General features: G+C 46.1%; 3 protein-coding genes across 7 annotated transcripts in view; 1 reads left to right on the forward strand and 2 right to left on the reverse strand.

Annotated features, from left to right (window-relative positions):
- Nucleotides 1–375, forward strand: part of Wnt11 (Wnt family member 11) — an 18658-nt gene extending 18283 nt beyond the window's left edge. For all 4 annotated transcript variants that reach the window (XM_036199317.1, XM_036199331.1, XM_036199323.1 and 1 more), the window contains one exon: nt 1–375. This exon is cut by the window's left edge and continues 329 nt beyond it. The gene's annotated coding sequence lies outside the window, so the exon portion shown is untranslated.
- Nucleotides 376–38933: 38558 nt separating this feature from the next.
- Nucleotides 38934–103323, reverse strand: Uvrag (UV radiation resistance associated). Of its 2 annotated transcripts, XM_036173485.1 has the most exons (4): nt 103283–103323; nt 102715–102793; nt 62971–63062; nt 38934–40708 (listed from the first exon to the last, which is right to left on the reverse strand). In XM_036173485.1, exons 1-4 carry the CDS (start codon nt 103306–103308, stop codon nt 40009–40011), a joined length of 897 nt encoding a protein of 298 aa, XP_036029378.1. In that variant the 5' UTR covers nt 103309–103323; the 3' UTR covers nt 38934–40008. The 2 variants fall into 2 exon arrangements, with proteins under 2 accessions (XP_036029378.1, XP_036029386.1); XM_036173493.1 differs by lacking the exons at nt 102715–102793; nt 103283–103323 and adding an exon at nt 84116–84454.
- A 39623-nt stretch (nt 103324–142946) lies between these two features.
- The window catches only part of LOC118574406 (UV radiation resistance-associated protein-like), a 110210-nt gene continuing 108977 nt past the window's right edge, over nt 142947–144179 (reverse strand). The window contains exon 8 of the mRNA XM_036175341.1: nt 142947–143116. Coding sequence (XP_036031234.1) covers nt 142947–143116 — 170 coding nt within the window. The remainder of the gene's footprint in view (nt 143117–144179) is intronic.

Genomic DNA, 144179 nt, shown 5'->3' on the forward strand with positions numbered 1-144179 from the left:
GCCTGGTCGCCCTGGGAGGGCCGGGGGATCAAAGGAAACCGATAGGATTAAAAATAACCTGGCAGCCTGGGGCCTGAGTGCCCACACGTTGCCTTCCAGGCTGCTCCAAGAAGCCAGGGCAGGGATGTAAGACTGGGTGTCTTTGACCTTTCAAGGCCAGAAAGACCAGCCTTCCAGAATGTTCTTTGGGACCCTGTGCCCACCACATGGAACCACTAACTTGGGTTGTAAATTTTTATTTTCCTTCCCCCCCTCCTTTGGGATGTGGGAGCTACAGAAATATTTATAAAATATAGCTTTTTCTTTGGGGTGGCTCACTTCAATTCCTCTTTATATATTATATATAAAATATATATATAATGATTATATTTTAAACAACTGTGTGAAATAAATGCTGAGCAAGCCCCATCCTGCCCCCAAACCTCTAGCCTCCTCAAGTGAACCCAGCAGATCCTGGTCTGGCAGGAAGATTCTCCAGTTTCTAGACAAGGCGGCCTCCCATTGATGTCCCGGCCCCACCCGGTCGCCCATCCTGGTCCTGGACCATTTCCCTGTATGTGATCTGTTGGTCAAGGGTGAGGACAGACGTCTTGAAACATAAACCCACTTGGCAGTATGTTTACTCCTCAGGGACATTCTTACAACCCCAGCACAGCCGTTGGCATGCTTTCAGACCCATTAAGCTGGCTGCAAGGAAAAGCTACCCCAGGAAGCGGAGACCTTCGGGAGGTGGCCTTGGTGGGTTTTCATTGGGACCCCAGATGGTGGGACTGGCCCATACTATTCTGCTATCTGATGATGACTAAGGTTGGAAGCTAGGAAAGACCCAGGCTCATAGCTCAAGCCTGGACCAGGCTTGTGGCAGAGGATGTGCTAAGAAGAAGGGACCAGCAGGGCCTCTTCTCTTTTCGTTTTGGGTGTGGGTCAGGAGGACCAGGCAGAACCATGTGAGGAGGAATGGAAAGCCAGCTGCAAGACAGGCTTGGGGAGAGGGTGGGGATCAGATTTGGACCCGGATGTAGATGGAGGTACAGGTTGGACTCCCATGTGGAAATGAGCAGACATTAGGGTCTGGGGTTCTGATGGAGGCCTGGCTACAGGGTCACCTTTGTCATTATAGCCAAGTGGGTGAACTGGCAAGGCCGAGAGGACCTGGCCTGTGATGTCTGTCTACAGACTGGAGGTGGAGATTGAAAGGGTGAAGGAGGGACAGCTAAGGAGGAAGCAAGAGCTGGGAGGGGGGGCATGGCCGTCCCCCTCTGAGCTTAACTTCCTTTCTTTTTAAAAAATATTAATAGTGGAAACAAAAATGCACCTAAAACTGAGGCTTCTAGAAGGACCACTTGTTCTTGCTTTTTTTATGTGGTTCTTCAAACTTGACCTTGGCCTCCCCCCTGGCCTTGGGTTTCAGGGCTGGGTCTCTAAAGACATCCTTGTTGACAACACTTTTGTCCCAGATATCCACAGAGGACCTTGTGGGCCTACGGTGATTGTAGTTTTAAACTCCCGCAAAGGACTTGATCTTTGACCTCCTGGCAATTGTCACTTCTCGGGGCTAGTGGTCAGCTAGCCACCAGAGCATGGTCATAAGGGCAACCTGAGAGGTACCATGATCAGTGTTCTTCACAGTGATGGCTCTGTCTCCGGAGTAGTATCCAGCTGGCAAACTTCCCTAGGTTTCGTGAACTTGCCCAATTCAACATCAAGCTGCAAAAAGTAAGCTTATTTTTTGAAAATGGGTGACACGGGAGAGCCAGCCTGGCCCATGGAAGCTCCCACTTCCCAACCCCTCAAGACAGAATCAATTGTTAAGCACCTACATCTTGTGCTGCTTGTGGCGGGGTGGTCCACCCAAGACCAAGGATACATAACAATGTTCCAAACAGTTTCTGTCTGTGGCTCCCACACTTAGCAGCCAAGGGATGGGCTCCCTCAAAACCAGCTGGAAACTGAGATATTACCCACAGAGGCCCTGCTGAACAAGGCCTTGGAGCCTGGGCAGGGTTTTATGGAGAGGAACAGGGACTCCTGGTGGGGCCCGGAAGACAGAATGGAGGATTTGCCAGCAACCAGTCTGGTCATAGGGTGGGAGAGAGCAGGGTTTTGTAGCTATCTAAGCTCTGCCTGCAGGCTTGTGGTGTGGGGGTGGCAATCACTGAATCAGGAGCTGGAAAGAACCTCCAGATAAGTCTGCTCTCCTTTGAGACTTTTCCAGATGAGGAAGTCCCAGATGGGAAGGGCCATCCTATGGCCACTGCTGAAGAGGCTGAGGTTAGAGTGGTACCCTTCCAGGGTGTCCAGTGTCTATGTTCTGCTTTGGTTGTCTTTTTTTCTATTTGTTTGTTTGTCTATTAACTATAGACATAGCCTGCCCCCAGACATAGCCCATCCCCAGCCATAGTCCCTAGAGCTCACCACCCCTCAGCTCTGGCTATGAAGCCTGGCTGCTTAGATGCCTAGCTTGGGCATAATTCTCCCAGAGGCCCAGAATTGTCACTCTTTGAATCCCCTGTTAAGTGTCTTCACATGTTCCCCTTCTCTGGCTCCTCAGCACCCTTGAACCTTTCAAACAACTATCTTAATTCCCCTCCCCTCCAAGGCCCAGGTAGACAGCTCCTTCTCCAGTGAGCCTTCCTTGACAACCTTCAGCCTGGGTGGGTCTCTCCCAGGTTCCTACAGTCTCTGGGCCCCCTCGAATGTCCTGTTGAGCTAGGGTGTGCCCAAGCCTGTACTGTGTCCCAATCTGCCCCCATCCCAAGCTCTCTGAGTCTTCCTGGGCTGAGACTAGCTCATGAACCCAATGGAGCTGAGTATAAAACACGCCTCAGAAGGGTCGAATGAGGGGCTGTCTTTTGAACCTTACTTAGGACAAGAAGAAAGGGGAAGCAGGCCACATGATGAAGAGTAGCCGTATTATTATAAACAGGACTGGTTACTCTGTCCCTTCTGTGTCCCAGTCCGCATTAGCCAAAGTCATCTCAGCAGCCTCCCCACAGATGATGTCACCACCTGACAGGAGGAAACTGGGGTCCCCAAAGGACAGGTGACTTGCCCCATACCATGACCAGCTCTCAACAGTGGGGTTCATGCCCCTATTGCTCTGGATGGGAGTGAGATTTGGTAACTCAGAGCAGGCTGGCCCCTGACTCAGTGGGCCTGTGGGCCTGTCGTTGACTAGTCTCTAGACTTGTGATGAAGCCCTGGACCTTCTGGCTGGCTAGGAGCTGGGCAGCCAAGCAGGAGGGGGCTCACTGGATCCTGGAGGTCTGCATACTCCAGGCTTCAGGGTTGAATCCTGCTGGGTTTACTCAGCAGGGGCGGGGCGTCAGTTGTTGTGAGTCACAGGCTCCCAGGGAACTCCAGCAGCCCTGGAGTTTACTGTGTTCGGAGATTTAGAACTCTGCACCTTCGAGTTTCCGAGTAAAACCTTCTTCCATCACGCACTGGAGAGCTCAGAGGACTTGGCATCAGAACTTTGGGCACGGCAGGTTTCCCACCTGTACCATCCTGAGTCGAGAGTGGCCATCCTAACTCTGAGCCCCCTGTGCCGGCTGAACAGCTTAGACCTGTGTGGGAGGCTGGCTCGAGTCTCCGGAGACAGGCTTGGGGAGAGACAAGACGGGAGGAAACAGGAACTTTCCGAGAGGGAGAAAGATTAGTTTGTGGGAAAGGGGAGAATGGACAGATAAGGCCCCGTGGAGAGGTAGCTCAGGCCAGGGGAACCACACCATGTGGGGCCCAGCCCAGCCCCAAACATCTCTGCTGTGTTCTGCCACAGACCAGAGGACACAGACCAGGCCTCAGACAGGAGTCCAGACCTGAGAGAGGCCAGATGGTGTACAAAGAGATCTGGCATCGCCCAGCAGCTCGCTTACTCTCTTGTGGTATGACTCCAGGCAACCTCTGGCCTCTCTGGGTCTCTGCAGCCGCTGTCTTTAGCTACCATAACTCTTCCGTGGCATAAAGCCCACCATCTCTGTTTTACTAACAAGGACTCATAAAAGAAAAAAAAATGTGGTTTAAGGTCATGGCATACCAGTGGCAAAGTCAGGATTCAAAAACCCAGCTGTCTGGCTCCAGCTTCTAAGCCTGTTCTTGCCTTCCATGTTGGCTCCCAAGGGGTGAGAGTAGCCTCTGCTGAGTGGGGTTTGGTGTCTTTCGGGAGGGAGAGAGAACAATCCAGGACTGAGCAGTTTGGAGGTCATGTGGTTACTGCCAGGCCTTCCTCAGGTGAACTACTACTGGGCTGTGCCCTGCCTGTCCACCAGGCCACCACCCACCTGCAGAGATGGCTGGCTGCAGGCAAAGTACTTGAGCAGTACTTTAACAGGTCCCTTTGGCTGGGAAGCATTGGCACACACCTTTAAACCCAGCACTCGGGAGGCAGAGCCAGGTGGATCTCTGTGAGTTCGAGGCCAGCCTGGTCTACAGAGAGAGAGATCCAGGATAGACTCCAAAACTACACAGAGAAACCCTGTCTCAAAAAGAACAACAACAACAAAATAAAACAAAACCAAAAAAAACCCAAAAGAACAAAACAAAACAAAAAACAAACAACAAAAAAACAGGTCTCTTTGCTCGCATGAATAAATCCATTATCTGTTCCCCAGGCTGGTGGCTGCTGAGGACATTCTCCTTATCAGTCCCAGGGTCTCCATTGCCTCACCTGCATAGGCCTCAGGGCCAAGGTTGGGGTATGTGAGGGAAGAGGAGCAGGAGAAAGGCTTGCCCACAGCCACAAAGCTGATGAGTGAAGACAAGACCTGGAGAGGGGCCTGTGCTCCAGTGCTCCTGGGCAGGCACAAGATGGCATTAAACCCCAAATGTTTACTATGTCCCACTGCTTCTGCAGCCATAAAAGTGTGCTGGGCTCAAGGGGACTGAAGGGCAGGAGGCAGGCTGGGAGGCACAGGGTCTGCGGCCAGCAGAGGCCGTGAATTTGAAGGTTCCTTCCAGCTCTAGATTCACAGTTAGGGACGTTTCCTTGACTCTGGGCCTCTTCTTGGAACCAGTCCAGGACACAAGGATGCCGATTCTAGTTTGTGTATGGTTCGGAAAACCCCAAACAGTTCCCTTTGCCTTTCTCCACCAGGGGCACACAGATGGTCCTGTGCCAGCCTTTCTCCTTACTCTCACATCTCCAGTTCCAAGCCCTGTCCTCACCCCAGTGCCAGCCAATCCATCTGGCCCAGGGCAGGCAGCCACCTCAGGCAGACCCCAATTCCATTAACCCTAGAATCTGCCTAGGAGGATATCAGCATGGCTGCCCCAACAAGGCCCACACCACTGTGGCTGGAAGAACAAGGAGCAGGCATGGACGGGGAATACTGGGGCAGGGAATGAGACAGGGGCCCAGGTCTCTTCGAGAAGCAGGCTCGGGGCCTTCAGGTTTATGGATACTGCAGTTTTGTGGGGTTCCAGGGAGGAACCCCGGTGGGGCGGCCCTGCTCTCTGTGACAGCTGACACTCACTGACTGGATCGAGACCAAGTCTCCACTCCCAGGTTGCCTCATCTCTGTGAGAGTCTCCCCTCACACACACCTCAGGGCCCCTGTGCTACTTGGGCCGTGGACAGTGACAAATTGGACTCTGAGCATATACCATCTTGGCCACTGTGGTCTCCCAGCCCCACTCCAGGCTCGAGGAGAACAAAAGTACCAGTCGTGAGGCCCCCATCAGGGAGAGGCTGGAGTCCTTGTCCAGACTGGGTCCATGTCACTTCCCTGCTGCTGTTCACCCAGTGTTTGGAGAGTCCCAGGCCCCATCCACCTCTGGAGGGCAGTCTATAGATGAGAGACCTGAGGCTCCTTCTCCACCAGAATCCCTCTGGTCCTGGCCTCAACCAGGTTCGATCGTGCCGAGCCTTGCCACCTTGTCCCCAAGCTTCAGTCTCCTACACACCTGGTGGGTGTGGGCAGTGAGGCATTCCCCCAGATCCCTCTGTCGAGCAGGGCCATGGAGGGATTGAAGCAGAAGCAGAAGCTGGAGTTCAGCATCCTTTGGATGAGGACTGGTCGCTTGAAGCAGGACATGTATTCCTAGGAGAAGCTCCCAAAAAAGGCATGACTGGAAGGTTCTAGAAGAATTATACTCACAGCCAGACATGGTGACACAGGCCTGTAATCCAGAACTTGGGAAGTAGAGGAAAGATTGAATTTGAGGGTAGCCCGGGCTATATAGTAAGACTTTATCTCAGAAAGCCAAAACCAAGGCCAGTGAGATGCTTCAACGGGTCCACATCCTTGCTGCATGGGACCAGCAACCTCAGTTTGACTTTCAGAGCTCATGGAAGGGTGGAAGGAGAGAACCAACAGACAAAAGTTGTCCTCTGACACACATGTGGTATGTCAGCATGCATACATGCATCATGTGTGCACATCCACACAGTGCACACACATACATATATAACAAACAATCAGTTAAACAACAAAAATCCCCAAATCTCTGCCTAAGAACAAACTTTCCAGATTTTGGCACCTAATACCTGGGGACATGGATACCCTGACAGAGTTAGTCTCACTTGGAACTGGGTCCCTACGGTGACAATGCCCCATAATGACCTCCTCCAGGCACCTCTTGTGTCCTAGGCACTACACGTGCTGATGGTTATCGGTTACCCCATGAGCCTGAGACCGCATCCTTCCTACAGAAACAAGTCACAGAAACAGGACCACATCATCTCTGGATGGCCCGTGTCACTTTTTGTGACTCAGTTCTTTTATGTGTAAGATAAACCGCATCCCACACCTGCCTCTGAATTGAGGAAAGAAGCCTAGGGTTTGGGTGAGCAGGAAGAGACTAAGCCTTGAATGATAGCTTGGGACCATGGAGCCAGGATCTGAGTCCTGGGCTCCTCAGACAGCCCCACCCATTGGTCTTGTGGCTCCGTGTTCTTTCGGTCCTGGAGGACAGTCCCTGTGACAGCCCTTGCTACAATGTCTTGGTTTTATTATTGAGGGAAGAGGGAAAATGTACCTAGTTAGCATCCGGGCACTTTCACATAGGCCTGGTTCTCCTCCTGTGACAATTCCTGGGGCATCAATCACATGGTTATTGGTTTTTCCCCAATGCCACTCACTGAAGGGCAGCCATGCAGCCAGTGTCCATATTCCCCTGACGACAGCCGGAGGAAAGAGCCAGATGACATCTTGGGAGGTCTGCCCAGTCTTTCTGCTTCCAACCCCATTCTACAGATGAGGAAATGGAACTAGAGGGTTATGTCTGCCTCAGGACCTGTTGTGGGTCAGAGGCAGAGGCCTCTGTGGAGCTTGTGACAGAGTAAGGTCAGATGCCATCAATCTCAATCTCCTCTGTAGTGGCCTCAGGGAGTGAGGCTGAGTCTGGGTGCTTGGCCGCCTAGGGAATGGACAGCCCAAATGTTTAGTCTATGCAGAAGGAAGCAGGGCTCAGATCCTGGCCCAGAGGCCCTGATCAGGCCCTGTGCTAAGAGTCATAGCACAGAGCTCTACATCCAGTCACCTGTGCCATGTCCCCGGGCTCAATCACATACTGTTAGGGTGCCTGAATGCCACCTTCTGTAGTTCCTCTGAATTAAGATTGTGTTTCTCATAAACATTCCATTTCCCCAAAATAATAATAATTAGCACAAATGCTCAGTGATACATGGGACCACTATATTCTGAGGTACCCCCAAAACTCTACAGGGCCAACACTGTAGGCTGTTCTATATGGGAAACCAGGGCTCCAGGGGTCAGTGTGACTTCCCCAGGGTGACAGCATGAAGGAGCTAGACCAGTGAAGGGTTGGGATAGAAAGGCCCCTGACTCACAGAGCTCAGCTCCTTACTTCCTTTCCCCCTGAGAAACCGAGAAACCATGAGGTAAGCCAGTCTTAGAATTTAGCATCAGAGGCAAACTCTCTTCCCAAGAACTGGCATGCTTTCCTGGTCACACAGTGCAAACTGCCTTTACTGCGGCCAGTACAGGATGGTCAGCCCTAATCACAGTCATTACGCAGGTTTTACCTTGATTGACAGTTTTCCACTGACTTCAGGGACCTGTGTTGGGGTTTCCTTAAGGGCATTCTTTTACACTATCATAAAGCCAGTCATGATGCACACACCTGTAATCCCAGCACTTGGGAAGTAGATGCAGGAGGCTATCCTAGGCCACACAGAGCCTGTGAAGCCAGCCTGGGCCACATGAGACCCTGTCTCCAAAATAAACAATAGCAAAATCCTCAAGCAAACAGGCTCCTCTTAGTCTTTGACCATGTTAGGTGGCTGTGTTGATATTTTGTGATCTGCCTTTTTCCTGTTCATGCAGCATACCTATCCTACCCTCTTCCAGGCCCACTCTGTCTGCTCCTGACAGATCTGGCTGGCCCATTTTCCTACATCTCTAGTCATGCCTGGGTAGTAGGATGCCCTCCACCTAGCCAATTCTAACCCTTATCTAGGCGCTGCACTGGATGAGTGTCCCTGGCTCCAGGCTGTCTTACAGTTTCTCTCTTTCTCCTTGTCTGGCCACTGCTCTGAAGGTTCCTGGCAAACAAGGCAAGCTCTCTCATCCCTAGGCCCCTCTGGCTTGGGAGACTGGCAGAGTAAGCAAATCTGGAAGGCTCACAGTGTATGCACTTTAACAGGTGGCCAAGGAGGCTTGATAAAAGCACTGTGGGGTGGCCAGGAACACTGGCAGAAGATGAAGGAGGCTTCCGGGCAGACCTTCCAGGGGAGGTGGCATTTGGACAGAGTTGGTATAGAGTGGGAGAGCCCTGTGGTCATGGTGGCTGACGGGGAGCCAAGGCATGGAGATGCCATCATAATGACTAGCATGCCATGAGTGGGCTACAGATGAAGTCCGAGAGGGAACAGGGTCAGACTGAAGGATCGTGGGAGCCACTGAGGATTTTGTAACAAGGGCATAGTGCAGTCTGCTCAGTGCCAGGCGCTGAGCTGGGCACATGGCATCTGACTTCTCATTTGATCTCCTGGCAATTCTGTGGCCTGGGCCTGATTTTCAGACCCATTTCAAAGGCAGCAGAGGCCCAAAGAGGGGAGGGGCTTGGCCAAGGTCACCCGGTGGGAGGCCTCTCCCTTTCTCCTGGGCCTGTGGTAAATTAGCACCCAGGAGGAGGGGACCCTCCCTAAGACTGTGTATTTTCTTTAGCCCCCTTTTCTGCGCATCTGCCCATAAATCACTCTGACACTTGGTGAGGGGGCAGAGACATGCAACATCACCTCCATGGGGAAACCGTTCCCAGGCCCCTGCACTCCAGTGTGCCTGTGGTTCTTGGCTCTGGATACTGGCTCCCCAACCCTGGGCTCCAAATGTGGAGCCCAGAATACTAGAGAGACATGTTTTCCCCGGGCTGGGAGGGAGATTCAGGAGAAAGGGAGACAGCCTCCTCCCACCAGATGAAGGCTAGGAAGGCTCCATGCTACCCAGAAGCCTGGGTAAGGCCTGGCCTGCGTGATGAAGTATGGAGGACCAGGAGTGACCTGAGTCCTCTTGGGGCACTTGCCAACAGCTGTGCGGCTGCTCTGATCAGCTCAGGACTGAAGTCCTCAGGTAGGAGCCCTCCAGAGAGGACAAAACGCTGCCTGCCCCCCGCCCTGCCCTTAGGCCTAGCTGCCCCTCAACCTAGGAAAGAAACTAGGTTCTTTCCGTCCAAAGTGGCTGGGGCTGTTTGGAGAAGGCCTTGGGGCCTTCCAGGATCCATGGGGGACACACCTTGGGCTTCAGGGAGCACCTGTCATTTACAGGGCTCACCTGGCCCAGGAGGTGTCACGGTACTGCACCCTGGATTCAAGAAGTCCCTCTCAGCTGGACAGGTCAGGCCTCAGGGTGCCCTGGCCACTTCTCATTCTCCTAGCTCACACCCCACCCTTGTGAAACTGTTGCCTTTGCTCAGGCTGACCCTCTGGGCAGCTCTGCCCCCATGCCCAGGAATGTCCACAGGCCCTGCTTGTACCTTCCCTCATGGCCTGGTCTCTGGTCCCAGAATGTAGGTCATACCATACAGTGGAGGGCAGCGTAGGGCCAGAGGGGAGAAATCATGGCTTATGGGGGTCCAAGCTGGCCGGACCAACCTCCCAAGGCTCCATGTTCAGCTTCCCCATCCTGTAACTCCACCAAGGTTAGCATGGAAGAATTGCTCCACAAGGTTCATCCTGGGCTTCAGGACACTTGTCATTTGCCATTTCTGTAGGGCAGCCTGAGTGGTCACAGTGGTCACCTCTTCTGAAGCCTCTTCTTGCTTCCCTTCCACCATAGCGGCCCACACTGCTCTTCGGGCAGTGGAGGGGGCACACCAGGAAGCAGGAAGATGTGGGGAGGCAGGTCCCTGGCACCAACAGGGATCCCCTGAGTACCCAGTATGGGGAAGTATTGGGGTGGCAAGGTGAGTAGAAATGGGAAGTAGAGGTTCATAAGTGAGCTGGCAGGGGGCCAGCCCCCCCCCCCACCTCTCCTGGGCTTCTAATAGACCCCATGGAAGCTGCTTGTCAAGATCTCTTGCTTAATTATCAAATTGTTCCCAGATCCCCTCCTAGTCTGTCAGCAGAGAGTCAAGCCCATCTCAAAAAGAGCTTGTCTTTGGCCCACACTTGGGACAGGGCAGGGTTAAGCCCTTGGCTGCCCCCTCCTCAGCTTCTGCTTTATTCCTCCCCACCAGGACACAGGTAATTAGTGTGTGCTGACTCCCCAGAAGCCACAGTCCCTAATCAGACTCTGGGGGCAGATTGTGCCCACCTTATGTCAAATCTGCCCCCAGCCCTTATTTGACCTCAGTTCCTTTACCTCAGCGAATCCTTTTTGTCCTTTCCCTTACATGGATTCCCACCTCAGGCCAGAAGTCAGTCTGGGGCTACCATGGCTCTTCCTAACCACCCCACACAGGGAGCAGGGGCATCCTGCTACAGCCACAGCCTAGGGCCTTGAACTACAGAACTGAGATCTTACCCTGAGGTGGCCTGCTCAGGGCCCAAGGGAGCTAAGGGACAGATGGAGCAGGGACTTCCCAGGATCCTCTGTGAGCCTTTCCTCATCCCCACACAATGCTTCCCAATGTACATGCACACTCCTGAACACAGCACATACACACACACACACACACACACACACACACACACACACACACACACGGACCCAGTGGGGTAGTAGGGAGCCGACATCTGCAGGACAGGTGTGACCCAGCTGTTAATCAGTGCTTGGAAGGAGCACGTGTAGAGACCCCCAGGGAGGTGAGAGCAGCCAAAGGTTTTCTGAGGTTCTCACAGCCCCTCACGGTGGCCACACCATGAGCCAGCAGCTTGTCAGCCCCTTGGTCACCCTCTTCTGTTTCCAGATGGGACTCTGAACAGAGAGGGACTCCGGGGAGGTGGAGGGAGATCACACAGTGTTGAGGGCAGCTGGACTTCTACCCTACTCTCGTGGCCTAAGCCAGGACTCTCCCAATCTGCCTGGAAGAGAGAGGGCCGGGCAGCCCAGCAAGGCCACCAGGCAAGGGAGGCTGACCCATTTCTGTAGGAGGACATGTGGCCTCGAGACAGTTGTCCCCACCAGAGTGGGGGCTGAACGGGTGAGTGAGGCAGAGCTCCTATTCCTGAGGTGTTAAGGACTGGCTGAAGGCTGCCAGGGCGTGCGGGGCAGGGTCCTCAGTGGTCCAGCTGGTGTGGCATTTCTGCGGCTCTGCTCTGCATGTAGGGACTGCCAGAGTGGAGCGTCCCTCTGGAGTCTCAGTTAAGTGCCTCTGGCCCTGACTCTGCGATGCTCTTTGAAGCCTAGAAGTATTTGTGTGGACAGATGGGAGTCCAGGTCCGCACTCACGAAGGGTGGCAGGGGACTGTGTCTCTCCAGAACTCACTGGCTCCACATGCAGGTCCCATAGCATCTGCCTCACCAGAACTGAACTGAATTAGACTGGATCGGACCAGGTGTGCCAGAACCTAACTGCAGGAGGGCCTTCTGGAGATAGAGTGGCTGAGGAAATGAGAGGGGTGAGTGGACAGAAGGGCTGAATGTGCGCCTGGGACCCAAGCAGGCTGAAGACAGGTGTGGGTGGATGGGGGTGGGGAGGACTTCAGGCACGGAGCAGGACCCCCCGGCCTATGCAAGGGACATGGGTTTTCCTAGCAAGACCTCTGTGTCCATGATAGCTCAGGCTGTGGCCACAGGAGGCGGCAGATCAAAGGGCTAGGCGGGTAAGGCTAACAGCTGAGCTGACATTGACTCTGTTGACCCCAGCTAATGGCCAGGCCTTGGGAAAGGAGCCCAGGAGAGGCCTGAGAGGAGGCTGGAATGGCAGCCTCTGGTCCAGCCAGACACACCTCTTGTGTGCTGGACTGCAACAGGATTTTTGCCTTCATCATGGAATCATGCCCACACCCAAAGAGCCGTTTTACACAGGGCACCAAGCCCTGATGTCTCTTCTGTCTGTGTGTCCTGCCTTTATCCCTAACCACAACAGAGATGTGAATCTAGGGGAAACTTCCAAATTGATTAGGGAGAAATGATAGAAAGGGTGTGTATGGGTGAACACCAAGGAATGGTCTCTGTCAGCTCAGAGGGCACACTGCCAGCTCAGCCTTCCCCGAGGTATCTGCAGGCCTCTGTCTCCCCGTCTGTGAAATGGGTAGGTGGGGCTCACAGCTCTCAAGGGGCCATCCAGCTCTGAGGTGGGAGGGACTGGTGGGCTTCCAGAAAAGAGGCCCTCCCCTCGTATTTAGCAAGCTGCCTGTTCTGTTGGAACTGATCAAACCCAGACGGAGGTGGAGCCGCCTCAGTGATGTACAGGGTCTGAAGTGCCAAGAATTCATCCCTCCTTGTTCCAGTGAATAGCTGGGCTCCTGCGGAGTTCGCAGGGTGGGCCAGACTTCTCATCTCCTCTCTTCATTGTGTGCCTGACCACGGAAGGCAGGGTGGGAAGGAGACCCAGGACCAGGCCTCCTGGTGTGCCTCCTGGCCAGCCTGTGGAGGTGGAGAAAGGCTGCGGCACCATCATCAGCACATGCTCAGTGGTAAGGGCTCGGACACAGACAGGCGGGTTGGCCCATTATTCCTTTCATGTAGTCAACAAACCCTCAGAAGCTCCCAAGAGCTGGCAACCCTCTCTGCTTTCCCAGGTCTCTAGGGGTCCCCACCTGTTCTGTAAAAGTTTGTAAAAGCAACAAGGAAATGCTGAACCCACAGGGTGACATGGGCAAGGTGCACAGTTGCCATCTCCTCTCAGTTCTGTGATGGGACCCCTGTGCCTGTGTGTTAGCTCACAGGTGTGTGTGTGTGTATGCACGCACACACACACACACACACACACACACACACACACACACCTACACACACGCACATATCAAATACATTTGTACACACATGCACACACAAACATACACATACACATGCCCATGCACATGCACATATACACACATGCACACATACACCTACACACAGACACGCACACTTGTATACATACACACACAGACATATACCCATACATATATGCACACACAAGGAGTCTGACTGGCTTGTCTGTTGTTCCCTGTCCCATCTTCCCACCCTCTCCCACCCCCTCTTCTCTTGAATTCCCACTTGACTGATCAACACTGTAGCTGAGCTCTAGGGGGCTCAATCATGGCCAGTCGGGTCTCAGGAGCCTCCACAACACTGGGACTGTACAACACTGCATGACTTCTGAGCTCTGGGGAGGTGGGACATCTGTCTTAGCTCCTGTGTCCTCGTGTCCACAGAACCCAGGCTGGGGCAGGTGGCCCCAGGGAACTAGGAGACTCTTCTTGGATGCTGGACTTGGAAAACAGGAATCTGAGGTCCCCTCATCTCTTGACCTCCTCTGCAGCCCCCTGCCCCATGGTTCCTGTGGGCGTCAGCCTGGGCTGTGCCTCCCAGGCACACACACACACCCCTGGCTCCTGCTATGTCAGTCTCTTGTGTGTCCAGCCCCCTTTCTCCCAGAGGGGACTCATGCTCCTGCACTAGGTAGATGGAGTTCCTGGACATGAACTTGTAGTCACAGGAGTCTTAGAAATACGGACTCTAGGAATGGAGAGATGGCTCTGTGGGTGAAGAACTTGCCACACAAGCGTGCTGACCTGAGCTTGGATTCCCAGAACCCGTGGTGTAGGGTGTAGTAGCTCTCTGTTCTCTCTGTTCTCTCAGCATCCTTGTTGGGAGATGAGAGGCAGCCAGGAGAATCCCCAGGCACTTGCTAGTAACCATGAAACCCTGCCTCAAACAGGGTAGAAAGTGAGGACCAACACCCAAGTTGTCCTCCAAATACTACAAGTGTGGCACGTGCCCAACTCACATACCTGCATGTGCATGCCCACCCATGTACTACATGAACAATACACACAAAAGACTTAAAACGGGGTCAGAGGTGCCTTGTGGTGCCAGGCAGTCAGGCTCTGTTATGGTGAGCAACTATAGGGTGAGATATGGAAGAGAGAGACAGAATGGTTCATGTCCTGTGGAGAGAGGCAGATCTGAAGAGATAAGGAGTGGGCTGAGGTGGCCTACTTGTCACCCAGGGCCATGGTGATGTCCTGACCTGTGCTGCTGCTGGAGATGTCTGCCATGTGGTGGTGTGGGGGAGGGAAAGATGCCCTCCTCCTCTCGACATCTTTGGTAGGTGGGAGGGCTTACCCCACCTCTTACCAACTGCCACACTAGGGAGAACAGGCCCTGCACCTCACCTGGGCAAGCTGGCCCTGAGATCATGAGAACAGGAGAGCTGGCCCTGCCTCACACCAGCTGCAGTGCTTGGCTTAGTAGGCCCCTGCACCTCACCAGGGCAGTACAGTAGAGTGGGATGTGAGGACAGGACAACCGGCGCCACTCCTTCATGCTTACTGCGTTGCGTGGGTTAGCCAGGGTGCTACTGGAGAGCTCACCCTGGTGGTGAGGATGAGGGAGAGCTGGCTGGCTGACCAACCCAGCAACCACCCAAGCCCAAAACCAGGGCTATGAATTGGCCCACCATCTATGAACTGCTGGAGCATGTGAAGGGGCATATCCCATAGATCCAAAGCTGCAGGATCTCCACGACACAGGACAACAACAGGATATCCAAGAGAAATTCCAATGAGGGGCCAGCATCTACAGTGTAGCAGAAGCCTGAGGCCTCAAACCAGACCAATGACTCATTGCAATGAACAGTTACAAAATAAAGACGTATGTACAGAGGGTAAACTGTGTGACTCACTGTGTCACACTGCAGCTTCCATGATGAGATTTTTCTTTGAAATTTTATTTTATCTTGGCAGTGGGATGGGGGAGGGAGAGGTTGCAGGGGTAGAGGGCAGATTCAAAGGGATGGGGAGATGAGTGGAATTGAGACGCAAAGACACAAAGAATCAATAAAAACTGGTAAAACAAAAACAAAAACAAAACTGGGGGTCAGAGGGTGTAGAGTGTAACTCTGAACCAGCCCAAACTGCTATGGGACCTGGGACAAGTCACTCGCTGTGATTTTTTTTTTGTTGTTTTTGTTTTTTTTTTGTTGTTGTTTTTGTTTTTCGAGACAGGGTTTCTCTGTGTAGCTTTGCGCCTTTCCTGGAACTCACTTGGTAGCCCAGGCTGGCCTCGAACTCACAGAAATCCTCCTGTAGCATGAGCAACTCACTTGTCCTCAGAACAGCCCCTCTGAACCCATGCCACAGAGGAGGAGCCCGAGGCTCAGAGAGGTGAGGTGACTGGCCCATAGCCACACAGCTTGTAAACTGTAGTGCTGAGATCTCAGCTGGCTTGTGTGACATCCATCCCTGGAAAGACTCAAATCCAAATGTGCCTGACCCTGAAGGAACAGGGTCGGGGAGGGAATACCCAGGCTGCAGAGGTCCCCACAGAGCAGGGCCAGTTTCAATCCCCTCTCTTAGTGGTGTGGCTTGGGCCAGAGGGTACCAGGGCCTGACCCAGAATCCCAGAGGCCTTCCCAGCCCACGGTGGCCTCCTTTGGTGGAAAAGAGCCTGGGGACGCCCTCATCTCTGGGTAAATGAGGGAGGGAGATGGTTCTTCTGTGCGTTGGTTTGTATACTCATCACTGGGGACCCCGAGGCCTGACTTGCGCTCTGCACACAGCAGGCAATTCCTCCTTAAGTCCCCTTCTGTTACCAGGCGCTTGTCCCTGCACAGACAGGGTGCTGGAGATCAGGTGGGCTGTGACTGACCGGAAGAGGGGAGCCCCAGTGAGTGGATATCTACTCCCCACTCTGCCCCTTGTCAGGACAAGGAGAAACAGGCACTCAGAGAATGAGTGACAGGCCCATGATGTAGCCAGGCTGAGACACAGTCCCATCACCTCTAGGCCTCAGTTTCCTTCTCTGGGCAGTGGCCCCCCTCTTCTATGCCACCTGAGGAATCAGTTGAGAGGATGACAAGCCAGGAAAATGTCTGTTGCCCTTCAGGACCACATGCCTCAGGAGGGAGCTGGTGCTGAGCCATTATGCCAGGCCCAGTACATCCATGCCTCACCCCAGGGTGTCCTGCTGTAGCAGGTGGTGCTGCAGGGCCACCCAGCTCCCTCCGGGTGCTCAGCAGGCTGAGGAAGGACTAGGGGCAGCATAAGCATCCCCAAGTGCTCTGAGCCTGGCCATCCCTGGGTCTTTGTGTGGAGTACCCTGCCCCCAATGGCTGTGAAGTACACCCATGCCTTCTGTGGAGTCTGAGACCAGGTCACCAGAGCAGCAAAGCCATCCTGGAGGCCAGTCTGGAGGAGGTAGTTAGAACTTCTGCCTACTACCTGTTCTGCTGGTGGCTCTCAAGTCCCCTGCCGTGTGTGTGTGTGTGTGTGTGTGTGTGTGTGTGTGTGTGTGTTGTGTATAAAGACCTGGGCTTGAACTGAGTGAGCTTGGATGAGCACCAGTGGGGGCTGGGTGGAGCCCTCTTTCTCTTGGTTCCTCAAAGTCGTCAGTTCAGTGGGGACAGTGTCCGGAAGGAGTCAGAATGCTGCCTCTCATCACCAGCCTCAACCCCTCCCCCACCTCCTCCAGGATCCCAGTAGGACTGAGGACAATTCACACAACACCAGAGCCTGCCAGGGTGCTTTGGGTGTGGGACTCTGGGGTTCCTTGAAAGGCTGCAGGCCCCAGTGCCCCGCCCATCTGGCTGGACTGGATCAGGGCCAGGACTGCCTGCTAGAGATGAAAAGGCCCTGGGCTCTGGGTGGGGATGGGAGAGTGAGGTCTGTCACCCACCAGACAGTGAAATGAGCAGAGTCCAAATAAATCACTGACAGGATGGAGAATTCCTTGAACAGACTTCTAAGATTATGGACAGAGGGGAGCAGGGAAGGGAGCTTCGGGAGAGCCGCTTAGCAACCCCCTCATTCTCACACACTGCCCAGCCCTCTCCCACTTCAGGGCCTGTGACTGTCTGGAGAAGGAGGCTCAGCTGGGGGACCCTCTGCCCAGGGGCCCCTTGATCCTTGCATGAGAAACTCTGACAACCCGCATGGGTCTGAGGGGAGGGAGGTGATGAAAGCTGTATCCTGCTCTGGGCTGGGAGCGGGCCAGAGATAATATCACAGTGCTGGGGAGCAGCACATGGTCTCCCAGTACCCCGACGCCCCAGACTCTCACCCGGCCTGGGACGGAGGGCAGCAGAGGCCAGCTGCTTGGTCTGTGAGGTGGCAGTTGGGTCCTACCTGCTCCTGGCAGGCAGGACAGAACAGAGACATCTGGGTCAGGAGAGGAGCAGTGGGAGGCTGGAGTTTGGACGTCACTCACATTGACCTCCCTCTCTGGTTCCTTTCTGAATCTGTTTCCTCATCTTGAAAATGGAATACCAGTCATAGCTCAGGGCGTCCAGGGCCTGTCCTGGGTGCCATTCCTGCTTTAGTGGCAGCTCCTGGGGCAGGGCTTGGCAGCTGCCGGGTAAATGCATAGATGGATGGGTGGGTGGGTGGATGGATGGATGGACGGACGGACGGACGGACGGACAGATGGATGGATAGATGGGTTGGTGGGTGGATGGATGGGTGCATGGATAGATAGATGGGTGGTACAGGCTACAATCCAAGCATGAGGGAGACCAAATCCCCAGAGGAGAGAAAGAGATGCATTGCCTCAATCCACACAGACCCTCTTGAACCCCACATCTCACCATTTACAAAGGGGCCTCATTACTCCTTTGTGGGCCCTGGGAGGACACCCAGGTAGGGTCTTTGTCCCCTGTGGAAGACAAGGAAACAAGAAGGTTCTCAGCCCAGATAGCCTCCAAAAGCCCAGGGTGACCTCTGACCCAAGGGCCCTGGCACCTTCAGCCTGATATAATTGGCAACAATGCATACATGCCCAGGGAAGAGAGGCACAGATAACCAAAGGGCAGCTGGAACCAGGACTGGGTATCTGGTCTACCTGACCTTGTCCAGGCTCTGTGTGCTACCTGTGGACACAAAGGTACAGCCATTTTCCTAGCTGAGGGTCTGGGCATGCTTGGTGCCTGAGGGAGTCCTGTCTGTGCAGGCTGCCCCAGCTCCCTCATCCCTCATAGAGTGTGAGTGTGAAGGGGGGCCGGGGCCGGTCATGCTGCTCCCGATCTCTGTGCAAGGAAATGTTCCCTTGCCCCGGGAGCCACACTGTTTAGCATGTTTCTATGCTTATAAACCCCTAAGCACACACTCAGACTTTGGGTTCCCTGCCAGACCCCAAGCCCCTCCAGGCTTCCTGGCTCCCTACAAGGTATGGGAAAGCATGGCTCTAGAGCTGTACCTTCAACACCTGGGGTCTTTGGCTGTGCACCCCTTCCTCTGAGCCAGGGTCTCTTCATCTGTAGAGTGGGGTGTTGAGATGCACCCCAGAGGATGTATTAAGATTCAAAGAAAATGAGAGACGTGCTCATCCTTTGCCAGCTTTCAGATGCTGTTCAGCGTGCTAATGAAGTGGGAGGAAGGAAGAGGTGGGCTGCCCAGGCCCACACAGACCACTGGAGACCTTCCCATGCAAATCTTCTCCTCCAAGAAGACAGCCTTGGTGTGTGTGACCTGGGCCAGTGACTCTTGTGAGGGGGAGCCTCTGCAGGGACACTGCCTGGAATCTACTTTGTGGAGATGCAGTGGGAACACTGGCCATAGGCCACCTTCTCTGTCTGCAGAAATAGAAGTCTGGAGGGAGAGAATGGTATGGAAGCAGAAGTGTGGGGACAGGTGCCTTAGGTTAACCCTGCCTGTTCCTCACCGTTCTGCAAGGGAGACTGAGGTCTGACCTTGACTCGGTGTCTTCCACACGCTGTCATCCTGCGGCAGCTGGAAGTGGGGATTCTGCGGTGCCTAGGGATGGTACCGAGTACTAGCAGGATTTGGGAAACTCACAGTACTGGAACCACAGGGTCTAGGAGGTAGGCCAGAGCCACACATGGGCCACAGCGCCAGGGCATTGAAGCCCCCGCGTCATCTCCTTCTCCACATCTGTTGTATTTACTCCTCTCAATGCATGGGGGGCAAAACACCCTATCTCTGATTCACAGATGAGGACACCAGATCCTGGAGAGGCATTCTCCCAGTGTCACAAAGCCAGCAAAGAACCGGGAAGGACCACAGGGTGGTGGGGGTGCACAGCTTTAATCCCAGCACTTGGGAGGCAGAGGCAGGTGGATCTCTGTGAGTTTGAGGCCAGCCTGGTCTACAGAGTGAGTTTCAGTACAGTCAGGGCTACACAGAGAAACCCTGTCACGAAAAACCAAGCCAAACCAAACTCAAACCCCCAAACAGGGAAGAACTTTCAGCTCAGGTATAGGAAGTTAGGACCGGAAACATTTTCCAGTGTTCCACAACCTCCCTCACCTCCCCTACGAATTCCCTCACTCCCCAATAACCTCACAAGAAGCCTCTAAAGAAAGCTTTCTCAGGAGAAGGGACTTGGCCCTGGCACCCCCATGGCCTCAAAAGGGGACATCTTGGCATCAGGACACTGCCCCACCGTAGCTCCGGTGAATGCCCAGGGCTTCTTCAAATATTAGCAATGCCTTGTGCCTGCGGTCACCCACGGGCATGCTCCAGTCCCGTCACCCCTGTCATCCCTGAAGTCTGCCTGTTGGCTCCCTAGCTTGTTCTCCCATAAACAGCTCAGCAAACTAAGTCCCTGGTGACAGTTGAAGCCTCCAAGTGCCTGCTTTTACCTGAAGGCAATGGGAAGCCATGGGGGGGGGGGCACTGAGCAGGGAGGGGCTGGGAGCAGGAGAAGCTGAGCTGGTGGAGGCCTGCAGGGACCTTCCTAAGCAGCCAATGGTGTTGAACTTCAGGATCGAGCCTCACACAATCGGATTCCTTTCCCGACAGGTGGACAGGGTAGGTACTGGTGATGGGTTTCCATGACTAGGTTTCAGGAAACTGCAGAAACATCACCTTCTTCCAGATTGCTTTAGACCCTGTCCTCTGGGGAGCCGCTACAGCTTTGGGACCCAGTCAGGAGAAGCACAGTGTAGCTGTCCTCTCGTTTGGGGTCAGAAGAGGCATGAATAGGGGTCACAGTCACTGGCATGTACAGGTCTGTCATGGCTGCCCTAAAGGTGAGGCTTCAGAGATAGTGCCCCCTTGAGCTTGTAGATTCTAATCTTGAGGCATCAGTGTGTCCTTTGGATCCTGGCTGGTCCCTACACATCCTATAGATCATGGTGGCCGACAGGTGCTTGAACTGGACAGATCAGGCACCACCTGTGAAAAATCCCCACCATCTGACTGGGGAAATGCCGAGGAGGAGATTTGGTTCTCATGGGCATATGCTCAGTATGAAACTGTCCTCCACCACAGACCTGTTCAATAAAACATCAGGGTTAATAGGAAATCATTTGTTGGAATCTTGTGTTGTTGATAGATCCATGGCAGTTCTACAAATAACAAATCTCTCTTGTCTGCTAAGTGGCATCTAGAATCCGTTCCCAGGCATCCTGACGCTCCTAGACATCTTGTCCTGACACAGTGTCTTTGCCATAGATGAAATGATGGGTACATTTTTTTCTCAACAAGGGCACACTCCACATTGTATAAGGTAGGCCTCACAAACTCTACTGCTCTGGTTAACACAAGAGGGAGCCTAGCCTTGCTTACTTGGACCTGCGAAACTTTCTCTGGTAGCAGATTTCAGAGTTTGTGACCATAACCATGGAGGCCCCAGCCCAGGCATCCCTAGGCCTCTGTCTGTGTGCTTTCCACAGCCTCACACCACTCAGTCTGCACACCTCCCCTCTCAGGCCTCCCCATGCTGGGGGAGCTTCTGCTGTGGTCCTGAGGCTGGGAGGGGCCTGGAGAGCAGGGCCTCTGAGGGAGCAGATGTGCTGCCCTAGGCCTCTGCAGCTGGGTTGCACGTGGCGATGAAATCCCCCGGGTGTAGAGTCTGGAGGAAATGAACCCAGCAAGGCTGCAGTGAGTGGCTGTAGGTGAGGATGCTGGGGCTGCAAGACTCCCTCTCATCCAGTCTTGTTCAATCTTAACCATCACACCTACCTCAGCTCTGTGCTCAGCCCCTCTCAGGAGGTGAGCCTCCCATCCAGCTCTTGAGAGCATCCTGGGATCATGCAAGACAACTCATCAAAGGAAAACTGGACTCCTGTTCATCCTTCATGCTCGCCCTCTGCTGATCACTAAGGTTTCCCTACCCCCACTTCCACTCAAGAGCTCTGGAACTCCCACACACAGAGGGTAACTGCCCACTCATGAGCTCCAACCCAGGACCCCCAGGAGGCTGATACCCAAAGGCTATGCAGCAGAGGGTGGTCAATGAGGCTGGGCACAGAGATGTTTTCTAGTTGCTTGCCTCCTGTGAGCATGCCTGGCCAAAGGTGGGGCACAAGTCACATATCCCAATCCCTCTGCCTGCCACCCCCTGGCCAGACATTTAGACCCAGTCTTCTGATCTGAGTCCAAGTTGTCAGTGGCCCCTTTTCTCAAAAGAATATCCTTTTCTTTCCTTTGAGACATGGCTTGCTATGTTGCCCAGGCTGGCCTTGAACTCCTAGATGTAGGTAATCCTCTTGCCTGGGCCTCCCTGAGTAGCTAGAATTATGGGTGGTTCTACCCTTTCCTCTAGACTTTTCAGCTCCTGGCTCTCAGGTCATTCCTTCTTGGTTCCCTGGGAGCCCCCTCTCCCTTCTGCCCATCTCTGAAGGATGCTCGTGCTTCAGTTCGAACCGAGTCTCTGAATCGCTTCTTCCATGAGCAGCCTCTCCTGGGAACTGCCGCCTCCGGCAGCTGCCAATGTTACTGGAAATTCTGGGTAGTGCTGGCAGAGTCACTACAGTTTCCCAGGGAAATCTGGGTCCCCTTTTGGGGTCCCGAGTCTTGTTAGTGAAATACTTTAAAAATGCCCTGGAAAGGGAAGCTTGAGGACAATTTTCTTAGAGTTTAAAAAAGATCTCTAGTAGGGCAAGCTGCGCGTCTTGGCAGCTGCCAAAGGAGGAGGGAGAGAGAAAAGAGGCCATACAATGTGAATTAAGCCAGCCTGGAGGAGAGCCACATGGCAGACAAACAGCCACAGGGTAGGGAGGAGAGCTTTAGAGCAAGAATGAAACAGAGTACCAGAGAAAGCATACTTTGGCCCCTGTGAGCATCAGAAAGAAAAAGGAAAAGTTAGTCTTTCTGAGGTCGGGTTCAGAAGAACCAGCTCCCACCAGATCTCATGGGGGTGAGACTATATCGAGGGCAGGAATTCTGAGAAGGAAAGGTATAGTCCTCATTAAACGAATACTTATTCTTCCTATCTTTTTTAACATGGCTTAAAGTAGATCCACCTTTTTTAACATTTTTTTTTTTTTTTTATTATGGATTCAGCATTCTGCCTGATTATATCCCTGCAGCCCAGAAGAGGGCACCAGATCTCATTACAGATGGTTGTGAGCCACCACATGGTTGCTGGGAATTGAACTCAGGACCTCTGGAGGAGCAGCCAGTGCTCTTAACCTCTGAGCTATCTCTCTAGCCCGAGATCCTCCTTTCTGAGAGGTGGTCCCTTGGTCAGGTGATTGACCTGTCTAACTGAATTAACCGGTTTGTGTTTTGCATAGCTTCAAATGCTGGGTCTCCACCCAGGCTAGAGAAGCAGCTTTCCCTAGAGAACTGTACAGAACACTCAACAAGACTACTGTAACATCAGCACCCTCCCCCTCTGGTCCAGGTCTCCTAACCCACCCTGAGCTCACAGGTGCACGTACCTAACTTTCCCTCTGCTCTCCAGGCCCCGCTTGCCTCCATCCCAGTCTAAGGAGCCAGTGTTTTGTCTGGACCATTATAGTTCCCTGTCTGCTTATCCACCTCAGCATCCTGCCTGCTCCTCCCTTCCCTCAACCCCTGCCTTACTCTTTTCATATTATTTGAGATAAGGTCTCATGTAGCCCATGCTTGTCTTGAACTTGCTAGGTGCCCAAGGATGACCTTGAATTCCTAATCCTCCTGTCTCCACTTCCCAAATGCTGAGATTGCAGGCTAATGCCGCATCTGGCTTGTATTTTCCTAAAAAACCAACATGAAAGCTTTATTGAGGCATAGTCACATAGAACAAACTGTGTCCACTGAGAGTGTGTATTTATTGTTCTGGAACTAGCTCTTGCTTGTGATGGTCCTGTCTGACTTTGGACTGGAATACAGTCTCCACTTGCATTTGCTGGGACAAGGTCACTATTGTTGATTTGAAGATAGGTCTCTCTAGGAAGCCCAGGCTGGCCTCCAACTATAGATCCTCTGGTCTCTGCCTCTCCTCAGAGGTTATGACACTTGTCCTTAATATATTTATATGCACAATCCATGCATACAGAAGTGCATCTTCATCAGAGTCCTCTTAGAGTTAGTGAATTGTGTTTGTTAGGGATGTTGCGGTAAGGTGCTTCCATTTCTTCCCAGTTCTCAGTGTTATCAGCGTCCAGTATTTCCACATGCATATGTGCGTTCACATTGTCAAGCGGCACACACACCACACACACACACAGGAACACAGAGGCTGTGTCTTAGCTGATGCTTACCAGCTTCAGTCCTAGGCTTCCTTAGACCTTCAATCTTTTCACCTGAAGAGCTTCCTTTAGTCTTTTGTGTCCTGAAGGGTATTCTCAGCCCTTTGGATGTGGTCCAGCATCTTGTGGTCCCCTTGTTTTGGAGACACTTGCTATGGATTTTAACTATACCACCATCCTTCCTCATCAGGCAGCTCTTGTTAATGGCTGCTGTCAAGATCTCTCTCTCCCTGTCTTGGGCTTTTATCAGTCTGTTTTTTTTTTTCTTCTGTTAATCCTGATTAATATTTGTTGGGATCCTTAGTTTTTAAAGTTTGCCTTTTTAAAAATAGTCGTCAGCTTTAGGAAGTCCTTTCTGCCCTCACCCGTGTGTTCCTTCTCCTGCTCCGATCACACTCACTTTGGAGCTTTTGCTATTATCTTCCGGGTGTCCAGGGTTCTGTTTGCTTCCCCACCTCACCCCTGCCTCTCTTCAGTGCTGACCCATCTTCAGAGTGGCTTACTCTTTTTCTGCCTTCTGAATTTTACCAACGAGAACTTTTCAGCTCAGCTATTGTACTTTTAACATCTTCGTGGTTTCCATTCAGTTTTCACGGACAGATGCTTGCTCATATCTTTCTGTTGAGAATCCCTTTCTCTTCAGTCATTACAATTACTCTTTCCTTTATGTCTTTCAACACATTTTCTTTTTACCATGTTTGTAGAACTTCTTTGGAGTCTTTGTTGCCAAGTCCACATGCATGTCCACTCCAGGGCAGTTGCCTCCCTGTCTTTCCTATTTTTTCCAGTTTGAATTCTAGATACTGTAATAATACTCCCCTTCTCTCTCTCCTCCCCTCCCCTTCCCTTCTTTCTTGTGCTGATGACTGTTGATTGTGGAGGGCGTCATTCCTCAGTGACTTTCCTATGTCTTCAGTGCCCATTGTTCTGGTGTGGCTTTCTGGAGTCTCCCTGAACCCCTAGAAGTTGGTTGTCAACCCAAAGTCTGGGACATTTGTGTTCAGAATCTGGTGCTCACATCTCCAGTACCCCGTTGATCCTGTGTTCTCTCTCTCACACACACACATTTCCTGCTGTTCCCAGCCTGGCCAGCCTGCCTTCTGACCCCCTGCTCCTAGAGCCAAACACAGGGTGGGAAATTCACTCACCTTATAAAAAGCATCAGGCTCCTTTACTCCCCCAGTCCCAGGCACACTGTCCCCAGGATACTTCTCAGGTCCCTGACTGTTTATATCATCAGACCCTTCAGCATGTGGCTGAGGACGCCGACAGATTTGTTCTAGGAGTTGGGTCTTAGGTCCAAATCGGTTCTCTCACCCCCCAAAGCCCCCTTTCCACATCCTAAAGGGGTAAGACATCAATTTTCCATTTACTCCAGGCATGAGGAGGGGGCTTACCTTTTTAGTAGCAGATTTCCAAGAACAGATTTTCTTTGACTTGTATATTTTTAAATATTTCAGTCTTTCAATAATTGCATTAAAATATTTTATGCCTGTTTTATAATTGACTTGTACCAAGGGGTCTGTAGAATAACTACAGCCAACCTCAGTGAAGACGGCTTTTCCATGCTGGTCTTTTAAAAACTCATTCTAGGGTGAGTCATGGTCATTGCTTAAGACCCTCCAAAGGTTTCCAACCACAACAACACCAAGTACAGGTCCCAAGTGAGACCCATACCACAATCAACAAGCCATGCACAGATTCTGGCCTTTGGGCAGTGCTGCGCATGGATGAAGCCTGGGCTCCGCTCCTGCCACACAGCGAGCACTCTGCCACTGAGCCATATCCCCACCCTGAGATTCTTTCAAGACTGAAAATCTCCTGTCCACGCCTAAGGCTGAAAAGTTATTTTTGTTTGCCATATTGCCTAAATAATTGGAGTACATCCTTTCCTTTTCCACTTCTTCCTGGGACCTGGCACACACGAAAGCCAGAAACAGAGGGGGCAGCTGGGAGTGTGCCAAGTGAAGTGAGGCGGAGCCTCTCTTGGCACAAGGCTGCCTGCAGGGCTCCATGGAGAACATCGGTGGGGCTGGTGAAGCCCTGTTTCCTTCTGCCTGATCCTCCCCAGATGTGTGTGTGTGTGTGTGTGTGTGTGTGTGTGTGTGTGTGCGCGTGCGCGCGCCTGCGTGTCGGGGGTGTCCCCAGGGTGATGTGTGTGTGGTGACAAGGCACACTTGAGAGAGGAGAGGGTCTGCGAGGCAGGGTCTACCCAGAGGGCACCCAAGGATCTAGAGCAAAGACAGGTGGGAGCCAAAGCTGAAAGGCTGCAGACGTTTCCCTCTACCCAGGAGGTGGGGGCGAGCTGGTGAACAACTGCAAAGAGGTACTGTTCTGTATTACTGTGTTGTACTTCCTTTTCACTCTCAAGCAGTTTTTAAAAATCCTAAATAAATACAAACCAAAGTTTATAACTCTTCTACAACCTTAAGAAGCAAAGCAAGCTCATAAATTAAACCACATAGGAGTAATACCGCAGTTAAAGTCATATCAACAATATTAACGTAATGTGCTGGGTGATGTTTTACTGAAACCAAATCTTCCTCCCTCACGTGACTCTGGCATCCCTCTGGCTGGGGGGCTCATCAGCCTTTGGCAACCCACACACCAGGCGGGCAGCCGGGCAGCCGGCGCACTAGGCGCCAGGGACAGCGTCCTCTCCTTTGAACTCAGGATTCCATTGTTCAGCGGCAGCCCTGACATCATTCCCACTTCACACAACAGGAATGTCTCGTCCTGTCCCGTGGCCCATGGCCTGTGGCTTGTGTTGGCCTCCTGCTTTGTCCCTGTTGTGGCAGTGAGAGCCACCCCAGGGCAGAGTGAAGAACAATCCGGGTGCCAGAGCGTCTCCAAAGCCAAGTGTGCATTGCAAGGCCGAGCTCTGTGGAGCAAGAAAGGGCTGGGGAGTTCTGCCTGCACAGGGCCTGGGGGAATGTTTTGTGTGGAGAGGAGAAGGAGTTGGAGAGGGAAGGGAGAGAGAGGGGGGGAGAGAGGAGAGGAGGGGGAAGAGGAGAGGAGGGGGAGGGCAGGGGAAGGGGATAGGCTGTTGGGGAGCTAGGAAACTGTTCTCACCTCTGAAGAGGAAGCAGAAGTTTGTACAGCTGCGGTGTGAGTGAAGCTGGACCCCAGAGTCGAAGGACTGGTGGAGCCTAAGACTCCTTCCTCCCATGTCCTTGCCCTTCCCAGGCTCTAAACAGGGACCTGCCTGCCCAGGAGAAATGTGCAAGCCCCTGTGAGAGATCCTGCCCAGGAGGCAGGCCAAGGCCCATCTCACAGAGCAGGGACAGAAGAGGAGACTGGGAGATGCCAAGTCCCCAAGGGCCTGAGGGGCTTGGTAAGGAAAAAGCACAGAACCCCACCCCCAGGCCCTATGGAAGAGAGCTAGCACCAACCACCCAAGTGAGCCCGCCATGGGCAGGGCAGGAGAGAGGGGCCCTTGCCGGAAGCCTTGTTCCTGGGCCAGAGTGGGTGAGGCCTGGGGGTACTGAACCAAAGAGGAGATGCCTGAGCCTTGCAGAAGCAAGAAGGTGAGCTCCTGCTGGGACAACCTCCATCCCCCACCCCCAGGACTTCTGGCTTTGCCATGATAAACACCCCTCAGCCTTACTTATGCCTTTGTTCACCTTCTGTATTTCTAGCAAATGAGAGTGAAGTCAGGAGCCGCTGGCCTGGGTTCTGGCACTTCAGTCCCCAGGCTACCAGAGCTGAGAAAGACTGTCACTCCCCAAGAACCTGTATCACTGCCATACTCTAAGGGATGATTGGTTGTTTGCTCAGGGCCAGACCAACAGAGGGTACCCAACCAGCGCTGAATGAATGAATGAATGAATGAATGAATGAATGAATGGAGCTGCAGCTCTGTGAGGAAGAGAAATGCCTAGTTTCTGCTTTGGAGTCCTGCCTATGTCTCTTGAGCTCTGTGAACTTGATTAAAGCCAGCTTTCCTGGCCTCATCTGTGACCTGCGGACTCAGAACTCCTCCACTGACCGGCAGCTTTTCTTACCTGGCTTTTAAATAAGGCCCTTGCCTCCTGGGAGCTCAGGGTGTCCTGAGACTGACAGAGAACTCGGATGGAGGCAGCGGGGCACAAGGAGGGATGCTCTGACTTGATGGGCATCCACAGGGAGCACTGTGGGGGAGGACTCTGCAGAGGAAAATCCGATGGCTGGATTCTGTCATGTGGAAAGACAGAGGTTGCTGTGGGCTAGGGGACGGACTTTCTAGGTAGAGACATGGCAGGGACGTTCTGTGACCAAAAACATCCACCTAGGGAGGGCTAGAAGGCACATGAGCAAACAGACTGTCACCCACCTTAGTCAATCCTGCTTTATCCACATTGGCTCACATCTACCTCACCCAAATAGACATGTTTCAGTGTAAATATTTTGATAAATCTAAGCAACAGACTTAAAAAAAAAAAAAGCCTGATCTCTATACTATTACAGTATCATACCTAAAAAATGGCAGGTATTTAATTATTTAGCCAGTGTTTACCTGTTAGTTGTTGGTTTTTTTTTAAAGATTTATTTATTTATTATCTATATAATATTCCTCCTGCATATTGCCTGCAGGCCAGAAGAGGGCACCAGATCTCATTACAGATGGTTGTGAGCCACCATGTGGTTGCTGGGAATTGAACTCAGGACCTCTGGAAGAGCAACCAGTGCTCTTAACCTCTGAGCCACCTCACCAGCCCTACCTGTTAGTTTTTAAAGTTCAAACCAGGTCCACGATAGGATTGATTCAGACTCACTTGCCTCGCCCCTTGTCTTATTTTGGTTTTGGTGCTGAGGATGGATTCAGTGGTAGAGTACTTGCCTAGTGTGTGCAAAGTACCACTGCAGCCCCTACCCTGAAATGTGTCTTTTGATAGAGGTTCCTTTCTTTGGTTCAAGGCTACACTGGGAACAGAGCCAGGCAGTGGTGGCACACACCTTTAACCCCGGCACTTGAGATCTCCTGTCTTTGTTACCAAGTATTAGGGAAGCACACCCCCTTTAATACCAGCACTAGGAAGGGAGGAAGGTGGTGGGGTACAAAAGGTATACAAGCTGTGAGTAAACAGGAAGTCTCGCTCTGGAGTTGAGGAGTTGGTAAGCTTGGCTGTGGCTTGTGCTGTTTCTCTGATCTTTCAGTGTTCACCCCAATATTTGGCTCTGGCTCTGGGTTTTGTTTTGTTTTTTTATTAATAAGTCCATTTAAGATTCGTGTTACAGTGAGTGATGTGTTCCTTTGTCTCTGCATTTCCTGCAGCTGGGAGCAGGGCTGGCTAATGGTGGATAATCTGAGCTGCAAATGGGAGTCACAGCCAGGACCTTAACATTTCTGGCAGCGGTATTGTGTGTGTGTGTGTGTGTGTGTGTGTGTGTGTGTGTGTGTGTGTGTGTTTGTGTGTGTGGTGTGGTATGATGTGTCTGTGTGCAAGATACACTTGCCAGTGTGAATGAGTGTTGAAAGCCAGAAGCTGGTATCTGGTGACTTCCGTATGCTCTCCATTTTCTAGAGACAAGGTCCCTCACCGAATCTGGAGCTAGACTGTCTGGCCAGCAAGTTCTTGGGGTCTTCTTGTCCCTGCTTCCTATCCCAGCACGGGGATACAGATGTGCAACCCCCTACTCTGCTTTATTCCCAGCCTTCCCTTGGGCACTGAGGATCTGAACTCAGGTCTTCCGGCTTGCACAGTAAGTATCTAACCTCCAAGCCACTCTGGGAGCCACCTTTTAAGAGACAAAAAGAAACAGATAAAATGGCAATATTTAACTGGGGGAAAAAGTTAGAATTAAAGCATTTACATTCTTTCAGCATGCCGAGTCTCTGACAGAATCAGGGGGCGTCTTCTGTCTTCTACTCACGCCCCAGCTCAGCTGTTACTTTTCAATTATGGTAAGAGCTGTGTGTGGTTTGTGCCTTCAGACTGCACAGTGTACATGCACAGTGTGCAGTCACACTAAGAGACAAACACTGGCCGAGAGTATTTCCTGGGAGCTGTGCGTCCCGTGGGGAGGCCCAAGATCACAGCATCTGTGATCTTCATCTTGGATTTGCTCATGCAGAGTGGTGTGTGGCCATTTCTATGACCCCTTCTGAATCTTTGCACTCTGTTTTCCTAACGGAAATCAATGATTTAGGGGACCAGTGTGTGGTATACACTGCAAGAGGCAAGTGCCTACTCCTCATTCCTCCAGATCTCAGAGGGACCAGCTGTGGTTAGGGCAGGTCAGGGTTGTGTGCAGAGAGGAGTGTGGGGTAGAGGCAGGAGGACGGCTGAAGGAGCCTATTTAATCCAAGGGGATCCCTGGCTCTCCTGGCCATTCAGGACCTGCAGGCAGGCAACCTCCTCCCTAAACTGCAGTGTTTCGTTCCCCAAAGCCCATGGAGTCCTCAGACACCCTCGGGGTGCTCCCCCCATGCTTTTCTCAGACACCCTTGGGGTGCTCCCCCATCAATCAGGCCCATCCCTGGCTTTCTGCTCTTAGCAACCAGATCTCTGCAGAGACAGCTGCGGTCACTCCAGCTCTCCCTGTCAGTTACCTACATTTCACAGGGTCTCATTTCTTTCATGGCCTTGTCTTCTAGAACCTTCTGAGTAACACACACACACACACACACACACACACACACACACACACACACACACACCATCTTTCATTCTCTTTTCATGCCCTCTTACTTTTTTTTTTTTTTTTTAAGTTTTTTAAGACAGGGTTTCTTTGTGTAGTTTTGGCTGTCCTGGAACTCTCTCTGTAGACCAGGTTGGCCTCAAATTCAGAGATTCACCTGCCTTTGCCTCTCAAGTGCTGAGATAAAATGCATAGGCTACTACTGCTCAGATTTTTTTTTAAGATTTATTTATTTATGTGTATGAATGTTCTGCCTGCATGTATACCTGTGGTGGTATTGTGTTCCCCAAAATATTGTGTACCCTAATAAACTTATCTGGGGTCAGAGAACAGACAGCCACTAGATACAGAGGCTAGAAAATGGTGGCACTCACGTCGTTAATTCTAGCATTCCAGAGGCAGAAATCCATCTGGATCTCTGTGAGTTCAAAGCCATACTGGAAACAGCCAGGCATGGTGACACACACCTTTAATCCCAGGGAGTGATGGCAGAAAGCAGAAAGGAATATAAGGCGTGAAGACCAGAAACTAAAAGCTTTTGACCTAGTTAAGCTTTTAGGCTTTTAGCAGCAGTTCAGCTGAGATCCATTTGAATGAGGACTCAGAGGCTTCCAGCCTGAGGAAACAGGATCAGCTGAGGAATTGGCGAGGTGAGGTGGCTGTGGCTTATTCTGCTTCTCTGATCTTCTAGCATTTACCCCAATACCTGGCTCAGGTTTGCTTTTATTAATAAGAGTCTTTAAGATTCATGCTACATATACCTGCATGCCAGAAGAGGGCATCAGATCCTATTATAGATAGTTGTGAACCACTATATGGTTGCTGGGAATTGAACTCAGGACCTCTGGAAGAACAGCCAGTGCTCTTAATCCTCTGAGCCATCCTCTTACTATCTTCCCTCGCTACCTCTCACAGGAGTTACTGTACTTCCTGTCTCTATGTCCTCTGGCCACTGTCTGTGCTTCCTAGTGGCTCCCTCACTCTGAACTGACTCCTGGAGGTTTCCAAGGCTGTGTCCTGCCTTCCCTCCTGTTCAGACCAGCAACCCTACTAGGGCTTCCTAGTTCCCCGGAGCTTCTCTTCCCACACTCTTGCTGTGACTGACAGGTTTCTGTTTCTGCAGACCCTGTGCGCAGGCCCTGGGCTCCTCTGCCCACTCCTGCAGCTACAGACTCAGTTCCCTGGGCCCCCACCCCAACCCTGTTACCCACAGCACGTGAGCAGCTCTCCTACTTTCCCGTCTCAGCCACATGCCTGGCAGCTTTCTGAAGTTGTGGCTGTGGCTGTCTGTGCCAGGGCTTGGTGTGCAGTGTGCAGTCACAGGTGTGAAATATGTCCCAGCATCCAGTAATGTCTCGCTGTTGCCTTTTACTTGGCTAGCAGTCCTGATTGATTTCATTCCCCAGTTTTCTTTTAGTTTATGTGTGTGTGTGTGTGTGTGTGTGTGTGTATACACATGCATGTGGGTATGTGTATTTATGTTTGTGTGTGTGTATATACACATGTACGTTGGTATATATATACACACACACATCCATGGAGGCATCCAAGGGTAGATATCTTCCTCATTTGCTCTCCATCTTAATTTTATTATTATTTTTTATATGAATGCCTGGTGCCTACAGAGTTCAGAAGTTGGCCTGGGATCCCCTGGAACTAGAGTTACTGATGTTTTCGAGTTGTGGGAACTGAACCTGGGTCAGAGGCAGAGGTATGAGAAGCTAGTCCTCTTAACCACTGAGCCACTGTTTTAGACATCCACCTCAGTGTTTGAGCCAAGGTCTCTCGGAGCTTGGAGCACACAGACGCAGCTGGAATGGCCGGGCAATGAGGTCCCTGCAGACCTCCTGTCTCTACCTTCCAAGTGTTAGGAGATGTGGCATGCATGACAGTGCCCAGGTATTCACACGTGTGCTGGGGATTGAGCTCGGGTCCCCATGCTAACACAGCCAGTATTTCACTGCCTGAGCTCTCTCTCCAGCTCCCTAAGTTCATTCTCCTGAGCTAGTTAAGGCAAAGTAAAAGCTTGCTCTCAAAGAAGCCTCTTCCTACCCCTGAGGTCTCTCGGATCTTGAACACCTGACTTAGGGTTGTTACCTTACATTTCTAACAGTTCTAAACATACACTTAACCCTCTGAAACACTGGGCTCACTCCATCAGGCAGTTAGTTCCCTATGAGGTGCTACGTTTACCCTCTGCATGTAGAAATGACTACCCAGATGGAGTCTGCTCCTCCTTGGAGGGTGGCTGCTGACTGAGGCAGAGCTGTGGGCAGCTGCCTGTGCATGTGGGACACAGGTTCTCTAAGAGGCTCGGGGTACAGAAGGGACCCTGACAAACAGGTCAGGGATGTCTGTTCCCGCTGTTCCCTGGGACCTGTATAATCTTGAAAGGTCACTGGTCCTTCAGAGTGCCCCCCAGTCAGGTCATGATAGTAGAGTTTCCAGAACATCCTGAGGGCTGTCTGTCTTCAGGATCAAATGCAGTCATGAGTGCTGGGACAGGCACAGCACGGTGTGAGCCAGAGGGTCACTACATTACTATGGAAGAGCGGGCACGGTGGGGCTCATGTCAGCGTGGCAGGGCATGCCAGTCCAGTGCAGCCAGCAGGGCCTGGAGTTGGGTGCTGGCTTCCCAGATTGTGGGGGCTCATTATTACCCAGGGTGCTCACTAAATGACCCCTCTTCTTTTTACTGAGCCCCAAATGCAATTCCATAGTCTGATTTTTATCTTAGGAGAATTCCATCCCTAACAGTCAGGAATGACCCTTTTCAAAATGTACATTTTTATTACTATTATTGTATGTTTTGTGTGCATGATGTATGCACAGGTGCATGTGCATGTATGCATAATGCATGTATGGAAGTCAGAAGGCATCTTTGTGGAGTTGTTTCTCTCCTCCCATATTATCATGCTTGGGTTCCAGGAAATGAATTTGGGTCTCTAGACTTGTGTGGCCATTTATGGGCTGAGCTATCTTATCTACTCAGGAATGACTTCACACACTTTGGGCTGCCACAGACCTCCTAGGGGACCAAGAAATACAGTTGTGAGTTACACATCTCTTGGGGGCAGTGTCTAAGCTCTGTCTCATTCAGGCATCCCCTTTCACCCCTGTACACCCCGAGTATCACAGAAGGTAAAGTCTAACTGGTGTTGGGGCAGAGAAGAAACGGGGAGGTTTTGGGGACTAAAGCCTGGCCTTGAGATCAGCAAGCTATGGAGACATCTGGTATGTGAGTGGAAAGTTAAAGATCATTACACAGAAGCTAAGCTGGAAGTGTGGCCAAGTTCCTGACTCAAGGATCACGTGATCTGTGGGAACACACAGCCAGGTTGGGCTCATTGAGGACTATCATGCTCCCTGTAGGTGAATTAGAAGAAACAGCTTTGCTAAGTAATGTTTTGAGAAAAATGAGTGAATTTCATATAGCATTAAAACCTATCTAGCCTTCTTAGATAACATGCTTGCTTAGGTTATTACTGCATTTTCTTAGCAAATTAAAATTACTGTGTCCTCCATCTGATAAGTGGACTCGATCGTCAGTAAGAAGTTTCATGTCTGTCGATTTTCCATTTTGGCTCCTTTTTTGGTGTTAGGGAACAAACCCAGGACCTCATGAAAGATCAGCAGGTACTTCACCACTGAGCCACCCTGCCCCTAGCCTAAGCCGATTTGTGCACATTTGAGTATATGCTTCCAGAGGCTAGAGGTCAACCTTGGGTGTCACTCCTTAGAAACCATCCACTTTAAAAATATCGTGTGTGTGTGTGTGTGTGTGTGTGTGTGTGTGTGTGTGTGTGATGTGTGTGAATGAATGTAGGTCCTTGAATATCACAGCACATGTATGAAGGGTCAGAGGTCAGCTTTCAGGTGTCAGTTCTCCTACTATGGGATCCAGGGATCGAACTCAGGTCACCAGGCTCATGGTGCAGTAAATGCTTTGCCCTGCTGAGCCATCTTTCTGGCCCATCACCTTGTTTTTTGAGGCAGTGTCTTTCACCAGCTTTGAACTTGCCCAGTAAGCTAGACAGCTCAGCTGGCAGGCCCCATCTGCCTCCCCAGCACTGAGACCACAAGTGCACATCTGGCTCTGAGGATTGAACCCGGGTCGTCATGCTGCGTGCTAAGCACTTTACCCACTAAGCCATTTCCCCAGGTCCCAAGGTAATTTTTAAAAAGTTATTACTCATTTTGTATATTTAAAAATAAGCCCCTGTGGTGGCTGTTCTGGTGTCTACAAACCTTGGTCAGAGGCAGGCTGCCATTAGGTGGCTTAGCTTCCAGGTCCTCACAAACAGGCAAACTGGTAGGGTGGACTTCTCTCCTGTCCCACCACACTCACAGCAGGGCAGTAGGAGGCGGGCTAGGGGAAGCCCCTGGCTGAGGCTGCTGTATAGAGGAGCGAGTGGGCTCAGGGAAGGCTCGTGCCTTCCTGGGTTACATAGCCAGGGAGGGAAGAGCTGTTCAGATTCACCCTCTGTTGGACTGTGGATTCTCTCCCACTCTGAGGATGCCCTCACTTCTGGTGCCTGTGTGCCATGCAGTACAGCTCTCCTTTCTGCCTCCCGTGTGCCTTTCTTACGTGCTGTTGTGATTAAGTCTTGTTACATTTACTATTTATGCTTTGAATATGGTTGTGTTTTCTCCCGCCAGTGTGTGGTTTCAGTTTTGATGGCAAAGCCCTTTTATGTGTTGGACCATCTCAATGACTGTGTTGCTATTGTTGAACAGTGTTTTTTGTATAGCCCTGGTTGGCCTGGAACTCACTTTGTAGATCAGGATATACTTGAACTTCCAGAGATCTGTCTGCCTCTGCTGGGATTAAAGGCGTGTGCCATCACCGCCCAGCTGTTATCTCTCATCCTTACCTATGTGTCCCATTCATTGTTTCTCTGGCTTGCTGATATTGCTGGTCTTTGTAGACATATCTTTCATTCATTTAAAATCCAGAAGGCTGAGCTATCTATCTGTAAGGGGTAAAGAGAGAAAAATAATCTACTTTGAAATCCTCAGCTCTGGGCTCCAATTCAGTAGATAATGGATGTCAGAGCTGGCCTGAAGGACATTTGTGGCTGCAGGGACAGAGGAGCTCATCTGGACAGGTCACACCAGGACCCTGAAGCAATAGGCTCCTTGGCCACATGGCAGCTGTGTCCTGCCCTTCAGCGCCCTAAAAGCCTCTGTTAAGAGCTCAGTTTTGTAGACGCCTGGGTCAGTGTTTACAGGAATCTCCTCTCAATGACTTCTCCAAAGTCCTTGTTGAATGGCAAGTTCCTTCTAATGGTGCTCCTAAAAAGGGAGTATTGGGTGTGGTGGCACCCACTTTGATCCCAGCACTTGAGAGGCAGGGACAGGCAGATCTCTCAGTTCCAGGCCAGCCTGGGTTACATGGTAGGACCCTGTCTCGAAAAACTAAAACCAAAAACCCAAACAAACAAAAAAACGATGAGCATTTTTGTTCAACTGTTTGTCTTTTCTAACCCTGTCCACTCTGGGCGGAGCTTTCCCTACTGCACAGACTGGAGCCAGATTCAGGGAGGAAGTGACTGTGCCTAAGACACAGTGGGAGCCCTGATGGAGCTCAGGCATCTGCATTACCACAGCAAAGAGGCCTCCCACAGGACAAAGGAACAGCACAGAATTTTTTCCATTGTTTTAAAAAATAACATGCATACCACAGGTGTGTGTAGAGGTCAAAGGGCAACTTTGGGCTGTTTTTCTCGGCCCACCATGAGCACTGTGGATCAAATTCACATCATCAGGCTTGGTAGTCGGACTTCTCCTGTGGAGTCATCTTACAGCCTCTCTTTCAGGGTTTGTTGTTTTGTTTTTTGAGACAGGATTTCTCTGTGTAGCTTTGGAGCCTTTTTTGGAACTCACTCTAAAGCCCAGGCTGGCCTTGAATTCACAGAGATCTGCCTGCCTCTGCCTCGCAAATGCTGGGATTAACAGTGTGCACCACCACTGCCCGGCTCTTTCCAGTTTTTTATAAATTAAGAAATGGAGATCCTTAAATGTTCGATGACTTGATGAGGATCAACGATTCTAGGGGCAGAAAGGTGACCAGTTGTCATGGGTAACAGAACCAGCGTCTAAAGGAGACAGCTGCTCTATGTCACACAGCAGGGTCAACTCCAGTGAGCATACATACTGAGGACACAGGGCCACAAGGATGCACTTTTTCACCCAGAGAAAGGGGAAAGAAGTTACCACTCAGTTACCAGTATCCCGAGAGCCCAGCCTCAGCAGCTCTAGTAATATTTCTGGTCTCAGGGACTTTGCAGTGGCCCAATGGATCCGTTTGGAATGATAACTACTGTCAATTAGATATGCTGTAGGATCACACAGGGGGCAAGGTTTGGGCCATGCCTGTGAGGGATTATCTAGATTAGATTAAGGTAGGAATACTCACTAACTGTAGAAGGCATCAGTTCACTGAATAAAAAGAAGTGGTGGAGCATTCACATTCCTGATTGTGGAGCCATGTGACCTCAAGTACCTACTTCGACTTCTCCGTCATGATGGACCGATGGACCGTGTGCTGTGAGTCAGAGTAAGCCCTTCTCCCTTACGTGGCTTTTGTTACAATGAGAAAAGCAACAGACCCATCGATTCCCGACTGTTCTCCAAGCACACACACAGGCCTGGTCATGCCTTCTGCATGCCTGTGCCCTCCATCTATAATGTGAGATCTGACCTGGACTACATCTCCATCCCTTACCACAGTGAGTCTTAACGAATTGCTAACACAGCTGTAACTTGACTAGACAATGTGGCAGATTAAAATTTAGCAATCCTTATTCACTTTGTTTAGCCCAGTGCTACACACGTGTGTAGAGTGGGTTTGATAATCAGTGAGTGACTGGTTGACTGTTTAAGTACAGGTTTCCAGAGTTAACTCAACTTCAATATGAATTCAAAACAGGAGAAGACAGGACTCAAACACAACAGGGAAAATTTTAACTCTCAAAATAAATACTACTCAACTTTATTTTATAAATACAGATGCTGAGTTTTCCTCCAATTACCCACAGGCCAGCTTCGCATGCCGCTTATTATTGGTGGTAGTTTAAAACTTATTTAAATAACCAGTTAGGTCAGGATAGATGGGTACCATGAGAACTGCTAAAGAGTATAGCGGAGTATAATCTTCCAACACTAATATTCTGAGGGGAAAAAAAAACTCTGGAATTTTTAATGTGGCTAAGGGGAAATGGAGAGAGAAAGCACAATCGAATATTCATTTTATAATCTGTGCAGGCTGCTAGAACTGTCTCAATCATGTGAAAACCGAAGGAGCTCTCAGCCATTCAGAAAAGGATAGCAACTTTCCTTGCCCATTTCTATTTCCCAAGCAAATTTTGTTATTATTATTATTATTATTATTATTATTATTATTATTATTTTTAGTGATTTACAAGACTAATTAAAAAGACCAGTAGGAGATAAGACCATCTGGGAGTTTGGCCTTGGCCACTTTAAACAAAGGCAAAACATACTCTGTTAGGGCTGGAAGCTCCACCCAGGTCACAGGAAGTAGCAAAGGAGGCTGACCCTGGCTGAAAGCTTACCTGCACTTGGATGCATTTGTCACTGGCGAGCTAAAGGCATGGACAGAACTGATCGGCCAGGGTAATGTAAACCCATGCAAGAGCATGGCTCCGTGCTGTGGAAGTAACTTCAAACCCACCCTTAGGAGTTTCAGAAGGCAGAGACCAATGGTAAGAACGAAGACCTCTCTGTGGCTTTACAGTCTCAGGGTCAGGTGCATCTCCAGCCCTAGGGAGGTCACAGATCACATGGCCCTTACCTTCCACTGCACTGACATTGACTTCCAACACCTTTACCTTTTGGATGCTGCTTCCCTGCAGGAGTCCACAGCATCTGCATCCAAGATGGTGAAGTCTGTCACCTATTTTGACTCCAGGGCCAATGAGAGTACCCTGTGGAGAAGCCTCACTCCCACAAATGGAATAAAATGGACTTCCTCAGACCAAGCAAAAGCTTCCAACTGGAAGACAGGTGTCTGCTACACAGTAAGTCTGTGCATTCACTGTATAGAAATAACGGTGTGAATTAGTCCATACTGCAATATAGCTGCCCACTAAAGCTGGGCCTGGAATGCCTGGACATAATATGGGCATGATTCTGAGACCCATGAGTTAAGGAGCTATGTGGATAACACCACTACTGGGGAGTACAGCTGTGAAGTATGTGTCGTCTTTCACAGTATGTAAACTCGAACGAAATCAACAGTATCAGCTTAGATACAGCCTTGGCTTTTGTTCAAGCTAGCCTTGTCATGATATAACATGAAGAGATACAGATTTAGAGGGGAACCCCCGCCCTCCCCCAAGAAAAAACAAAACCAAAACAACTGGGGTGGAAAAAATCAGGTCAAGTGAAGTAAATTCCATTTTTATTCTTCTATACAATACATGGATATGTGGATAAATTTTTCTTTAAGAGCTTGCAACCCTGAGGCAATGTCTGTGGGTACATACCGTATAATGCGACAGTGAATGAAATCTGAATACAGAATGACAATGGATTTCAAAAACATAATTTAACATTGTGAAATTGCATACTGTCTATGCTTCATCTAGTCTCTTAATCCAACTCTCTCTCGACTGTCTTGCAGTCTGCAAACTGGCCATCCTGACTACGTATCCTGTGTCGTACAGAATGGCTTCCTTCTGACTGAAATGTAATAAGTTAACTTGGGATTTATATCTAGGGGTCTTTATCTGGGGAGTGTATTGCTAGAGGTGTGCCCAAGTTTAGACCACAGCATCTGCCCACATAAAAACTTTGGCCCCAAAGGAAGCTGGCTGCTCCCTGACTGTGGTGACCTTGAGGTTTCTGAGGGTCCCCTGGGGTCCACCACAGGAAAATTTTTCTTCAGGGTATGGCACACTAGACGAGATGGAACAACTTGTCCACTGGCTTCAGACTAGTGAATCTACTGCCCCACTTTCGGGGTACATGGCCCATCTTGAGAAAGCAGGGCCACCGTGGGGTCTACAGGCTGACTGTGGTACTTGGGGTGGAGGGCCCTGGACAAGGGCCTCCTACTCTGCTTCTTATTCAACCAATTGGATGGCCATAGACCTCTCAGGAAGTAGTGGAAAGCTATTTTTGAATATTCCATTTTGCAGAGTTTTACAAACAATGGCGAGGGCAAATGCTTTTGAGAAACTAAAGGTGAATTCGTTCTATTACATATATATTATCATCTTCCTTCTGAGGAAAACACCCAAGTGTAAATGAAGCGCAGACAAATGCCTATTGGATGACTTGAGCTGTAAGCAAGAGGGTGACCTTTGCCTGGATAGCAAATCTCAGGGACTGGCCCCACTGGTACCCAGTGATCCCAGAGTCAGCCTTTCTGAGGAATCTCCTCCGCGGATGGATACTCATGTGTGTCAGGATTATTAAAAAGGTTAAGTGCAGCTTGGGCCTGGTCTGCCCGCTTGTTCACTTGTCGGAACCCCTGCGTGGCCGCCGGAAGCTGGACATGTGTTCGCTGAGGGCATAGATCCTCCGAGAGAACTCCTCAAATTCCCCCAGCACCTGCTCATCACACTCCACTGCCACAGCGCTGTCCACTGGGATGCAGCTGAGCGCTTCGAGCTGGTCACCTGAGGTGAAGCCTGTGGCCTCCAGCCCGATGATTTCCTCTGCTTGCTCCACTGCACAGCAGAGCTCAGCTGAGGGGACCAGATGGCACTGGCCTGGCAGCAGGGCGCTGGCAGAGCCAGCCTGCTCGCTGGGTAGTGCAGTGCCATTCACGGCTGCCAGCTGCCCAGGCGGGGCTTCCCCTTGTTGGCTGGAGTCCGAATTTCCATGGTCTCCACTTACACTGTTGCCCAGGTCGACTCCTATTTTCTTATTTTCTTTGGAGAAGTCCAGGGAGGTGTCCAAGGAGGAGGAGAGTGGCATGGCCTTCCTCTCAGAGTCTCCCGTGGTAGGCATGACCACCCCAGGCTGTATCAACGCTGAATTGTAGCTGGGAGGAGGGGTTTTGTATTGGAGTCTCTCATTCTCTGAGCTGGCCCGTTTTCGATGTCCTTTGTCTGGTGAAGGGGTACCTCCAGAGAAGCCTACATCTGCACCCCCAAACATGGAGCTTTGTCTCTTTGGAACAGGGATGGCACTGGAGGTGTGATGTCTGTCACTAGAAGACAAACAAAAAATGGGAGGTTACTTTCGGCTTCAGAACTCAGCTTAGATCTTCCGGGACCAGAGCCATAGTCTAGCATATTATTAACAGCACATTTTAGATTTGAGATCAAACAAAAACAAATCTCCAAACAGAATTAGATTGTTGTCAGTCTTAATGGTATTTGTTATATTGTAGCATTTAAAGCAAAAAACACTACAATTTTTTAAAGGTTTATTTATTTATATATGAGTGCTCTATTTGCATGTATGCCTGCATGACAGAAGAGGGTGTCAGATCCCTCTACAGATGGTAGTGAGCCACCATGTGGTTGCTGGGAATTGAACCTGGGTCCTCTGGAAGAGCAGTCAGTGTTCTTAACCACTGAGTCACCTCTCTAGCCCAGAAGATATAAACTTATTCAATGCATTTAAGACAAGAATGCCCAAGATAGGATAAGTGACAGAAAAGCTGAAGGCTGCAGATGGCCTGGATCTGCAGTATGTGTGACAGGCCCAGCTATTCTGTGAAGGATGCTGGCTCGGCGCTCTCATTGTGGCCTTGACTATTCCATCCCATGGAAAGCTGCTCACGGTAACCTGCTGATGGATGGCCTTTCCAACATCCTACTTATCTCCTGGCACCAGAGGCACACAGAGAGCACCAAGGGAACCCTTCTTTCTTTTTAATGAAATGTTACCACGGGAAATGGCTTCTTTTTTACAAGGCTGGCCACATCCATTTTTATGATACTTGGTCTTCAGTGACTCCTCTAAGCCAGGAATAATAATCATTGTCCAGCCACACAAAACTTTAGTTTCTGAAGTCATTTCGTTTGGGCCTTGCAAAGGCCCTTGTCAAGAAAGTAGAGTGAGTCTGAAATAATAAATAACCATCAGTTAATGGAGTGGAGTACCAGAGCCTGAGCCACGGCTGTAGCTTTGCCAGCAAAACCTGCAGGGAGCGTTGACTATAGTTCTAGATGTTACTGTGTGGGTGAAATTGGCTTCAATACAACTTTATCAGTGACAGCACGGAGGCGAGGGACTTCTGCCCTTCAGATGAGGACACACACAGAGTTAAGGGGCTTGTCAAAGCACAACCATCAGGCAGGCCTGAAACCACATAACCACCCGCTACTACCTACGCTAGCTAGGTCTGCGGCAGGAGACACAGTCAGAAGTGAGAGGGCTCTGCCTCCACGGAGCTTCCAATCTTGCAGGAGAAGGGCATTTATAATTATTCTAGTAACATTATTTTTAAATTATTATGTCAGTTAAGCTCTGACGGACAAGGGCCCTACAAGGCCTCCAGTGTCCACAGCAATCCTGCAGACACTCACTGCTCATTCTCTGGATTACTCTATGGTTGCTTATTCTCCAGAAAGGGCACTCACGAGGTGTCCCTCCATCCGCCTGGCACATCTTGCTTGGCCATAGCAACGGTGTCAGTGAGCTTCATAATAAGAAGTGGTTCCTGGGACACATATCAAAGCGGGCAAGCGGACCAGCAAATGACCGTTTCCAGCTCTTTAGAATAAAACACAGCAAAATCTGCTGGCCTCCGTCTAGGTTTTCAGTTACTATGCTGTCAAACCCACCGTGGTCGGCTGAGCTATACAGTTTGGCCAGCCTTGTCTTACCCTCTCAATGAGCCTGCAGGCTGACCAGGAAGTACATCAAAACAGCCCCAGCGGCCCTCAGCTTGTGGCCTAAGCATGGATGAGCCCAGGAGCACAGGGAGCTCTTGATGGTGAGGGGTGAGGGGTGACAGCCCTCTGTGTGCTCTGGCACCACCCCCTCATTCCTGTTCTGCTGACGACAGGGAGGCTAGGAGTGAAAGGCAAACCTAGTGTGCCTACCACAGGGTGGAAGGGATTTCTGTGACCCTCATTTGTTTTTACATTCCCCAACAGCTCCCCTTGATTTTACATAACAGAAAAGATGGGATTTTCCTCCCACCAGCTACAATGGGAAGGAACAATCATTTTCCTGAACATCCGTCTATTATTTTTTAGCAAGCACCCTGACCTCATGCTTCTGTCAGCCAGCAAGGCAGGCTGGTGAGTGGGTTGTTCAGGGTTAACTACCACACCTGTCCTAGACCCCACAGCCCATGCTGACTATTATATTCCAAATTCTACCAACTCCATCTGCATCCTAAGACAGGTACAACACAGGCTGAATGCTGCTGCTGAGGCCTTCTCAGTAACCCAGACTCAAAGCCTGGCTGTCTGTCCCTCATCTCTCAGACAGATTCTAAGACCTCGCAGGGCAGCCTTAGTGACATTCCTTGGCATCTCTTTGTGACACTCTTTTCTAGGTCACTCAGGTATTTATGGGAGCTCAGGAAATGAGAGTGTCTGATATAAACGAGAAAATTATCAAAAAACATGCTCTTATAAATGGTAAGAAAATGAAGCCAGGTGTGATGAACACATTGGTACTTTGAGCACTAGGAAGGCTGAGGCAAGAGGATCAGCAGTACCACGTCTGCTTCAGAGACACAGTAAAGCATTGTCGAGCTCTCTGGAAACTCAGTGAGGGAGTCCACCTACCTAGGGACTTCTGTCTTTGCCTGCTTAGGTTTGAGCTATGTGGGATGAAAAACCTTTCCAAGATTTTAACAAAATCTTTCATATAATTTTAAAGAACAGAAAAAAGGCATTTCTTGTTGACTGGGCTACCGGTATGAACTGCATTGCAAAGTGGTGACTGAGTGGAGAGCCCACAGGGGTTTCAGGGCCACTGGTACAAGGTGTGGGCTGCTCTGAGTCCCTTCAGTGGCCTCGGGAGTCACGCTGACTAGTCTCCCTGCTCTTCTAAGCTGACCCCTAAGGACTGTGTGCAGCATGCATGTGAGTGTGCACGATAGGCATGCTACATTTTGTTCTGTGAGCTCTGGGTATTGAATTATCGGAAGTCTCAGACATGATACGCTTTCTAGGTGAACTTTGCAATATTAATTTTAGTGGCTCAGAATGTTTCTATATGTAGAATCTTAGCAATATTCCAGATTTTTAAGATAGCTGAGCTCTGAATAGCTAAGGTATTAAATGATGACATTAAAATTATAAATTAACTACATATGCATTTTAAATTATTATAGTAATTTATACTCGTAGGAAAGCAACATAAACTACATACAAAAAACCCCATCATAAGCTATTACCCATCAAGTAACTACTATTAATTTTGGATGTTTTCCTTCAGACTTCAATTTTATGTTTAATTAAAAAAAAAACCAAAAACACAGCCCATGGTTTTGTGGTCTATACATAACTCTGTATCCTGTTGTCATATGTTATTAAAGCCTCTGGGTGACTATCATTTCAAAAGGCTGCTTTAATGGGTGGAATGCTGTAATTTATTTAATGATTCCCTCATTTTTAGGATGTCTCTAAGCGTTTACTGTTAGAAAACAAACAGCTGTTGATCTCTCATAGACCAATGACCCGAGTTTGAGCCTGGGATCCACGGGGTGGGGGTAGGGGGCACAACCAACTTAGGAAACCTGCCTAGAAAATAAACACAAGTAAAGGTGACAGCGGCCAGAAAGCCAATAACTGACTAGAAATACTGATGCTCAGGTTTTAAGGTTTTAGTTAAGGTTCTTTTTGTCTGCTTGTGGGCTTGCTTCATGATACTTTCATCTGATTGAAGAGCTTAAAACTCAGATTTACTAATTGTGATCGATTTTTAAATGCTGTTGACAACTCACTTATCAAGTGAGACTTGTACATTATGTAAGCTGTGATTAAAAAAGAATTTCTGCACTTAAACTCACATCACACACACACACACACACACACACACACACACACACACACACACACAACCAAGGGGCTTAAGGATACAGCTCAGTGATAGGAACATTCAAGCTTAACATGGGCAAAGCCCTGGGTTCAACCTTCAGTATTGCTGATGGAAGGGAGGGAAGGAGGGAGGGAAGGAAGGAGGGAAGGAGGGAGGGAAGGAGGGAGGAAAGGAGGTAGAGGGGAAAGGAGGGAGACACAACCTTCCTCAGAGCATCAGCATGGGCGAAGCAGGAAACGTGGTAGCTTTTCCTGACATCCAGCCCCTGCTGAGGGGTTCCGTGTGTTCCTTATTGGGGTGCAGAGCCTGAAGTTCAGGCAAGTTGATGGAGTCCACTGCCTCTTCTTAGAGAGAAAATGCATCTTCTAGCTTACTGTGTGTCCAAACTGGAAACACTGTATCAGGGGTTTAATGATACAATTATAAGTAATTTATTTAAAACAAGCAAAACAGCCCAACAGTGGTGGCACAGGCCTTTAATCCCAGCACTCGGGAGGCAGAGGCAGGTGGATCTCTGTGAGTTCCAGGCCAGCCTGGTCTTCAGAGCTAGTCCAGGACAGGCTCCAAAGCTACAGAGAAACCATGTCTTGAAAAACCAAAAAACCAAAAAACCAAAACAAAAAACAAGCAAAACAAACAACCCCATCGACAGCGCAAAGCCATCCTAATTGAACATTTATTGGTCATTGTTTAGTGGAAAGAAAAAGGGCAGAGACTGGTAAATAACCTGACCATGTCAGGGGCAGCTCAACGACCTAACAGCAAACACTTGCTGCTACACAGAAAGGACTCCAGAGGTCAAGCATCAGCACCGAAAGAGGCCAAGTGGCTTGGAGGTTAAAGGTCAAAGAGGACGGCCTGGTTTAGGTTCGGAGTCTATCATTCTCTAAATGAAGGTGTCTTTCTCATTGTGGGAGCCCCCATCTCTCCCAGTCAGCCACCTGCCCTGCTCTCTACAGCTCTAAAGACTTCAATGGAGAAAAGATGTTCAAAGGCCTGGACTCCACTCCCAGGTTAGCTTCGTCAGCCCTTTATTTGGAGTTTCAACTCTCCCATTTACTAGTTACGCGACAGGGCAGTTCTCCTTTCCATACTAGATCACCCGACCTTGTGTAGACTAAACAAAGTAACCTACTTCCAATCCTGGGCAAAGCGGGGATGGTGGTGCGGGCCTGTCATCCAGCCCTGGGGAGGTCGAGGCAGAAGATCAGGCTATGCAGCAAATTTGAGGCTCTGTCTCAAGAAACTCCCAACTAAAAAAACCAAAACAAAACCCAAAGAAACATGCCATCAAGGCAAGGGTAAGCGAGTTTTAATCAATGAACAAACATTTGCCCGCTGTGAATGGGTAGTTTCTTCCCTCTTGAAGAATGGGGTGGGGAGACGCTTTGAATAAAGCAGAAATGCTTCAAATGCCCTATTGAGATGATCTACCAACTGCTTTGGAACCACAAGAACTTCCCAGGATCCTGGGTCTACATTCCAATTATTCCTGAAACCCTGAAGCACAGTTTTTCTCCATGGAGAGGTTTTTGTAAAAAGGAAACCTCTATTTCTCTGACCAAAATCAGGAAGACGGTGAGCAGCAATTTAACAGCCTGTATGTAACTCCTGGTAGTGACACCAACATGTGAAACAGTTTGACTCTACTGTCCTTTGTAGTGGGTAGCCATCCCAGCACTGGCCTGGAAGTTCCAACCCCATTGAGGCTTCGGTAATGGTCACGCCCACAAGGCGGGGCGGAGGAGGAAGCGGATGACCAAGGATAGGGAAGAGGTCTCATGCTTGGTTCCAGGGACCCTGGACACTGGAGGTAGACCGAGCAGAGTATTCCAGAGAACACCGCCGGACTGCGCTATACCTTTCCCAGACCCTGCAACCTACCCCTTCATTTGTAAGTTACCCCACAAAATAAACCTCCCTTTGAATTACGTGGAGTGGCCTTAATAACTTCACCAATAGTCCTTTCTCTCCTCACCCTTGTCTGACTGAAGCCAAACTCTCCTTCCTCTGAAGAGAAGCGGTGAGGGCAGAAAAAACCCTAGGAGAAAGTGTTAGCTCAAGAAGTGATTCTCCACATCTTCCTCTTGTTAATAATGTGACACCTCTCAGCCCTGGCCCGTCGGTGAAATGGTTATGGCAGTCCACACCTGGCTCCAACGGCACAGGCATGCAACTCCAGCACGCAGAAGGTAGAGGCAGGAGGATTAGGAGTTTAAGGACATCCTCAGCTGCACACTTACTGAGTTCAAGGCCTGCCTGGGATGCATGAGACTTCCAAACCCCACCACCAGGGGCTGGAGAGACAGCTGGGTGGATCAAAGCACCTGCTGCTCTCCCAGAGACCTGGAGGGTTTAGTTCTGAGTGGGGCGGCTCACAACCACTTGTAACTACAGCTCTAGGGGCATCCAAAGCTCTCTCCTGACATCCTTGGACACTCACTGCAGTCTTAGAAAGACAGGAGGACTGTCCATGAGCTCGAGGCCAGCCTGGGTTGTTATCGGTGAGTTCTAGGCTAGGGTTAGACAGTGAGTCCAAAACAAAATAACTAAACACTGAAGTAAACAAAAACCAAATAATTAGGGTTAAATGTGGTGTTTTAGAAAATTTGAGTACAACAAGCAGTCACCAAGTTATTACTCATAAGGCTAACATCTGGGAAGCACTCTGTAAGCACCCTGTTAGCAGCCTTACATGAAACAACATATCTCTACAATGTTACAAAACAAGCAGCATCCCCATTTACACATGAGGTCGCAGCATGGAGTCTGGAACTTGACCAAGGTCAAGGGCCACTGGGTAGAAATTTGAGATTTACTGAAGCCTGCATGCATTGGCTCCTTTCTCTGTCTTGGCTCACAGGACGTTAAAGTCCCCGTTGCTACCAAAGCACCTACATTTGCTCTGCTTCCCCCTGAGGAGGAATCAGGCAGCATATTTAGGCGTGTGAGTGGGTAGCATCCCCAAGTCTTTTCTTCCCAGAGCTCTATATGCTGTGGGGCATTCTCACCCCAGTTATGTGCAGAAGCCAATTCTGCCACGAAGCCGTATAAAACATGGAGGGAGGGAGAAAACAGACCGAAGAAAAACCATGAAAAGTTACCACATCAACAGAGTTTGTGAAGCTGGGCAGGTTTTATTTTAAAACAATTCCTTCATTCTCTTTCAGATCCACCAAGGAATGTTTTATCTGTCTATAGCACAGGGTTGGGGGGGGGGGGGGGGTGGGGTGGCGCTTGCTGTGGAGTAGTGGGGGAGATTAGAGCTCTCAGCCTCAGGTAAGTTTTCCCTCTCTGCAAATGTTTCCTCTGAGGAACATTATCAGATCACAGCTGCTCAAACCACTAAATCCTGATTGTCAGGATCTGAGCCAAAATCTACAGCTACAACTCAGAGGAATAGGGGTACTGAGAGAGAAACACACACACACACACACACACACACACACACACACACACACTTTTAGATAATATCTGATCTTCTCTCTACCCCTTGCAGCCCTGACCTCATGGCTCTACCTAGCGGTGTTTAGGTTGGTGTTCGGCCATCAGGCTGTTTGAAGCTCCAGGCCCCGCTCTGCGCCAATATCATGTCAACTGTACTAAAGAGCAATAACCGTTTCTCACCTTCTTAAAGATTACTGCTAAAATAATGCAGAGCAAGGACAGGGCTACGCTTGTTGCCAAAAGCAGGTCGCCAAGGCGAAGCTGAGGCGGGATTACGTCTTTTGGCAGCTAAGAAATTATGACATAAGGTTAGTTTAAAACAAAACAAAACAACCTCCATAAATTAGACTACTATTCTCTTTTCAAAATTTAGCCAAGGGTGGGATTTATCTCTCTCCTTTCCCTCTTTTTGATCAAGTGGAAGCCAGGGCCTCCTCTCTGGAAGCCAAAGTTAACAGCTAGATCTTATCTCCCAGGAGAGAGCGGGGTTAACAGTATTAAGCAGGGTCTCCTGGCCACAGGCGAGGGATCTAAGGGCCTCTCACCATTACCAGATAAGTAAGTGCTTAATCTTTGCCCTGATTTTAACAAAAACTCCAAACAAAATAAAAATAGAAACAATCTTGGGCCCAAAGCACAGGCTGAAATGTGTGCCTGTGGCCACCTTTCCCCTGGGCTCTGGAAGGATTCCTGCCAAAGTCTGACTGAAATAAGCAAATAGGATAAAAAGGGAGAGCTGAACAAGGAGCCTTTAGATGGCCTTGAGAAGTGACGGGAAGATGGACCCGGAGAAGACGGAGTCCCACAGGCAAAGGACAAAAGCAGCAGCAGAGATGATCAGTCCCCAGGATGGCATGGGAGCGGCTGGTTATCATGATCCAGATTGAGAGAGTGGCCCAGTGTAGGCCAGAGGTAACAGTGGGGAGCCTCCCACCCAAGCTCCACCTCAAAGCTGAAGTCCTGGGCTGGGGAATACACAGAGATTGTCCATGGGGCCATGGGAAGGTCCTGGGACGGGTCAAGTCAGTTCCATTACCCATCAACTTTCACATTAGGAAATCAGGACAAATTAATAATGTACTGAAATTTCAGTCAGCCATCGGACATTTGGGGGACTATAAAATGGTCTGTAGGAATAGACATAGCCCATCTTGATGTCATTTATGTGGAGTGTAAGCAACATCCTACAAGAGGTCCAGGAATGACAGCTGGGGACCCCGTGCAGTGTCTGGACAGCACTTGAGACCTGGGAATAGTAAGCTGTTTATGCTGAGAACTGGGAGGGAAACCCTCTACCATTCGCCAGGGAGGCCTGGGGAACAACAGTCTCACAGAACTAGTCACAGAAGAAGCCGGAGGGAAATTAAAGCCCTGGCCCGAGAATGCTCTCAGAATTTAAAACCAGCCTTGGAAAGGAGCTAAAGGAAGCATGAGACTCCTGAGGCCAATGACACAAACTGTGAAATGAAGTCTTTGAAAGATAGTCTAACGCCGAGCTACCATCAAGTTACTAATAAACTCGGACACGAACCGAACCGTGGGACTCAGCTGCGTGTTACTTTCAAAGAAAGCCAGACTGCTCTGCCACCAGGTCAGAGGATCTGCAGCCTTGGGCAGAATCCCGAGTTATAGTTGTCCCCCCAGTTAATCACTGCTCCACAGCAGACCAAGGACTCTAGGATTCTGTCCTTTGGGGTCCAGTGTGCAACTAAAGAGGCGTAGCACATGCTTAGTAGCAGGGTGATTAACTAAGTCATTTACCCCGTCCTCCGGTATACACTGAGCATCTCTACACACAGGGAAAGCACTAGGCTTGGGATCTAACAGCAATGGAAAAAGCCACACTTCCTGCTCTTCTGGGGCTTATAGCTAGTGGGAAGGTCAGACATGCAGTGTAGAACCCAAGGCACAGATGTAAAACAACTACCTCAGACATGTACTATGTAGGTGTGAACACAGGCTAAGAGTTTGTGACAGAGAATGACCCAAAAGGCCAAGGTTTCCAAGGCTAGTAGGGTTCTTCACTAGTTGCAGGACAGGCCAATGTGTATATGTATGTATGTATGTATGTATGTATGTATGTATGTATGTATGTGTGTATTTGTATATATGTACATGTATGCTTGTACACCATGTGTGTGACTTGTGCCCTCAGAGGCCAGAAGAGAGCACCAGATTACTGGGGCTGGAGCCCCATCTGTAAGTATGAGCACTGGGAATTGAACCCAGGTCCTCTGGAAGAGCAGCAAGTGCTCTTAACCTCTGAGCTAGCTGCCTAGCCCAGACCTTTTCTCTTTATATAAAATTGATTTGTCTTATGTTTTTATTACAGTAACGGCTGACCAGCACAACGTGTTTTAGGCAAGATGTTTCTCCCCCCCCACCCCCCCCCTCCCCTTTCACACACACACACACAGACAGACAGTGACTGACTGATCTGGGAAGATGTACTCTGCAGCTGCAGTTGGAAACAGGAAGGGCCCAGAGCGCCTGCTGAGAAACTGCAGGCTGTGTGCTTGCTGCAGACAGAGGCAACTGGACTAAGTCTGACAGCAGATGTACCCAAGAACAAGGTGAGACATAAGAGGGCCTAAGTCTTCGCCTTTAGGAACAGAACTCTGGTTTTCATCTTTTTGTTTTGGCTGTACCTGGGATCAAACCTAGGACATCATGTGTGTTAGGCAAGTGCCCTACTACTGAGCTACGGCTGCAGCCCAAATCTAGGTTTTCAGATACAGGTGAAGAGGAAGAGCCTACAGATGCCAGCAGGGTGCAGTCTGCAGGATGGACGGAAGCAGCAGGCAGTGATGGTGTGATCCCTTTTCTGGACCCTGTATAGAGCACACCATATTCTGAACACAGCGAGAGGCTCTGCTGGTGAGGATTAGAGCTGGCCTCTACACCTGCTCTGTTCACACCTGAGCTCTTTCATGGCCCTGTCATCTTTAAGCGAGTTCGCCCCTCAGCCCCTCAACTTTCCCATTTAAGTCAGGAGAGTATGATGCGCCTAGATTCCAGGGGTGTTGGAGTTCCTGGCCCAGTAACAGCCATCGAATCCTCACTGCCTGGAGGACCACTGGACAAGCAGCATAAAGAACGATTTTTACAGGAAGCCTGAAGTTGACAATCTTGGGATTGTATTCTGAGCCGAGCTTAAGCCCAAGGATTAATGATCAGTTGTCATTTTGGGGTTGGGTCAGCAAAGAGCTTATCACTAAGCCTTCTTGAAATTTACGCTAATTATGAGCTCTCGAGACAGCTACCTGCCAGTCCTTGTTAGCACGTGTTAAAGGAGGTCTCCTGAAAAACAGTGACCTTTAAAGTGGCTTTTCCATGAATTCTCTCCCCATTCGCTTAAGCACAACCACCCTCCAAGACTAACTCAAGGGCCACTTCTTTCTCGGAAGCCTCTCTGACCATGCCTGTCTGAACGATCTCTTGAACACACCCTGACTGCAGGACTTTTTGCTCTACACCGCCATGTGAATTTCAACACACATTTCCAGTAGACATCTAGGAACCTGTATTTGCTGCTTGTCAGTCTGAGTCTCTGGGTCATGAGCTACACAAAGAAGTTTCCTGCAAAGAATAAATAACCACAACACCAAGGTGTATGCTATGCACATTGCAATAAGAAGGGAGTCAGCTGGGAGCTTTGGTAGAGGAGGCTGCATCTAACAGGCACCTTGGAGGATGTTAATCAGAGAAAGAAGGGAAGGAAGAAACATGAGAATGAGAACATGAATGTATCCATTTGTGTGTGCGTGCGTGCGTGCGTGCGTGTGTGCGTTGTGCACATGCAGGGGGCTAGAACAAAAGGGCATCCCAGCTGTGAGCCAGGCCTTATAAACCAAAACCGTATGTGAGGAACCCAGCCTTCTGTTTCTTCAAGTCTAACCTTCCACTTGGTGATTTATCACTGTACAGAGCTCAGAGTGCATACAGTAACTTGTACCTGGACCTTCTATACACCGGGGCTGATCTAGGTGTGGCAAGTCTTAAGACATGCTAGATTTAAAAGGCTTCTTATGAAAAAGTAAGGTAGGGGGCTGGAGATGGCTCAGAGGTTAAGAGCACCGATTGCTTTTCCAGAGGTCCTGAGTTCAGTTCCCAGCACCCACATGGTGGCTCACAACCATCTATAATGAGATCTGGTGCCCTCTTCTGGCATGAAGGTTTGCATGTAAGCAGAACATTGTATATATAATAAATAAATACTTAAAAAAAGGAAAAGTAAGGTAAAAATAGCTTATTTCTAATCTTTTTAAGGGGCCGGAGTGATGGCTCAGTGGTTAAGAATACTTGTTCTTACAGAGGACTGTGTTTGGTTCCTGGTGGCTTAGAACTGCCCGTAACTCCAGTTATGAGGAGCCAATGCCTTCTTCTGGCCTCTACAAGAACCCAGACATGTGTACACATACATATACTCAATGCGCGCGCGCGCACACACACACACACACAAATAAATACATCTTAAAAAATAATTTTAATGAGTATATGTTGTATTATTTTAGTTAGATAATCTGGATTTTGAGTTAAATCAAATACATTATTAAAAATTAATCTACCTGTTTCCTTTTTCTCTGATAAAATGCAGCTGCCAGAAAACTGCTGTTTGCATTTATCACTCGTGCTATCTGCCGACTAAGCCCTGACACAGGGGCCTGGAAAACTGGCTGCTGTAACAGTGTTTCTAACTCCGAATTTCCTGGCTTTTTAGATCTTCTAAATTGCATTGAGTAGATGTTACTTTATAATCAAGAGGATAAACAGAAATTAGACAGAAACACCAAGAGCAAACATCTTCAGTCTGGATCAGCTCGCTGGTGGAGAGGCAGCCCCAGAGAGTGAGGAACTCTGTCACTGGCAGAAAGTCTGAGCACAAAGGATGTGTCGGGCAGCTGTTCTCCATCCTGACCCAAGACAGAAGAAGGCGGAAATGGGAGTTAACCGCAGGAGGGGGCTGTAAGTTAAATACAGGCAAGAATTTCCTGAAGTGAGGGTGTTTAAACTCTGGAATGAGTTATGGAAGGAGCCTGTCCCCCAAGGTCTTTTAAAGTTCCACAGATACCCATATGCCTTGTGTGTTCCTGTCTAGAGGCAGGGAGATGGCCCGTCAGGGCTCCTTCTGCAATAGCTATCTTCATAGTAAATAACCACAGGAAAGCTTTCTTTTTCATTTACTTTCAACTAGGCCTTGCCTTTTGTATTAGGATGCCAGCCGGAGAGCCACACTCTCAAAAGCAAGCCCATGTGATACTTAAGTAGTACTCTTGAGACTTCAAAGACAGTGTCATTTGATCTAAATTTAAAGACTATCATCAGCTAGCTGTGTTTTGTAAGTCCCTTGGAGGTCACCTGCCAGAGCCCAGTTCTGAATCTGGAATAAGCATGACCACGGGGAAGGATGGGGGGAGATGTTTGTAAAATGTGAGACTTCTAAACGTTCTGACCACCACTGCATCGAGGTTATCTTAAAGTGCATCGATTGTCTACTGCAGACATTCATTGTAACTTTACTGAAAGAAACATCTTTCCCTAAATGTGCCAAAGCAAAGGCCAGCCTGGTAGGGCAAATCTGTCAGCCCAGCACTTGAGGGGTGAGACAGGAGATCAAGAGTTTAAGGGAAGCTTGGGCGACCCCAGACCTGTGTCAGCAAACACACACCCAAGTGCTAGAGTTCTTAGGTAACAATCTTTCCCTACTACTTCTATGTAAAGCAGTTGAGCACAATTTTCTCTGTTTGCAAAGGAAAGTAAGATAGCAACACCTGGGAGGCAAAGGCAGGAGGATGGCTGCAAGTTCAATTCTAGACTGTCCCTCCCTACCATCCCTGGGGCGGGGGAAGGGAAAGGAAGAGTGGATGAGAAGTAGAGTGGGTGAGGATGAGGATGGATGGGAGCATGGAGGATGAGGATCATGGAGGATGAGGATGGATGGGAGCATGGAGGATGAGGATGGATGGGAGCATGGAGGATGAGGATCATGGAGGATGAGGAACATGGAGGATGAGGAACATGGAGGATGAGGAGCATGGAGGATGAGGAACATGGAGGATGGGGAACATGGAGGATGGGGAACATGGAGGATGGGGAACATGGAGGATGAGGAACATGGAGGATGGGGAACATGGAGGATGGGGAACATGGAGGATGGGGAACATGGAGGATGGGGAACATGGAGGATGAGGAGCATGGAGGATGAGGAACATGGAGGATGAGGAGCATGGAGGATGAGGAGCATGGAGGATGAGGATGGATGGGGTCATGGAGGATGGGGAACATGGAGGATGGGGAACATGGAGGATGGGGAACATGGAGGATGGGGAACATGGAGGATGGGGCACATGGAGGATGGGGAACATGGAGGATGGGGAATATGGAGGATGAGGAACATGGAGGATGAGGAGCATGGAGGATGAGGAGCATGGAGGATGAGGAACATGGAGGATGAGGAACATGGAGGATGGGGAACATGGAAGATGAGGATCATGGAGGATGGGGGTCATAGAGGATGAGGAGCAGGGCAGCAAAGGTGTGAAGAGTATCAGTGCAGGGGAGAGGCCTTTACCTGCTGATCTCAGGTCCTGAGTCACAGCCACAGCAAGTGAAGGCTCAGTGAGAATGTTCTGCAGAGCATGCCCTTCAAAACATTTGTCTCAGCTACTTTGGATTCAAAGCTAAACCAATGTGAACAAGGCCCAGACACACACACTTTGTTTTTAAATTGCCCTTCATCTCTTGAACAGTACGAGATGCACAGGAGATACTTCATGAACTGTCAAATGCATGCAAACTACTTAGTCCATTGTTTGGTCTTATTTTTCTCAAGACAGGGTTTCTCTGTGAACCCTGGCTGTCCTAGGAATCACTCTGTAGACCAGGCTGGCTTCAAACTCACAGAGATCCACCTGCCTCTGCCTCCCAGGTGCTGGGATTAAAGGTGTGAGCCACCGTCAACCGGCTACTCCATTCTTTTTTAAGACTGAATTTTATTTATGTGTATGTATACATGAGTGAGTGTAGTACTTACAGCCCAAAGAGAGTGTCAGATCTCCTGGAGCTGGAGTGAATAGGCAGTTGTGAGCTACCCAGTGTGGGTGTTGGAAACCTAACTTGAATGCTCTGGAGAAGCATCAAGCGCTCTTAACTGCTGAGCCATCTCTCCAGCCCAACTTTTTATATAGTTATTTTTGGTTTATAACCCCTTTAGCAGACATATCTCATTGGTTCTACACATCTATGCTGGGGAAGCAGGGCTTGTACTATTAATATCATTAAAAACAACTCGTTCTTTAAAAATATTTATCAAATTTAAGTGATACAGCAGAAACTGACATCCACACTTTCTGATTCCCTAGCTGGGTACTCTCTTTGTTGTATCACATTGTCTTGCATGAAGATGATAGAGAATTTATGCTTTATGATCAGGAAAAATTAAATTTAGAGTAAAAATTTCCTTGAATAAAGCAGGACAGGCAGCTCTGAGATCATGTTTTTGTTGAGTCTTACCCTGGAAAAGTAAAATAGAAAAGAACAATAGCACTCACGGGACAAAGGCTGCAGGTGATACATGTGAGCTGCATCCTCACTACAGAACAGGGACAAACGCTTGGATTTCAGGGTTACATTCTCTGGGTTTGCAAAGCTTTATGAGATACCTAGGTAAGCTTCCACCAGAATATTGCCTGTTTTGCATGTGTCTTTCCAGAAGACTCTGGATTTGACTTTGGGGGGTGGGGGAGGGCAGTGCCCTTGGGAAGCTAATGGTGACACAGTATCAGAGGGGGCTGGAGAGGGCAGGGAAAGCACAGGGATACCAACAAGCATGAGGCATCATGGTGTGTGACAAGAACTGTCCTCAGTGTCGTCAGCGACTGTTAATTCATGCTTCTGAGCCTGTTTTCTGGGTTGTGAAACCATGGTCTTCTCTCTCTCTCTCTCTCTCTCTCTCTCTCTCTCTCTCTCTCTCTCTCTCTCTCTGGTTTTTCAAGACAGGGTTTCTCTGTGTAGCTTTGCACCTTTCCTGGAACTCACTCTGTATCCCAGGCTGGCCTCAAACTCACAGAGATCCTGCCTCTGCCTCCTGAGTGCTGGGATTAAAGGCATGCACTGCCACCACCCAGTAAAACCATGATCTTATTGCTGCCCTCGTGCTCTCTAAGGGTTGTTGCAAAGATAATTACACACAGGAAGATTTTCAAGTAAAAGAAATTTTAAAAGCCAGCAAGAAGACAGAGGTACAAATATGTGTAGGCAAACAGATTGCGGGGCACTTTTCTCTAGTCCGAAGAAAGGCCTTGGAGGAGCTTGGGGACTGTGAGAGGGAAATAGTGAACATTTTTATACCATTAGTGTTCAAGAGAGTAAGCCATTATATAAAGAACACAAGAACTACATGCACACCTATTTGTAAGATAAACACAGACTTTAGGAAAAACACCTGTAACAGAAAGAATAATTTTTCAAAACAGAGGCTGTAACTATGACCCGCTTACTCATTATATATTTGTACTAACTGCTAAGTCAGGTGGCATGCTAGGTGCGCCTGTGTTTAAATCCCAAAGGTGACGGCATCAGCTAGGTGCTGTCAGCCTCAGTCCTGTGCAGAGGCTGAGGTCAGAGATAACACAGTCCTTGCGCTTGCTACTGAACTGCACCGCAGTGTGTTATAGCAAGCCTCCCACACCAGAGTTCTTTCTGTGTTCCGGGCCTGCTTCAATGCCAGCTCCCCAAGGAAGGTCCACAGTCCTCAGCCAGCCAGTACATGAGTTCCTGCCAGGTCAGGTATTTATTCCCTTTCTTAGAGCATTTTATACTTTTATTTTGATTATTTATTTTCTGTTCCTATTTCATCACCTTGATTAGACTCTAAGTGGCAAGAATGCCCCTGTGGGTGTTTGTCTCATGAAGAGGACAGACACAGCTTAACAGTCACTGGGACCAATGGATGCAGACACCAGCGCCACACTGCTCACAAGATGAGATTTGGTAGAGAGGTGACCCTGAGTCACTGACGGGATACACTTTCGTCCCACATCTGCCCTGTGCCTGGTGGTGAGTGAAATAGAGCTTGACTCCACCTTGATCTGTCAGAGCATCTGGACAGGGCAGGGGTGGGATGTTCTGGGTGGCAGGAGCTAGTTCAAGTGAATCACTCTTGCAGAAATGTGTGTGTTATGTCGGTTGAGATGGGTGGAGAGTCAGAGAGACACACATGCAAAGCCCTGTCTGCGGACATCACTCTCCAGCTCTGTGCTGGTAAATCGTCACATGGCGGTCAGCAGCAGCAGCTTGCAAGCACATTCCTCCTTGACCAAACTCAGCCCTTGAGGTGATTCTGAACGTGGCCATCACCTTGAGTCCTGGACCACTTTGGAGTCGGCAGAAAAAGGAAAGGAAACATATAGGGCATCTATGGCATCGGTGACTTTAGTCAAAGCATTTGGGAGCACAGTCTCGAGGCTGAAGCCCTGCTGCCCAGACTGCTATCAGCTGGCAGTTTCAGGGGTCCCCGCCACTAGGACGGGAAACCAGGGATCACTTGGGAAAGAGCTGTCCAAAGCAGTGAGAACCATGCCCATGCAACTGTGCATGTGAGGAGAAAAGGGCTCACTTCAGGACTGGTCAGGTAGTCCTAAACACTAACATTTACAGTATTAGTTAAGAATTCTATAACACACAAGGGAAAAAAATGACTTCATTAAAAGAGCCTTTATCACTGCCCTTTCTTTACAAAATCAAACAAAACAAGCTGACATATAACTTGGATGCTTCCCTGAGGGATCTGATGAAGCTTGGAGTGCTCGACACCAACAGGACAGAGCGCAGTGTGCCTCCACCGGACCTATCTGTCAGTGGTAACCACTGCAAAGGGCTTCCTTCCTAGAAGATGGTAAGTCTCCCCTTGGAGCTGAAACAGTAACTGACTCCCCAAGGAGGAGCTGAGTTTGTTTGGCCTTTGCCCTAAGGAGCATGAGCCGGGGGTTGGGGTGGGGGAGCCCCCAGTCTATAGAGGCTCTGGGGAATTCTTGGATTTCCTGAGGCTGACTCAGCTTGTTCTGGCTTTGTTTAGGGTTGCAGAATCTGGCCTCCTGTGGTGGTCTTGACTTGGCATCACTAGGAAGCGTTCACTTTCCCAGTACTGTGCCTTGAAAATAGTGGCCCGTTTTTCATTAGAGAACCAGAAAGTGGTCATTACCACGAATTTGTGTTAATGCACCGGCATGGCTGGCATGGCTGGTACAGACGGGGCACTATGTAAACGTTAAGTTTAGGGCTTAAAAGGTTTGCTATGCCAATGCCAGGAGACTCAGACTCTTTTTCTGGCTACAGGTTCACAGGTCAATAGTACTCACAGTCATCAAATTTGCCTGCGCCTTAGAACTGAGTCACTGAAAAGACAGTGTTAGAAGCGGGGAAGGGCAGCCATGCAGCAAGAGGAGGGCACTGACATCAGTGTTTTGGGGAGATGGTCTCAAGTCCCCGGAAGGCCCAATGTCCACAGCTGCAATAATTTGCTGCTCTCCTTCTCTCCTGTTTTTTGAGACAGGGTTTCTCTGTAGACCAGGATGGCTCTAAAATCAGCGATCCATTGCCTCTGTGCTGGGATGGTGATTTGTGCCTTACAATAAAGATTTCTTCCAGCTTTTAATTTCTAATTTTGTATTCTTTTCCTTAAAAAGCATGAGCTCTCAAGTCGGGTGGTGGTGGCGTCGCACGTCTTTAATCCTAGTACTGGGGAGGCAGAGGCAGGTGGATCTCTGTGAGTTCAAGGCCAGCCTGGTCTACAGAGTGAGTTCTAGGACAGGCCAGGGCTACACAGAGAAACCGTCTTGAAAAAACAAAACAAAACAAAAAAGCACAAGCTCTCTCATAGTCCAGTTTCTTCCCAGTCTTAAAATGAATGTGCACTGTAGCCAAGTGGTCTGTTTGCCACAGTAAAACTTTTGTAGTTTAAAAAATGTTTCCTTTTGAGGAGCAGGGAGAGTGCATTCTAGACAGAATGGAAGCAAATGGGACAACCAGGGCCAAAGAGCAGGACCCATCTCTCTCTCTCTCTCTCTGAGAACCAATGGGACAAGTAGAACCAGGGAGATAAATTGTACTGGTCCTGCTGTGTGGGTTAGAAAAGCTGGTGGTCAAGACTAGGATGAATGAGTAAAGGGGGTGAGGAGAGGGAGGGGTGAGGAGAGGGAGGGTGGGGAGAGAGGGGTCGGTCCAGTGGTTAGAGATGAGGGTTTGTAGAGAAATTCATTTAGATCCAGCAGGCATAAAGAGGGATGCTGGCGTACTGAGGGCTGGGCACCCGGGTAGACAGGGTGCCACTTGCTGAGAGGAGGCCTGCAATGGCAGCAGTTTTAAGGTGGCATTGTGGCTCAGCCTGCAAGCCTGGCGCCTGGGAAGCTGAAGCAACAGGACCACCAGGCCAGCTTGAGCTCTACAGTGAGTTCCAGGCTAGTCTGGGTTATAAGATGAGACCCCATCCCCCAAACAGAAAACAGATGAACAAAAACAAACCCCCAAATAAACATAAGACACAAAACCCCAAAACAACAACAAAGAATAAGGGCAGCTTTAAACAGGCCGCTGCCTGTCTTGCTCCGAGAGGCAGTGTTGGGCGGGCTGCAGGGCTGCAGGGCTGCAGGGCTGGGGGGCTGCGGGGGTGCAGTTTGCAGGACAGGCTGACCCCTGACAATTTTGAGCATCACAGCACAGAGTAGATGGTTTTGGTTTTGTTTTTCACACATGGTCTCATGTATCTCTCTCTCTATTTTTTTTTTTTTTTTTTTTTTAAGGCAGGTCTCCCATAGCCCAGGCTGGCCTCTGATTCACCATGAAGCTTGGGAAGAGCCTGAATCCTGATCTCCCCACCTACCTTCTGAATGTTGAGATTTAAGGTATGCACCACCACACCTGGCTAGTGAATGTTTTTTAAAACAGTGAGAATGGATGTGAATTTAAGAGAAGAGGGGAGAGAGTGTGAGACCCTAAGATGGAGCCACAGGGAGCTCTGGTACTTAATGGTCAGGCAGAGGAGCTGGACTATCTGAGAGAGGGAAGTAGCAGAGAAAGCTGTGCTCCCGCCAGGAAGGCAGAGGTCGCCAGCAATGCCGCAGGCTGCACACATGCTGAACAGGCAACACAGGACGGTGACCTTTGGGTCTGGCACAGAGCTTAGGAGGCACCTAGCTAGATACAAGAACCTTGGCACACTGATAAAACTCGGAATCAGACCAGAGTGAGTTGAAGGAGGAAGCGAACATAAAAACGGAAGAACACAGACAGTCCCCGAGTTGTCAGAGATGGCAACTGAGCTCCCTCACCGACCCAGACCTATGGGCGTTGGCTTATTTCTGTCAGAGCGCTCAGACGCGACGACCCCGTCCCACATGAACTGCTCTCCAAAGAACGGAAGAGGGAAAGAAAGGTCGTCATTTTATTCTGTGAGGCTGTGACAACCAAAATCAGACAAGGAGTTTTTGTTTTCCTTCCTCCTCCTCCTCCTCCTCCTCCTCTTTGTTTTGAGACAAGGTCTCATGTAGGTAGTCAGGACTGGCTTCCTCATTTGGCTGAGGAAGACCTTGAACTTCGGATTCTCTACTTTTACTCCCAGAGCTAGGATTACAGACTTGTGCCACCACACTTGGTAATCACGCATTTGAGAGAGCTAGTTATAGGCCAGCCAGAGCTTCCTGGAATAGTCAAAACTCTGTTAAAAAAAAAAAAAAAAAAAAAAAAAAAAAAAAAAAAAAAAAAAAAAAAAGAGGGCTGGAGAGATGGCTCAGTGGTTAAGAGCAATGGCTGCTCTTCCAGAGGTCCTGAGTTCAATTCCCAGCAACCACATGGTGTCTCACAACCATCTGTAATGAGATCTGGTGTCCTCTTCTGGCCTGCAGGCATACATGTAGGCAGAATACTGTATACATAATAAATAAATCTATTCTTTTAAAAAATGGGAAGCAAGAAGGGAGGAAGGGCAGAGGGATGTATGGGAAGAAAGTAACAAAACATTGTCTTCTTTAGAAGACAGGGTTTTTCATTTTACTCCAGCTGGCTTCAAACTCACTAAGAGTGACCTGCGTCCATCTCTCCAGAACTGAGATTACAGGCACATGCCTTCACGCCGAGCATGAGATACCATCTTTATAATTAAAAGGCTCAATATCATTAAGCAACCAAACTACTCACACAAAATTCTAAGTCAATATTCTGAGTCAGGCCTGGCACTTTCCAGACCCACACGGAACTTTCTGCAGAACCAGCGGGTACTTCAACTGGTTCAGAAAGACTGAGCACATCTCCTCTTCCTGTTTGCTCAGGAGCTGTATGGGGCTCTCTGTCCTCTCACTAGAGAATTTTTCTGTGGGTGATTTAGGGGCAGACTCTTCGTAACCTTGGCTCAGCATTCCCTGGGTCCTTCGGGGTCAGCTGACGGCTCTCTGCAGTGTGCTAAGGGCCTCCTCTGGAGGAGAGCTGTGGTTCTCCACATCCAATGCTCAGGGTAAATTTAATTTTGAGTGATGTCTTTGCAAACCCTTTTTATTACAGATCTAAAGCCACTTTTTCCAAGAGGCTTTATCAGTAATAAAACTGACATTTTGATTGCATTAGTCTGTCTCTTGTATCCTCACTCTCAAATGGTTCCAAATGTCAAGGGAGAAGAAGGATGCCATTTATTGTGCGTCCTCAAGCCACAAGCAGAAGTACAGCAATTACATCTTATAATAATTAAGAAGGAGGTATGGGTCTCTGGAGAGAAGTTAAACAGTGAGGCAGAACAGGCAGTGTGGAAACAGGCAGCTGGGTACCCAGGATCGCTGGTGCTATCCACCAGTGGGGAGAAGCTCCCGCAGTGATACAGGTTCAGTCTGAGCTTAGGATGGAGCTCACTCTTCTGGTGAAGAATCAGGGAGGGCTGTGGCTGCCTCTTTCCCTGCTATCTTAGGTGGTAACACTTGTGTTAGGTATCACCTGAATTACATGCCTTGAAGGCAGGGATGGAGCATTATGTGGCCCTCCTGAGAGAGGCTGGCTCAGTTACAGAAACGGGGACACAGAACATCTGCAGCCACATTTGCTTTCACAGTATTGTTATTATTTTGCATTAAACCTCGATTCTTTCCCTGTATTTGGGCACTGAGGTCAATATCAGGCTTTGATGGCTATTTTGATATTCTGAGTAGAATTCTTTCAACAGCAGAGCACTTGCCTAAGACGGCTTCTTTGTAAAAAACAAAAAGATGCCTGAAACCTGTCATTCTGATGGTCACATGGGACAAGGACAAAGGCCAGATATCTGCCAGAGATGCTATCTTCACCCTCAAGGCCTGTCTTCATGGCACAGGAGAGAAGGAAGCCAGTACTGTACTGTACTTTCCATATCACGTCTTAGCTCATCCTCAGCACACTGGTGAGATGAGCAGGCAAGGATTAACAAGGGGGAAATCAAGTTTCGGGGAGGCCAGACTTTAAACCCACACATTCTACAAGAACATCTGGGCTCAGAAGCCAGAGCTTCTTCCAGGAGACCACCACTGTGAGTCATCACCTTCTCAGGTTTTGCTAAGTTATCGCCCACTGCTCCAGGACAAACTTCAGGATCCCTAAACGTCATGAGCCCAGTTTCCATTTACTCAGGTCGTGTGAGTCACTTTAATGTAGAGGCTTCAAGTGACAGTCGGCCCTCATGGGACATGGTGACAAAAGGCACAGTGTGGTAGCATCCTTTGGCTCAGACTCTAATTCTAGCTGCTGGTCCTGATGCTCATGGGAAGGCCCCACTCTTCCCAGATGACTCCCCTCATTATTTGCCTCTGCCCAGAGGGTGCTGCACTGCCTTAGCCAGGCCAGAGCTTAGGTTACAAGTTGAGACGGCTGCCTACTCTTTTCTTCAGATGCCTCACTGCAGAACAAAGTCCAGCAGGCGGGCTCAGAGCCATGTGGATGCCCGGCAAGCTTTCCAGGTGTCTCGCCCACATCCCAGACATGGGTGTCAGACATAAAGATACTCACCATCTGACCATGAGTCCATGCTCCATGAAGTTTTTCAGGTTAGGAAGGGTTTGCCTCAAGTCTGGAGTCCCCAGGCCATGCTGGTATCTCAGCTGCAACAGGAGGAGAGAATTTTAAGATGTTTTGTCAGATTCTATGTAATGTTCAAGAAGGTGAACCTCTGAAAGAGCAAACATTTAAGTGTATGACGGCCAGATCGACTGTGTCAGAGGGACAGCATTTAATGGCTCTTCACGTACCATTACCTTCCTTATACCTTAAACTTGAAAACCATGTGGCCAACCACAGGTTTTGAGCTAGTCTTTTCCATTCCTGGGCCTTTGTAAGTTTTCCTAACACCACAGACATAACTCACAGGAGTATTTTATTTAAGTTAGAAAAAAGTTCACTTACTTTTATTTTATGACGGTATTGCCTATATGTATGTATGTGCACTACATGTGGGTTTAAGGCCTACAGGGGCCAGAAGAGAGTTTAGGATCTTTTGGAACTGGAGTTACAGGAGGTTGTGTGTAAACAGAGGTGGAAACTTTTGTCCCAACCACCAGGTCCCAAGTAAACACACAAAAGCTTGTATTTATTACAGAACACTTGGCCGACGGCTCAGGCTTATTACTAAGTAGTGCTTACATTTAAATTAACCCATTTCTATTACTCTATGTATTGCCATGTGGCTGTGGCTTTAGTGGTCCTCTGTCATCCTGCTTCTTGGGTGGCTGGCTCGTGTCTCCTCTGACTCCAGCCCTCTTCCTCCAAGTCCTCAGTTTGATTGTTCCACCTAACCTTATCCTGCCTTGCTTTATTATTAACCAATGAGAGCAACACACATTCACAGCACAGAGAAGGACCATCCCACAGCAGTTGTGAGCCACCATGTAGAAAGTGCTAGAAACTGACCCTGGGTTTTCCGCAAGAACAGTAAGTGCTCTGAAGCACAGAACCATCTTTCCATGCCCTTTGTTTTTAACTTTGTGGATATGTGGTGTGTTTCTGTGTGTGTTTGCATAAGTATGTGTATAAGAAAGCTGTGAGAGGCTTTTGGGGCCTCTGGAGCTGGAGTTACAGGTGGCTGGTGAGCCACCAGATGTGGGTGCTAAGAATCAAACTCTGGCCTCTGCTAGAGCATGTCATACTCTTAAGCACTGAACCATCTCTCTAGCCCCTCATAATACTTTAAATTACATGTCTTTATGTCAGTTTTGACAGGGGTTATGCTCTAGATTTCTCTACAACATTCACCATGTTTTATGTGTGATGTGAGGGACGCCTCTTGAGGTTTTATCCCTAACAGCACAAAAATAAATGGAAAAAAAAAAAGCGAATTTAAGAGTTAAGTAAAACTTGGTTACCAAAAAGATTAATTTAATACACAAGCATCGGCACTTGGTCGATTTTTCAGACTGACAATGAAGAGTTAGGAGAATCCCAAAACCCAAGTGAGCTTCTAGAATGTTTTGAATGAACACATACATCATGTAAGGGGGCAGAAAGCAAACTGTGTTAGAACTAGAAGGTGTCTTGGCTATTATTTAGGCCAATGGTAAACTCTTCAGGGCCATAGGTTCATCTGGGCAGACAAAACTAGTCTAGGCCTGTTTTCCACAAGCCATTCTATTCCATCCACTTTGCCAACTGAGGAGAAAATTGGTAACAGTGCTTGAGAGGCCACAGGAAAATATTCTTTCCCTTTCAAACCTAGCTTGGTGACCTGAATCACCTCCTGAGATTTGCTAGCCTTGAATTATAAGATCTACTCCATATTAAATGACATCATTCCTTATATTAATATAAAAGCATTTTTCCATACATTGATAAAAGCAAAGTGGCTGATATCCCAATATGACATTCCTGAATTCATTGTTTCAATAAAAAGTTAAAATTGTTTACACATGGCATGAAAATTTCACCTGTGATTCATACTGAAAAATATTAAATATTAAAAAAAAACCCAAGTGGAATAGCAGGAAACTGTGTCTCTGGGCCAGCACACCATCAACTGTCTGCTCAAGCTTCACAATGGAAGGTGGGTGTTGAGTTGTTTTCAGAGACCACAGTGAAAATTTCTCTCAAGTCTGATTTCAATGAAAAAAAGAGAAAATGAGCCTCCACTGAGGCCTTAACTGTTTGTCACACTGCACTACTGTGTGAGCTAGCATGGAATCTCAGGATTTGTAGTTCAGGGAGAAAAACTGGACTCTTTCCAGCCTCTGGAAATGAAGAGATCGAGGCTCATGATGAAGGCACGTGGCCTCTCAGCTGCTCAGACTGGAGCCTCCTGGTTACACCTCTGTGCTTCCCACCACACCAGTCTTCAGTTTTCAGCGAAGAGAACTACAGGAGAAATATTTATATGGTGCAGCTGGCATGTGGCTCAGACGGCTGAGTGCTCTCTTTGCACACACAAAGCCTTGGGTTCGATTCCCAGCACCACATAAACTGGGCATGGAGGCAGAAGCCTGTAATTCCAGCACTCAGGGGGTTGATGCAGTAGGACCAGAAGCTGAGGGTCATCTTGGGCTATATACAGAGTTTAAGGTTAGCCTGGGGTACATATCATATGTATTTCTATATAAATTCAGAGTTTAGTAATAAGATACAGGTACTAGCTAAGAAGTCTACAGTACCACAGGTTTATAATGAAAGAATAACAAAGCCTGCTCCCCAGGAACAACCGCGTCCAGCTGTTTCTTCCTCACCTTCATCTTTCCAAACACTATTAACATTTCCTGCCCCCCCCCCCCCCCCCAGTATCTACCACATTCCGCTGTGGAAGAGAAGAATCCGGGTCCGGGCACCATGCACAACATCTTTCACACAATCTTATCTTATCCACTCTTATTAAATTCGGGAATTCACTCTTCACTCACACATGCTTTCCTCTCACTGTCTCCAATATATTCAGTATATATTTTTTTTAAACAAGGTCTCATGTGTCCCAGGTTGGCTAAAACTTGTTATATAGCCAAGGCTGGCCTTGAACCCTCGAATTTCCTGCTTCCACCTCCCATGTGTCTGATTACAGGCACGTGACACCACACCTGATTTCAGCATCTCACTTTTTCTTAAATCAATATTCAATGTTGAACTTATCATGTCTCCATAAATACTGCTCAGTGCTGAGCCATAGAATGGACTGACTTTTCCTTGTTGCTTGTTTGAAATCAGTAAGATGCCATTTTTTTTCTGCTTGCTGAATTTTTAAATGTACCTATCAATACATATTCTCTTCAACTGTGATGAAACCTTAATTCTTCTCCATCTGATTAAACATACTACATCCATTCATTAAACCTGTTTCTCCCTGAAGAGATGTATTTTCTGAAATACAGTGAGTCAGTTCACTTATTGGAGTTTCATTTTTCCTATGCATAAAGTGGGGATGTTTCTTGCTCAAAGCACACAGTGTGGCCCAGGCAAGTACTCAAGCAAACAGCCTTACAATCATTAATATGTAGGCTCATTCCTTCTGTTTGATCACCACAGCATCTACCACGAGGCTGGGCTTAGAACTTGCTCAATAATGGCTGATTACTTAACTAATTAGAAGGGAATTGGCAAAGGAAGGAATGAGTTACTTCCCATCAAAGGGCAAAATCTTCAGTATAATGCTTGCAAGTCTTTAAATGCTAATTTTGACTCTGACTGGAGAGGCAGTGATAAAAACACACACGTTAATAGCTTCAAAATAATAACACAGGGAAATGGAAAGGCTGACACATGATGTGGGTGGTCAGAGACCTGAGTGACAGATCCCACTTTGGCTGTGTGGCTATGTGCAAATTTCTTCCTGGGTTGAGTCAGTCAAATATTTTCAAATCTTTTAAAAATTCATATTCTTTAACAAGTTATCCTGGTAAGGGACTGTCAAAAACAGAAAGGGGAAGAAAAGGGAAAAAGGGAAAACTGGAAAAAGAAAGGCATGGGGAAAGAACTGAGTTCACTGGGTTCCGATGTCTCCTTCAGCCAGTCACTCAGCCAGCACACCTTCTGGTGCCCGGGGGGTGAGTTGTCTCTTGAACCACACATTTGGACAGAACCCTTCTTACCATGTAAGCCCTCCAGCAAGTTACAGAACCAAGAGGACCAAAGACATTTGCCCTCTGGCCTGCTGTGGAAACTGATGAGTGTGACGGCAATTCTTGGCTGTCAACTTGACTACATCTGGTATGAACTAAAACTGAGCTGCTGGGTACACCTGTGAGAGGTTTTTCTTGATTGGATCATTTGGGGCAGGAAGATCCACCTTAAATCTGGGCTATACTTCACTCTTGCTGGTAAATTCATTTCTTCTCTGGTATTAGAGCCTACTTCTTCTGGATTCTGATATATACTGAAGATCAGCTGAGAAATCCAGCCTCTTGGACCAAACAACTATTGGAGTCTTAAACTTTCTGTTGGGAGGGAGTCATTGCTGGACTAGCTGGTCCACAGCCTGTAAGCCACTCTAATAAATTCCATAAATATATTATCTATCTATCTATCTATCTATCTATCTATCTATCTATCTATCTAGAAAGAGAGGGAGAATCTAGAGAACCCTGACCAATACAAAGTCTTATCTACAGAGGATGGAGGCTCCTGAGGCCTGCCTTTTAGAGGATGAGCACTGGAGAGGTAGAGGCAGGGGGATCAGAAATTCAAGGCAGAGAGACCATGAGTTCAAGCCAGCAAAAAGCTGCATTCTTCTTTTCTCTATGGGACCTTGCTTCAGCTCCATTAAAGCCTGCCACCACTAACCACCACACTCCCTGCACCTAGTTACTTCTTCTACCTCTTTTCCTACCGGGGAGGGGAAGGACAAGGGACCCAGGCAAATAAAATACTGCTTTGGGTCTAACTGCCTCAAATTAGGCTCTGAAATAAACACCTTTTGTAACGGCTTCTTCCTGTACCACCATCCAGAGGCTGGGTAGTTCGTAAATGAAATTTTGGTTTCAATTAGCCTGAAGTTCAATTTCCTCTGATTGGTCTAGGACTCCATGAAAGCAATTAAATTATCCTGCAATTCAGTGGTAGGCAATGAGGATAAAAAAAATACAGCACTAGGGAGGCAGAGGTAGGCAGATCTCTGTGAGTTCGAGGCCAGCCTGGGCTACAGAATGAGATCCAAGAAAGGTGACAAAGCTACAGAGAAACCCTGTCTCGAAAAACCAAAAGAGAAAGTGCATGTAGATAATAAATGACATGGGAAGTAGGCAAGTGATGCTGTGGTTTATTAAATACGGCATTGTCTAGGAGCAAAAGAAACTCCCTATCCTCAAACAGCCTGGAGGAGCTGGCTGCATAGTGACTGGAACAGAGAGACAACCAGAGCAAAGAGTACATTCAAACCGCAACCCCAACCATAGCCATGCCAAATTCCAGGAGACATTTTCTTCTCACACCTCCTTTTTAGAATAAAAATACAGTATACCATCTCATCCCGAGGCCTACCCTGTGCTGTGAGTTTGACCAAATGAGGCAGGTTGACCTCGATGTTGGAGCTCTAAGGGCTTGGAGTAAACTGGTTACACAGCATGGCCAGTGCACCACATCGGCAGGTACTACCCTCTGCAACTCCAGGGGTGGAATTGGAACACAGCCAAAGTGCACTTCTGATAGCTGTTGCTCACTGAGTGTCCTGAGCAGAGAAGCTGGGTTTCATAACCAAGTACTCAACTTGAGTTTTAATTTTTAGACACAGTTTTTCTAGGTCAAGGAAGACTCTGGGGGTTTAGGAATCATTTTGTCATTTAGGTTTTGGCAGAAGAGAAATTCACTTTAGACAACTTGTGCACACACACACACACCCCAAAATACACTTATCCACACAAGGCCACTTATTGCGTGGCTTATTACTTCCATATGGAGTTTGAGCTTGAGCTGCATGCGATGTTTGATACAAACCGTCTGTTACTGTGAGGGAATGTGGATTAATATGTGGCTTCAATAAAGGTTACTAAAAGATCAACACTTTCGTGATGGGATTACAATGAATTTGACTACAAAGAGAACTGGTCTGCAGGAACTGAAAAGCAAGAAATTAAAAATGTACATATGTATCAAAGACTTAACTTTAGAGTTCTGGCTTATGTAGTTAAAAATCTCTGCAGGATTGGTTCCTAATATTTCAACTCAAGATGAAAAACTAGGATCCCACTGTCTTGAAAAGAGCTAGATTATGAGCTTTAAAAAAGGACACTACCATGTCCAAACCTGCCTTTCTAGAAGAAACTACAACTCATTCAAAGACGTAGAAAGGCAGCTTGGACAGTTTTTAGCATGAGCAATCACACTGTTTCTTAGAGTGAGTCTTGACAACGTACGTCTCTAAGGAAAAGCATAAAAAGCTGATTATGAGCCTCTGGTTGCAAGAACAACCTAAATACTTTCCCAAGCCTATCTATAAACACATGCCAGTCTTTTCCAGGATAGATGGGCTGTAATGTAAACACTAGACACGGCCAGGCCTGCCACCCTGAGTTCTGAAGCCTCAGCATCCACTGTAACAGCTCTACAAAGCTTCAGATGCTCTCCAAGGCACACACACTATCAACCGCCCTAGAACATGGATTAATACAAGAGCCAAAGGGACTGAAAACACCTTCCCGCCTGCTTCGCTCACGCTGAGGAGGAGAGGTCCCAGCAGACCCCAGCAGGCCGAGTCCAAGCCCCTGGGTTCTAACTATAGGCTCGCTTCTCGATACTGTGTTGTTTCACTACATTTAAAAGCACAGGTTGTACCCAAGTCAAGCTTCTCCTTACAAAATCCCTCACATTACAAACATCCTCTGCATCAGAATCTTACAACGAAGCCACTCTACCCATCTAGCTTGGTTAAACTGTGACTTCAGTGGGGGGTTACATACAAGAGCATGGGTGAGGGATTACCTACAGACGCATGACAACTCACAGGTAGTTCCATCATCCAAGAAAAGTACCTCCTCCCTAGTGACCTGATGGCCTATCTGTCCTCAGAGAGGGACGGACCTAGATCTGTGCAATGTCATAAGCCCTCTTCCCTTCCCTGAGGAAGGTTAGTGGAGCCTATCTTGTTCTCTGTTGGTAATCAGAGCCGCTCTGATCTTATGATGGCCACAGCATGTCATGCTCAGAGAACAGAGTTCCAGAACAGAGCACTGTTACCTGCTTTGACCCCGCAGTCAGCCTGAGTCTCCATCCCTGACAGCCCCTGTGAGTCAACTCATGAGGATCAGCATTTAACATCGAAGCGGACAAGCAAAAGACACTTGTGAAAGCAGCCGTAAGCAGTTTGAATTAATCACCTTCACAGGAAGGCCACGTGCTAAAGGGTAAACAGAACTGGGTAGACTCCACTGGTGTAGATGCCCATGCTGTCCCTCAGGCCCAACCTTTACTCCTGTCCCCAGTGCCGACAGACTGGCACACCCCGATTTCACTCATGACCTGCTCGACATTAATCTCTGACCCAATCAGACCCAACTCAGCATTACTGCCTCTTGTTAATGCAATCTGACAGCATCTGGAACTGTATATTAGATCAAAATTGCATTAGAGTGTAACAGAGATCATTGCCCAGAATGCTGCGGAACAGTCATACAGAATAATATTATTACTTACTATTATTATATGCATTATTATAAATGCAGCCTTTAGCGTTTGCCTCCTCTCACTAATGACCGAGATCCACATGGGCTGTAGCACATGGGAGGAGTTTGTGCTTGGTTGCTGAGTAATAACCCACTGCATGGCTCTACCCACTGCTTCTCTACACCAGCTGCTTCTCTACCCCCACTGCTTCTCTACCCCCACTGCTTCTCTACACTCACTGCTTCTCTACCCCCACTCACTGCTTCTCTACACTCACTGCTTCTCTACCCCCACTGCTTCTCTACTCACTGCTTCTCTACACTCACTGCTTCTCTACCCCCACTCACTGCTTCTCTACACTCACTGCTTCTCTACCCCCACTGCTTCTCTACTCACTGCTTCTCTACACTCACTGCTTCTCTACCCCCACTGCTTCTCTACACCCACTCACTGCTTCTCTACCCCCACTGCTTCTCTACTCACTGCTTCTCTACCCACAGCTTCTCTACACTCACTGCTTCTCTACACCCACTCACTGCTTCTCTACACCCACTCACTGCTTCTCTACCCCCACTGCTTCTCTACCCACAGCTTCTCTACACTCACTGCTTCTCTACACCCACTCACTGCTTCTCTACACCCACTCACTGCTTCTCTACACCCACTCACTGCTTCTCTACACCCACTGCTTCTCTACAGTCACTGCTTCTCTACACCCACTCACTGCTTCTCTACCCCCACTGCTTCTCTACCTGCTGCTTCTCTACCCCCACTGCTTCTCTACCCACTGCTTCTCTACCCCCACTGCTTCTCTACTCACTGCTTCTCTACTCACTGGTTCTCTACTCACTGGTTCTCTACTCACTGCTTCTCTACACCCACTGCTTCTCTACCCCCACTGCTTCTCTACTCACTGCTCCTCTACCCCAGCTGCTTCTCTACCCCAACTGACCGCTCTTGAGTTGTCTCTCTGTTTTGCAATTAAGTAAGGTGCTTTAATACTTGGATACAGTTTTTGGTTGGATTTGTAGTTTTGTTTTCCTTGTAACAGTATCTGGGAATGGAATTGCTACTCCAATGGCAGATATATGGTTCATTTTATTTTAAAGATACCAAAGTTTTTCAAAGAAGTCAATAATTTCACGTTCTCTGCCTCAGAGCATGAGTGCCTGGGTGGCTTTGCTCGCTGTCAAGATTTGATATTGTCAGTGGGAAGATTTTTAGCGATTCTGGGGTGGGAGAAGCTTGGTGCAGGGCTACTCCCTGCTGACGAGCGTGAGCACTGTTTCTCCTGGGCCATCTTGTCTCTTCTGGCCCACCAACATTTCCATGAGCTGCCGCTGCTGAATACCTATAACCTGTCAGTTAGTAATCCTCTGTTTAACACCACTTCTATCTAATCTAGCTACAACAGATCTTGTTGATCTCAATAACACTATCCTACACCTAATGGGGACCCACAGGGAGAAAGAGAGGATGTATGGAAAAACAAAAATGAAAATCCTATCATCAGGTCAGGGATTCCTTCAGAAGCATTCAGACAATTCAGGAGCAAGTGGTGGCTCCAGCCTGTAACCCAGCCCTGCTGTGGGATGTCTTTCTGTATGCTGTGAATATGGTGGCTCCCATTGGATAATAAATAAAGCTGTTTTAGCCTATGGCAAGAAAGCTCACAGCCAGGCGGGAAATCCAAGCAGAGATACAGAGAGAAGGGCAGAGTCGGGAGAGACACCAGCCACTGCCCAAGGAGCAACAAGATGCCAGCAGATCAGTAATGCCATGGCCACATGGCAACTTATAAGATTAATAGGAATGGGTTAATTTAAGATGAAAGAGCTAGCTAGCAAGAAGCTTGAGCCATAGGCCACACAGTTTGTTATTAATATAAGCTTCTGGCTGGGCGGTGGTGGCACATACCTTTAATTCCAGCACTTGGGAGGCAGAGCCAGGCGGATCTCTGTGAGTTTGAGGCCAGCCTGATCTACAGAGCAAGATCCAAGACAGGAACCAAAACTACACAGAGAAACCCTGTCTCAAAAAAAAAAAAAAAAAAAAAAAAAAAAAAAACAAAAAAAAACCAAAAAAACCCCCAAAACCAAAAACCAACAAAACATAAGCTTTTGAGTGATTATTTTATAAGCAGCTGTGGGATTGCGGGGCCGGGCAGGAACTAGAAATTCCTGTCTACACAGCCCTCAAGGAGCTTAGGCAAAGATTGTGAGTTTGACAACAGCCCGAGTACAGCAAGACCCTGCCCCCCAAATCAGGGGACAGATGACTCTAAGTTTCAGAGTTTCACTGGAATAGAAAAATGGACTCGGGGCTGGAGATGCTCAGCTGGTGGTAAAGGGTTTGCCACACAAACTGGAGGACTTTGATCTTAGCACCCATGTAAAAGCCTGGGCACGGTGGGGTGCACATGTAGTCCCAGAACTGGGGAAGCAGAGGCAGGCAGACTCCTGGGGCTTGCTGGTCGGCCAGCCTAACTGAATCGGTGAGCTTCAGGCCTGTGAGAGACTGTTTCAAAAATTAAAGAGGAGAGAAAAGAAGATACCAGATGTCCATCTCTGGCATCTCATGCATGCACATATACAAATTAATTTTAAAAAATCCGTTATTGTCAACTTGGACATATAGGAACAGAGGCCCACTCAGCACTTTCTACATAATATATTAGCTGCAAATACCACATAAGATCATTAATATCAATTACTCAATTCAATAATTATTGAACAGTCTGCTTGTACTGATGGGGATGAAGGCAAAAATATGTGTGTGCATATATGCATATGAACACACACATAGGTTGTAGGGTAATTTGGAAATGATTTGAGGCTTAGAGACAGGTTTAAACTGTAGAATTTGAATTTTCACCTCAAGTTTGTGAACGCTGCCATTTGATTCTTATCCACCTCAAAGTGAGGATGCTTACAGACATCCCAATTCATTTCCAACCTGCGGCATACAGCCTGAGGGTTTATCTGTAGAGTTCTCTCAATCATCAGCACAATCACACAAGATAGGTGGTGTGAATTCAGATCTATGTGCAAGAAAGTTTATAAACTTAAGGGCATTACCTGCCATTTCCTCAGGAGCAAATACGGGAAGCTGGCATTTGAATTCAACTGAGAGTTGGACCACAGCACATAGTTTAATATCTACACCCTGATGAGTAAAGATTGTCTTCGCTTGTTCCTTATTTAATAGCACTTACAAGGAGACCACCAGTTCTCATCAAAGAAATACATTCCTTCTCTTGATTTCCAACAGTTACATTTCTACTCAGCTGTTTTTAAGTTAAACTGCACATATTTAGTCTTCCAATATTTTATATTATTAAATTAATTCCCATAGCATCCTTATTGTTCTTTACATTTTCAAACTTCCTCCAGTTTTTTTTTTTTTTGTTTGTTTTGTTTTTTGTTTTTGTTAGACTCTGGTAATCAAGTGCTTTAAAGGGAACAGGGTTCTCTGGAGTACACTTTTCTTTCATTAATATATTTTTTTCCTCTAAAAAGGTTAATTTTGTTACAATATGGCTACTTTATGCCTTCTGAGTTGTTTTTTGGAAGGTCACTGACTTCACACGTGCCCACTGTTTAGTCTCTGGTTGATCATAAATAAACAGAGCTTCAAAAACACCCCAAACCAGCAAAGAGCATGGTCAATGCTCTCCTGATTTGTTTTGGAATAATATGAGTCACTGTTTGATCTAACAACTCATTAAGCAAAAAACAACTCATTGGACATATATTTGTATTAGCCAACTTCCTTTCACTCCAACAAAATTCCTGAGGCAATTAACATATAAAGAGAAAAGAGCTGTTTGGGCCCCTGGTTTTGGAGGTTCTGGTCTGTGGTCAAGTGGCCTCTGGTGAGGTCATGGCGGAAGTGTGGCATAAACTTGTCATCTCATCAGCCAGGAAGAGGGAGACATCAGTGTCCCATAATCTCTTTCCAGAACTTGCTCTCAGTGATGCCCTACAGGGCTCCGGTCTACTTCAAGGCTCCCCCACCACCAGAGGGCAGCACTCAGGACCAGTGAGGGGGATACGGCCAGGGGAGCACACTGTATGCAGGGTCTGAAGGGGGCTCACAAAGTGACCATCACAACTACTCCCTGGAAAGAGATTACTCACTAAAGGGGTGATCATTAAGTAAATCTATAAAGGAAGTAGAACTCCCTTCTCCATTTGAGTTTGAAGTGGGGATAGCAGGCATCATTTAAAAATGGCCCTACCTCCCTATTCTCCAGCGTTACTCTGTGTTTACAGCGGAAGGAGCTCTCATTGGTCTAATCTAATCACAAACCTTCAGAGCATTTTTCTATTTGGGGGGGGGGCAGCAAAAGAGAAAGTCAGAGAAATTGCAGGTGAGAGAAGGGCCTGATGGGACATTTCTGGCCAGAAGATGAGGAGTCATGAGAGAAAAGGTGGCCCCCAGTTGACAGCTGGCCAGAAAATGGTAACCTTAGACCTATAGCTGAAGGGAGATGAACTCTGCCAACAATTGAAACAAGTCACAAGAGGATAATTCCCAAGAGCATTCCGGTAAGACCAGGCTGGCCCAACACCTTGATTTTGGCCCTAAGAGAACCCTGAACAGACAAGCCAGCTGAACCAGACTTCTGACCCACATACTGTGAGATAATACAGGCAGGTGAGATCCCATCTGTCCTTTACCCTTCACGAGGCCAGGCCTGAGCAGCTGCTGACAGATATGTTCAGCTACAGGATGGCCAGGTGAGAACATCTGTGTGACTCTATCCAGCACTTCCAACACACACCTCTCTCCTCTGCCATGCACCAGGAACCATGCGGACAGCCCCAGGGAAGCACACTGGGTTGTGGCCAAACTCTAGTGGTTAGGTGAAGTGCTCTGGGGGAGGTGGGGAGAGGGCAGGGGCAGCGGGGAGGGGAGGCGGCAGGGAGACCAGAGAATATCCCACTTCACCTGATTTGGGGAGTTGTAGATTTTTTTCTTCATTGACTGTGTTTTTCTAAAATCTCTTGATAGTTCCATTAGGGTAAGAACTAAATTAGATGTTCCAAAGTTCAGAGGCTACAGATCGGGTGACTCAGAACGCAGGAACAGGACAGCTCTGAGGCAGTGACAGCACAGGGCAGAACACAGCTCCCATACTGGGAGGCACAACACGTACTCTGAAAACCGACGAGCTTAATAGTCACGGTGCAAATATCACAGCCCTGGGAGGTACGAGCAGGAGGACCAGAATTCAGTGTCATCTTCGGCTACATAGTGAGTCTGAGGTCAGCCGGAGTTACACAGGACAACTTCCAAAAACCGAGAAAAACATCAATGTAAATAAGACAGAGATACTACCACCAGTCCATACTGAGTAGGACTGATTTATTAGGTAAGAGAAAAAGTTAAGAGAAATGAAAACTAGAATACAGGCAAAGTAATAATTTCTTTACAGATACATAAACATAAATCTAAAAATCCAAACAAATCAAGCAAAAACTCATCAAAAACTGTAAAGCAGCTCAGCACACCATTAACCTCCCCCACCATACAACAAACCAAACCAAGGATGAGTTAAATTATGATCCAGCATAATTTTAAACAGTAAAAAAGATAATCTGTCTAGAAATGAACAATCAAAACTTTGAGCTTTATATTCAGGGAACTTTACTAACCCATTGAAGGATGATGGAGACCACAGGGAATGGATACTCATACACTGCACTAGCTAGGACAACTTATTAATAAAAACACTTGATGGCATTTTCTAGTCCCTGCTTTAAGTATTTGAAAACACAGACACATTCTACCATCATGAAACTCTAACAAAGGTCTAGTTTATCTTCATATAACGAATGAAGAAACTGTGATTAATAGTTTATTTCTATAGTTCTTAAAACCATAAATACAGGGCTGGAAAGGTGGCTCAGTGGGTAAGGGCAAAGGTTGATGACCTGAATCTAAGGATGGAAGGAGAAAACCAGCTCCTGCAAACTGTCTACACACACGCACGCCAGCACACGTGCACACACACACACACACACACACACACACACACACACACACACACGCACACACGGGAGTGGGGTGGGGCGAGGTAAAACTACAAATGTACTTATTGCTAGCTGTCCTGTGCCCCATGCAGGGTGGCGAATGCATTTGGGGGGAACTGAGTTGTCAAGAACAGGAGTGAAACACGCTTTCCCTCCTCCCCATTGTGATGAGATCCTTAAGGGAAAAGTTTTTGTGAGGCACAGGCCTGAGCTAATACCTGACCGACAGCAAAGCCGAACTGTGAGCCAATCACAGGAGAGTCAGTGGCTGGGAGGCAGGATGTGGCGAACGTGAGCATGTGTCCAGGCTACTGCACAAGGAACTATTTTTGTTTAATTTCATACAAAAAATCAGGACTGCAAATTTTTCCTTAATAAACAAAGCTTATGTCATGTGCTCATCACCTAAGCAGGCACAGACAACTCCAGTTAACCTGGCAGGGGCTGTGAAGAAATCAGCACACATTTGCTTTAGATGTGTTAAAATCGAGCTGAAATGGGTTGGCAGGTGAGGGCTTAATTTTCTTTTTAAATATCACTCTCTGGTACTATTAATTTTTGGAAAAACTATGATACAAAGCTGCTAATTGAATCTATTAGTGGTTCCAAGGACTATGCCAAGTTATTAAATAATGTGATCTTCTACCTTCAAATTACCACTTTGACATTAATTTCCTAGCTAATTCCCCAAATTTCTGACTCAGCAATAATATAATTAAAATCCAATTCAGCTGGTGACATGTGGCTCTAATCCCGGCACTTGAGAGGCTGAGGCAGGACTGGCAGTTTGAGACAGTTTGAGACAGGCCTGAGCTACACAGTGAGACCTTTTTTCTTAAAAAAAAAAAAAAAAAAAAAAAAAAAAAAAAAATCCACTTCACATGAAACAGCACGGGCGTTTTAAAAATCCACAGAGCACTGGGGCTGGGATTCTAGGTTGGCTCTGCCCTGCTGGTTACTACTACCTGTGCCATCATGCACAATGCCTTCTCCCCTGCCCCAGCCTCCGCTTCCTCTCCCACAGAACACACACAGCAATGCCGGCAGGGCTTGAGACACCGTCGGCAGACCCCGTAACATAGTCTGTGAGTGGCAAGCGCCTCACACACGTTAATTCTCTTCCCTTCACTCAATAGCTAGCCCTGTGAACATGACTGCGGCCCCAAACTAACCATTAATACTGTATTTTTCTTTCTAACTTCTTTTACTCGAGACTCTAGGCTCCTATTCGGGGGTCTTAGTCGGATAAGGAATGTTGAGAATGGACAGGAAAACAAGAGGGATGGTGGAGGCAGGGCCGTTAGGAGAGAGCACACACTGCAGGCCTTGAAACAGACTTAACTCTTCAGGACCTGTGTTTACCAGGAACCTATCCATTTAACGAGTATCAGATTGGGGCTACCCCTCCAACCAGCTTTGCTAGTGACACTGTCTGGGCTTCCTGGTCTACCTCGTGTCTTGTGGAGGTTCAGAGTATTCATCCAGCCAACAGATATTGAACACCTTTTTGTCGTAGGCCACAGGCTCTGTTACAAAGATACACAGGGAAAGGCAGCTTCTGCTTTAAAAGTAACCCTAACATAAAGGAAACGTTACTTAAAAGTCAGAAACAAGGAATATTAAAAATATCACAATGGAGGACAGTCCTCACACTCAGAGAAGTGACCCCTAACTAACTCTCAGGGGACGGGGAGGTTTGGAAAGGACCAACAGCTGGCCGGGCTAAGCACTGCGCTGTGGAGTTGGGGAGGAGAGAAGGAAGCCACGCTCCAGATGATGGCTTGCCTGCCTCGATGTCCAAAAGGAAGAGAGAAGCCAGGAAGCTCAGGGGGCTGGTGTGGAGGAGGGAGAACGGGAGCAGAGCCACGCTGCCTGCTGGAGGTACAGCAGATCTCAAATTCCGAGGTTCCCAAAGAAGGAGCTGGTGTGTCAGTTGACAGTGTGGGTGTGCAGAGTGGACAAGTGGGACAGCCTCAAAGAAGGACGGTGAATCTTATACGAGGACAGGAAAGAAATGGGGTAGACACATGGCCCCAGACTCCCATACCCCTCTGTCTCCATCACTTTCTTGCTATTGCGGACTTCTAGGAAACAATTCTCTAGAGGAAGTAGGCTGCAGGTTTCCACTCAAAGAGAAAAAAGAGACAGTTCCATGGCTGCCCCGGGCGGAAGAGTTGGGAGTGTGTGAGGCCCTGGCCTGCCCTGCCTGGAGGTGTCCTGGGCTCCATTCCAATGCCCCCGAGGGCAGCTGCTGAGGCTTCCTTCAGATGGGGACAGTTCCAGTGTCCTCAGCAAGACAGGAGAGGCCCTGAAGTCCACAACGGACTCTGAGGGGCCTGCCTGGAAACAAGCCTGTGGCGCGGTCTCTCATGAGCAGAGTCTGGTGCCAGGGTTACATGGCAGTAATGTAAGGAGACTGGTGAAGCTCAGCTCCCTCTCAAGGAAAGCCTTGCCCTCGCTGGCTCTTCAGTTTTAGGGCTCCACACAACAGACTTATTTCCTATGGCTCTGTCCACACTCATCTAGATTTAGCATGCACCCAGCGAGGAACTCAGTGAGGAACTCAGAGACTTAATTTATTCCAGACCACTGCCAGGCAGTTCTACCTGTTAAAAATATTACTTCTCTGGTGAGCTACACATTTTCCCTTTCTGATTTCTAAATATTAACCCAGAGCCTCAGCCAGGTTTAATTTCACTCCTCTTGGCCAACCTTCCAAATATGAAGATGGCTATCTCCTTCCTTTGGACATATTCTTTACTTATGTTTTAAATTAAATAGAATAATGATAGATTTAACATATATTTCTGGGCTTATCAATAACTTCCATTACAGTTTTACTGGGTATTGGAGTAGGCTTTCATGAAGCCATGGTAACATGAAGGTCAACAGAGAAGGGGTCCTTTGAGTCCCCAGCCGCTCTGTGTTTTGTCTGTGAACACAGCTGCCGAGTGCCAGCAATTTCCCAGCCCAAGTGCCTGTCCCTCCCCGAGTCACACTGCCAGTCCTGGGATAAGCCTTTGACTCTTTACAGTTATGGCCATGCCACGCTATTCCTTCAGCCTGAAACAGCCTCCTAGTTCCTTCCAGTCCTGGCTGCTATGGGCTGAATGTGTGGGATCTCCCTGAAGTCCTCTCATTTGGGACCCTACCCTACAATGCTGTCTGGTGCTGGGGCTTAGAGGAGGAAGGTCATGAGTGTGGGGCCCTCAGGGTGGAAGACAAGGAGAGAACATGTTTCCTTCCGCTGTCTCTGCAGCTAAGACACAGTAAGAGGGCCACCTGCACACTGGAAGGGCCCTCACCCAACACTCAGCCTCCACATCATGACAGAGGCTAGGGGTTAAACTACATAGGCTATGGCATTTCCCTCAAGACAGCTTAAACTGACTAAGACACTGGGCAATCTACAATCTTAGACGGGGTTTTTAGATCACAGTTCAAACCTTACACACAGAGACGGTTTTCCTGATTGAACAGTGGGAACGACCCACATGATTTAACAATCTGCTTCCACATGCCAAGCTCTTTACTTATATTATCTAACTTACAGTATGAAACCATCAAGGTTCCTCATGTTTGCCTTAGAGGCGACAGTGTTGAAATTCAAAAAGGTATACGATGCCTAATAAGTAGCCAAGACGATGTTCAAACCTGGCCTACCTACTTCAAGCCGCTAATGTCTGTCTAACATTGTCACGTGTCCCACGCAAACCATGAGGGACTAAACATGGTTCAATACGAAGAACACTTTTCACTCAGTTTCCTGTATAGACTGTTTTAGAAGGCAGTAAATGTCTCATCCTTTAGGAGGAAGTGCTACATAGAGAAACTCTGTCTCAAAAAACAAAAACCATTCCCATTGTGGCCTTGAATGAAGTGGGTAACCATTCCAGTTTTGATCTGGAAGTTCCAACCCCCATTGAGGCTTTGGTAACTGTCACGCCTACAAGGTGGGGCTGAGAGAGGATGCAGAAGACCCAGGATCCAAAGGAGAGAGATCTCTTGGTGCCCGGATCCTGGACGCTGGAGGTAGACCGAGCAGAGTTCTCCAGAGAACACCGCCGGACTGTGCCATACCTTTGCCAGACCCTACAACCTACCCCTTCATTTGTAAGTTATGCCACAAAACAAACCTCCCTTTTAACTAAACACAAAAACAAAAACAAAAGAACAACCCCCCCCAAAACAAACCAAATCAAAAAAAAAAAAAAAAAAAAGGAAAGAAATTGACCCCCTTGAGTGCTCCCCCTTCCATATGTTTTTTCTTTCATAGTTTCCCATTTCTGCTGACATTTCCTAGACAGTTGTCCCCATATCTGTGGGGGACTAGTTCCAGGCCTTCCTGCCCTAGGAAAGCTGTGAGTACTCAAATTCCTTCTCTGAAGCAGCAAATTCTCTGCATGGAACCATGTGCATCTCCATATACTTTACAGTTAAATCGTCACTTGCTACTTACAATACCCAGTGCAATGTAAGCACCTTGTGGACTGTTGGGGGGATGATGAGAGGGAGAACAGGCCTCATTCGATGCAGGTGCCTCTGCCCAGCACTTCTGAGTCAGTTAATGGAATCTGTGTCTGTGGAACCCATGCATAGAGGACCAACTTTATTCACCTTCACTAAAACAGATGCTTTGTTGAGTTTACACCTGTGATCCAGCATTGGGAAGATGAGGCAGGAGGATTGCTGCAAGCTTGATGACAGCCTGGGCAAGGGATTGGATCAAAACCAAAACTCCCAAGACAAAACCAAACCAAACCCACAAGCCAAAGAGTGTGTTCTCTTACACCTTTAGCAAGATTGTAGTGGCTACTTTAAAGCTCAGGTCCACTAATTCCAACCTCTGAGTCAGCTTCTTCACTCAACTTTCTTGAGAATGGGGCTTCCTTCTCTAGTTCTCACCTTTATCTCTGCCTCCCTTCGCTTTCCCAGGCTGTGCTCTCCAGAGTTCTGCTCTCTGGGTTTTCAACTGGACACCCAAATGTCCAGGAGAATTTCAGTTGCCCGTAGGCTACAGACAGGGACTTGCACTCAGGCTAAAAGCTGTCAAACAAGACATCCCCATGTCCCTTTCCAAGTTTCACTCTCTAGTAACCGCCCACTTCTGGTTAGGCTCTGGTGCATTTAGGTGTTTGTCTTTATCAGACTTTCACTGGTAATTTCTACTGTTTAATCTGTAGGAAGTTGATCTGACAGAAGGCACTTAGTATACCAGCAGCAGAGCTGCCAAGAGGGGTTGATGGACACAAACATGGAGCCATGTAGACAGAATTAAATAGCTACAACACAGCCAGACCGGAGAGATAGTTTAGCATCAGAAAGTTGCAAGCTGCTGGGTGGTGGTGCACACCTTCAATCCTGGCACTCGGGAGGCAGAGGCAGGTGGATCTCTGTGAGTTCTGAGGCAGCCTGATCTACAGAGTGAGTTCTAGGCCAGCCAGGGCTATGACAGAGAAACCCCATCTGGAAAACAAAAACAAACAAACAACCCCCCAACAAAACAAACAGGTAGATGGGCAAGCAGTAACTAACGTAGCAGACTTGAAAACAATGAAGCTGAAGCCAAGCTGAGAGGCGATCTGAGCTACCCCCAAGAATCCCCAAAGCTTCAGGAATTGGTGGCTCCAGGTCCTTAGTGGGAACTCTCATCTGTGTGTATGTGTACATGATCACGTGAGTGTACAGGTGTGCAAGCAGAGGCCAATGCTGATTGTCTTTTTCCACCACTCTCTTATTTATCGGCTTTGAGACAGGGTTTCTCCCTGAACCTGGAGCTAATGACTAGGCTGGACTTGCTGGCCCATGACCCAGGACTGCCCCTGTCCTCTCCCCACAGCACTGGGCTCACAGACTCATGCTCTTGTGCCTGGCTTTTTAATGTGGATTCTGGGGATTCAAACTCTGGGTATCAAGCTCGTACAAGAAGCACTTCACCCACTGAGCTCTTTCCTTTCCTCCCTCCCTCTCAGCCTCTCTCCCTCTACCCTTCCTCTTTCTAGGAACTTCTTGAAATGGCAGCCTAATTGGATTAACAACAGAAAGCTGGCTAAAAACCAGCCATACAGTTATATCTCCAAATCTGTGCTCAATCTCCTGTACTGACACACTAGCACTTTCTTTTCTGGAGTGGGAAACACCAGGTGTGGTTGAAGACTGAGGTCCTGTACTAGCATCTAGAGACTTGCACACCAAGTGCAGAGATTCCAGTCTCCTCTCCCGCTCCACTCCCCCACACAAGCAATAACATGCACGTTACAGGATGACAGGAGGACCACGACGAGCTAAGAGCAAAGACCTATGTAGAAAGACACTGGCTATTCTTTTAACTGAAGAACCCGGTTAAATCACCCTATATATAGTGACCCTCACGATCGAGAAACCCATCTATGCATTCAGCACTTCCTACACAAATGACATCCTAAGACCAAGACTGAAGCCAAAACCAACCACAACAACAGCAAACAGGCCTGGGGCTTCAGCCTGGCGGTGGTGGTGCATGCCTTTAATCCCAGAGGAAGGTGGATCTCTGTGAGTTCAAGGTCAGTCTGGTCTACAGAGCTGAGTTCCAGGACAGCCAGGGCTACACAGAGAAACCCTGTCTTGAAAACAAAACAAAACCAATCCCCCCAAAACAAAACAAAACATCCCCAAGGGGAAAAAAAAGAATAATTTAAACAACCTTTAGTATGTTAACACAGGTAAGGGAAAATATAAATATTACACATGGAACAAGATATTTGCTAGAGAGAAAAAGTTCTTAAACATTAAAATTAGGAAAGCAGAAATGAAAAACACAAGGGTGTAAACCAGGAGGTAAACCAGGGTTAGTGAGATGGAAAGCAGGAGAGGTAGGATCAGAGCACCCGTTCAGGAAACCGAGCGCGAAAGAAACAATTCAAACAATTAAGGACTCGAGTGTTTTGGTCAAAAGGATCACTGAACAACCAACCGATATAACAGATAGAAAAACAAGGCATACACATGCCCTGGACAGAAACAGGCCTACTATAGTAGCCAAGGCGGCTGCTCATCTACTCAACTCTGAAACGGGAAAACAGGAAGATTCCCCCTGCCAATCTTCATGACTGTTGTCAGGATCAAATCAAATAATAACACAGAAAAATCTTTTTTTTTTTTTTTTTTTTTTAAATATGTGGAGCTGAGGATTGAACCCAGGGCCTTGTGCTTGCTAGGCAAGCGCTCTAAGAAAGCATCCTGAGCTTCATTTCACTGCATGGCTTTGCAAGCTGTTTCATTTTTCTGAGCTTTAAGGGGCTCATCTGTGAAGTGGGGTGATTCCACTTGTCACAGGGGCTGCGAGGACTGCAGGAGCATGTCTGACACCCAGCCATCATGTCTGTTACCTAGGACAGCATCTTCGCTGCCCACATTGGTTTTTGGAATACCAGTTGGTTAGTAAGAGTCAACAAGCTTTTACAGAGGACACAAAGCAGACGGGGTACTGCTACGTCAGAATCCCTAAGCAGAATAAGTGAAAACAGATTTAAAATCAAGCACACTACGAAGTGAGCACATCAAGTTTAGAACCATACCTGTCAGCTGAAATATTTCCCAGGAAGCTTACAGAGGAATTCACCAAGAATATGGCTGACCTTCTCATCGGTTACTTCTGTGTACTAGGTACGTTTACAAGCACATACACCAAAGGGTGTGTGAGCGTGTGCATGCAAGCACTAGGAGAAACATTAGACCCACTATGGAAAAATAAATCTCTCACATGATAACGAGGCAACTGCAGAGACAGCACATCGGAGAGGAGTGGAGCTGATGCCGTGGGACACCCAAGCCAGTAATTTATGTGGGGGCTTCACAAAATGTAGGCACTAGGACAGGAACCAAACTAAGTCAAATTACATCAATTGAAAGGTATGAGAAACTGGGCTGGCCTGGCTGGGATGCAGTTTCTTGCTATAAACAGTGATGCCTGGGGTTCAGATGACTAGGAAAGCACCGTGACATTGAAAACAAAGCCTGTTCTCATCGCTGCTGCAGAGCCCCAGCCACGGGGAGCAGCGAAACCGTGCCTGGTACCATATACGCAATCTTGTGGGTTTCTGCTTTTTTTTCTTTATTTTTTGGGAAAATGTAAGTTCAGATCATTTCTAAACTAGCAATTTGTCTGTCTAGATTTTGTTAAGCCTGTTATGGTTACAATAAAATATGATCTTTCATATTAAATCACTTCTGACCTTGGTAAAAATATTGCTTTATATTAACTGGCTCTTGGGACCCTTTAATTTTATGAAACATGCACTTCAGTTTTTAAGAGTATGAAAGCAAAACTGGATATTCCTGGTCTACTACATCATGTTAACAAGCTAGCATAGATCTGGGAACACAGAGAAAATAAAACAGCAGATCTCCATTGAATCAGTTTCAAACAGGAAAGGATGCTGACAATTAAAAAGAAAATATAACCAGCATTTCAAATCCTGCACAAGGAGTGGGGCAGGGAAGCAGCTTCCCGGATTCACGGCTCCCTGCCCAAGGTCATTCTAGGGAAGAAAGTCACAAAAGTGAAGGACCATAGGAAATTCCAACACCCACTTTAGGGCAGGAGCCAGCACTTTTATGGATGTATGATGACAAGTATTTCTGGAATATGTGGTGAAAAGAACTAAAACCATGTAGGCTCGTAGACAAGCGAGGGCACTCATAGTTCAAAGTACGTCTTAGATAGCAGCAGGAATGGGGTCACATTCTTCATCACAGAGACATAGCCAAGTGGCACGTCACCTTTGTATTACTTAAGCCAGGTGACACTCTTCAAGTCCTCTGGAACGCCCAGGCAAAGTCAATGTGGCTGGGCACAGGGGAGGGCTCAGGGGGCCTGAGGGCCATCATCAGGCATGTGGTGTCTAGCATGTAGCAAGAGCTCCTGAAATGCTGAGAAATGAGTTGCAAAGTGAACGGAGCCATGGAAAAAGACTTGAATGTTCAGTTCTGCTTTTCTATAATCACCTAAACTGGAACGCCACTCTCAAAGTATCACTCACAGCAAACGAGGAGCTGTGGCAAAATATCAAGAAACTCAATGCTTCCTGAACAAAAAATGTCCTCTCCGAATGAAAAAGTAGACCTGGGCAAGCATTGCTTACTGACACGGCTGGCTTACAACGGAATAAGCTCCTTATCCGACTGCAGCCCAGGAGAAGCAGGCATCTGTGTGCACTGCAGCTACACTGGCCGCCTCAGCTTCACTTCTGCCTCAATGGTGTACCCTTAGCTGTCTACAACTAACCACAAGCTAGTAGAAAGTGGGTACAGAGGGGAACTAATATTTATTATGACTATGTTCTAATGATTTACACATTTTATTTATATACTTCACTTAATATCTCATTGATAGACATCCTTTTCGTATTTCAAATGAGCCTGTGTTGGCTGTACATTATCATTCTGAAGCAAGTTTCAGAGAGCTTCTATACTGATATAAAGGGAACCATGAGTATAGAAGCCATACAGTGCACCCTTCAGACCTCCTATTACAGAGCACACAATTGACTAATGGTCTCAGCTACTTTTCTGGATCCATACCGTGCTCCAGCACCCTGGCCACTGACGGTATGGCAGAGATGCTAAACAAGACCTGTGGTACATGGACCTCTTCCAGGGGGCAGCTGGGCTTGAGGGCTTCCTGTAAATTTGGATGGATCTTTTTCAGAACTGAGTCACAGTCCAAAATTCCTCCCAACTAGTCCCCTCTCCCTCCTTCCTTTCTATAGGCATCCTCTGCACATTAGGCTTTTCCATCTTTCCCCACTCTCCTCCAATCCACTGTTTTGATATCTAATCCACTCCTGGAATCTGCTGCTTGTTGGACTCAATATAGTCAATGAATGTGAATGCTAGTATCCTGTGTGATTACTCTGGAGGAAGAGAACTCCAACAGAGAAGTACCCTACAGCGAGTCTGAGATGCATTTCACAGTAGGGACGTCTAATACAAAGAGCAAATTCAAAAGGCCTCCAACCTAACTTTCTCCCTCTGCACCTGGGATAACATGCAGGGATGAGGACTCAAGACTTGAGGCGATGGATGTTGATGAGCTGGAAGGAGAGCAGAGCAGTGCTAGCAGGTTTGCAGAGCTGGGGCTTCCTGGTACGATGCACTGAACTCACAGCTCTGCAAAGCAATCAAAAGTGAAATAGAAAGATGCCAGAGGGCCACGGCACAGCAAGAACGCGGTCGGTCCCTGATGGATTCCTCCAATGAGTCACAATAGCAACCGAGCCAAACTGCTCAAAAGGAGATGATGATAAAAACCCAAGGACACTGACTGGACAGATACTTTGGTGAAGGTGATGCAGTGAGGAAAACATATATATATTGCCTACGTGTGTGTGTGTGTGTGTGTGTGTGTGTGTGTGTGTGTGTGTGTGTGCACAGCATATATGCATGGTGTTCAAAGAGGCCAGAAGAGGCTGTTGGATCCCCTGGAACTGGAGTTACAGATGGTTGTGAGCTGCCATGTGGGTGCTGGGGACTGAACCTGGGTCCTCTGCAATTGCAACAAGTGCTCTTAACCACCGAGCCATCTCTGCAGCCTATGCACTATTTTTCATGAGAATAAACTTTCATTATCACTGCACCAAGACCCAAAACCTAGTATAGTTCATTCAATGAGTCATTTCTGGCTTGCGTGTTCAAAAAGTACACAGACCTCTATATAGATGCTGTGTTTCAGTTTGAAGTTAGAAAAGCAAGATATAACCAATAAAGTATAGGGAAACCAGGATAACATGTTTTGTTTGGAAATGATTATACAAGAGATATGAATTAACTTTTAAAATAAACAAAATGAAGTATATCATAACGTTAGGCTGCGTTTTAGGAAGGGGTAGAGAATAAAAATGACAGCATAATGACGTCTCTGCTTCTCACAGCTACATCTCACTAGAATATCTTAGACCATCACTAAAAGCTCCACATCCTCTTAGACTCTTGCACGTGGTTATTAATGCCGCTTCTATGGAAATAAATAAAAAAGCCCTGATGGACGATGGAAAGTGCATTAGTGTCCGTGTTATCGCTCTTGGTATGAATGTAATGGGCATCTTAATAAGGAGATATAAACTAATGTCACTGATTAGAAAATGCATCCACTCACAGCACTTTGCATCCTCCAGTGGGGCCTGATGGTCTTGTCTGAGTGGAATTACTATAAAGCAGATGACAAATTAGGGAAAGGGGCAGAGGGACACATAAATGTGCCTCAGAGACGAAGTAATTACATTCCAGGACATCACAAGTTCCAGGTCAACTCACAAGACTGAGCTGTGAGTCCTGAGCAGGCCTGCCGACCTGGGCAGTCTACAGCTCAGAACAGGCTGGGGCTGAACTATTTTGATAGCTGGGCCATGGGCTTTCTTAGTCGTAATAACCTGAAAGTAACATTTACATGTTTTAGTCTTTTTTAATCTCCTAAATACCATGAAGTGATGTTTATCAGAGTTAAGACACAGGCACATTCCGCTTGGATGATTTCATCCCCAGGGGAACTTGTCATTATGAGAGCTTATTAAAAGAAAGCAAAGCTTCACAAATCTTTCAGAAGAATCCTAAATGACATTACAAATGAAATCCAAAAAAAAATTTTTTTTGGCTTAGCTATACAAAGTAATTTCCTTCTTGTGGTTAGCTTAGCGGTCAGAGTTCAGCCGTCTTTGGATAGAGTGACCACGGCAATTAGTGTGTGAATGGCACGGACACAGGCTTTCCCACTCCCTTCTAATTAGCTTTGATTTCAGTGCTCAGCGCAGGGGATTGACCTAGACTCAGTAAATGCCCACAGATTCATTTACCACCGGCTCTTGGGAAATCCTACACATTTGTAGGAATGTTGGAAAGAAAGGCATCTGTCTAAAGCCAGCCTGCTCATCTGGAGAACTTACTATAAGTCCTTAAGATGCTCACAAATGCTGTTTCCAGCGTATCTTTCTGTAATATAAAGGACAAAACCACCAGAAATATTCCACACACATTTGCTTCAGTCATTTCTTTAAAATTCTTCTCCACCAAAATTTAAGAAAATTTAAAATTTCTTCTCCACCAAAATTAGCCCAAGCCTGCTTCCACATCTGAAAATAACACGGAAATACTTTATGATGATGATTAGGTCTATAGAACACACATAAAAACCCACTCTGCCTACATACACAGTACTGCAACCAATAAAAGCAGATACACTTATTGTGATGCTAGATAAAGCAAGTGCTCTACTTTTTTCTTCTGGGGTATGTGACAATAAAATGATGCCTTTTGTCATGGCCAATGCCATCTTAAGAGGTGACAAGTATCCAACCCACATAGTGCTCCATAAACCCTTTCATTGCTGTGACACAGAGAAGCACAGGACACACGACACGCAGATTAAGGACCAGGATAATAAAACAAACCCTGTGCAGCCACCACCCAGGCTACAGACAGGAGTTTCTGGGCTCCAGAGGGTCCCCAGGAACCCCTCCCTGCGCCAATCCCTTCCCTTTCCCGCTAGTAATTAAGCCTCAGTTTGATGCATAGTTTTTATTCGTAAACAATACTGACGACCTTTGGTTTTGAACTGTGTGTGGACAGAACACTGCAGAGATCTCTCACCACCACCCCATCCACTCTGAAACTCAGCGTTTGACAGTGGACTCTGCCCTAGTCACTGCCATGGTTTCATGGTGGCACAGTCCTCCATATGTAAACACACCATGATTAATGATGGACACATTGCTGACAGACTTCAGCCTGTCTCTAGTCTTTGGCTAGTGTGACCACTGCTGCTATAAACACTCTCATATACAGATGTTTGACTTCACTGGACAGTGTCCAATTATTATTATTAATTTTTCTTATTGAGACAGAGTCTCATGTATCCCAGGTTGGACTCAAACTTGCCATGTTAGCCAAGGAGAAACCAGAACTTGTGATTCTCCTGCCTCCATCTCAAGCGCTGGGATTACAGACAGGTTCCAATATGCCGAACTAGCATATCAGTGGCTAGCAATGATATCCATCCAGGTATGTCTGCAGGTAAAACATTCACATATATTTAAAATTAAAGAGTAACATCTCTCTCTCTCTCTCTCTCTCTCTCTCTCTCTCTCTCTCTCTCTCTGTGTGTGTGTGTGTGTGTGTGTGTGTGTGTGTGTGTGTGTGTGTTTGTGTGTTAAAATCATGTATGTGCTCCAAAACCAGGCTGGAGGGCACTGCAGAATGGTACTGACAGGAAATGAAGACGGTATTTATTTACTTCAGTCTCCTTGTTAGGGACAATCCTGGGCTTAGAAAGACTGGTGTCACCATGAGGAAGAGGCACGCTGCCTCAGCGAATCAGTCAGATGCAACGCTGAAGCAACAGTACCTCTGGAGCTTGAGGCCCTGGGCTGCCTCGCAGGGCACCCTGGGAACAAGACAGGGCTGCCAGCTGTAAAACTGAACACAACGAGACAAAGATAGAAAGCTCCAGAGCAGCTTGGGGAAGGCGGAAGGAAGACTCTCTGTGGCACACCAGAGGCTATGTGCCTGTCACATGAAAACTAGGAACCCGAGACTTGGAGAGAAAGAAAATGACCCCAGGAAATGACCCCAGACCTCCGTCGGTCTCCAGGCACATATACTGCCCCCAGATTGACTCAGCCCAGAGAAGAGCGCTCTACTTAAGAGGGTAGTAAAAATAACGTACTTATCTTCTCAATTTCTATGAACTAATGAGTCCTAGAGAGCCAGGGCAACCCCTGTAAAGCAGGAGTCTACATCTCTTGTTGTATCTGTCCCCTGATGCTGAAGCCACACAGTGATGAGTAGATGCAGAGGGAACCCTGTGTTCTGGTCTCAAGTCACTACCAAGTCTTTTTACCATTTTGAGAATGTCAGTAGGCCTCAGTTTTGACCCAAAGAAATTACAGCTAATTTCATATGTATTCACACATTCTGTTATCAAAGTGTGCTCAAGCCCAATTATTTCTGATTTTTTCAGCTGAGTGTAATATACAAAGCCTAATTTGCCATGTTCATCCCTTCAGTGCCCAGTTTAGCTTACGTTTTCATCTACAGGAATAGAATGAGGCAATTTGTGGTTTTTGTTTTAGTATCTTGACTATATGGCATCATTTTTTCTTCCCCTGAAGTGGTTGTGAGTTGTTATGTAGCCCAGGCTGCCCTCAAGTTCACAACTCTCCTGACTCAGCCTCCTGGACACCAAATTCTAGTTCAGTCCTAAAACATCCTGACTTCATTTCACCATTAACTAAAAACATTGTAGTTTATTAATAGCGAACAGAAAACAGACCTAAAATGTTTTCAGCGGAGCCCTAGAAACATTTCCAGGAAGTGTGAGGCTGCATTGGCAGTGGCTTTAGTCTCCTGCCAGAGGTGGCTGGCATAGAATGCTGAAATGGGCTGCAGGTGGGGCAGGTCAGGGAGGGAGTACAGGCTGGTATGAGTCAAAACTTCATCAAATTCCACATGTAAGTTGCAAGGCATATGTATTAATTCAGTACAACATTTTGGGGACTCTAATTAGCCTAACTATAATCTTTTCAAAAAGTATTATCTATCAAAATTGTAATGGTTACTCATAAAACATCAAATAAATAAACACATGAACTTAGCACTCACTAATAATCAAGAACTAGAAATAAACATAATATTAATAATATAAAGTATCATGAAAGGGCAAAGAAGTATGTATGTCTCACTTTGTAGTGTCTATTCTCTGATCCTGAGATTACATGTTCATTGTTTTAATCCTCCTCCCCGGTGTGTGCAAGCTCTTGGTTCAGGACAACTTGGGGGGGGAGGTGGCCCCCACATACCCTCCTCCTTTTGTTCGAAACAGGGTCTCTTATTGGCTTGGAACAACACTGAGTAAGCAAGGCTCTTCAGTTTGGAAGTGCGTGCTGTCCCTGCCTGGCATTTGTTGTGTGAGTTCTGGAAATCTCAACTCTGGTCCTCACACATGAAAGGCTTTACTGATCTAGACATTTCTTTAGTCCAAGATTTCATTTCCTTCCTTCCTTCTTTTCTTTTCTTTTTGACAGGATTCTATAGTGTAGACTGGCCTGGAACTTATGCTTTAGTCCAGGCTGACCTTGAACTTATGACAATCCTCCTGTTTAGCCTCCTAAGTGCTGGCATTACAGGTGTGAGTTACCACACCTGGCCTAGGTATCTAGCATATAATGCCAATATTACAGTGGAAGAATAAAGAAATATTGGAAATGACCTTAATGTCTACCAATAAGGAAACTGTTAAATGCATCATGGTAAATCCATACTATAGAACAACCTCCATACAGTTCTACTTACCAACAGAAACTGTATTCACAATATAGTTAATAGGAAAAAAGCAGAAAGTACAATATACTGCACAATCAAAAACTGTTTGTTTAAAATTGTGTCTATTTTAACTATGTACTCTGGGCACCCTGGGTGCTGAAGCAGGAAGATGGGGAGTTTGAGGCCAGTCTGAGTGGCATAGACCTGAGCTATGTCTCAATTTTTAAACAGCAAGCACTCTACCAGACTGCCTGTGTTGAGTACCCATTTTAAGCTGTTATTCTATAAACCATAAGCTATACATTTCCCACAAAGCACTGCTTTAGTGGCATCCTTAAGTGGAGTCTTGCACATAGCCCAGGCTTGCCCTTGAAGTCTCTGACCTTCTGTGGGTGCTGGGACGAGTACAGAAAAAGGCTACTATGCCCAGCTAAGTGCCTAACCACTCAGCTATGCTGCCTTTGTATTGGTTAATTTTAATCTATTTTTTTTGGCTGTTTACTTGCTAAATTTACATTAATAAAGATACTAATTTTATTATCATTGGAAACTCAAGCTTATAAATTTTAAAATATTCTTCTCTGATGAGCACCAGAATTCAGATGTATAATTTTTTTTAGTGTTCACTTCTTCAAATATCTTATGTCTAAGCTATGCTGGTCAGTTTGATGCCAACTAAAATCAGACCAAATTCATTTTTCATATGGCTCATAATTCAGTTCATAAGGCTCAGTCAGTCACAAACCAGTCAGGACTCCTGTGTCTCTGTACCAAGCACTATTTCCTTCCAGTTGAGATGCATTCTTTGCATAGTTCCCTCCCAGCAGATGTCACTCGTGGTGGTGCTTTGAAAAGCCAACTCCATAGACTAAGAAGCTAAAATGAGTCTCATAAATGATGACAGAGGGAGAGAGAGATGTTACAGATGCTAAGCCTGGCAAGATGCTAAATACATACCTTAGCTTCCAACCACAGGAAAAAAGCAAAGGTTAGGTACCATGTCTCTTGCTGGCAGCTAGGAAGAAACTAGCAAGCATGATCCCTGCTCTCAGAGTGGGATGGGCGGCTCTCCAGGCCTTTCTTTGTTCACCTAGTAGCTCTGTGCCTGAGTGCAAGAGCTCAGTCTTCAGAGTCCAGCATATTCAACAGTAAAGTGAGTACAATAATGCCAATGCTCGTAGGGCATTTGAAATCAACAAAGGAGATGGTAAGTATGAACAGGCTCTGTGCCTGAAAATAAGCTATATGAAGGAGAGTTACAGCTCTGCTTTTCTTATTGCAAAGATGTTCTTGGTATGGGTTTCTTGTTTCAGTTTAAAGTTGGAAAGGAAATCCAATGACGTAAAGTCTTATCAATGCATCATTTTCCATATTTGAAGAATATGGTGAGTACAGCCAATATAATACTTAAAATGTCTAGTAAATTGCTTAATAACTGACGACAGTCCTTTTAAACATTAACATGTTAGTGCATAAACATTCAACCAATCATTAAGTATAAAGCATGCAATCCCTCTAAGCTCAAACTGGAAATTTTAAAGAACTATACATATAAAAAAAAAAATCTTTATTTAAGTATGTATGCCCTCTATTTAAATACATGTTTACCATGCCTGTGCACACCCATGTGGAGACAGAGAGGAGGGGATGGAGGGAGGAGGAAGTGAAGTGGAGTGTCCACTAACTAACTATCTTAAGCAAGAAGCTGGCTTCTTGGCGTAATCTCCCAATATTTATTAATACACAAAACACATCAGGGGACTTATCTGGCCGCGTTTAGGTTCTGATATAACGTCTGGTAACTGAATGACTTAGGAAACAATGGTAGTTGGCCCAAACCATCCTTCCTGGATCCCTATGGAGGCAGCCTCTGCTCCTGCCAGGCTGTGTGCATATGCCCCAGGCAGTCGTGCCTGTCCCTTGCCTCTTGCACTGGCCAGAGCTGCACCCTCTCCATCTCCCATGAGATTCAGAGGCCATCATCCTTGCCCTTCCGTTCGGACTGGAGCATCCCTTCTACATACCCCAGCGAGAATGGCAACATCAGTGACGGTACATGGCAGCCCTCATCTATTGAGACTCCTTTGTGTGCACAAATCCTGATCTACAGTATTATCTCAACTATACAAGTGAAAAAAAAAAAAGCCAAAGACCCAGAAGTTACCTGGGACAAGTGTAATTATATAGAGAATTTAAAATACTCTATTCCATTTCTTTTGCAATTTTCCAAAATTTAACTATAGGCATGTATTATTATTTTTTATTTTATATTTTTTGAGACAGGGTTTCTCTGTGTAGCTTTGCGCCTTTCCTGGATCTCACTCTGTAGACCAGGCTGGCCTCGAACTCACAGAGATCCACCTGGCTCTGCCTCCCAAATGCTGGGATTAAAGGCGTGCGCCGCCACAGCCCAGCGGCATGTATTATTTTTAAATTTGGAATTTGTGTACATAGAAGTGTGGCTCTAGGGACTGAACTCAGGACCTCATGTGTTATAGGTAAGCATTTGCCCACTGAACTATACACTCAGGCCCAGAATTTTTATTTTAAAGGGAAAAGACACAGGGCAATGCTAACTTAAGGACAGATATCTAGATTAATGGAAAAGAATCCAGAGGTTAGAAATAAGTTCTCACACCCATAGAAAGTTCTTTTGACAAGAGTGCTAAGGCAATTGAGATAGTGGTATGAAGTCATCTCTCCAACACGTGCTTCTGGGACAAGTGGACATCCACATGTGGAAGAATAAAGCTAGAGCCCTTCTCTACACCACTCACACCCGATTCAGGCGGACCACAGATGTAAATACTGGAGGCAAAGCTACCCGGAGAGAGGCTGGAGCAATGGCTGGGCGGTTCAGAGCACTTGTTGCTCTGTAGAGGACTCCAGTTTGATTCTCAGCAACCACGTGGCAGTTCACAACTGTCTGTGACTCCAGTTCCAGAGGACTCAACGCCCTCTTCTGACCTCTGCAGACACCAGGCATGCATGTGCACATACACCCATATGCAGGAGGAACATTCATACCAATAAATAAGTGAACTAAAAAAAAAACTACACAGAAGGAAGCCTAGAAGTAAATGTGTGCCACCTTGCTGATGCCTTCTACAGAAAGCACAGCAAGACGAGAAAAACAGATAAACCTGCATCCCATCAAAACAAAAAACCTTGTACTTCAATGAACATGATCAAGAAAGTGAAAAGAAAGCCTGCAGAATGGGAGAAAAGACTTACCTTTATTACCTATTATATAAATTATATTTAACGTAAATAAACTAAGTGATCATACAAACAATGGGTATGCACTTTAAATGCCTCCCGACACCTTAGCCGTAGAAAAGACTCCAATCAAAGCCACAGCTAGTGGGGTGACTGTACTCAAGGACATACAATAGCAAGGGCTGGCAGGTGTGCAGAGAAGCTGGAGCCCTCAGACAGTGTTGGCAGGAATGTAAAATGGTGCAGCCATCAGAAAATGTCTGACAAATAGTTAAAACATTCACCATAGGGAGATAGCAGTGGTAGGCTGCTTGCTTAGTCCGCGTTAGGCTCTGGGCCTGATCCTGAGTACAGGACTTAAAAAAAAAGAAAAAGAAGAAAAAAAAATCAAACACAATTTATGGCTTAGCAATTCTACCACTAGATATATACTTGAGAATAATGAAAATATGTGCCCATAAAAACTTGTATAAGATGTTCACAGCAGCAATATTATAATAAACGAAAGGTCAAAACCATTCAAATGATTATCAACTCATGAACCTAAGTATGGTTCACCTCTGTATGTCATTCTAATAGGCAAATGATTTGCCAATAAAAAAGAATGTCTGGTTCATGGTTCCAACATGGGTGAACCTATGCTAAGCAAAAGAAGCCAGGCCGAAAAGACCCCAAATTTTATGATTCCATCATCAAGTGATGTCCAAAATAGTCAAATCCACAGGAACAGAGAGCAGGCTGCTAGCTGTCTAGGAGTGGAGGAGCTTTGGGAAATGGGTATAGCATTTCCTTTGGGGGACGACGACAAGATCTTTAAATTGACTATGTTTGAAGGAACATTATTTACCAAATATTAAAAGACAGTAAAGGCTGGGAAGATGGCTCAGTGGGTAAAGAGCTGGCCATGAGGACCTGAGTTCAGATCTCTAGCTCCCATGTAAGAACTGGGTTGTATGTGCCTGTGACCTTAGTGTTCAGGGGAAGGCATTGATGGAGGATCCTTGGGGCTTGTTGACCAGCCAGTCTAAAATAAGTGGTGAGCTATTCCAGTATCAGGGAGAGATCCTGTCTCAAAAAATAAGGGGGAGAATAGAGGAAGACAACCAACATGGACTTCTGGCCTCCACATGCTCGTGAATGAGCTGCTATATTAACATGCACACACTAAGCTACTGGATTTTATAATTCTAGTGGGTGAAATGTAAGGCATGTCAACTACATCTTAGTAAAGTCTTTTTTAAGAATTTTAAATATGAGCTTTCACTACATTATTGCCAAATTTTTGTTGGCAGCATGGGAACATTTTGACTATGGAAATATCCTTGGAGGGCTGGGACTACAGCTCATGGTGGTGTGCCCAAGGAGCATGTGTGAGGCCCCATGTTCAATCCCCAGTACTAGTGAAGAAGGAAAAAAAAAAGAACAATCTTTGGAATGTTACTCCTGGTTCCCAGGAGAATCACAAAATAGAATGCATTTCTCTCTGTGTCATATATATTGAACTGTATGTTGGACAGACACACACAGATTTAAGTTGATGATGGGCAGGCACTGATCCCATCTAAATAGCCATGGATTGTGGGCACCAGGAACAGGAGTGTTAGAGAAAGAGCATGACCTCACAGGACATGGCTTATTTAAAAGGAGAAGGTACTTTCACTTTTTATGAAGTCTGTAAATATGTGGGGACAGGAAGGGACAGAGTAAGAGGGACAACCATGGAGACCAGGCCGTGCTGCTGTAGTAAGCACCAGCCCTAAGTAAAACAACTGTTTTACTTAACTCTTGTCACAGAGATAATGGTCTATGTGGAATCCATAGAACGGCCTAAATTTTAAAAAAGGAGTAACAGTCATCAAGCTAGTGGGAATACTTAATCTAGACTCTCTTTGTCAATGGGACAGGTCTGTAAAGCTACAGAAATTAGCACATGGGCAGTTCAATATCTTTAACACGAGTTCTAGAAAGTGTGTAGATATGAACTGGGCTATAGGATTGAAATCACACCAAAGTCCTTACAGTCAACTGAATGTAAGTCATCATTGCTATTTGTAAAGTGTATCCACAAAGCATTAGGTTCTCAGTCCCTCAGCTTTTGGGGAGGAAAGAAGAGGGCCTGTTTTTAAAAAAAGCCAAAGAGATGGTGAAGAGTCCACGGAGAGCCTCCGAGCCTCTGGTATATGCTATGGTGCATTACTGGAACCCACACTGGTAGGTCTGTCTCATACAAGGTTTGACATCTGGGGGTTGATACATGCATCTTGTCTTATTAGAGTATGAGCAGCTGAGGGCTTTTGGAGGAAGTCTGCATGGCCACACTGCCTAGGACAGCAATTCAAGTGTTTTGGTCTCAAAGGTCCTTTACAACTTCCAATTAGTTAGGACTCTCAAAGACCTTCTGGATATGTGGGCCACAGACATGCTAATATTTGCTAATTAATAATTAAATTTTATTTAATTATTAATTCATTAAAAAATAAGAGAGGAGCTAGAGAGATGGCTTGGCAGTTAACAGCAGTTGCTGCTCCTATGGAGGACTGGGTTCAGTTCCCAGCACCCACATCAGGCAGCTCACAACTGCCTGTAACTCCAGCTCCAGGGGATCTGATGCTCTTCTGACCTCCACATGCACAAGGCATACAAGCACATATACATAAAAGTAAATTTTAAAGAAACAATCAGAAATCTATTACTTTAAATTAAAGCAAGCGTGTTTTCAAACAATGATGAGTGGCATTTTACATACTTCTGCAGGCCTCCTTCGCGGTGTGTGGGTTACCACAGAACAGCTGACGTCTGAGTTTCTTGTTGCATTCATTTTCTTACCACATCTGTCGTTCTGTAAGAAACCCAGCCTTACCTAGATCTGCAGTTGGAAGATAAATGTGTATTTAATCGCCTTTTCAAGTAGCTGGGGCTATTTTCCTCTGATCTCCTCCCAAACTTGTCAATCAATAGTAGCCTTCCCACAGTCTAAGACATTACAGCCCTTTAACTGGTCTTTCCTGCTGTTGGTCCTGACCCACACATGACTTCATATGTATTGGCCATTTTGAAAACTTAGCTTATATAATATATATTTGTCATGTATATTATAGGACAAAACAAGACCAACAGCTGTAAGGACTGAGAGGCTGTCAATCTTGGCGGCAAACAGTTTGTTGCTGTTGTTGAAGACAGGGTTGTAGCAGGAATCTTAAAAGTTCTTATTAATAAAATCAAACCTAAGGCCAGTTATTGGGGTGAATGCTGGAAGACCGGAGAAGCAGAAGAAGCCACAGCTACCTCACCTCACCAATTCCTCAGCTGATCCTGTTTCCTCAGACTGGAAGCTTCTGTGTCCTCATCCCAATGGCTCTCAGCTGAACTGTGCTGCTCAAAGCCTACAAGCTTAATCAGCCAAACGATTCTAGTTCCTGGGCCTCACACCTTATATACCTTTCTGCTTTCTACCATCACTTCCTGGGATTAAAGGCGTGAGTCACCATGCTTGGCTGTATCCTTGAATAGATGGATTTCTGCTTCTGGAATGCTAGGATTAAAGGCGTGTGCTACAACTGCCTATCTTCTATGTTTAATATTGTGGCTGTTCTGTCTCTGACCCCAGATAAGTTTATTAGGTTGTACAATATTTCAGGGAACATAATACCACCACACAAGGTCTTGCTATCCAGCCCCCTGAGTGCTGGCATCACAAATGTGTGCTGTCATGCCTGGCTTTACAAGTGTTCTGAAATACTGACTTTTATTCAAAATCTTGAATTTGATCATCAGGTATTTCCTTTAAGTGGCAGGCCCACTTCATTCATTTTTGGGAAAATGTTTGCCAAATACCTAAGTCTGAATGACCATTCTCTGATGCCAAGGGGCTGCTGCATGAGAAAGCAGTCAGTTCAGCCAGCAACTCAAGCGCTTCTCGTGATATCTGTGTCTACAGGAGAGCTTCAGGCAAGGCCCCGTCCCATTACAAAGACTATCAGGAAGATGCACCGAGATTTTATACATTCAACACACTCTACTGCTTCATATGGCATTCTTTGAAAAAAAAAAAAAACTGTTTTATGTTTTGGAAAGATAGCTCAGTGGCTAAAAGCACTGGCTGCTCTTGGAGGGGGACCCAGGTTCGAGTCTCAGCATCCAGACAGCAGCTCAAAACTACTTGTACCTCCAGTTCCAGAGGATCTGATGCCCTTTTCTGGCCTCCAAGGGCACCAGACATGGTATACAGGAACACATGTGTAAGTGTGCATGTGCACATGTGTACACGTAAGTGTGGAGACCTGAGATTGATGTCAGGTGTCTATAACCTCCATTTTATTTCCTGAGGCAGGATCTCCTGGCTAGTTTATTTTGCTAGCCAGCCTGCACTGGCTCCTGAGTGCCAGCCTGGCTTTTCTGTGGATTCTGGGGGTCTGAAGCAGGTCCCTCTCAAGTTATTTTATATTATATTACTTAATTAATCTCTAACACTTTACATACTATAATCTGAAATTATAACACTTACTGTAATTTCTTCATGTGGAGCCGCTGTCCTCAAAGCTAAAATACGGCGAGTTAAGCCCCTTGTTTCTGTCAGTTTTATTTACTGTATGCTTTCCCTCATTCAACTAGAAGTCTAACGAAGCAGGAATCTTTATTTCTTGGTGGTAGTGGGCATTGAACCCAGGGCCTTGAAACTTATTAGGCATGCGCTCTATCGACAGAGCTATATCCCCAGCCACAGACAGCTCATTAAAGAAAAAAAAAAAAAAAAAGAATGCTAATTATACTATGCTTGGAAATATTCTTGGATTTTTTTTTTTTTTTTTTTTTTTTTTTTTTGAGACTTGCCACCAGCTCAAGCTAGCCTAGTTACTATGTAGTCCAAGCGGATCTTGAGCACAGAGTGATCCTCCTTTCTCCGCCTCATGGGCTGCAATGCAGGACTTAGGCCTGAGTCTGCCAGGCCATTTCTGCAGCATCCCCTGCTGCCCAGCAGCGAAGGCTATCTCCTACTGAGGAGGTCTGGCTCTGGACAGAAGCATTTGTCTGGGCTGACTCACTCTCAATGACTGGTCCAGCACACACACCTCTGACTGCAGTGGCATGCAGAGGGCAAGCAGGTCGGCTGGGCTCTCTGCTCTTCTCATGATACTTTTAGGGGTTCTGCTTGAAGGCCTGTGCTTTTAAAACTCTGGCTGGACTGATCCCAAAGCCTGAAGTAACAAATATTACCAAGTTCTGTCATTTCCTCTAGCAGAAAAGTGGTTTTACTACTACTTCTGGTTGGGATGAAAGGTCCTATTGACTATTCAACTCCTCAACCACGTTATGGATGCAGTATTAAATGACTTCACCCCTTTCTCTGGCACTTCAACACATGCTAGTGCTTTCATCCACCTCCACTAACGTGGCTTGTAAATCATGGAGGTGGGGCTGCCTTAAGGCAGGACTTGTTCACATCTCTAGAGATGGGGTATAAACGAGGCCGACTGAAAAGACAAATTCTTCTTTGACAACATGCGTTAGTGTGTACAGATAATCCTTCCAAAGCTACACACGTCTTATTGCTGTGAGGCTGGCTTATGAACCATAGTTATTAATAATTTTATTACAAATCGGAACCTGGAAAGTGATGCCAGCAAGGTCAAAACAAAAGAAACTTTCCCAAAGCTTCTCAGGGTCACAAATTTGCTAAAAGTTTCTTTTATGTGCTTAAAAGTGGCTTCTCACATAAGATTTCAAATCTATGGAAGTCTGTTTTGAGGAAACAGAAAATGACACCAGAGAGCAAGCTACTTGTTTCCTAGGGCTAGAGCAGACAAGCTACTGCCTTCCCCTAAAGAATACAACGTTGAACACACAATTGTTATAGGCAGGCTGCTTCTTAGGCAGATGAGAATATTAGTTGAGCACACTGTGGCCTGGGCTTGGGTAAGAAGTCAGAGGCTACTTGGGAAGTGCTCCTAAGTGCTCCGCTTGTGAGCCAAAGCAGAGGCTGACTTCCACCGCGCATGGGCAGCCTCCAATTGCCCTTCCAGCTGGGCTACTCTTAGCACCTCTTTACACCACTGTTTCCATTTCTGCTGGGAACATGACATGTGTGTGTGCACGCATTCTTGAGTTTGAAGTGGATATATATTTGTGAGAGATAGGCATACTTATTTATAAGATCCAGGCACTGCAGCCAGACAGGTTGCATCTGGAAGCTTCCAAATCCAGTGCCTACGTGCACAGGGCAAAATACAGCAGCAAAAAGGGCAGGAGAGAAGAACCTCTGAACTCAGACTAGATATGAGTTCTTCTAAACAGGGCCGCTTTTACTGCTGGACAAGCGTCACTCTGTCCCCTACAGCTGAGCTCCCCAGGCATGCTGCCACATTCACTCATTTGCTAATTTACTTCATCTTCCTTGGTGTACCAGTAGTCTGGGTGTGTCGGGACTAGACCAGCCTGTCGATGTCTTTTCCACGGAATGACACAACGGTGACAGGTGTGTGAGGCAGACAGCCTTGACATTAAAGTCCTGCTTCTTTGACAGAAGTACTTAGCTGCTCAAAATAGAGGGATGAAAAGAGGGGCTCAAGGGAAGGTGAGTCATGGGCAAAGCCTGTGTGTGTGGCCACTCATACCCTAGCATGAAGTCACGTGAGGGTGAAAGTGGTGTGATCCTGAGCATGCGTAGCTTGGGTTAGGAAGCAAGTGTGCAAACTAGAAATATGATCCAATTACAGAAAAGGATAACGATCTTCATAAAAACCACATTTCAAAAAACCCAACATTAAACTGAAGTTGTCTGAGGGGAAGAAAAGCAAAGATAACACATATGGAAGAATCATTCTAGTCCGATCGGCCTTTAGATTCATGTGGAGAAAAGACAACTGAGGCTCGTAAAAAGCAAAGCATCATGAGGCTTATTACTTCCATAAAGTCGAAAGGTCCGAGGATCCAGCTGACAATGTCTTTAAGGGACAGCAAACTGCGGCTACTCCACCATGTGATATTGCAATCGGATGGATGTCCAAAGGAAAGGCAAGCGCCGAAGCAGGCCTTCCTCTGCAGCTAGCAAATCCATGGAGTGTCCACCTCTTGAAGTAGCGCCAACTGCACTAAAGAAATGCTGTGGGCTGCTTTCAGGAGAGCAAACTCAGGCATCTGATACCCTTCCTCTGGTCCGTGGAAAACACTGTTTAAGGGCGACACTAACTGATGGGATGTTGAAAGAGCCACAAGAATCCAAGATAGGCTGGGAGGAACATGTGCTTGGTCTTTCCCTTTGGGTCCTGGGTAATGAGGTGAGGAGCCCATTATGGACTTGCCAAAAGTACTAAACTTTTACTCCATAAACAATAACGCAAACGAGTCCCCAGAAGTGGTCTAGGAGAAGAAAGCTATTACCAATCAAGCAGCGGAGCCAAGGGATTGTTCAGACCACACACTCAAGCCCAAGCCTACCAAGAAGAACTCGGAAAAGGACGGTGAGAGTCAGAGATGGATTCCAGCGAATACTCACTGCTTCTCCGAGTTCATTTTAATGTCACAGAGTAAGACTGTGGCCAGCACACCGCACTGCCACGCATCGGCTAAAGCGAAGGGCTGGCTGCAGTCGGTAACCATGGAGAGAGGGCTAACAACGGAGTGAGTGAGAGGAAGAAGAGTCCCTTACCTGCGCAATGTTCTTGTTCAGAAGGTAGACACCATAATCAAACTGCAGCTTCTCCCCTCCCTTTGGATACAGCGGGAACCTAAGAAAGGTACACAAAGATGAGACATTCTCAAGAACAGAGTAAACTGACCTCCACATTGTTGTCAGAGGCACAAGTTCTGTAGGTGCAGCACAAACATCTTGTGATTGATTTAGCCATGGACTTGTCTATGGTTGCTGCACTCTACTAATATCCATGTCAGAGGCAACTACCATCGTCCCACGGAGAGACTGGACACATCAGGGGTGCGGAACATTCTCCAAGGAGCTAAGTTATGGGTCAGACTCTTACCACCCTACGACAAAGATCCTCCAAGTACTCTAATACCCTGGCCTTGACATTTCAACTTCCAGAACTAAGTGGGAAAGATAGGGGAAACGTCAGACTTAAAAACAATATATAAGGCTGTTTCTCTTAAGCTGTTCAGTCAAAATCAATGCCAAGGATGATCCAAAATTCATCTAAAATCCATCCCCTTTGCAAGGCCAGCTATTTGGACTCAGTGTCTGCATGGTAATGTATTCTTACCACCAAACCCAGGGATGAGTGGACATTGTGACCTGCCTCACTGAGGCAGCAGGGCACAGGCTTGGGATCTCCTTAAGATGAGGCAGTATTTCAGGGAAAATGTTGCTCCCGTGAGGTCCCTTTCTTCCCTATACACAACAGGAAGAAGTCAGTGCACACTCACAGTTGTTTAGTCCCCGTTTCCTGTCTCTCAAGATCAAGCATAAGTACAACAATCTGAAACAGACTTCTCTACAGAAAGATCAATCACCAGAGCTTCTTGCTGTTTTTTCTTAATGGCAGCCATGCTAACTGTGTGGTTTGAATTTGCACTGTCCTGATGGCGAAGGTTGTTCAGCATTGTTTTAAATGTTTATCAGCCATTTCCAAGTCATCTTTTGAGATTACCTGTTTATTAGCCTATTTTTCTACATTGCTTGTAGGAACGCAAATACTCTAGCCACTATGGAACTAAGTATAGAGGGTCTCAAAAAACTACAGATGAAACTACCGTTCTGGGTATCTGCCTGACCATTGTAAGTCAGCACACCACAGATGTGCCGCCTCCATTTCCACGTCTACTGCAGAACTACTCCTGACAGCCAAGTGATGGGATGTGCCTAAGCATCTGTCAGATGAATGGGTATGGAAGATGTGGTATACACACACAATGGAACTTTATTCGGCCATTAAAATGAACAACATTATGCTACTTGCTGGAGAATGACTGGGACAGGAAATCACTACATTAAATTAAATAAGCCAGGCACAGACAGACAAATGTCACCTTTTTATGGCTATATCAAAACATCCGCCTGTCTGTCCATCTGTCATCCATGATGAATGACATGAAAGAAGGAGACTGAGGGGAAGAAGGGAGGGCACAGGAGGGGGAGGGAGGGAGGGCACAGGAAGGGGAGGGAGGGAGGGAACAGGAGGGGGAGGGAAAGGAGGGGGAGGGAGGGAGGGCACAGGAGGGGGAGGGAGGGGGGGCACAGGAGGGGGGGGGAGGGAGGGGGAGGGAGGGAGGGCACAGGAGGGGGAGGGAGGGCACAGGAAGTGGAGGGAGGGAGGACACAGGAGGGGGAGGGAGGGGGCACAGGAGGGGGAGGGAGGGCACAGGAGGGGGAGGGAGGGCACAGGAGGGGGAGGGAGGGCACAGGAGGGGAGGGAGGGCAAGGAGGGAGAGGGAGGGAGGGCACAGGAGGGAGAGGGAGGGGGACACAGGAGGGGGAGGGAGGGGGACACAGGAGGGAGAGGGAGGGCACAGGAAGGGGAGGGAGGGAGGACAAAGGAGGGAGAGGGAGGGAGGACACAGGAGGGAGAGGGAGGGAGGACACAGGAGGGGGAGGGAGGGAGGGAGGACACAGGAGAGAGAGGGAGGGAGGGCACAGGAGGGGGAGGGAGGGCACAGGAGGGGGAGGGAGGGCACAGGAGGGAGAGGGAGGGAGGGCACAGGAGGGGGAGGGAGGGAGGGTACAGGAGAGAGAGTGAATGGGGTCAAAGCTTATGATATATTTGAAAGAAACTAACTGAAACCCAACATGATGTACAATGAATACACATTAATTAAAAAAAAAAAATCAACCACAACTTAGAGTCATGAAGCAAATGCCATCTTGCTTGGTTCTGCAATGTAGAGTTACTCTCAAGAATAATAACATAACCATAGTGAAAGGAAGGGTGTGGAATAATTACACACTTGATTGTCCAAACTGCCTGAAGAAAAAGGGATTAAAAAAAAAAAAAAAAGCCTGGGGGGTATAGTGTTTTCAAGTAAAATAAAAGAGGGAAATTCAATTTAAAAGCTTTCTATTAAATTCTCAAGATCTGTGGTTCCATAGTATCCAAAAGGTAAATCTGATGTGCTGTAAAATTATAGGCACTGGGGAGTGAGCAAGGTTGTGAACTAAAAATTTACTAAAGGAAACCAAATGTTTTCGACACCCATCGAGAACACAGGACTTGGCATTGGCAGAGGCAGGCGGATCTCTGTGAGTTCGAGGCCCGCCTGGTCTATAGAGTGAGTTCCAGGGAAGACGCAAAGCTACACAGAGAAACCCTGTCTCGAAAAGCCAAAAAAAAAAAGACAAAAAAACAAAAAAACCAAAAAACAAAAAAAAAAGAAAAAGAAAAGGAAAGAAAAGGACTTGGCATTTAACCGGGACAGAACACACAAACCGGGACGTGTGTCCCCGGTAGAGGAATGAAACGCCAGCAAAGGTGGCCAGTGGTGTGACGCCAGTTTGTTTGTTTGCCTGGTTTCTGCCAGGTGCCTGGGGTCCATCTGCGCATTCGCTCGCGCGCGCGCGCGCGCGCACACACACACACACACACACACACACACACACACACACACACACCACACACATGAGCTCTGTGGTGCCGGAACTCCCTATCTGTGGACACAACAATGGGGCTCTTTAGAGGAATCCTCCCACTGTAGGGTTATTCTATAAGCTACCCCACACAGGTAGACTCTCTGAACAGTTCCCCCAACCCAAAGTTATCTCTGCTTTCAAGTCATAAATCCAGAAACTCCATATACCTTAAGAGTAAATTGAGATCAGCTCATGCTGAAAAGCAAACCTCTACATTTGTGAAAACTGGATCTCACAACATTTGACTTTATTATGACTGCTCTGGGACTTTGTGGAAAGAGCCATAAGGTATGTGTGTAACATTAAAACAAAACCAGAGAGTGATTAGAGCCAAAGGTTGGAACAGGGCAATGCTGAGAACAGACCAGGAGTCAGGACAGAGTTCACATTTCATTCTCCTTCTACATTCTTAATGGGTCACTTCAAGGTGAACACGTTGTTTATAACTTCTACATTCATCTCTTGTTGCAGAGGCACATGGGTATATGGACCTCCTCAGCAACCTAGAAAGGTGGAGTCCACTGCAAACGTAAGCCTATCACCATCAGGGCATAAGATAGGAACCAAAGGCTTTATTAAAACCAAAGGCTTTATTTAAAACCAAATGTTTTATTTTGATTACATTTACAAGTCATGGACAGCTAGACAAAACTCAGCCATTCAAATACAATCAGAAAAACATCCTCAGCTGTGCAAAGGGACTTATTATGGGAGAGTATTACAGCCAGTGTGGTGGGACATGCCTGTGAACCCCAGTGCCTAGGAGGATTGCAAGTTCAAGGTCGGTATGGGCTACATAGCAAGACTTGTCTCAAAAAACCCAACCAGGCAAACAAAAAACAGGAAGGAGAGGATAGCATTAAATAACTGTATGATGAAACATATTTACTATTAATACATTCAATGTGAATTATTAATACTACACACAACTAAGAGCCAATATTAAGTTATTTCCCAACTTAAATACATTTCCAAGTTCTGTTAGGATTGCACCTACTGTGAAAATCACAGCATGTGTGGGAGAAGTCCACCTGAGGTCACTATCACTGGTGCCTGGTGGGGAGGAGGTGGCTTCGGTACAGGAGCTTATCTCGTCTCCTGTGCCTGCTTTCACCACTTGGAGTGACCACATCATCCTAATGCAGCCTGTACACTTCCTTCTCCCAGTCTCCTCAGTTTGTAATTTTGCACATACTGTGTGATTATTTGGTTAACCCATGTCTCCTGTAGTGCATGGCTCCGCATACTAATGTCTCCCTTAGTACATGGCTAGCTCACAGGATAGACACTGGTTCTTTTGTTGTTGATGTTTTTTTCCAGACAAGGTTGAACATCTGACCTAAAACTTACTATGTAGCTCAGGCTGGCCTCAAAATCAAGGCAATCCTCCTGGCTTCAGCCTCCTGAGTATTAAGATTATAGGCATGAGCTATACTGTGACCAGCTTAGAGACACATTTGATTCTGTTCTTCTTCCGCTTTTACTAATAGACACTAAACAGATAGCTTTTGAATTAAAGAAGCAGATGATGTGTGCAAATGATTTGGAGCTCATTCTACAGGGCTGTTTCAAAATGAGGGCAGATCTGTGACAGGACTTCCCAAATGCTAATGTGATCCTGGGAGTGACTGCAAGTGACAAGCACTTGACCTGACTCTGCCACAGTGTCACTATTATTGCAAAGAAACGGGTGTCTTGGTCACCTGCTCAGTTAGTGGAAGAGACATGGCCTCATTGCTCCGTCTTCAGGGATAAATGCGACATTCTCTCTGCTGTGTCCGTCAGAGGCACACCCAGGATGACTGATCAGGAGAACATCAGCCAGCTGAGAGCGGGGATGGACGGAATAGGGGTGTTCATCTTGGAGGACGGGGTGGGGGTGGGGTGGAGTGTCAACCTTTTCACAGACACACAGCAGGGGGTCTGCTCTACCTGGCTTCGGGCATCGGGGAGTGAAGTACATGCTGGCTTGATTTCACCACAGCCACTCAAAACCATAAAAGTCTTGGGTACAGGTGCTCAGTCAGAAATGGGGAACATATGAAGGACAGAGGATAGAACGGTGGCCTCCCAAAAAGTAGGCCTAGATCCTAATTCCCAGAACCCGTGAGTGTGAACTTATTTGGAAAAGGGGTCCCAAAATATTAAAAAAAAATCTCAGGATGAGATCATCTTGATTATCCAGGTGTGCCTTGAATCCAGCAGGTGTCCTTATAAGGGAATGGCAGGAGAGATCATGTGGCCTTATAGCCACAGCCAGGAAATGTCTAGAAGCTTGGAAATGGGAAAGAAAGGTGGGTGGCCCTACTGACACCTTGATTTTGGACTTTAGGCATCCATGAGAGATGCATTTCTGTTGTTTTAAGCCATAAAGCTTGTGGTAATTGATGAAAGCCCTAGAAACCACCACAGAAGGAAACACTGGCTTCCCACCAACAGAATGAGATACAGCCATTTCCCCAGCATCAAGGCTCTGTAACGTGCACATGTAGATCTAAATGTAGAGCCATTTCACTGTCCTTCAGAAACCCAGAAAGCATCTCAAAACCACAATGCCTAAGGCACATCTGGACAGGTGTTAGCTAGGGTTGGAATGCAGACCTAGTGTGGAGTGTTGCTAGGAAGGGTCCCGGAAAAGAAATCTGTGTATTTGGTCTAATGCAGAGCCCTTGGCCTCCTGCATTAAGTTCACGCATACATAAACTCCACCTACAGAGCTAAATCTTGAAGCTATATGGACTTCAAATAAACAACAACAATAACTACTACTAATAATAATCAAAACATAAACCCAAGACTAACAAATTACACCAAATCCTCTAGGGGAAAAGAAAAGGAAAATGCCACCAGCATACCTCTATTGAGCCTTCTTCCATTATTTAGGAAGAACTGACCAAATGCTAAAGCTACATTGATCCATGCTAAATTGGAAATCCACAGATCTATACTGTGTAGCTATAAGACAAAGGCAAAGTAAAAACTTGACAATAACAAAGGATTGCTCACTTTTCCGAGACTAAGCAGCATGAACTTGGCAGCATGGCTGATGCCTCGCCTGTGACACTGAGGTGAGGCCAGAGAGAGCAGGGAAACAGAGATGGGAATGGCGGGCTGCAGAGGTTCACTTGGACTGGAAAAATACTTCAGCATGTGTTTCTATGTCATAAGGTCACATTTATTAACCAACCCAAAAACTATTCCTTTAAAAACATTTAAAAATAGTATTTCTACTTCCATTTGCCATCTGTTACTCTAATTCATTTTCTGGTTTCATTGTTTTACATTTCTTTTTAGTTGGGTGTGTCTGTGTGCATATGTGCATGCTTGTGTGTTTGCACCACAGCCCACGTGTGGAGGTCAGAGGACAACTTGGTACAGTCACTTTCTCCTCCACTTCTAAGGGTGCTCTAGGGAATGACCAAGTGGTCAGCCTTGGAGGAAGGCGCCTTAACCCACTGAGCATTTTGCTGGCCCTCAATTCCTTTTTGGTTTAAATTTTTAGTCTGAGGGCTATTTATCATCCGCCAACAAATGATAGTCTTATTTTAAGCTTGCTAATCAATTTAAAGTGGCAGAGAAGCCATATATATCCACTGCTCTGGGCTAAAGTTAACACGAGGAAGAGCAGGAGTTGAACAAAGGATTCCTCTGACCCTGTTCCCCTTAGTCAAATCAACCTCTGAAAGATCAGATCTGATTAGCACCCACTGTTCTCTTAGACATAGGAAAGACTTCGCGCTGTACCTGAAATAAAGTGCACTCTGCACAGCCCAGCCTGTAGGGTCCCAGAACCACTCTACTCGGTGGTTCCTGGGATCACACATATACCATTCTGTGCTCAGCAGGCCCCTGTGACTCTGTCCTTCCGTCTGTCCCTTCAACATGCCAAATTTGTTCCCTACCTTGGGAGTTTGGAATTCTTATTTCCTCTGTCTCAGAGTTCCTTCTGCTATCATCCCAGAGCAGGCACTGTCATGCCATTCTGGCTACTGATTAAAGTCACCTTCAGAGAGGCCTTCACCTCTACAAGCATTCTTCAGGAAAATGGACAGATCAGAGCGGTCAGGCTTACTCATCAGCTTTAACACTGCCGAGGAAAGCAGAGCTGGATGCGATGGCCTTCCAGATGTGACACAAAAGGAAGTATCAGTAATGCCAGGAGAACACAATCATGGAAAAATCTTACCCTGGTCCTTCAGGAGGCTTAGGGGAAAATATGTTAAATGATAACAAAAGAATGTAACCAGCAAAATTCAAAATGTGGGGGCTCTAATGGAGAAGCTGTGCATTTAATTTCAACAAGAAAAAAATGGGAGGGAAAGTAAAGGAGAGAAACACCAAATGAAAGCAGACTTAAGATGTGGAGCAACTGAAAGTATACACACACTGTAACACAACTGAAGACATACACTGTAACACACTAATTACACTAATACAACTGAGGCATATACCGTAACACAACTGAAGGCATACACACACTGTAACACACACTGTAATTACGAACTGAATACACAGACTGAGGCATACACACACTGTAACACACGCTGTAATACACTGAATACAACTGAAGGCATACACACACTGTAACACACACTGTAATACACTGTAATACAACTGAAGGCATACACACACTGTAACACACGCTGTAATACACTGTAATACAACTGAAGGCATACACACACTGTAACACTAAAGGCATACACACTGTAACACACACTGTAACACACACTGTAATACAAACTGAAAGGCACACACTGTAACAAACACTGTAATACACTAATACAACTGAAGACATACGCTGTAATAATCACTGTAATACACTAATACAACTGAAGACATACACTGTAATAATCACTGTAATACACTAATACAACTGAAGTCATACACTATTATAAACACTGTAATACACTAATACAACTGAAGACATACACTATAATAAACACTGTAATACACTAATACAACTGAAGACATACACTGTAATAATCACTGTAATACACTAATACAACTGAAGTCATACATTATTATAAACACTGTAATACACTAATACAACTGAAGACATACACTGTAATAAACACTGTAATACACTAATACAACTGAAGTCATACACTGTAATAAACACTGTAATACACTGTAATACAACTGCAGGCATACACTGTAATAAACACTGTAATACAACTGAAGGCATACACTAACACACAGTGTGGAGAAAGGCCTATTATAAAGGCCTAGACACAAGCACACAATGTCAAACTCTAAAGATGATTTTACAACTACAACCAAGCAAATGGGAAACATTTGCACATAAAAGCTGTGTACAGCAATGTGCCCCACAGCTTTGTTCATAATGTTGAAAGACAGGGAACAGCATTCATCATTAAGAACATGGAGAAACAGGTCTATTCACACAATGAACTGCTCTAAAAGGAAATGTGCTACCGCTACACACAACAGCGTGAATGAAGCTACAAACATACCAAGTGAAAGAAGCTTACACAAAAAGGTTCACATTGCAATCTGTGGTTGACTAATGGCTGCCTGGAGGACTGTCAAACATAGTGATTTACGGGAGGCAGGGGATGCTTCTGGGCAGATTTAATGTTCTGTATCTGAATAGGAACTGGATTGCACAGATATTTACATCTAAGGATCTCAGAGATGGTTCATTTAATATATATGCATCTCACAGTATCCAAGTTTTACCTCAAAAAAAAAAAAAGTAAAGACATCCTGGCCCTCTAGTAAACCACTTGCACGAGATGGAACATTGGAACAAAGCCCTGTGGCATTGAAATGAACATGCTGGCAGGTAAGCAGGGGGATGGTGAAGTGCAAAGACTAATAACCGAGTAGATACAGCAAAATGTTAACTAGAGGTATACTGATGTCCGTGTAAAAACTCTTTCAGCATTTTTGTATATTCCGCCATTTCTGTAAAAAGAAAATTGTGGTATAAAATGTAAATAAAGTAATGAAGTCTTTAGGCAGAGGCAAATGATAAGAGAAAAATTTAAATATGACAGAAAATGGATTTCCAAACAGAATAAACATCTGTTGCCATAGCTGCATAGAAGGAGGAGAGCAAGCCCCTGGCCTCCCACCGAGACATTCTGGCCACTCCCTCCTCACCTCCCAGTCATTTGCATGTAATTCTAACTGAGCAGGATGAGCTGGGGCCAGGTGGTGCTGGAGTACACTGTGGGGAAGTCTCTATGCTGGGGTGACACTTTCTAGTGGTGCAGCTGCTTTGGGGTCACCATGCTTCTGTAACCCTCAATCATTCTCTGTAAATTAGTCCAATAAATGCATCATTTCCCAAAAGGAAGCTGAACATGTGCTCCATTGATATACATAAGTAGTAAATACCCTAGTGTCATGACTCATAAGCAGGGGCTATTGCACAAATATAAGAGCAATACAAACCAGAAATTTACAATATGAAAATGGAAATGCTTTTAAAAACAGGAGACATTAGCAATTAAAGGAAATCCCAAGACTCCTTTGGTTTTAGACTTGGAGAAATCAAGCACAAACAAAGGTCATGGAGGGCTGGAGAGATGGCTCAGAGGTTAAGAGTACTGGCTGTTCTTCCAGAGGTCCTGAGTTCAATTCCCAGCACCCACATGGTGGCTCACAACTACCTGTAATGAGATCTGGTGCCCTCTTCTGGCCTGCAGACATACATGCAGGCAGAACACTGTATACATAATAAATAAATGAATCTTTTAAAAAAATATGGAGAAATATGAGCTAATAGTTATTTGATAACACTAAGGAACTTCTTTTTTAACCTATGATGATGGCATAACACTGTACTAGAAATTTATCTTTTAGACTAGAGACACGTTGAAATATTTATGCATAAAATGTTACAATAGCCAGGGTTTATCTAGAGATAATTTACTGGGATGGAGAGAATAAGAATACAGATAAAAAAGATTAATGAGTATACCTAATTATTACAGCTGCGCTTGAGGGTAAGTTATACCATTTTCTCTACTTTTGTATACATGCTTCAAGTTTTCCATAGTAAAAGTTGATTCAAAAGAGAACAATAGCCCTTCAGTTCACTCTATCATCTGTTTCCCATTTGAGTCCATTTCCTTCCACCAGAATGTATGCTCTGGGAAGGTACAAGTTTTTATCTGTGTTGTTTATTATATTTCTAGTATTTAGGCTGCTTTTTTTTATAGGTGAGAAAGTCAATAAATGTTGTTGAAAAATAAAAGCATCAAAATCCACTTATGCCATGATTATCCCTTGTTAGCTACATTATAGTCTTTCTTCCATATTTCATAGGTTCCTGATCATGTGCTGGACATCTTTATCTAAATGTCCCATAAACATGTCAAGTTCCCCATGTTCAAAATCGAGTGCTATCTTATCCAAGAGGCATGAGGTAATGGTTTTTCTTCTCTGTCCCTGTAGTGTCCTGTGAACAGTTATTCCTAAATCTTAGGATGGAATAAGAATGCTACTTGCCTCTCTTCATATAGAGAGTGGAGCTCTCTTGCACAACTCAGTATATACCATCTTACTCTAACTCATGGCAACAAGAATGGAATCAGTTTTTTGATAATTCTTCTCCCAATGTCTAATGGGTCAACAAACCTCAACTTAAAAGTTAACAAGTTAAAAACAATGACTAGAAGTCCCAAAAGAACAAGTTATAAGGGAAAACGAAAGAAAACATGAATGGACTACTTACTGCAATACCCAAAGACCTGTGGTTTGAACCAGCATAGTGGCTACAGAGGGAGGCAAGTGGCTCACGTCTCCTATGTTGAGGATGAGGCCAAATGATTTGCTGCTGATAGACTTTATATGAGGTGTGAGAGGCAGACTCAAAGATGGGTAAGCAACAAGCAGAATGGAGGTCTCTTCTTATCCAAATGTAGAGGACAATGAAATGAAAGCTAGAGGCTTTATGGGGATATTGGGCAGATCTGGGACCCAAGAGAACAGGGTTCTTCTGTAAACCACAGGAAATGTATAGGCAGAGTTTTTCGTCAGGACTGGATGGAGACTTATTATTAATTATAAGTGCTTTGGCCAATAGCTTAGGCTTGTTACTAACTAGCTCTTACATCTTAAATTAACACATATTTTTTTTTTATCTACGTTCTACCATGTGGCAGTACCTCTTTTCAGCACAGCAAGTTCATCTTGCTTCTCTCTGTGACCTGGCAACTCCACCCTCTTTCCCAGTGTTCTCTCAGTCTGGCTTTCCCACCAAACCTCTTCCTGCCTAGCTGTTGGCCAGTTACCTCTTTATCAAACCAATGAGAGCAACACATCTTCACAGTATATAAAAGGATTATTTCACAGCAGAAATCCATTCTTTATGCATGGGTGTAATGGAGTTGGGTTCTGAGTTGTTTGTTTTTAGGCAGGATCTCATTGTACTCCAGACTAGACCTGGATTCTCCAAGAAGATAGCCTTGAATTTCCGATTCTGCTGACTCTACCTCCTGAGTTCTGGGATGGTTTATGGTACTAGGAATCCAACCTAGCACATCCTGCATGCTAGAAAAGCACTTTACAAAATGAGCTATCTTCCCAGCCTGTGACGTAGATTTTAGTTTTGTTAAAATTTAAATTAAAGAATTTTTTATATGATATATTTTGGTGATGTTCTTTCCCTTCTCAACTCCTCCCTGACCCCTCCCTAACCATCAGCCATGAATTTTTTTTTTTTCTCTCTTAGAACTGAAAGAAACGCAAAACAAAACCAAGTTCTCTATACTGGGATTCTGTCTGGTTTGAACCTGCACAGATCTTGTGCATGCTGCCATAGCTCTGTGAGTTCATACGTATACCAGCTCTTTAAAGAATGTTTTTGGCTATAGTATGGTAAAAGGGAATAAGACCTGTTTTACAGTCTGTTGCAATGTTCTAGCCCAAAAAGGAAAACCATTTTGATTAGGGTTTCAGGGGTAGACAGGCAGATATGTTCTGAGCTCTAATTTGTGAGTAGAACTAAAAGAATTTTGTGTTGACTGCTATGATGGCAAAAAGGGGGCTGAGTGTGGGAGCATATACCTATAATATCAGACTCAAGAAGCAGAAGCAGAAGGATTGTGAGTTTGAGCTAGGCTATATGGCAATACTCTGTCTCAAAACTCCTGTCCTTAAAAAAAAAAAAAAAAAAAAAAAAAGGCAAAGAGGAAGGAAATGACCCTTAAGTTTGTCCTCTGAGAAACCAGGCAGATGGTGGTTGTCTATAAACTGACCATTTTGAATATATTGTATATAATGAATATGTATTATATATATTGAATTATATATAAGTGCATATATCTTAAAATGGTCAGAGAAGGACCAGGTGAACACAAATATATATCCATTATATATAATATATACATATATGTGTATGTATCTTGAATATATTTGGGGAAGAAATCAAGGTGGAAGTAGCAATTAAGGAATTATAGACAGTAGGTGGAAACCAGAACCACAAGTATGAATGGGAGGGCCTGAAGAGCCACCTCATAGAGCCAAGTTTCAGAGCCTTGAGGATGTCAATCAGTGCTTGGAAAATGAAAGGCGGCTCTGAAAAGCCTAGCTCTAAGCTATGAGGCAAACTGAGCAGCTCAGGAAAAGCAGGACCTCAAGGAGGAGGCCGTCAACAGTCCACACTGCTCAGAGGCTGTACAATAGGAAGTTAACTGCCTGCTAGATTTAGCTGTGTGAGCTAACATAGTTAGTTTGGTGGGTAGCTATGGCAGTAGTGGGACAGTCTGGTGTGAGGGGAGACAATGGAGATGACAAGCTTGACATGGGGAGGAGAGCTCAGCCAGCAGAAGGACACCGTGAGACACAGCAGAAAGACTGTTCCAAGGCTCTCCATGTCATAGGATGAGACCAAACAGAGTCTTAGACGGTGTTGGGACAACTCTCCCACTAACACAGGAAGGACAGACGAGAACCATTTCTATGAATTCAGTACTTATTCAACAAATTCCAACAAATTGTTACTGGGTGCAGATTAGTTTTTCTGTCAACTTGACACAAGCTACAGTCATTCGGGGAGAGGAAACCTCAATTGAGAAAACGCTTGATTGGTCTGCAGGCAAATGTGTTGAGGGGCATATCCTTGATTAATGATTGATGTGGGTGGTGCTGCTGTGGAATAAACTGTAAAGATTTGTCACTTGAATTAGTTTAATAAAACACTGGCCGGTGGTTGTGGCTCATACCGTTAATCCCAGCATTCAGGAGGCAGAGCCAGGCTGATCTCTGTGAGTTCGAGGCCAGCCTAGTGTACAGAGAGAGATCCAGGACAGGCATCAAAACTACACAGAGAAACTCTGTCTCGAAAAAAACCCAAATAAATAAATAAATAAACAAACAAACAAAATAAAAGTAAATAAAAAATAAAACACTGATTGGCCGGTAGCCAGGCAGGAAATATAGGTGGGGCAATCAAACTAAGGATGCTGGGATGAAGAAGTACGGAGTCATGAGAGATGCCAGCAGACACAGGGGAAACAGCTCATGTAGAAAATGAGGTAACAAGCCATGAGCCACATGGCAAAGGGTAGATAAAAAATATGGGTTAATTTCAAGTATAAGAGTTAGCTAGTAACAAGCCTGAGCTATCGGCTGAGCATTTATAATTAATGTTAAGATTCAGTGTGGCTGAAGACAGCTTATGTTGGAGAGGATATGGAAGAAGGGGAACACTTCTCCACTGTTGGTGTGAGTGCAAACTTACACAGCCACTTTGGAAATCAGTATGGTGGTTTCTCAGAAAATTGGGAATCAACCATCCTCAAGACCCAGCTGTACCACTCTTGGGCATATACCCAAGGAATACTCAATCATATCACAAGGACATGCTCAACTATGTTCATAGCAGCATTATTCATAATAATAGCCAGAGCCTGGAAACAACCTAGATGCCCCTTTACCAAAGAATGGATTAAGAAAATGCGGTACATATACACAATGGAGTACTATTCAGCAGTGAAAAACAATGCCACCATGAAATTTGTAGGCAAATGGATGGAACTAGAAAATATCAACCTGAGTGAGGTAACCCAGACTCAGAAGGACAAACATGGTATGTACTCACTCATAAGTGGATACTAGATGTAAAGCAAAGGATAACCAGACTACAACCTATAGCTCCAGAGAAGCCAGCTAACAAGGAGGACACAAAGAGGGATGCATGGATCATCCTGGTAAGGGGAAATAGATGAGATCTCAAACTGGGGATGAGGAGTGGGCAATGGAGGGTAGGGGATGGGGGATGAGAACATAAGGGAACAAGATGGTCAAACTGTAACAGGGATGGAGTAGGATGAAAGAGATATTATGATAGAGGGAGACATCATGGGGATAGGGGAGAAAATGGGTGCTAGGGAAGTTCCCAAGAATCTCCAAGGATGAACCCAGCTTAGACTACTAGCAATAGTGGAGAGGGTGCTTGTGCTGGCCTACCCCAGTCATCAGATTGGTAAATACCCGAATTGTCATCACAGAGCCTTTCTCTAGTAACTCATGGAAGCAGATGCAGAGATCCACACCAAACACCAGGCTGAGCTCCAGGAGTCCAGTCAAAGAGAGATTCTATAAGCAAGGGCATCAAGATCATGATGGGGAAATCTACAGACACAACCAAACCAAACTAGTGGGAACTCATGAAATTTAGATTAACAGCTGTGGGGCCTGCACGGGACTGGACTAGGCCCTCTGCATATCAAGATAGTTGAGCAGCTTGATCTGCTTAAGGGGCCCCCTGGCAGTAGGATCAGGATCCATCCCTAGTGCATGAGTAGGCTTTTGGGAGCCCACTATCTATGGTGAGACACCTCACACAGCCTTGAGGCAGGGGGAGGGGCTTGGACCTGCCTCTACTAAATGTACCTCCCCATGGGAGGCCTTACCTTACCTTCTTGTAGGAGGGAATGGAAGGTGGGTTGGGAGGGGGAAGCTGGAGGGATGGAAGGAGGGAAGAGGGGAATCTTTGATTGGTATGTAAAAAGAATAAAAAAAAATTTCTTAATTAAAAAAAAAAGACTCAGTGTAGTTATTCAGAAGCTGGCTGGTAGGACAGGAAAACTGCCTACATGGTGCCACCCTGGGCATGCAGTCCTGGGTTATTTAAGAGGGCAGGCTAAGTGAGGCATGAGGAACAGGCCAGTAAGCAGTGTTCCGCCATGGTCTGTGCTTCAGTTTTTGTCTGAAGTTCCTGTTGTGGGATATTTGTACACTGTGTGAAGATTTATTGTTGTGATTGGTGTAATAAGCTGAACAGCCAATAGCTTGGCAGGTGGTAAAGATGGGACTTCCGGGCAGAGAGAGAACTCTGGGAAGAAGAAAGGCAGAGTCACCAGACTCAGAGGAAGCAGGGTGGGCAGTACAGAGGTGAAATAATGCCACGTGGCAGAACATAGATTAATATAAATGGGTTAATTTAAGTTGTAAGAGCTAGTTGAGAACAAGCCTAAGCTAAGGCTGAGCTTTCATAATTAATAAGAAGTCTCCCTGTGTTATTTGTCAGCTGGCAAATGATGAGAAAGTACTGCTACAAGTTCCTGCTTTGGTTTAGCTCAGTGATAGACTGTAAGCTGTAAGCCAAATAAACTCTTTCTTTCCCAAATTTCCTTTGCTTTTACCACAGCACCAGAAAGCCAACTAGGCCATATTGTGTGCCAGGTAAAAATGCTGTCTGGGAGAGGTATAGTTGGGCAAACAGATGGGAAGCTTAGACTCCAACATAGTCAGGCACTGCTCATTTAACCATGCCAGCAAATGTGTAATTCATAAAGCATTCTAGAGCAGGAAATGCTACCTCAGAGAGGAAAGGGAGGATGCAGAGAAAACGTGACTAGCTGAGACCTCAAAGAGGCAGGAACTGAAGGAGAGATGCCCAGTGAGGGGAAGCACACTGTTCACCAGGGACGGAGAGACAACCAGAAAGGTGGAGAGGGGATGCATGGCAAGGGACAAGTAGAGGAAGACACAGCCAGGTGAGACACAAGCCCTGAGACCGTGAGGTTACAATCTGACTATGAGAACAGAGGGGCAAGAGTGCCAGGGGAACACCAGGGGGCATGTCCCCTCTTCCTCCTTTGACCGCAGAAAGACAATCTATAATCAAAGATGATGTGTGCCAATCAAAGAGACAGATGTGCTACGATGGGGGACAAGATGTAACCTTGGAACTTCCAAAGAGGACGTCAGTGATGAGAGGGCTTCAAACAGGAGCCAAGGCTGAGCACGACACTTGGACAGGGCTCGACTAAAGAGAGAATGTTACTGCAGAGAAATCAAATTCCACATAATTTCATAAGGCTAAAAATACCCCCCCCCTCAAAAGAACTTGGTGGAAGTGGCAGGGTTGTGGAAACTGTTAACGAACTCAGTATCAATTTCCTTATAGAAGCAAGCCTCCCAGATTCCACACCCCTTTTATAACTTGAAAAATAGTCCAAAGGCAAAGTTCAGTGAACAGAACATAATTAAAGGATGGAAAACCTGTCTTTTTTAATAGTCAGTTTTGTAAAATAAAATTTCTGCCAAGTAAATCAAAAATCACATTCCACAACATTAACAGCCACCTTGCATTTGCCTAGCTTTAGCAGCACCTGTTTCCCACAAAAATCTGTAAATGCTAAAAAAAATAAAAAAAGAAACTCGACAATTAAAGCATGCAAGGTACATAAACACTCAGCAACGCCAGAAGACATTTCCATCTGGAACATAAACCCAGAAGAAAAGCCATTCAGCATTTTCAATGTCTAAGACAACCCTTCCCAATGTGGTCTTCGATGCAGGTTTGTTTAATAAACAGCTCAAGTCTCCTAAAGCACATTCACCGCAAGCCAGTTCCCTACACGGTGCTGATAACACAACGGGGGGCTTAATCCCCTGTATGAAAATTATTTATCCAAAACCTTCTTTAAGCAGGGGAAAGGAGAAAAACAGAGGGGCTGAGGCATAATCAATTAAGGCTCTGAGGCAGAGAGGAAGCACACCAGGCCTGCCTTAGCTTTGCTATCGGAGCGAGGGCACTCTGCTCCAAGTCAGCACTCCAAACTCACAAGCTTTCGGGATCCAAGAGAGACTCCCACAGAATATCTGGATTCATCACACCTCCCAGGAAAGTCAGCACTTGGGGACCATTGCCTCCATCAGGACCTGCTTCATTCCCACCTCCCTCCCTCCCCCATCTGTAGGTGCCTCAAGGAGACAACCCATATTTTATTCCTTTTATTGCTGCTGCATTACAAGGCATTTTTATGCAGCTGGCACGTCTTAGCCCATACTTCATTGTTCACACAAATGTCTTGTCTCCTCGGTCAGTGAGAATATAATCTCTGTAAGGACATGGCTGGTTAAGCTGAAGTTCTCAGTGGGTGTTAAATACACTCATCTAAACAAATGATAGGATGAACACATCAGACAAACGCCAACTGAGAAATATCTAGGCAACTATAGCCTTGTAAATTCCAAACAAGCCAAGAGGGCCAGAGATTTTAAGATTTGGAAATATCTCCATCATTCATTCTTTAATACTCCTCTAGACAATCAACCTTGTTTTTACATGCGCGTGCATGTACACACACACACACACACACACACACACACACACACACACACACACTGCTGAGGGCACAGCAGTGAACTCAGCACACACCAGCATCCACGATCCTGATCTTCCCCCACATTCTATGGTGTTCACTTGGGTCCCACTCACCTTACTCCCCATTTGCCTGCATAAAGCCCAGTATAATTCCTAACCCAGCACTTTGCACACTCTAGTATAATTTACCCGTGGATTCCTTGAATCTTACACAGGAGTGTATACAGTGAGCTACAGTCTCACCACGACTACCACCCAGTTTCTTGAGCACTATGTTGGGAGCATGCTTTGTGCAGAGGAGGGGAGAGAATGTAAGGATGAGGGAGGGACAGGGATGTTAGCCCACTCCTAACTCCCAAACATCTGCATGTTGTTTTGTGTTTCCCCTTCTAGTAACAATCTTATTCAGGATTTTTCTAACAATTGTGGAGATGTTCTTCCCCCACAAACCAGATGTTCACTCACACAATGGTCACCAAAGTCACCGACTGATGTCTGATAAGCTGGCACTCGGAAAACCACCGACTCTAACTTTCATGACAACATTTTGGATTTAGGGCTAAATCAAAAGGGCAGAAATTGTCAGCACCAATAACCATGGCCTCATTAAAGTCCTAACTGCAGCCACTAAAGTCCCAGGAACAATACTCACACATCATTACTTTCCAGACTTATGCAAATAAAAGGGAATAAAAGATTTGGAGATAAGTTCACAGAACTCCAGTAAATCAAGTTTTCAATAACTGTCCATAAATCTGTTAACTACCTAAGTTTGGAAGGCTAATTTTAGGTCATCTATCACAGAGGCTTAAAAACCTTTACCTACTTTCAGGATGTCAAAGCTCAAATTTAAACACATAAGTTAGCGGACATGCTTTCCAAGGGCATATGCTGTCTAGGAACCCATACATTCAGAAAGTATTTGAGAAAGATGTATTTCAATTATGAAACTGAAAAAACTCACTTTAACTCATCATCGCGCACAGTTTCAGAGCACAGAAAGGTAATTCAGAGTTCCTCAGTCACATGAGAAGTACGGCCTTCACAGCAGAGGAAGCTCCAAGGATGCCCACCTGACAGCAACCGGGGTAAACACCCAGACTGCTGTAATCAACTCTCCTTTAATTAGCAGTGAGACCTGCCCAGTTCTGACCAGTCATTTGGAGCTGACCTCTGACAAGTACTTACAAGCCATCGAAATCTCATTTTATTTTATAGCCTCATATTTGTTATTGGGCTAATCTTTACCTGTTCTACATCACACAACAGCTCAAATATTTGAATGGCCCAGCAATAAATTTCCATGGCCCCCCTGGGTCAGTCAGATGTTAGCTGTTAAGTAAAGCTAAAAGGATCTATGCTTCATAAATTTCCTTCAGGGTCCACATTTGCTCTTACAGGCGAGGCTTTCAAGCCCAAACATCTTTATAGCTATGTGCAGTGATTTATTAACTCCGCCTTGTTTTATCCAGAAAGATCAATCACATATGTATCAATAAGCCGGTGTGCTGGGGACTGCCTTTTATTGTACATATAACCACCTGCCTTTAATACAAACTCCAAGCTAAAGCTTTGGTAAGCGATCGCTGGATTTGAGCAGCCTTCACCTGTTTCTAATTTGGTACAAACCATATGGTTTAGCTCTGCTAGTTTGTTCTAAGCCAGTCTTTCCTCTTTTGGAACCAACCATACTAAAGAAAACAAATCCATGGTACAAACCCCTACATTCGAGGATGTTACATACACACCCACCCACCCCAAGCAATCTGCACAATTGCTTTGAGCAGCATTTCCCACAAATAATAGAGCGATGGATACTTTGGAGCATGAAATTATTACATTTCTTTGAAAAAAAAATTAGATATGTCCAACACTACTCTTGAGAATTCTAAGTCTTGTTCAAACTGTGAAAATGACTATTTTATCTCAGTACTTCAAAAAAAGATAATAGCTATATCTCACTGCCTGTGTGGTCAGGAATGAATGGAGGAATTTATATCAGGTCAGGAGAAACCAAGGCTTTCTTTTCCCTTTCCTTGTGCCTCTCCAAATTAGCCCAAAGTTTGCAAGGCAGGGAGCCAACAGAGAGTGCAACAACGTAACCAGCATGGTAAAGTCAATAACAAAATTAAGAGTGTCTGGGTGCGAGGGCAGGAGAAAATCCCCAGGAAAAAGTGACTAATAGAAATGTCTAGCAGAGGCAGAAGTCAGCTCTGCCTCCTGCAGCTCCCTGGACTTATTCCCCTCCAGCCACAGGGACTTAACACTGGCCGCAGCTGGCAGGGCATCTCAGATTCAGATTTGCCTTGTCTGAGGTCCACTGCAAGTGTCTATTCTGAGGCCTTTACAGTCCCAAGTCAGAATGGAGCTGCCTCCCTTAAGCCCTGCCAGCATCCACACATCATGTGGCAGCAGATACTCACACCAGGCTTTGTTACACAATCACACATTTACTAAGCTGTCTGGTGCCAGGAATGGGGCAAATGCTCATCCAACAATTTAGTTTACCAACAAACTAATGAAATCATAAAACACTTAAGAAGTAATGTTTACTGGTAGAAACATGGTGTGTGTGTGTGTGTGTGTGTGTGTGTGTGTGTGTGTGTGTATGTCTTTAAAAGTCAAAGTATTTTTTTTATAAGCCTGGCAGTTAAATAAAAGTGCGTTTACATGTTTACTAGCTAAACTACAGCAACTCCAGCATCGGCTCCCAGACTTCCGGAACCAATTACTCCCAACCTAACTTGAAGTCCCACCCTGAGCAGTGCTCTGTCGCTTTTGTAATGAGCACCCTTCTAGTCCGGTTTGACTGACTGGCTTAGAAATGACCCACAATCTACGGAGAAAGAGGGGGCTCTAGCTCTATTATACTCTGCTCCCCCACTTCTTCTCCACATACCCACACGTCCCTTCCCCCATACTCTCAGAAGAGTCACCTCTACAAGCTTTGGTTACATCAACAAACAGCCCACACACTATTATAGCCATGAAACGATTATTTTGAGCCAAGCCACACAATGTACCATCATGGTATTTGTTTCTCTTAAAGCTGGCTTCCATGAGTTCACAGGTTTGTTTTTTCTTTCATTTGCTACTTTATCTGTATGTCTAAATTCTTTCCTGATCTGAACATGATGAAATTCCCCTCTTGCTGTAATTAAGGCCTTCAGTGGTCTTTTGCTTCCTTTTTCTCAGAGCCCTCCATTCCCCAGCTCTACCAGACCATGGGAGCTGAGGTACTGTGTCCACCGCATCCTCAGACCTTCTCGCTCTGCAGCACTGGGTTGGTTCTTCCTCTTCTTGAATAATACCTTCCTCTACTCAACTGTACCCTTGTGCTAACAAGGTCCACCTCCTAGGGGGTTCCTAGGACAGGTTCCTTTTTAGGTCTGTTGAGGGAACAAAGGTCTAACCCCTCCCTCGAGGGTCCGGGCCCCAAGGGACAACTCTACCAAAGTTCAACCTGGAGACCAGTGAGTTTACTGGGCTTACTTACAGAGCACGGGTGTCTCCAGAAGGGCCACACGATTGGAAAGCCTCACCCAGCATGGATGACATCATTGGGGCCTTAAAATTTTCCCTCTGCAGTCTAGATTTATCTGTTAAATTAATTATCAACCCAATGTACAGGTAGTGTGTGTGTGTGTGTGTGTGTGTGTGTGTGTGTGTGTAGGTTACTTCAGACATGTAAATCTTTGGTGTAGAGTGATATCCACTGAGCAAAACTGCTACCACCATCAGAACTGCTGGGCCGATTCAACAGGTGACCCGCAAGGTTGGGCCTGTTGGTTGGTTGTGCTCCTTCTTAGGAGGGCCCTGGGGAGGGTCATTGCACCCAAGGTGCTAGCTGACCCCTCCTGCCCCTCACAGCCAGTTGTAGGTAATTCTACCCCAGTTTCACGAGGCCTTGTGATCTTGGGAGATGCTAGAACACAGACCGTGGACGTTAACTGCAAAGAGCAGACTTTCCTTCCGTGTATCTCTTTTGTACACTTCTAAGCAAATGTTTTCTTCAAGTACATTGCTTGCTTATTTATCACAGAACTAATACCTCTTTAACTCTAGCACCTGAATCAAGAAATGGAGTACTGCCAATATGCAGCTCAGTGTAAAGTTTTTAACAAAAGAACTGAGCAGAACTCTCTAGAACTACAAATCAACTCCGGAGTCAACTGTTAGTGAGGGGCAGAATCTCCAGGACTGGGACAAAGCCAGCTGTGGTTGGTTGCCTCAGACAGAGGAAGCAAGAGACCAAGGAGGCAGAGTTCTGAGGACAGTAACTGCTGCAGCTGCCCCATGGTGTCACACAGCCACAGCTTTTACACATCTGGTGAGTGTTGGTTAAATTGGCGCTGCTTGGCAGAAGAATCATGATCCATGGTTACCTTTTAGAGCTTTATTGGGAGAGAAAGGGAGGGAGGGAGGGAGACAGGGAGGGAGGGACAGAGACAGAGACAGAGACAGAGACAGAGAGACCGCACAGAGGGAAGAGAGCAGAAAGAGAAAAGGGAGGCACACAGAGGTCCCGCCCGCTTTTTAGGCTGGGCCGCCGTCCCAGGCTGATGATGCAATTAAGGACAGAATCCTTACAGTGAGTCTTGTGGACACCTCAAGTGCTTCTGTGGGAGTAATGAAGCATGCTGTCATTCTGTGACCTGTGGCTGAGAGCAGATTTTGCCGACAGCACTACCCAGTGCATCCCTCTGTGCCGACAGCACTACCCAGTGCATCCCTCTATGCCGACAGCACTACCCAGTGCATCCCTCTGTGCTGACAGCACTACCCAGTGCATCCCTCTGACTCCTAGTCAGCATTTCAGTGTTAGTCTGTTTCCATTTGCTCTGTTTTCACTACAGCAAATAAGGACACATTAAATAGCATCACGTGCATCTTTTTCTGAGCACTTCTCTCTGGTGGGTGCACTCAGAAACACTGTGTCCCATTGTATTAGATTCTGCCAAATGGTTGCTACAACTAACTTACAGAACAATGTGTAAGTCTTGGAAAGAAATATAATAAAAATCACGGCACGAGTCTCATAATTGATGAATATATATAAACATATGTATAAATTTAGACCAGCTCCTGAAGCATAGGACTAGAGCTTTCAGAATGGTTATTATTGCTCTTAATCTTCATATCCCTAGAATATAATACCAGGCCTATTCACGTGTACTGGGTCAGCGTGGCTATGCTGGAAACAGTCCCAGAATACCCATGTTCAGATGGATCCAGGTTAGTTGAGTAAGAAAACTGCAGAAGGTCAGGAAAGCAGCCATTCCATTCTGAAGGCCATGGTGACTAGGCAACAGGAGACACAGGCTGCCTGGAGACTCGCTCTCTGCACTCCATTCTGCATGTGTGGCTCTCTCCTCCTGCTGACCAACAGCGACCCCAGACTCACTAGCAGATGCAATCCCAACAGCTTCCTGCAGTCTCCACCTGGTCTCCTTAGGGGTTCCACTCAGCAGCTGGATGGATCCACCCTGCCTTCCAAATCCTGTCCTGGACTGACCACCGGCACTGCCCAGAGCTTCAGCAGGGCTGGCTAGCGGCTTCTTGCCAGTCCTCCAACTCAGTTTTGAATTTCGACTTCTCCAGCTCCTCCCACAACTGCAGAAAACTATGTTTCTATACTAAACTGTTATTCTGTAACATTTATATTGATTCTGTTGTCCTGAGTAAAATCTAGCTGATTCAATGCCTTCAGTGATTTTCTGACTGAACCTTTCACTGCCTCTACCATTTGTTCCGGCCCTCTCCCCTTTCCTACTTTGGTGCCCAAGGTTTCATTCAGTGACTCACACAAAGGGGAGTCCTCACCTATGTGGTTTTGGGTTGGACACATAGGTCTCCTGTTAGTTTTGAGCCCTTGAATCCTGATACACTTTCATACAGCTGTTGGCCAGACTTCCTCTGGTTGTACTAATGTGTATATCATTACTCGTTTGTTCCTGGCTCACCGGAAATTTCCGACGTACACCAACCTGGCCTGAAACTTGTGGTAATCCTGCCTCTGACTCTAGGTGGGATTACTGTCACACGCCACCACACTCGGTCATTTATCACTTTTAATGTCAAATAGCTCCCACCGACTCGTTCTTTGCTTGCTGATAGGTATCTTTTGTCCCTCACTATTCCCACTTCAACGCTTGGGCATTCGAGTGCAGTTTAACAGCTTTCCCTACTGCAGACCTGCCTTTGCTATTTGTGCACGCCATGCTTACAGGCCAAAGCTGTCCTGCTGGGCTGCTGGCAAATTACAGCTGATAATTTATGAGGAAAATAGATTTTCAATACCCTGCAATGGATGACTTCAAATGCCAACAGTTTTAGAGGAAAATATTAGGAACAGTGTTAACAAATCAGTGGTGTACGGTGCACACCGCGTGCAGGCGCTCTGCCTTTCGGCTTGAGTTTACGGTAACCAGAGTTCCTTTTTTCAAGCTGCTTTTCTGAGTCACACACCCGCAACTCTCCATTTGTTTCATGAACTCTGACTCGAATTTTATGGATGTTATTTCCTCCTTTATCTTTTGAGAATTCTCGATATCCTTTCTTCAAAGTCTTTTTTTAGATTTCTGTTTCCTCAATGCATGGATTCTCCTGCTTTCTAGCCCTTTCCCCACAGGCCTTGGTTTCCTCTTTGAGTTTTTTATCCTGTGTTCACTCTCTCTAGACAAAGAGTTGAATGCTGCCTTGGACTGCTTGGAACTCATGACCCTACAGCGTTTCTCACAACAGCACCACTGACAGCTGGGACCAGATAATTCAGGGGTTTGTGGCAACAGAAGAGGCTCTGTATGTAGCCGAGTAGAAGGCGGCATGTCTGGCCACTACCCTCTAGATGCCACCAGCATGCTCCCTTGCTCCCAGTCAGAGGCACGCTGCCCCCTGGGTGAAACTGTCCCCAGTTGAGAACCACAGTTGGGTTGGTATACAGAATAGACATGGCACCATGGGGTTTCTGCTTTCTTCCCGTTTCACAGGCGGAGAAACAGAGGGTCTTTAGCTTTGCCCTGATGGGGAAGCATGGCTCTTAGCTTCACAAAGGTGGCGGGCTCTGCTCATCTCAGATGTGTGGCTTGACAGCTCCTAGGATTCATTCTCTGTGCTCTTCAAGGACCACAACAATTCCAGGCCTATCTGCCATCTGCTGAATCCAGTGCCACAGGGGCTAGTGCTCTCCCTGCTCCCCATGCTGGGACTGAACCCAGAAACTTTAAACATACTATGCAAATGCTCTACCACTAAGTGACATCACAGCTAGCTTATGTTTTCAATTCTTCTTTATGATCATAATTTTCTCTCCATTCCTGTCGGCAAAGCGTAGAATTCGGGTGGGAGAGTTTTTCAGTGAGATGTAGCCAATCCGCATCCTCTCAGAAAGGATAAACACCCTCTCAAATCTCTGAGGAAAAATAACATGCTATTTATCAAATTATTTTGAACCAACTTTTAAACCTCTCATTTTGTGATTTGTGCAGAACCACAAGATAATAAAACGAATCCTTGCATCTTTCAGGTGGAATATCATTCATCAAGTTCACAACTAGAAGGTGACTTCTAACAGGTTTTCTTTTAGTAACAGAAGTTTTAGGCTGGAAATGACCAAATCCTGCACCGTATACTCAAAAATGAATGACACCTGTGGAATATTTTGCAAGAGAAGTGGCCTGAATAAATTCATGTGCCATCCACACATTTAAAAAAGTTTAGTGTAGGAGTCAATCAAACTTCAAGAGCTCTGCCACTTTTCATTAGCTAAGCAAACCTCTGCTTATACAAATTAAAATAATAAAATGCTTCAGTTGCTTATCGGTGCATTTAATTAACTTACAACAGTGAGTTCCTATAGCTGACTACAGTTAACACTTCTAACATTTCATCACTAGACTCTCCACACCACGAACCTGGGAGCCATCATTTATAGTAATGGGAGTCACTAACAAGCATCATGGGAAGAATTAATTCTTTTCTAAGTCTTTTAAAAAAGGTTTCTATTAATATGAGTAGCACTCAACATTCTAGGCATTATTAACACCAGTTTTGGCTCAAAAGGAAATATGGAGACCTGCTACTATAAATTTAAAACCAATCCAGAAGCTAAAATGCATATGAAAATGTATGAGTTATGAGCAAAACTAGCCACCCACCTCAACGCTGTGCTCACAGTGAAGCGAAGGAGAAGCTATGCCTAAGAACATGGAGCCCAGTCTCAAGGAAGCCTTTAAGAGAACAAAGCAAACAATGTGGTACAGAAACGGAAACTCTGAAGAGGTTAATACAAATATTAGCCACACCACTGTGTGAGTCTCTGTGGAAGAACAGAGATGGCCAAGGGGAATCTGCTTAAATATCCACACCGTACAGGCAGTCAGTGTATGCACACGTATACATTACGTGGCAGCAGGAGTGTCAGGCAGTGAGGACTTGCGTAGATTTATCTGTATTGTTAAATTGCTCTCTGAAAGAGATGATGTGAATGAAAATGTCATTACCAAAGGACTGTTCTCTCTCCTCTACATGCTCATTAAATTTGGCTTTAGACATCCTAGTTTTGGTCAGTTTGAGGGACATAAAACAGTGTTTCCTGGTTTAAAGAACTATTACATTTATTTATTTGTGTGTGTCTGTGGGTACATGTATCTTTCATCCTGGGGATCCAGTTCAGATTGTCAGATCTGGTGGCAAGTGTCATCTTGCTGGCCTCTCTTGGTTTTAGTTTGAATTTTCCTGGTTACTAGTGTGGTTATTTTTCTTGTATTATTAGATGCTTAAGATGTTCTGCTGTTGCCGGGCGGTGGTGGCACACGCCTTTAATCCCAGCACTCGGGAGGCAGAGCCAGGCGGATCTCTGAGTTCGAGGCCAGCCTGATCTACAGAATGAGATCCAGGACAGACACCAAAGCTACACAGAGAAACCCTGTCTCGAAAAACCAAAAAGAAAAAAGAAAAGAAAAAAAAAAGTTCTGCTGCAACACCTTCTTAAGCACCACATCCATATTCGATTAGGTTGGTTGCTCTTACTACTTTTATGTAAAGATATGAAAAATATACATACTGGAGCCAAGAGGATGGCTCGGTGGGCAAAGTCATTTGCCTTGCAAATGTGAGGACCTGAGTTTGAATCATGAAGGCAGGTGCAGTACCATCCCTAGCCGCTATGAGCCAGATAGCCTGAGTACCTGGCAATGAACAGTGACCGCCTCTCCAGTGGGGTGGAAGGGGAGGACCTGTGTCTGAAGTTGTTCTCTGACCGCCACACCTGTGCTGTAGTCAGATGCTGTGGCTTATGCAAGCCCTCCACAGGCAGGCAGGCAGACAGACAGACAGACAGACAGACACACATACACACACACACACACACACACACACACACACACACACACATTCTGGACAGACCTTGGGTTAATCTGTGGGCTTTAAAGCATTTTCTCTTGATCTGTGGCTTGCCTTTTCATTCTGTTTTCTTTTGTTTATAAGCAAGCTGTTTTTTCTCTTAAATGAAATCAAACTTATAGAATTTTTCTCATGGTACAGGCTATTTCTGTGATTTATTTAAGAAATCCTTTCTAGATTCAAAGCCAAGGAGTTTTTCATTCTAAAAACCAGAATCTCATTTTTACTGGAACAAAACAAGTTCAGCCAGCAGGGAACAGAACTGTAACTACTACATGGCATTGGCGAATGCAGACATGACGGACTACCGTGGACCTCCAGGGTCAGATCACTGTGTGTGGATTCTCTCGTACGGTTCACACTTCCTGGTGAATTCTCTTGTACAATTCACACTTCCTGGAGGCTGTTACCTGCGGCTTTCAGATCAATAAACAGGGCTAGACGGCTCAAGCAAATGTTCAGAGGGTGAAGGAGAAAAGCATGAGTTCTCTTCAAGAACACACGGCTTTTATCCTTTAAAAGCCAGGCTGGGCTGGCTATAGTGATACAACACTTAGGGGCTGGAGGCAGCCTGGGCTACAGAGCATGACCTTATCTCAAAGGAGAAAAAGAAAAAAGAAAAAAACAAAAAATACCACCACATCACAATTCAAATATGGCTCATCTCTGTTAGGTACAGATAGGAGGCACTGTATGTTTAAATAAAGTTATGTTTATTATAACCAATGTGATCCAAAATATACATTCATATAGTTTGACTAATTTTCTCATTACTTAAGTCTAGTTTGAGTAAATTTATTAACTACAAGCCTTCTTTGAAGGGAATTTGAATTTTTGCTCCAAGATTAAATTATAAATGTATTTCTCTTTCTACACCTAAAAATAAAAAACAACTTCAAATAAGTCACTTACCAGGCAGGGATTTGAACTGCAAGCCTGTGAGAGAAAGTGGGTAGCAGCTGTCCTGTGCCAGCATATCTGCCCTTTGGTGCCTTCTAGCCTTTGCTTGGACTTGTAACCACTGCCATGCACACTAGCTCACATGTCAGGGACCACTGAACCAAGCATGCTTTTGCTGGCTCTCTCCAGCCTGGCCCCGTGCTGGCCATCAGCCCCTTCTACACCAAGAATGGCTGTCTGCAGCCCCAAGTGCTGCTGTATGGCACACTAGTGACTCAGGGGCACACCCAGCACAGACCGTCCTAGACAAAGTGGCTCTCGTCACAGACAGGTCATCTACAGAATACAGCACCATGCTCAGGACTCAATGTTTTTTGCTTTCTTGTTTTTCTAGACCACAGTTGCAGAACCTAACCCAGCAGATAAAGGAGCATAACTGTAGGCTTTCCAAGACTTCTCCACACAGCATCGACTGCAGACGCTGGTTTCTTAGTGTACCCAAACACCAAACGCCTAAGAATGAAAGGGAACAGCAGCACATCTTTTAATAAAACATCAACGAAGTCTCGGATGATCCTTGCCAGAGTCCACAGCACCTCTGCTGTCATAAGATAATATGAAAGACTGTAAAGGTCAGCCCATGGAACACCTCACTGCTATTCTGGGGCCACCTGTGACAAACATGATGTCATGCGTTGTAATAATGTAACATGATTTCACTTATATCACAGCCCACCAGTCACTAAATACATTATCCCTCCGTCCCATCTCCCCTCTGAGAATTTCTGAACCTCTATTATGATTTGAATATATTGCAAACCAGAAAAGCAGGAGTTCAGGTTGGGGCCACATGTCATCGTCATCTGGTTTTCCTTTCTGTCCCGCTGTCCCATTACATTACTGAAGTTTAATTTAGTTGGATGCAGAAAACTGAGATGACAAAATACTCGAGAAGACTTCCTCATCCAGATAATAACATCAGCACTGCTAAAGCACACTTCATTAAAAGCGACACACACACTACACTCCCAAGTGTCAGCAATGAAACAACCACGCCATTCCTTCTGACTCACTCTCCACATTTCCCTCTCAGCGGAATGCCAGATCTTCACAAGGTGTTCATTTCCTGTCTCACCCAGCAACCACCTTCTGCATTTTTATTGTGTTGCTGCTCTCTCCTGCCTGCCTTTCCACGGGGATTCCTCATTTTAAAACATTCTTTGCTCAGCAGTGCTGCCGAGGCCCAGGATTACAGAGAGAGCAGAGGTGAACAGCTTGCTGCGGTCCTAAGGGACTCCATGAAAAACCATTGTCCTGGCGAGAGCATCTAGAGTTAAGACTGTGGACCACAGTGTGGAGGGTCAGGTTACCTAATAGCATTTGCAAAACGGAGCATCCTTTATTCTCCTAACTCAACTAAAAAAAAAAAAAAAAAAAAGGAAAAGAAAAGAAAAGAAAAGAAGAAAACCTTCCTTTTTCAATGTCAATACAAGGATATAAGTTTAATACTTAGAAAAACGTAGTTCCTACATTGCAAATATTTCAGACATGAGTAAAACAAAATAAGTAAGGCCAGGCACAGTGGTACAAATGGGACCCCAGGTCATACACGACTGAGAAAGGAGGACTGTAAGCTTGAGATGAGCCTGGGCTATAGGATAAGACCCCACACCTCAAACAACAACAAAGATGAATACACATTTGTACAGTTGACCTGAGTGACTGTCACGATTCCGTGAACACACACATCAAAGTGCACTGTTCTGGAGATGTGTAACAAGAGAGAGCTGAACGGCAGACAACAGAGAATGGCAAATGATGGGAGCATAAGAAGAACCTTGCAGAGAGCAGAAGGGCTACATACAGCTACAATTTGGATTCTGGACGTGGCTAGGGAAGGCATTAAAGGCAGATGGACAGCATGGACAATGAGTAACAAGGTCAAAAGGAACAGGAGGTGTCTGGAACAACATATGCTCAGTGTCACTGAAACACGGGTTTGACTCAGAGCAAACTGGGGGAGCCACTGAAGAGTTGGCAGCAGGCCAGCGGGGACTATTCGGTTTGAACACACATTCTACGTTCTTTTTAGGAAGGACTGAGGACTCCAGGATGCTAACACTCCTCGGACTCCTGTGTTTCCCGATCCAGCTCCTGCTACCCTGACTTTCTGCTGTGACAGACTGCACCTTGAGCTGTGAGCTGAAATAAACCCTTTCTCCGCTCAGTTGCTGAGTATTTTTTCGTGGAAAGAAACGAAGTCAATTAATAAATGGAGGTTGAGAATTTTTATAGAAAGACACCTATGAATCTTTTGAGAAGCATTGACAGGTAAGAATGCCTGAGATGGGAAACAGGAATGAGGAGACAGAATTACAGCGCTCCAACACAAGAGCTCTGGAGCTTTCATGTACCTTTTTACTACGAGCATTGTGATAGTGAAATCTCAGGCACTCGCCTCATCACATAAGTGAAGTTCAAACTATTCTATCTGCTTCAACAAGATGACATCAAATCCCCCAAATCCCATTCATTCATTCACTCATTCACTCATTCATTCAACAACTTGACATTGGCTGCTAAGCAGCAGGCTGAGGGAGCAGAGGGTCAAAGATGCTCACAGCTATTCCACAGTCTCCTGTGTCTTTTCTTAAATGTCTTGCTGAAAGGGAGTTTCATGAACTTCCAGACCTGCCTAGGGGATGCAAGGAAAGGAAAAGACTCAAGACGGGGACCTGTGTGGTGAGCCTTTTACACTCTGGGTCACAAAACCAGGTGCCAGAGCACGAAGTAAAGCATCTGTCCACCTTCATGAGAATCGGGCCCACAGGCAAGGACTAGAAACTTGGCTCAAAATCATCTGAGTTTGGACACATCACAATTTCTCTGTACTTAGAAATTCAATTCCTAAAAGAAATCAGACCCAATCAGATAAAGAGGGAAGTCCTGGGATTTTGGTACACCAAAAGGAATAAACTTAAGTTCAAAACAAACAAACAAATAAACAAAAATCAAGGAAAGTGAAGAACAGCATCCATATTTCCCAGGTTCCAAAATCCCACTAAAAAAGCCCCAGCTGCCCATCTTTTAGAGATCTGCAAAATCCTTTTGTAGATGTGCCAAGAAGTTTCAAAAGTACCTGCCAATTATACCACCCCATTTCTCCAACTGAAAATAAAAGAAAGAAAGAAAAAAAAATCCCGCCTCCCTCTTCCCCACAAAAGTGAAAAACCCTCCAGACATTTTTGAGGGCTTGGAAAGCCATTTATCTACTCTGGCCACTAGGACCTAGCCCACTCAGTGGCATTTCAGTTTTGGATCTGAACAGGTCATCCTCCAGACAACCTAAGTAGAGAAGTACCGAGGAACAATACAGTCTCTTTCAAAACTACTTCGGAAATTTGCATTTTAGTCTTTAGTGAAGGAAGCAAGACACATACTGCAGCTGAACCTTTGTGACAGCCCCTTCCTGTTCTTGGTCAGGGCTTGCAGGGACCTGTCACAAAGACCTCAGAGTTTCCTTCCCTTTATGGTGTGCAGTGCACAGCCACAGTGTGAGCAAGACACCACGCCACAGCCAAGCTTCTAACTGGCCAGACAGAGGAAGAGTGAGTTTCCCTTCACTTTACTATCTCACATACAACAGCCTGCAGAGAGAGGCATGCAATCAGAAAGGGCAGCAGCTGGGAATCCGAGGCCTCCAGTACATTAACTATAATCTACACAATGAGTCATTCAATTCCTATTTTCCATCTCCCATGAAGGCCTGATTTCATTTAATACCCTGGAAAGGTTCCTATCAAGCTGAACATTTAGGCAGGAAGCAAGCTGTGTCTAACCTGCTCTCAGTGTCTGGGGTAGAGTAACCATCAGCTAACAGGTTGATTCAATCAACAAGCATAATCAATTACTTTATTTCTACTTATATTTCTACATCTATGCTGTTCCAAAAAAGGATTTGAAGGCTTTTCTAAAACTTCATAAAGTCAGCCTGAATGTTTAATAGTTCACAAAAATCTAAAACAAGTCTAAAATGCACCATTAACTAAGGTAGTGGTAAGACAGATGCATAATACAATATATTATAATTACAAGATGCAATTCACCTTTAGTGACATTAAAATGTCAAAAATACACACATTTAGTCAACATAATACAATGGGTTCCAGCAAAAAGGCAAAGCAGTAGAAAACAAAATTTATTCATAAAGAATGCAGTTTATGGACTAAAAACTTGGCTCAAAAATCATCTGAGTTTGGACACATCACAATTTCTCTGTGGCAAAATAAAACTATAACACAATCAGCTGAAGACTCGCCAGCCACCATACACTGTTGAATTGCTTGTATGCTCAGCTGCCCCTTCACAAATTACATAGCTGATCTAAAGAAAAAAATACTTTAACATTCTAAGAGATAGCCCTTACTTTAACATTCCAAGAGATAGCCCTTCTTCAAGCTTCCAAAATGATTTCCCATATAATTCACATTTAAAGTCAGATTATTATGTAGCAACTTGATAAAAATCTGGAGGGACATTTACTTTCAATAATATGGAATACAAGGAAGATCAGAGGGTAGAGGAAGCTGGTGCTTCAGTAAGGTGAGGACTGTGAGGGGCTTGGCAGGTAAAGATGCCTGCTGTTGAGCCCAGTGACTGCAAGTTGATACCCAGGCCCTGAAGGTGGGCACCAACTCCCAAATTGTTCTCTGACCTTTGCATCATCATGGAATGCAGGCACATGTGTAGGTATACGAAACACATGCACATGCAAGTGTGCACACACATGCATGCACATATACATGCAATAAATAAATGTAAGTAGAAAAAAAGAGAAAATCTTAAGGTGCTCTTTTTCAAGTCATATCTAGTCATGGTTGTTTCTTTTGTTTACTAAACAGAGATCCCTTCATCCTTAAGTTACGTTTTTTTTTTTTATCACTAACTATATTAAATGATGTCAGAGAAAACAGTGGAGGGGATTACACAAAGGGCCGATCCTCTGGAAATACATGATTGATAGACAGATAGATAGATAGATAGATAGATAGATAGATAGATAGATAGATGGATGGATGATAGATTAGATAGATACATAATAGATTAGATAGATGGATGGATGATAGGTAGGTAGGTAGATAGATAGGTAGATAGATAGATAGATAGATAGATACATGATAGATTAGATAGATAGATGGATGGATGGATGACAGATAGGGAGGTAGATAGATAGATACATAGATGATAGATTAGATAGATGGATGGATGGATGATAGATAGGTAGGTAGGTAGATAGATAGATAGAAAGATTAGATAGATAAAGCAAAAGTGTCAAAATTAACTTTGTCAATCCTCTGGAAAACAACTAAAGGCTTCCACCAGCCTACTGAACACTGCCATCAAGGCAGGAAGAGGGAAACAGGAAGGGAGCTCCAGAGCCCTGATCCAGAGGCTGGAGACAGCAGCCTGCACTCCCAGTGTGGAGCCTGCAGTTCTCAAGGAAGCAAAACAGACCTTACCCTTCCAAACAACTGGTTATCTATTCCGACTTGCCCTGGGGCTATCTGTAGTAACTGAGTGCTGAAAAGCAGCTAACATCTGCCAGGTGAAAGGCAAACAACCAATGCACAGCCACTGGGACAAAAACCTAGGAAGAGTCTCATTGTGCTGAGGACTGGTGTACAAATGGCAACTAATGTATAAAGATGTAACTAGTGAGGACATGGAGCTCTCCTGTATCCCAGTCTGGCCCTGAACTTACAATGCAGCCAAGGATGACCCTAAACTTCTGGCATTCTTACCTATACCTTCTTGAGTGAGGGTTTTTTAAAAACGAAAACCTCTACCAAGGTCAAAATAAAAAACTAGAAAAAAGGCTGAGATGGCTCAGTGAATAGGGGTGCTTACTCATAAGCCTGACAACCCGAGTTCAATCCCTGGAATGCCACCCCTGCCCCCCAGGTAGGAGAAAAGAAGTGACATAAAAATTGTCATTTGAGGCTGAAGAGATAGCTCAGAGGTTAAGAGCACTGGCTGATGTTCCAGAGGTCCTGAGTTCAATTCCCAGCACCCACATGACAGCACACAACTGTCTGTACCTCCAGTCCCAGGGGGCTCTGGCACCCTCTTCTGGTCTCCTCAGGTACTGAATATGCATGGTACCCAGCCATATATCCAGGCACATCCATACATATGAAATAAAAATAAAGACAAAAAAAATTTAAGAAATTATCCTTTGATCTTCACATGCATGCAATGGCCCACCCCTCACCACACAAATAAATGTAATTTTAAAAATATTTTTTTTATTTTTTTATAATGGAAAAGACATTTCTGGCAAATGGTAATCAAGAGAACTAGGAATTATTGAATTAAAAGCAGAAAAAATAGTCTGAGTAAAAAATTGTTCTAAGTGGGCAGACAGGTCATTATATACTGATAAGAGTCAATCCATAAAGGGCTGGTGACATCTAGAGACACATACAATGTGCTAGAGCAATGCGAAAATGCATGGAGCACGTATGGGCAGAACTGAGGAAGGAGGGAGATGTTCTTACAGCAAAGGTTTGGGAGCTCACACGCCACTTTCAGCCATGTGCACAACGTCCAGGCAGAAGGTTAATAATCGCACAGGGCACTGCTGGCAATATAAGCAACCAGACTCAACAGACACATGCTGCACACACACACCCCCACACACCATGTAGATAAGGCATTTCAAAGCACATTCTTCCTCAGTATATGTGAAACACTCCAAGATAACTCAAAAAATAAATCTTAATTTAAAAAAAAGTCACAAAAATAACTGGTCACAATAGGTCACAGAAGGAAAATAAAAAATAAAAACATAAACTCCAATAGCATTTCCTTAACTGATGGGTTAATGAAAAAAATCACAAGGGAAATCAGACAATATGTTGAGATACATAAAACAACACAGTATACAAAAATAAATGTGGAAATTTATAAAAGCCAACCGTGTCATTAAAATATCTCAATATAATTTTACATCGTATAAACTAGAAAAGGAAGAGAAGAACACACCAGCCGGCACAATGAGAATATCATAAAGAGTGCAGCTTAGAAAGTAGGGGACACACCACCGACAGACTGAATGAGGCTGGGATAGTCTCTACAAGGACTAAGCTGACAGACCTTTGACCTATGACAAACAAGTCAAATACAACCCTGGAGGCAACAGCACAGACATCACCGAAATAAAATCACGACGGCAAGAAACAGTGCGAGCAGCGGACGGCACCAACAAATCAGACCCACAGCTCGGACGGCAGGGGTGTGCACGAGAAACAGCCAAGGGACAGAGTGGTCGCAGACAACTGGAGCAGATGCTTAAGAACAAGAAACTTCTCAGTGACTCAGGAACCTCTAAAATAAAAGTCCCAGACCTGAAGGTTTCACTGGTGAATTCAAACAAACATTTAAGAAAGGATTAAGAAGAACCCTCAAACTCTCCAAAAAGTTTGAGTGGGGATCAATTCCTTTCTTATTTTAGGAGGTCAGGCTACTCTGATTCTAAAGCCAGATGCACAATAACAAACAGAAAATGACAGGCTTACAAGTACAGGTGTAAAAACTGTTGACAAAGTTCAGCAATTGGAATCTAAGAGCATGTTAAGAGGATTATAGACCACGGCCAAGTGGGATTTTCACAGGAACCAAACATCTGACGAATGTGATACACCACAGTGATAGCAGAAAACAATGCAGCCCCTTGGTCATCCTTCACGGCAGAGACACTGGTAAACAAAGACCTTCCTGAGCATGGCAGGGGACACTCCCGAAGATGCTTGGTACCCACTGGCCGAGGTCCAAGCGCTTTCTCTTAGAATGGAGAGACAGATGCCTGCTCTTCCAACTGTTACTCAGTGCTGTGCTGGAAGTTCTAGCAGGAGCAATTAGGTAAGAAAAACAAGACAAAACAAAAAGCATCCCAGTTGGAAGGAATTCAGACTTTTTCTGTTCACAGACAACATTGGACCAATATATAGAATATTCAAACAATCTGTGAGAGAAATAACTAAGGCAATAAGATATACAGAAATATATTCAATCAAGGGCAGGCAAGACTTGTGTATTGAAAAGTATGAAACATTGCCAAGGACCAGAAAGGACCTAAATAAAGACAAATTGTTACTATTATTAGTTACCAATAAGATGCCAATACTTATTAATAAGATGGCAATGCTGCTCTGATCCATGGATCCTATACAATCCCCTTCAAAATCAAAGTGGCTTTTTTTTTTCTAGTGTTGGCAAGCCTGATCCTCTAATTCCTAAGGAATTGCAAAGGACCCCAAATAGCCAAAACTGTATTGTAAAGGAACAAATTTGGAGTTCTTTCCCTTCAAAATTGCAAACATTGTTATGGTCCTGGTATAAACACAGACATATAGCCAACTGGAATAGAACTAACCCATGACCAATTGATTTTTTTGCAACAAGGATGCCAAGGCCATCGAGGGGAGAAAGAATAGCTTTTTCAACACACTATAAATTTAAAACAACAACTCCAAAATGAAACAAACAACTACTTATAAGAATTAAAGAATTAATATGGGAGAACACAAAGATAAATCTTTATGACCTTGGACCAAATGATGGGTTTCAGATATGACACTAGAAGCACCTGAAACAACAGAAAAACTGAACTTTATCAAAATTAAAGCCCTTTTATGCACCAGGGGAACTAAGAAGGCTGTGAAGCAACTGTTTTAATTGCTTCCTCTTACTCACTGATAGGAAATTGCCACCCGAGCATATTTATGCAACATCTCATCCTGGACTGATGGGCTTAAGAGCAGGTTATCAGACATGTGTACTCCTACCACCGAGGAAGAGGACACTGCACACCATGACTATGGGGCTGCATTCAGGAAAGAGTGAATAATCAGAATACTGAGGTATAAAAATATGCCAGAAATAAAACCACAATTCAATAGTGTTGGTAGGTGGAGCCTTTTCTTAAAGGGTGGTACAGTGGTAAGGACTTCGTTGTCATGAACAGATTAAAGCTCAGAAAATGGACTTGACAGGAGGAATCTGGTTCCTTTACATGCCTTCCATTCCTCCCTACATGAGAATATGACTTCCTGCCATCTGGAGGGTACACCGAGAGGGACAGACTCAGCCTCAGTGGACAGAGGACATGTCAGGACCATGTGCCTGAGCTTCCCAGTCTCCGGAGCCATGAGAAAGATAATCATGTTTATAAATCTCCCAGCACATATGCACACCTGAACACATGTGCACACACACACTGCTGCAATAGCGCCAACAGATCAGACATGAGGTCTGTTTAGACACACAAGCATTATAGTCTCAGAAACCGAGGTGCACCCCGGGGGCAGAAGTAGGATGTGACTGGTTCTTTCAGTGATTCTTCAGCACGTGGGAACTGACAGCGGGCCCAATGGAAGCCCTCCTCCTCTGCCAAGGCACATAGTAATGGCTTTAATTTTTGAGTTTCAACTGTAACAACTCATAGAATGAAAGAAAATGTTTACAAATCACTTATTTGATAAGGGTCTAATATTCAGAATACATAAAGAAATTTTACAACTTAACAACAAAAACAAATAACCCAGTTGGAAAATGGGCAATAGGATAAGGAGACATTTTATCAAAGAAGATATACAAATGGTCACTAAGCTAAGAAAAAAACAAGGAAAACAGCACCATCCCATAAGGAAATAGCGAAGGGAAACCACGAAGGAGTGCACTTCACATCTGGAGTGCAGAATGGCACAGCTGCCATGGACAGCCCTTTGGTGTTTCCTCTCAAAGATAAACAGACTTACTGCATGACCCAACAACTTCACGGAGGTGCAGAAAAGAACTAAAAATGGGCATTCAAAAAACTCTGAGTAAATATTCATAGTGACATTATTCACAAGAGCCACAGGTAGAAATAACCCAGATGTCCATCAAGAGATGAATAAGAAACAAGATGTGGTATACACACTTGACGGAAAATTATTGGACCATAAAAATGAATGAAGTACGACAGGGCTTCAACATGGACACATATTGAAAACATTATGCTAACTGAAAGAAGCCAGGAAGAAAAAGGTCACATATTGTATGGTCCATTTACATAAAATATCCAGAATAGGAGAATCCATAGCGACAGAACAGATTGATGGTTGCCAGGGACTGAGGACGGGTAGGGGTTAGGGAGTAACTGTTTTATGGGCATAGGATTTTATTTGGGGTGTCAGAACTATAGAGGTGTTAGGTGCACAATGGCGAAAATGTACTCAAATACCACTGAACACTTAAAATCTTGAATTTTGTGTTACGTAAATTTCAAATTGATTTTTAAAAAATAGCTAAGAAAAGAAAACAACCTCATGTTCCCTTTGTCAAATACATACATTATAGGCTCTCATTCAATTTCTTGTGTTTTTTAAACTGAAAAGCATATTTGGGCTCAAGTCGATCATAACATTGGAAAAGGTATGGATCTAACTTAGTCAAGTGCTCCTTAGCTGAGAGCCATGTTCTTCCAGACATGTAATCATTCCTCAACATCTAAGGGAGATTGCTTCCCACTCTCTTTCATGGTTGCCAGAACCCATGATTCTCAAGTCCCTTATATAAACGGCATGGCATGTGCATATGGTCTAATATACTCTCTGTATGATTTAGAGTATTTTTAAGTTGCTTCTCAGTCCTACTACATATATAGACATGACGACAACCACACATCCCAGCAACTTCACTGGTGCACAGCAGAACAGAATGGGTACTCGACATGTGCAAATAAACAGTCAGAGCAACACTGTTTATTGGTGGCTAACGAGCTGCTATACTGGGCTGGAGAGATGGCTCAGCAGTTAAGGGCACACTCTGCTTTTGCAGAGGACCCTTGGTCCCCAGCACCCACCTCAGGTAGCTCACAACTGCCCAGAACACCAGCTCCAGTGCATCTGATGACTTCTTTGGCCTCCTGTGCGACATCCCCTTCCCCCACATATACACATAATTAAAAATAACATAGAAAGTTAAAAAATCTTTAAAAGTAGTTCTTTTACTGTATTATTTAGGGTACAAATGGATATGTTCGATACAGACACAACTGGCCCCCAATACTTGTAATTGAATGTTGCTAAACTCATGGGTATAGAACTCATGTGTAGGGATGGAGCACACGGGTGCCAAGGGCTGGCCACACTGCTAAGCTATCCTGTTGGTACTCTCTCTGCACAGCCCACTTTACCTCTAAAGACAGCGATGCTAAACTGCTTTCAAGTTCCCTAAATATACTTAGCAATATCTAATTTTTCATGTCATGGAAACGGGATCTTACTAATCTAGGACAGTGGTTCTTGACCACATTATACATCAGAACCACCACTGAAGCTTTTAAACATTACTCATATCTGAGTGCTACCAATAGAGTTAGGATCTTCAAGGTGGGGTCAAAAGCTCAATTTTTAAGGCTTTCAAGATGACTTTAATGTACAGCCAGAGTTGAGAATAATTCACCTAGAATATTTCATATCCCCATTCCCTGCCTGGCCACTGGTGTCTTAAGCTCCTCCTGCTCCTCCTCTTTCTTGCCCTGACCCCACCTCCCAGGGCTGGGGCTGCTGGGATTACAGCTCACAGACCAGGCTTACTCTGATGTTTTCTAAATGCCAATTATTTATGTTGGAAAGTAGTATCTTTCTAGAAATTAAGCCATTTGACTAGAGTTTCTAATGTATTAGTTTAAAGTTGCCTACACTGTCTCCTTACTCTCAAACGCCTATATACATATTTGTGGTTTTTCTCCTTTTTTCATTCCGCAAACTGTTATTCCATCTTCTCTCTTTTCTTTCTAAATCCCTCTTCCAGGGCCTTGAGCGCCATTCCGCCGGTTCAAAGACCAGACCTTTCTGCCTCTTCTGCATTAGCGCACTGCACAGCAACCCAACTAACGTCCACTCTTACCTTTACCATTTCCTTCCATGCTCTTTCCTGGGCTTTTGCTAAGACTCAGATGATTTACTTTCAAATACCTTTTCTGGTGCATGTACTTAGGATATAAACTCCCTGAGCCCAGACATAGCTATACCCCACAAACTTTGACATGCTATGTTCTCAATATCATTCCCTTTAAATTTTATGGTTTCTTCTTTTACCTGTAGGTTATTTAAATCTTTTTTACAATGCTAAGGTCAAACCAAAACCTCAACACACACTAGCCAAACACTTCAGCACTAAGTCATATTTCCTGCTCCACAATTTGTTTGTTTTGACAGTCTCTCCACGTTGCAAGGCGTGCTTTCCAAAGTGACAGGTCATATAGAAACTGTCCTCAATGAGAAGACACTTCACATTTCCAATATACTCACCATTTCATTCATGTTTCCAAGCAGCTTATATTAAAAAGAAACAAGAAAGACACTTACTCTCTCTCCTTCTCAGTCAGCTTGTCATTGATATTATCTTTGATTGTTGATCTGGACCCCTTGTGAATTATGGGATATCTGAGGGGTACTTGTAGGAAAAAGGAAATCATGGAGACCAAATGTGCAGTGTAACCAAGGGCAACGGCAATGCTTCCATCATCTTTTGCTGTAAATTCAAAAACAGAGGAAATTACAACAACCATTTACCTTACAGATGTAGCTCTGAGGAGGTCTTATGCAATTATGTGGGAAATAAAATATTAATCACTTATCTAAATTATGTGAATTTATGCAAATCTAAACACATTAACAAGGCTTGAAATTTCACCTACTAACTATTCTTAGAGCTATGTCCCAATGATTAGTGTGCTGAGGTCAAGATGTGATATACCTGTTATGCAAGAGTTCTTAGTGTGCCCAAATAGTCATTACTTTTCTTTTGCATCCTTTTAAAGTGAGGAATTAATACTTGAATCTATCATATAATGTGATTAGTTAGAGATTTTAATGTAGCATAGTCCAAATGCTGTACAGATTATTAATTCTGAAGTGAAGTAAAAGAACACACTACCTCCTTACAGGGTATGCTTCAGGTATTGATAAGGACATGGGGAATTTTAAAATGGAGAGAAAGGGGAAATATGTTCCATAGTGAAGATCAAAAACCATATTGTTCATACACCAACCTAATCATATAATTTAGGTGGAGGTAACTAGAGGGAAAACACACATGCCATACAAACGTAAGCATTTGGCTTTTAAAAAGCTATAAACAAATTATATCATAAAAATCATCATTCATATTTCTGCTCCTACCTAAAGGTAATAAATGACTATTCAAGTTCTCAGAACTCGAGGAATACAACAGAAAGTCTCAAGTGTCCCTAAGAAGGAAGGAAAGTCAAAGTGCCTCCCGAGCATACAATATTCCTTAAGGACCTTCAAAAGCTCCACATGTGTAAAGATTAAATACATACATGATCTAGGATATCCCAACCATGGAGAGAGGGATGAAATGACCGCATACCTGTGGCCTCGCTACTGCTTGACGCCTAAGGACACCTTCAACTTCAATTATTAACCCTATTCTTCATATTGTTCCATTTATAGTTTCAGTATCTGTAAGACTAGCCTTTTATGGCAGGCATGCCACTGCACTGCCCCTTCCGCAGTGAAGTCTCTGCCCTGGACTATATATCAGTCTCTTAGTTTCTCTCTGATGGTCCTGT

The sequence above is a fragment of the Onychomys torridus genome, chromosome 1, assembly GCF_903995425.1.
Source record: "Onychomys torridus chromosome 1, mOncTor1.1, whole genome shotgun sequence".
Taxonomy (NCBI): domain Eukaryota; kingdom Metazoa; phylum Chordata; class Mammalia; order Rodentia; family Cricetidae; genus Onychomys; species Onychomys torridus.

What these genes read in the sequence shown, in the direction of transcription:
- Uvrag (XM_036173485.1), bottom strand. Translation starts at nt 103,308, where the DNA reads ATGTCCACTCATCCCTGGGTTTGGTG. An exon ending in TGAACAAGAACATTGCGCAG is followed by an intron (nt 63,063 to 102,714) that starts GTAAGGGACTCT and finishes CTCCTGTTGCAG; the next exon opens with CTGAGATACCAGCATGGCCT. An exon ending in CATGGACTCATGGTCAGATG is followed by an intron (nt 40,709 to 62,970) that starts GTGAGTATCTTT and finishes TTTGTCTTCTAG; the next exon opens with TGACAGACATCACACCTCCA.